A 144,179-nucleotide genomic window follows, 5' to 3' on the forward strand; every position below is an offset into this window, starting at 1 on the left:
GTATACATTGTAAAACAAAGACAAACAAAAATTTCGCGGATTTGATAAAAATTTGTTGTACGTGGATTTTCAAATTTTCAAAAATTGAATTTTGTTAGAAGCAAATTTTTGAAAATTCGATCATCCATAAACCTTCACTTGGGTCACGCAAGGTCCCATGACAAATTTAAGTTAAATTATTTTCTATTACCTTAATCGCCGAAAATCTGAAATTCATCTTGCCACGTCTAATTTGTTATTAATTTCCTCTGAATTCATCGTAGTCTGCAATAAAGCCTGATAATCTACAAATATAATCTAATAATTATTAATTATATTTACAACGAATTGATTAGTATAATCCAGAGCCCAAAACTTAAGACAGGGTATCATTATGAAAACCAGTATTAAAACCCGGGTTTCACGAATGTGATTAGGCAGTTTTGTGGATATCAATATTTTTGTTATGAAATATTATTTCTTTTCAGTTTGTTTATATTCTCCATTTTTTTCGAATCTCTTAAATCAAAATCTGCAACAAATGTTAAGACCCCAAAAAGAAACTCGGGATTTTCGTTCAACGATACTCTTTTAAATTTTGGGCTCTGGTATAATCACTGTACAGTGTACACGTTTCAGAATTAAAGAAAAATCATAGAATGTCGTACCAAAATCGCTATCTATAAACAGGGTTTCCTACGAAACATGACAATTGGTGAATAGTTTTGAATGTCTTCGTCCATATACTGTTTTGAATATTAAACACTTCTTTCAGCTTATTTCGTTGATAAAATCTTTTACTCAAAATATTTTTAATTTTTAAATCAATTTTACTATAATATGACTGCCGTGTACTATTTTTTCTCTTTGGTATCAAATAACTTATTATGGAAATTATGGAAAAAGACATTCAAAACTATTCACCAACTGTCGATCCATGTTTCGCGGACACCCTTATCCAATATCTATATATTATATATCCTTTGCTTGTCTGTTTGGGTGCCTGTCTGTCCTTTTGTATCCAATAAACCTCAGAACGGCTGAACTGATTGGGCCCAAATTTTGTGTTGACCCTCACATGGCCCCAGGGAAGATTTATGAATAATCAAAATCTAAAAAGTTTGCCTCCAACAAAATTTGATTTTCATTAAATTTGAAAATCCACGAAATTTATTTTATGAAATCCGTGAACTATTTTTTGGTTAATGTACACAAAGAGGACATGTTCAGAATTGAAAAAGAAGATGGTCGCGAAGCGCCCTAACAGCCTAGCCTATTTACACTTTGCTTGTCTAGCTGGGTGTTTGTCTGTTTGTTAGGATCAAATAAACGTAAAAACGGCTGAACCGATCGGGTCCAAATTTTATGTGGCACCACGCGAGGTTTATGGACGCTCAGAATTTTAAAAAAATGTCTCAAAATTTTTTTTTATTTTGTAACATTTAAAAAAAACCACGAAAAAATATCATCAAATCTGCGAACTTTTTTCTGTTTTTGTTTTATATTGTAAAAAAAGAAGATGTTCACAGATGGAGCCACAATTAATAGTTCAAATAGAAGATGGGACCAAAAAGCCTGGTAATATATGAGACAATTTACAGCAGAACAAATTATTTTAGATTATTGAGGATGTTGGCTAAACTTTTTATAAAGATAGCCACACAGGGACTGCATGTAGCCGTAATATATATTGACTCTTTATTTAAAGTTTGGCATGCCTAGTCGCGTCTGTCTAGCAGAAATCCGGAAGTCTTCTTTGCAGAAAAACCGCTTAAAATGTTCAATTATCAGAGAAAATAACTAACATGTCTTCTACCATCCATCATAAAGTAAAGGTTTACAGGGTACCATTGTGATTCCTACATACTGCTTTGTAAATTCACTCTGCACTTACTTTAATATTGAAGCTGATCTAATGTTGGTGTACGTTGTTCAGGGGAAGCTAGGATGTTCAAAAATATTCGCTGAAAACACCTCACAACTTTTACAAGGTCAGTAAGTACCAACTACAACAAAAATTGGATAAATTATATTTATGATGCCGTTCTTCATCAATATATATAAAATAGTGATCTCTGTTTATATATTTGATAATAACTGATGAAACCCTTGACCGATTTGCCTCAAATTTTGATTGGGAGAACTCGGGAGAACCACGGAATTGTTCTGAGATTTTATGTCGAGTGGGTCTACTTTTATATGGGAAAATAGCTAAATCGTAATTTACGATCAAACCCTGGGCAACACTTGGTTCTAAGCTTGTATTTAATAAACACAGATTATCAAAATTTAATTAAAAAGATCTTTCTAAAATTATCAATAATATCTCATTTTTACAAGGATAAAAGATAACTTTAAATTACTGTTATTACAGTGAGAAGTTTAGAAGAGAAATACAAAAGAATACTTTTTATTAATTTCTTTTTATTTAGGATCAACATGTACATATAAAGCAAACACGTTGATTATAATCTTATCCGGCCAGTCCAACATCTCCTTCAATAACACGCTCACCTTCATCAAGGGGAACCAGATCAGGGAGTTCATGTCAGGTGTTGTTTTTTTTTTTAGTATCATTATTATTATTATTATTATTATTATCATTAATACTATTATTATTATTATTTTATTATTTTTATTATATTTATCATTATTATAATAATTATATTTAAAGATGCTGACTTTTCAATGGAAGTATCTGGATCAGTTTCTTTAAGTCTCCCTAGGGACATGAAAAAGGTAAAGCGTGAAAATATGTTTTTTTTTTTTTTTTGGATGAAATCTTACTCTTTTAAGTTTTTGTATCTTTGTGTGGTGGGGATGTTGTTAATCTTGAACAACAATCTTAAATTTACATAATTGTCTTTTCTACTTTTTTATTTAAAACGTGTAAAAATTATAAAAAAGGAAACAGCGAAGAATTGATGTTTAATTGGTCACATAAGGATCGAAACAAGGACCAAACAGTTGAATCAGTGTGTCTTAAATAGTATAGCACTCTAAAAATTCTTCACGACAATTGTAAATAATGCCTAATGCTATTCCCTGGCAGGTGGTTCCTGTATTTTCTCTGATTGGATCAAGAACAGTTTGTCCAGCCGGTCAGATAATAATCAAGGTAAACATATTTTAAGCATTGATACATACTTTGGACTCAACGTAGTTTCCAGAGTAAGAAACGCAACTTTTTTCTTTCATAATTAAAAAATGTTGAAACATCTAAAATCATATTTTGGAAAAATTAATTTAAAAAAAAACAATTTTTCTAAGCTCATTCTTAACTGTAAATAGTCAAAGCTATGTCTCAACCGCTCGTTCAAAAGATCGTGCAATATATCCCTGAATAATTTTTTCATTTTTAAGTCTGCAATTATGATGGTGTCATTGATAAAGTGATAATTATAAGTTAAACTATTCAAATAATTCTAATGTCTACTTTTTAAATTGGTATTATTGTTTTTATATTAATTTCAATTAAGCAAAATATAATAATGTAAAATTACATTTTTAATATTTCAGATTCCTTTCTCGACTTTTAGGACCAAACGCAGCTTGTACAAAATTATTGTGATCTAACAAATATTCTAATTGACAATAAATTTGATCTAGATTGAAAACGTGAAACGATTTCGCCCTGAAAACAGTACTATTGACTACACTTTATACAAAGCTGAGGTACATTTTTTATTCTAAATTTAAGGTGAGTTGATTTTAGGATGTTGGTCGTAGGTTGCAATTTCAGGCTTTAGGATGTAGGTTATCGGTTGAATGTTGTAGATGGTAGGTTCTAGGTTGTAGGGTGTATGGTGCAGGGTGTGTGGTGTATAGGGTGTATGTTGTAGGGTGTATGGTGTAGGATGTAGGTTGTAGGTTGTAGATTGTACGCTGTAAGTTGTAGGTTTTAGGTTGTTTGGTGTACTGTTTAGGATTTATGATGTAGGTTGCAGGTTGTAGAATGTAGATGATAGGTTCTAGGTTGTAGATGGTAGGTTGTAGGTCATATAAATTGCAGGTTGTAAGTAGCATACAGTCTATAGGTATAAAAGTTGTATGCCGTAAGATTTAGGGTTGTTTGAAGTATAGTGCATGTTGTTTGGAGTATAATGTAGGTTGTTTGGAGTATACTGTAGGTGGTTTGAAGTATACTGTAGGTATTTTGAAGTATACTGTAGGCTGTTTGGAGTATACTGTAGTTTGTTTTGAGTATACTGTAGGCTGTTTGGAGTATACTGTAGGCTGTTTGGAGTATTCAGTAGGCTGTTTGGAGTATACTGTAGGTGGTTTGAAGTATACTGTAGGTAGTTTGAAGTATACTGTAGGCTGTTTGGAGTATACTGTAGGCTGTTTGGAGTATACTATAGGTTCTATAGTAAACTGAAAGTACGTGTAATGTATTGGTTGTCTAGTTGCATCTCTCTCTTTAGATTAGATTTAGGTTGAGTTACTGATCTAATTTAACGTACCAATATCTTTACCACTCAAAGAGCTTTGTTAAGGTTAGGGAGGGGGGGGGGGCACTCTCCGCTAAACCTTACTATTTCTTCGGTCAGTGTACAGCACATCAATCAAGCTCAATCAATCTCAACCAGAAACTAAAAATAAACGTTGAATTCTTTTCTAGACTTTATCCAAACCAGATCAAAGTTAATAGATGTATAAATTTCGTTTCTTCCTATTCAAATTCATTTAATCTTAACTAGGGCTTCCGATCGAAACTGCGGAATTGTGCGCAACTGCTCTCGAATTTCGCGGAATTGCGTCGAGCTTACAGGGCTCGCAATTTCGCCCAAGTAAAATCCACTTGCGTTGGAAACCATAATCTTAACTATGCCTTTTTTGATACAACCAATCTAATAAATTATCAGAACTATTGATTGAGAATCCAGCTTCACCTGCAAACTGAATTTGAAAAAAATCAACTCACTCAACTTAAAATTTTGAAACCAAGCTAAGAACATATTTCCCTGATACCAAGTTCCCCATCAAAATTTGAGGCAAATCGGTCGAGGAACCTGAGTTATTATCGGACATAAAAACACACAAACAACTGAACAGAGATTGATACTATAAATTTATGGAAAAAGTAAGCTCTGTTTGTCCGTTTGTATGTCCGATCATACCTCGTAAACCGTTTGACTGATTTGCCTCAAAGTTTGACAAAGGAACTCGCTAGACATTTTCGGAAAAATTTAGATTAATTTTAAATCTATTAAATAATATTAGGATTCCAATTCTGGTTCTTTTTCTAAAAAAATTGCGGGGACAGTACTCTGCTGTTTCGGTTCAACGAAATATCCCATGATAATGATGTTTTTAAATAAAGTTTTGCGTCCCATTTTAAATATAGTTTTGCGTCCTGTTTTTAAATATAGTTTTGCGTTCCATTTTAAATATAGTTTTGCGTCAAGTTTTTGAAAATAGTTTTGCAGCCCGATTTTAAATATAGTTTTGCGGCCTGTTTTTAAATATAGTTTTGCGTCCTGTTTTTGAATATAGTTTTGCGTCCTGTTTTTGAATATAGTTTTACGTCCTGTTTTTAAATATATTTTTGCGTCCTGTTTTAAATATAGTTCTGCGGCCTGTTTTAAATATAGTTTTGCGTCCTGTTTTTGAATATAGTTTTGCGTCCTGTTTTTGAATATAGTTTTGCGTCCTGTTTTTAAATATAGTTTTGCGTCCTGTTTTAAATATAGTTCTGCGGCCTGTTTTAAAATATAGTTTTGCGTCCTGTTTTTTAATATAGTTTTGCGTCCTGTTTTTAAATATAGTTTTTCGTCCTGGTTTAAATATAGTTTTTCGTCCTGTTTTAAATATAGTTTTGCATCCTGTTTTAAATATAGTTTTGCGTCCCGTTTTTAAATATATTTTTGCGTCCTGTTTTTAAATATAGTTTTGCGTCCTGTTTTAAATATAGTTCTGCGGCCTGTTTTAAATATAGTTTTGCGTCCTGTTTTTGAATATAGTTTTGCGTCCTGTTTTTGAATATAGTTTTGCGTCCTGTTTTTAAATATAGTTTTGCGTCCTTTTTTAAATATATTTTTTCGTCCTGGTTTAAATATAGTTTTTCGTCCTGTTTTAAATATAGTTTTGCGTCCCGTTTTTAAATATAGTTTTGCGTCCTGTTTTTTAATATAGTTTTGCGTCCTTTTTTAAATATAGTTTTTCGTCCTGGTTTAAATATAGTTTTGCGTCCTGTTTTAAATATAGTTTTGCGTCCCGTTTTTAAATATAGTTTTTAGATTTTTAGGAGGCTCCACAAAAACCTGAAATGTGAATCCTATTTTAAAATTGCATGCTACACAAGTTGGCTTTTATTAATTTATGCAATATTTTTATTCTGCCCAATAAAATTGACAAAAACGGTTTTCAAAACGATATTTTGTTTAGAAAAATCGTTATGGATAATATTTTTGACCTCATCATAATGCTAGTTTATACTGTGTATTCTCCTTTATAAAGAGAAAACTGTTGTTAACTATTTCCAGCTGATTAGATGTGAACATAAACACTTAGTTGATTGTTAATATGCTGAAAATGTACAATCAGATGGGAGGGGTGGGAGTCTAGGGGGTCAATAATCCTTTAATTTATATCGGTTTTCCTTCCGCCACTGTAGAACTTTTTCGGATTCCTTTCTTTTGTGTTATACATATTTTTGTTTGTCTTTTTTCAAGTCAATTCTTTCAAAAGTTGTTAATATAAACTTAAAAAGTTTTTTATTGCTTTCAAAATGTATTTATTTGATTTCTTTTTTCATTTTTTAGGGGAACAAGACGGACCTATCTTCTCTTCTATCTCCTCTCTCACTAGATTTAGGAGTATCATTGCTGCCTGAGCAGGTTTGATTTAATGTATGTATGGCGCGTTCCACGCCTTCTTAGTTTTTTGTCGAAGAACGCAGATCAATTTCTCTTTAATTTTTTTAAAATCAAAATATAATTATTGTAAGAATTTGATCTATTCCGTACTTTTTTCACAAGTTTTTTTTCACGTTTTCTAACGTCTTTTTTTCGATCCGTAGCAAACAAAACTATATTGGTAGTGGTGGGACATAATTTAATAATCAAGAAAATATAAAAAGGTGAAAACGAACCAAAAAAAACGATAGTTTTTGGTTTGTTTTTTGCAGATATTTTCTCTCAAGGTCAAAATCTGGTATAGTGTAAGGAGAGGAAATCTTAAAAATTTGTCAATATTAAAAAATTTTTGCAAAACCCTCCAATTCCAAAACAAAGCAAGTTAGTTCCCATCACTACATTTAAAAGTTGTACGAATTGTTTCATCGTTCTTGAAAGCTACAAACGGACAGAAAAGTACAAATTTAAAATTGATGGTATTAATTTTAAATATTCATCTTCCAAAGGTGAAGAGTAAAACTTGTTAAAAGTATTCACGGTTCTGGAATACTTATTACAAACTTTTTCCAGTTTTGAGATTAAAATATGAAATGTTTGTTACAAATATATATTCCATACAGGGTTAATTTTAAAGGATGATAATTCATTCACGATTGTTTTTGTTACTTTCTAAATCTATACAACCTGAGCTTAAATTCGCGGCTTATTAGAACTCTTAGCCTATATATATTAAAAAGATGTAGTATGATGTAGTCTATAACAACTCTTAGCGTATATATATTTATAGATTGAGGACGATATAGCTTATCAGAACTCTCATCGTATATATATTAATAGATTGAATACGATATAGTTTATCAGAACTCTCAGCGTATATATATTTATAGATTGAGTACGATATAGCTTATTCGAACTCTCAGCGTATATATATTTATAGTTTGAATACGATATAGTTTATCAGAACTCTCAGCGTATATATTTTTATAGATTGAGTACGATGTAGTTTATAAGCTGGAGGTTCAAGTTATTTCTCAGTTTGGAATACTCTCGGAGCCTCAAACTATAGGTATATAATATTAATGGTTTCATAGAAGTTAAGCTCTTGTTGTCACAAACTCAAGTTTTCTAATCCCTTTATCTTGGTAACCCAATGTTGTAAATCTTTGATATTTCTATGAATTCTGTTTGATAAAATTATCTAAGTTTAAAATATCAAATGAAGACACCAATAGATTGCAAAGTTGCAGAGTTTGTTGGAAGAACTCAGTTACATTGCGTTGTACCATGCTTAACTACTATTTTAAGTACAAGAGTGCTTGGGAATGATTTTAAATCGGGAAAGGAATTAAGTCTTTGTAAAAAATTCCTAAAATTGGCAATAAACCGATGTAGATCTTTGATATTTACAATATGAGTTCTGTTAGATCTAAAAGTCTAAGTTTGAAATATCAAAGGTTTACACCTAGCTTCAGGTTGCAAAGATTTAGGGATTACACAGTTTGTGGCAAAAACTTCCTTTTCAATGAGATTGTAATCTATATGTTTACAGAAGAACTGGTTGAACCAACCCCTCTCATTCATTAAATTTCATAGATATACAGGGTGTCCCACATCATGTTAGATCGACAAAGGCTCTAAATTACGATATTCGGGACTAATCAGAAAATTTAAGAATAATGAATCATTTTGAAAAATTTAATGATGCCAATCTAAACATTTTCTTGTAGAAAAAACTAGATTTTTTCGAGTATTATGTGTTTATTTCGGTGTTAAGGCTTGGAGATAATCTAATATGATATGGGACACTCTTGCATTAATCTTCAATTCAATTGATATTTTTAAACTTTCTGTAAAGAAATCTCAGGAATTGTTTTATTAAATTAACAATTAAGTATCCTTTCAAAATTTTTTTATTTCATTAATTTTCTTTTTTATCTTTTTACTTTGTTACATTAAACATATTATAATGTTAGTTATAACAAAGGTTTGCTATTAACAGCCTTCATTTCCTGGAATTACCAAGCACTATATTATAAAAGCTTGAGATGAAAGTATTAATGAAAAATTCTCAACATTTTTCCACCAAATAGAAAATAATTACTTTACTGTAGAATGCTTGCTTGCTGAACAAAAATAATTAAAGATTACAATCCCGATTTATCTGCACCAGAGGAATCTGTTTTCAGGAGTTGAAAATAAATGTAAACTCCATGTTCAAAAAAACTCAAATTTTCTAATCCATTATTTCATCCATCAGAATTCATATTTTGAAATTTCGAAGGTCTACAACATTAATTAAAAATCACAGTTTGGGAAAAAGACTCGGTTAAAAAGTTTAGGCTTTATTTTCAAAATGCAAAATATGTCGAGGTCAAAAAAGAGAAAAGTTTTTGAAAGACAAAAGATTGATTAAAAAAAAAAATCGACCTTAAGAAACACAGATGGACAAAAAAGTTGACTTGTATAATTCAGAAGGAAAGTATTAGGTTGGATTTAAAAATGAAGGATATTGCTATTGATGAAAAAGAATGGTTAAATATTTTGTTATTTTTAGAATTCGTGAAACCAAGTTCCGGTAACAGTGTATCTGTATCCGTTAACGGACCTAATACTTTGAAACCAGATACAAATCTTCGACTCCAGGTAGATCCGCAGTATTATAATAGTTATCTGTATCCGTTAACGGACCTGATACTTTGAAACCAGATACAAACCTTCGGCTCCAGGTAGATTAGCAATATTACAATAGTTATCTGTATCTGATACAAACCTTCGGCTCCAGGTAGATTAGCAATATTATAATAGTTATCTGTATCTGATACAAACCTTCGGCTCCAGGTAGATTAGTAATATTATAATAGTTATCAGTATCTGTTAACGGACCTGATACTTTGAAACCAGATACAAACTTTTGGCTCCAGGTAGATTAGCAGTATTATAATATTTATCTGTATCTGATACAAACCTTCGGCTCCAGGTAGATTAGCAGTATTATAATAGTTATCTGTATCTGATAACGGACCTGATACTTTGAAACCAGATACAAAACTTAGGCTCCAAGTAGAGTATTAGTATCATCTATCTATATAATAAAGCTTTTTGCTCATATATATATATATATATGTTAGCTATAGCTGGCAAAACGGCTGGACCAAATGGGCTGAAAAAAAGAGTCTTTAATCTGTACAATTGCCGTATACCATGTTCATAGGATTATTTAAATTCATAATTTGAGCTGTCTTACTGTTCCACTGTATTATTATAATTATTATTATTATTATTTTATAAGTTGTGTTAATAAATATATAACCATTATAATTATCATTACATCATTTTTTATTGTTATCATCATTTATATTATTTTTATTTTTATTATTATTTTTAATATAAATATTTATATAGGCTGACATAGTATCCTGTAACCAGTCTGGATCGGAGTCATCAAATTTTCGGGTAATTTTCTAAATTTTGCAAAATACATTTATCAGAGTTATCAGATTAATCTGATATATCAGAATCTAGACTTTTAAAGTTAATAAAATTCCCGAAATGAGTAATCTTTTCCAAGTAAAAATGTAGACTTGAAAACGACATTTGAAAGCAATAAATATAAAAATATTTGTAGAAACAGAGTTGTGAAGAGATCTGAGATGGAATTTAAAGAATTTGAGCCGCGGTTTAAATCTGCCAAAACCCGGTTTAAATTAAGCGTCGGCTTAAATCTTGAAACATTTGATACAATTTTAAGTGGAACCAACCATATTTAAGCGGCGGTTTAAATTTAAACCGCCGCTCAAATTCTTAAAATTCGGCCACTGAAAGCCTTGATCAATAACATTTTTTATAAATATTTGATTAAACCTAACATCTAACACAAGTCTGGTTGTGTTCTACACTAATTGTGGTCTTGTTGAATCCGCTCTTTTCTCATCTCGATAGTCGAGAGTCATGGCTGTTTAGCATTGAAATTCTAAGACAGGGGAACACTCCCTTTAAATAACTTATTTAGTATTTCTGGACATGTCCCGGCACCGGGCTGGATCTATCCAAGAAGAATTCTCGTATTCTCCAGCTCCCTCCTGCAACTCTGCAGGGTGGACGCACATACAACTTCTCAGGTAGCATCAGTGTGGACACACATACAACTACTCAGGTAGCAACAGGGTGGACGCACATACAACTACTCAGGAAACAACCGTGTGGACGCACGTACAACTTCTCAGGTAGCAACAGGGTGGACTCGCATACAACTTCTCAGGTAGCAAAAGGGTGGACGCTCATACAACTACTCAGGTAGCATCAGGGTGGACGCACATACAACTTCTCAGGTAGCAAAAGGGTGGACGCACATACAACTACTCAGGTCCGGTAGCAACAGGGTGAACGCACATACAACTTCTCAGGTAGCAAAAGGGTGGACGCTCATACAACTTCTCAGGTAGCAACAGGGTGGACTCGCATACAACTTCTCAGGTAGCAAAAGGGTGGACGCTCATACAACTACTCAGGTAGCAACAGGGTGGACTCGCATAAAACTTCTCAGGTAGCAAAAGGGTGGACGCTCATTCAACTACTCAGGCAGCATCAGGGTGGACGCACATACAACTTCTCAGGTAGCAACAGGGTGGACGCACATAAAACTTCTTAGGTAGCAAAAGGGTGGACGCACATACAACTACTCAGGTAGCAACAGGGCGGAAGCACATACAACTACTCTTGTAGAATCAGTGTGGACGGATCTCTGTGACGTCCCAGCCACACGAAAATTAAAGCAAAGGAACCAACGAGGTTATAGTGTATAGAGTAATGATGTTCGCTAATCCTTTACTAATTGTATACGCCATAAACTATACCGAGAGCGTACTGCATATTTGTTTATATAAGTTGATTCTGGCCTAACCTATAGTATATCAATATTAGTAAACAGTACAGCTAACTATTAGCACTCAGGTAGAGAACTATTATCCCCCGGCCCTTAAAGGAACTGAACACTCGCTACAGATTTTCTAATCCTTTTAAACCTCTTCAAGTTGTTGATTTAAATCTTAAATATTTTAAACTTAGACTCTTTAATCCAGCAAAATCTTGTTTGAAATAAAAAAGGTCTACAATACCAGATTGCAACCATGAAAGGATTAGAAAATTTGAGTTTGTAGCAAGTGTTAAACTTACAGCTTTATTCCACTTATTTTCTAATATATTCAGTATTGGTTATATCTGAGGGTTCGAATATGACTGGGTCAGGTAGCTTGGAGGTCAGCGTACACCAGCTGGGACCCCTGGCGGTCACATCAGCAAATAAACTCACCTTCGGGACCGGGTCTAGGATAGTCTTAGACGCAGTGCTCTCAAAAGATCAGGATAATACACCAGGAGACCTCAAGGTTAGTTTTTTGCCTTCATTTTCTAAAAATGTATAACGCAAAAAAAATGTTCAATGTTTTTAGCCAATTTCTTGTTTCAGATGTTTAATAATTCTTTGATTCATATTTATTTTAATTTTTTATATGATGTTGCATGAAGACTTTCAATTATTTCAATCATTATTATTTTCTGGAATTCTGATGTTTTTCATTTCATCTTTCATCTCTAAATCTTCTTATTCTCATTCATCTTTTTTTAAAGATTTAAATAATCTTTTTACGATTTTGCACTTGCGCTTTCCAGCACAATAATATCAAGATATCTGTTTTTTTTTCTATTCAAATTTGTTCTTCTAGAGTACCATATCTACATTCAAATGGCTTTAATGTTGCCATTATTTCACCAAAAGCCATGAAAACTTGAATTACAACATTACAATTGTTCTAGCTTTATACAGTGTACAGCTAGTACCGAAAATTAAACATGAACTAATGCCGTGTAGATAAAAGCAGATCGACAATTTGCATTCCAGTCAAAATTTTTCGGTCACCAGTGTATAAACTGGGATATCGTCGTTACATGTTCGCGGGTTGGTTTTTAGAAAAATAAAATTTTAATTCAAATTAGAAAATGCAGCTTTATATGAAAAAATTCTGAAATGTGAGCTAAAACATTTGTATCATAAGATTTTTAAAAAAAAAATTAAGAAATAACTCAAAATAGTTCTTTACTCGTGTTTTTAATCTTTCAAGTGTTTAAAAAATATTTAACATAAATTGTACTTAATACCTCTGTATTTATTGCCATTGTGATTGATTAAAGAAAATAATAATATTTAATAAAAACATATTATCATTCTTACGAGAATAAAATCAAATTAAATAATGAATTATACATTTTCTGATTTTGTCAGAATAGTTTCTTTAAGGGTTAATTATTTAAACTTAGTTTTAATGACTTGTTAATTTTAATGTACATTAGTTTTTATTTAATTTATTTCTATGTTTAGTTTGAATGGCTTTGTCGTACTCTGGATGGAAATGGTTGTTTTAAACAAAACAGTTCTCTTAGGAAAATGTTCAGAATATTTATTTTAGAATTAGAAATTATTTTTATATTTATTATAAAATTTATTATTTATTTGTATTTTAGAAATAACATAAATATAAAAAATTATTAATTTACAATTTTAATTAAGTCTTTGTGTGTCTAGTGTAAACAGTAACACTTCCTTCAAGCTTGTTTTAAAACGAATAAAAATGAAAACGTAAATATGTTTTTTTGATGTAGGGGAAATAACTGATTATCTTTTATCTTTTTTTATTACTAGTTCATCAAGGTTTCGTGCCCATCTTCTATTTTAACTTTTAAGTGTTGTTCAATCTTTTGGCATTTTCTATTCGATAAAACTATAATAAAAAATTATGCGAATTTACATACTTTCGTGGATTTTCAAAATTTTACAAAAAATCAAAGTTTTTGAATACAATTCGTATTTCTCAGCATCCATAAACCTTCCCTGGGGTCATGTGAGGTCCCCCCCAAAAAGTTGGTCCCGATCGGTTTAGCCGTTTGACGTTAATCAATTACAAACAAACAAAGAAAAATTAAATTGTCGCTCAGATGATTTTCTGCTAACATATTTTTTAATTTTTGGCCATTTTCCCTTTAAAAATATTTGATAGGATAAAAACACATTTAAAAAAATAAAGTTATATCAAGCTTCAAGGAAGAGTTTAAAATTTCTTTTTGCTGAAAAAACCCTGAAAATTATGTTCAGACTGGAGGAAACCCTTGCTGTCGGTACACTGAATAAGAGCTATGTCACACTTCCCAGCAGTACCTTAGTACCCGGCAGGTAAATACCTTGCGGGATTTCAAACTTGTAAACAGTGCATGCAAGTCTTTCATTAGGTTCTCTGGTAGTTAAAAAGATTATTGTTATGATTTCAAGTACTCTTTTTATATGCATTTATATGATCAATAATGTGTCTAATTATAACAATTTACAACGGTACCCATAAAAACATGCTTTTGATTATTCAAACTGTTTTTTTTTTATTTGTGGTTTCTCAGCCAAAGTGACTTGCGCATTTCTTGCAATTATTAGCGATGGAAAACTTTACAGAAATAAACACTTTTCGATTATTAAGAACGACGTTATCTTCCATATTTTTGATCAGATTAAGGTTTCAAGGGTACCGTTGTAAATCGGACATTGCTATATTTGGATTGAGGGTCAAGCTTATTACCGTCCCTAAAAACATAAATATTGTTATTATAGGTATAATATGACTGTAGTTGTTGCAAAGAATGGTTTAAACTCAACAGCTTCAGTTGAGGTAAATTAGTTTACTAGCTTTGAAACCCAGCTTTGCCTTGAAACTTAATTTTTTAACTTTAATAGTCAACCTACTCAATTTTATATATTTGACCCAAGCTAAGAACATTCCCGTAGTTCTACCAAGTATATATAATTTATAATAATGGGTTCATGAGTTATAATCCTATATATACATACAAAGAAACAATCAGAGAAAGGAATTGAGTTTTTGCCACAAACTCGGATTTTCCTATCCCTATATCTTGTTAACCTGAGGGCAAAAACCTTTGATATTTCAAACTTAGGTTTTTTTTGAAGAATTCATAGTTTGAAAGATCTAAGGTCTACGACATTGGGTTGAAAAGATAGAGATTAGAAAATCAGAGTTTATGGCAAAGACTCAATTCCTACTTAATATGTAGATACAATCATACAACGCTGTATATTGTTGTTGACACAAATAAAAGAACAACAGGGATATTCGGTAACTTTATTGAATAATAGCATGAAATGAGAAATAAAAGCAAAGTTTAAAAATATTGGCCCTTAATTGGGAGTATCTAAACGGTTGAAAATGAAATAACATTGATTAATAGTGTTGAAAGGAATGGAACAGTTGGAGCTTCATGATGGTCAGCTCACAGGTGTCAGCATCTTGGCAGCAAAGGGTTCACATCTAGGCGACGGTCCTGGAGGGTTTGCAGTCTGTAACATGTGTAGGGAGGAACTGATTGCCTCTCAACCCCGGGACATGCGACTGCTTTGTGGATTTGGACATGATGGAGGCTTAGACATTAGCAGCATTTGTTGCTAGAGTAGACATCGGCGGCAGTATGAAGGAGTTAGTAGTTCCAGATCAGAGGTGTTCACATCTCGACATTCTAAAGCTAACTGACGCTGCTCTCCACAAGTAGAGGCGGTAAAGGGGGGGGGGAACTTGAGGAGACACATTTGGAGCGGATATAGTATTATGTATTGTGAATCTTGTGCGGTCAACTTCGCTACACAGTAGTAATCGTCTTCGTGTTTTCTTGAATTTGTTACAATTGTGTTTTGGTCAAATCCTCCACGAAAGAAACATGTTTCAGAGGAAGTTCAGAAAGCACATTGTTGTCTGCGCGCTAAAGAATTTATAAATTCTGTTTATTCCATTATTTTTCTTTTTTAAAGGGACTTTACAGTATATCATTTAGATATATATAATCTAGGCATGGAAAACATAATTTAATCTCAAAATTGTTTTATTTCAAAATTGTATATTGTCATCTAAGTCTTTTATTCTTTCCCATGTCGGATAAAAAATAAGAATATGATTTTGCACCTTTAAGATTAAACTTGATTGATGCTCTGTTTAGTAGTACATCATTTAACAAAAATGTTTTCGTAAACAATTTGTAAAAAGGAATATAAAATCCACCAACTTAATGTTTACTGCATCTAGCTAGGTAGCTAAAGTTAATGAATCTATAAGAGCTCTACAGACCACAGGGTGTCTATTAATCATAACAGAGCCGCGCCGCCATTTTGAACCAATTTTTTTTTATTCGACAATATCTATACAGTGTACTATAAGCATACGATGCGTTATAATGTATATAACATTTGTGCCAGAGTCTAAGTTTTGGTCCAAAAGAAGAAAAAAAGGTTCAAAATTGAGGTTTTTTATGAGTAACCCCATGTATGTCTCTTGGTAGAAATAGCTTATCCTGGAACCACCCACCTATATCTCCTATATCTATAGGTATTAATAGTATCCTGGAATCCACCAGCTATATCTCCTATATCTGTAGGTAGAAATAGTATCCTGGAATCCACCAACTATATCTTCTATATCTATAGGTAGAAATAGTATCCTGGAACCCACCAACCATATCTTCTATATCTATAGGTAGAAATAGTATCCTGGAATCCACCAACTATATCTCCTATATCTATAGGTATCAATAGTATCCTGGAATCCACCAACTATATCTCCTATATCTAGGTAGAAATAATATCCTGGAATCCACCAACTATACCTCCTATATCTAGGTAGAAATAGTATCCTGGAACCCACCAACTATATCTCCTATATCTAGGTAGAAATAGTATCCTGGAATCCACCAACTATATCTCCTATATCTATTGGTATCGATAGTATCCTGGAATCCACCAACTATATCTCCTATATCTAGGTAGAAATAGTATCCTGGAATCCATCAACTATATTTCCTATATCTAGGTAGAAATAATATCCTGGAATCCACCAACTATATCTCCTGTATCTAGGTAGAAATAGTATCCTGGAACCCACCAACTATATCTCCTATATCTAGGTAGAAAAAGTATCCTGGAATCCACCAACTATATCTCCTATATCTAGGTAGAAATAGTATCCTGGAACCCACCAACTATATCTCCTATATCTATGGCTACAAGATATAACCCCAGAGAGCGGATAACTATAAATGGTAAGAATCAGATTGAAAATATCTATTATCTCAGCTGGGAGCTTCTGTGTTGGATATTCATATTTCTGATAGCTTGGTCTTAATATTCACTGTGGGTCATTTTAGAATCAATGATTAATATTGAATAAAGATTACATCAATTTGTTGATAGAAATCAAGCATTAATCTTGAAATCCACAATACAAGAGTTTCCAACTTGTTCTTATCTTATTTTACATTTTGAATCTTTTTTTTTTTAAATTAATGTTTAAACTAATTACAAGTAAATGAATTATTTATCATGTAATTTAAACTAATTTGTCATCGATTAATAAATAGATTATTAAAATCAGTATGAAACGTTGAATTGGGTTTAATTCATCGATTTTTTTTATCATTCATTGGTAGATTTATTGATTGATTTTATTTATTTCTGATCAATGGTTCTGCTGTTACCTTTGTACAGTCGATCGGTTGATTGATTATGGTTAGCTCTGATCAATGGATCTGCAGGTACCTGTGTACAATGGATTGGTTGATTGATTATATTTAGCTCTGATCAATGGATCTGCTGGAACCTGTGTACAATGGAGCAGTGTTGCTCAAGATGGATTTAGTTTCCTTGAGGATTTACAGCTCTATACTAAGTACAATATTTACACTATCACTACACATAAAACTGTGGACTATAGGAATACGACATACAAGCAATATTATATTTTCTGTCTTTAATGCAAATAGTTTTACCATTAGCTTAAAAACCAACTTTTGAAGAGGATACGTCGTAAAATAACAGTCGTGTTCCTATTCTACAATTTGTATCACTGTATAAACTAAACAATTATACATTCCGGAGCAAAAAAACATTAGAATTAATCCCACAACAAACCACACAACTTTCCAGACCAGGCCAACTTCGGAGTGTCGCCTAGCCTTTGCTCTTTATTTAATTTTTCAATTTTTTTTGTAAAAATCAAAGTTTAATTCTGCTGAGAATTTAAAAAATCTTATAAAAATTTAAAAATTAAAAAAATCTTATAATGTTATTAAAAAACTTCAAGTGTTTAAATTTCAATGAAAGCCTTTTGTCGCTCGGAAAATTTTTACATTTAATGATTGCATTATTTTTCTAAATCTTTTATATTTGCCCTTCGCATTTTTTGAATTATTCTTTTAGAAAAAAAATCTTCAGATAGAAAAAAAACACGTTTTTTGTAATGCATTATTGCGCATTTTGTTTTTCTGGGATACAAAACATGAAAAATCCATATTTTTATTCAGATCTGCAGCATCACAGTGCTTCAATCTATATTTTTATTCAGATCTGCAGCATCACAGTGCTTCAATCGTGATACAACAGTCAGGGACGAAAAATTATGATTTTTTAATATATCAAAGTAAATTTCAAATGCAGGTGGCGCGATGCGTCCTGAATTCTTATATTTTTGCAAAGTAGTATTCAATTCTAAATTTATTTCAAGCTAATTTTTTTTTTCAAGAATTCTTTTATAAATGCAGATAGAGAAATTTCTTCAAATTCTATCAAAATTAATTCTATATTTAGAATTTTACTTCAATATACATAGAGATACATTTGTTTTAATTTAGAAAATGGAAATTAAGATTTCAAAGCTTGGTCATATAGAATTTATAGCTTTAATTAGAAATAAGCTAAAGATTTAAGTTTTTAACTGTTATGATATAGATATCATTGAAAATGTTTTCAGTATAATATAACAGTTATAAATACTAAATCCTTTAACTTTTAAATTTTTTTATTTTTAAACTAATTTTTTATCGCATTGATAAATGAAACTATCCTGTCTTGGAATTTTTTAGAAACTTTTTAATGAACGAGTTTTTTGCTAAATAAAGGGAGTTCCCATTAGACCTGCCAGCTCCTAGCTTCAAATTTAAAGGATTACAGGGCGGTGCTAGGTAAAGTATACACTATACAGGGCGGTGCTAGGTAAAGTATATACTATGCAGGGCGGTGCTAGGTAAAGTATACACTATACAGGGCGGTGCTAGGTAAAGTATACACTATACAGGGCGGTGCTAGGTAAAGTATACACTATACAGGGCGGTGCTAGGTAAAGTATATACTATGCAGGGCGGTGCTAGGTAAAGTATACACTATACAGGGTGGTGCTAGGTAAAGTATACATTATACAGGGAGAACCAGAAAACTGGGGACTAGTAAGACAACATTAATGCAAAATTTAAGTGTATTTGATGTTGTTACAGAAAAAAAACGTTACTAGTAACTTATTAAATGACTTATTATGTAATATGGGTCTGTTTACACTGCACAATTGGTGTGTCTCAATGGACTATTTAAAGTCTAGAATGAAATAGGGAGATTTTTGTTATAATGAACGTTAATCGCGCCGATATATTTTTTAACATCCAGCAGCTAGAACAAACATTTCTCCCTGGAATTTCTTAAAGGGATTTTGGTAATTTTTATGCCAAACCCCTTTCATGACTGGGGGTAGAAGGGGAAAATTATTTTTTTTGTAATTAAATAAATCNCCAAGCCGCCTCTGGATACAGTGTGATGCAAGGATTAAATAAATTGAATACATATTTAATTATGATTACTAAGAAAGGGATCTCCAATCAAAGTTTCTACCACAAAAAAAGCTTTAATGAAAAAAGAAAGTCCAAAGAAAAACATGATCCAACTTCATAGAATTAAGTATTGCTGTTCATGTTTTTATGTTTAGGTACAAATTCAAGGTGATAGCCTCTCATCCAACTGCAGGTCAATTTAGTCTTTAAATATTTTACTAGTGTTGCTATTATTTACCTTAATTTAGTCTTAAATTATAGTTTTAGATGTTTAGTCCCCGGCGTTGCCCGTGGAATTTCAAAAATATTCAAAATTTTCTAAGCCTATGTGTCACCACTCACCATTCACCCTCGGGGAACCAATGGGTTCCCTCAACAAATGTCAGCTAATTTGGTCCAGCCGTTAATGGCCAGCTAAAGCAAAAAATATATACATATGTACATTGTACACCGATATAGGGTTAATTAAAATTAAAATTACGAGGGTTCAAACAAACAGTTGGTTCTCATCCTTTACAATAATTCAAATTAAGTATATTATAATTTAACTTCAATATCTAATCAAGTTTTTTATAGGAGCTGTTCATGAAATGTTTTGTAAAAAATCACAAAACTAGAAAAACATTGATTTTAAGAAAAAGCAGACAAGAAAGTATTTTTGATATTTAAAATTTAAAATCAAAATTTAGGGAATGCCGAAGCCACAGTGGAGGTCGAAACTTTATCTCCTCCAGTACCCGGCCTAATTCAGGTAGATACCTCCAGTACCCGGCCTAATTCAGGTAGATACCTCCAGTACCCGGCCTAATTCAGGTAATACCTGGCTTAATTCAGGTAGATACCTCCAGTACCCGGCCTAATTCAGGTAGATACCTGGCTTAATTCAGGTAGATACCTTCAGTACTCGGTCTAATTCAGGTAATACCTGGCTTAATTAAGGTAGATACCTCCAGTACCTGGCCTAATTCAGGTAATACATGGCTTAATTTAGGTAGATACCACCAGTGCCCGGCTTAATTAAGGTAGATACCACCAGTAACCGCTTAATTCAGGTAGATACCTCCAGTAACCGGCCTAATTCAGGTAGATACCTCCAGTACCCGCTTAATTCAGGTAGATACCTCCAGTAACCGGCCTAATTCAGATATACCTACTTTACCCGGCTTAATTCAGTTTTGTTTAGGTGTCCCCTGAGTCAGGGCTTGGAATGAAGACGAACTTTACAATTAGTGGGGTAGAGTTTTCAGATACAGATCCTCCTCTCTCATATAGCTTTGGATACTTGGATACAGAGATACAGGATACCAGGTGATACAAGGGTATACAGGATAAAAGGTGATACAAGGGTATACAGGATACCAGGTGATACAAGGGTATACAGGATACCAGGTGATACAAGGGTATACAGGATAAAAGGTGATACAAGCGGATACAGGGGATGCAAGGGGATACAGGGGGATACAGAGGAATACAGAGGGATACAAGGGGATACAAGGGGATACAGGGGATTAAGGGGGATACAGGGGGATATCAGGGGATACATGGGGATACAAGGGGATACAGGGGGATACAAGGGGATACAGGGGATACAGGGGGATACAATGGGATACAGGGGATACAAGGGGGATACAAGGGGGATACAAGGGGATACAGGATGATATCAGGGGATACATGGGGATACATTGGGATACAATGGGATACATGGGGATACAAGGGGATACAAGGGGATACAGGAGATAAAATGGGATACAGGGGATGCAAGGGGATACAAGGCGACACAGGATGATATCAGGGGATACATGGGGATACAAGGGGATACAGGGGGATAAAATGGGAGACAGGGGATACAAGGGGGATACAAGGGGGTGCAGGGGGTACATTTAAGACCTAGATTCAGGAAACCAGACTAATCATGAAATGTAGAAATGCAGTCAGAGTTTTTTAGTTTATTTTAAGCTAAGTCTTTTCTTTTGTCCCATAGAATATGTACTATCATTCAATACTCGTTCATTCTATTGTCTCACCTCAAAGAGCTTTTTAATATAAAGAGTTGGCATTGGGATTTATACGCAAAACTATTCTACTGTCTTTGTCTTACCTTTTACTAATTTAGTAGAACTTTATTATTCTTTCATTAATTAATGAAAGAGAGGAAGCATAATATAATTCGTAATTGAGAGTGAACCTTTGATCAAGTAAAATATGGAATTATTTAAATACATGTGCTCTTAAAGGGGGTGTTCCCGAAAAATGAAAGGGGTTATAGGCTTACGTCGAAAAATATTCGATGGTGATTGCTACAAATAACTGTTGCGTCCATAAGGAGAAAATGGTTAAAAACGACTCATACCGAAGAACGTAGCGTCCATACAAATTCAGAAAGTTGCAATATTTGACTCGGATCTTAAAAAAAGTCAATTTAATTCCAAACAAATCATTTAGATATTAGAACCTGTGATCATCGATTTTTTTCTACGCATTCGTATATAGTTGATGTTTCATAATATTTTAATTTTTTTATGATCCGAGAGTTACTTTTGAAAACATTCATTCCTGTTTCAAGGATTTTTTATAATGAAGACGACATTTTCATATTTTCCAGGAATGTTTGAAAATCCAGCGTCAGTCGTGAAAACAAGTTGTAAACGAAATGATGATTATAAAATCTACTATTAAATATGAACTATATATTTTCAGAAAGGAATTGAGTCATTGCCACAACCTCTGATTTCTTATTCCTATAACTTTGCAACCAAAGTTCATCGATTTAGATTAGACATTTAAAACATTTAAATCTGTAAGACCAAATGATTTAAATTCTAAAATATCAAAAACGTTTAAGCCATCAGAGATTTAAACATTTTAGTATGTGGCAAAGTCTCAATTCCAATAATAAACATATAAATCTAAGTGAATAAATGTATCAATTGCTTAGGTTTCTTGTCCACGGTTTTATAGTTTTCAATAATGACATATTCCCTGTCCATGTCTACGTTGTAAATGGTTTATTCCCGAAATAAGATCATTAGATGACGTTTTATTCAAGCTAAATTTTTGATGACGGATACCGGATATTTTCATTTATTCATTATTCTGGGATCCTTGCATTAAATTCAATTCCAGAAAGTGCAACGATTTTATGTTATCAATTAAAAATATTGAAATTTATGTTAGATGATTATCATATTGAAATACCATTATTTAAAGATGCACGATTCACAATAGCATATCTTTTACTTTGTCTGAGTCATAATGATATCCTGCCTTTGTATCTGAAAATTGATGAGCTTGAATTATGGTTCCTTCTATAAAAGTGACTATATGAGAGACAATAAATGAGGTTTACAGAGTTTAACATTTGAAAGATCAGGTCCATATTTTCCTCATTGTTATTTGTTGCTTAGATATCTGTTTAAATTGTACTGTTGAGAATCGAGCAGGCTTAATAATAAATTGTATGGACACATGAAATTACGTTTAAAGGTTCTCCAAATTAACAGATTGCCAATTTTTAAGATATTTACAGCAATCTTTTTCAGCGCACATTATGACATTTTAAAATTACGTTTTTGTCTCAAAAATTCTGCAAGTTTCGAAGGCTAAAACTAAAACAGCAAACGATAAAATGGGTTTTCAAAAAAAAAATTTCAATCAATTTTATCAATTTTATTAAAAAAATGTTTTTAAGTACACTACACAGCGGAAAATGAAACTATTGAATATACTGTTTTAAAACGACCCAGCATGCAATGATGGCTATTCTCGATTCACAACAGTACCCGGGAAAATTTTGTCTTAAAACAATTAAAAGAAATATTGTTTTTAGTTGTGGCTCCTCTACAAAAGTGATTTGCGCAGAAAATTTATTATAATTATCAGAAATCAACACTTTTAAATCTAGAAAAACGACAATATCTTCCACATTATTGATCAGATAAAGGTTACAAGGGTATCGTTGTAAATCGGACACTGTCATCTTTGCATAGAGGATTACTTAAGCTTAAAAAGTAAAAAGAAAACATGTTTAGATGGTTAGGACGCCAGCTGTCAAGTAACTCTATCCAGACTCTACTACCTGCCAACCAACAAGGGGTTATCCTTGTAGTCGAAGTTTGTGATATATACAAGGTATAAAACTAAATTCAAAACAGCCTGTGTGCAGGGCTGGGCAAAATTCTATTAGGTTTTTGGAATTTAACACAGTAAAGTTCGTTAACGAACGGCAAAAATCCACATAGATTATCAATAGGTAGCAAGGTCTGTAGATATTCTAGGTCTGTGGTAACCACTAAGATATTCTAGGCCTGTGGTAACCACTAAGATAGTTTAGGTTTGTGAAACCACTAAGATATTTTTGGCCTGTGAAACCACTAAGATATTCTAGGCTTACGTGTACCAACTAAGATATTCTAGGCTTGTGTAACAGCTAAGATATTCAAGCCTTGTGTTTCCACTAAGATATTTTAGTTTTGTGTAACCAGTAAGATATTCTAGGCTTGTGTTTCCACTAAGATATTCTAGCCTTGTGTTTCCACTAAGATATTTTAGTCTTGTGTAACCACTAAGATATTCTAGGCTTGTGTAACAACTAAGATATTCTAGGATTGTGTAATCACTAAGATATTCTAGGCTTGTGAAACCACTAAGATATTATAGCCTTGTGTAACCACTAAGATATTATAGGCTTGTGTAACCACTAAGATATTCTAGCCTTGTGTAACCACTAAGATATTCTAGGCTTGTGTAACCACTAAGATATTCTAGGCTTGTGTAACCACTAAGATATTCTAGGCTTGTATAACCACTAAGATATTTTAGTCTTGTGTAACCACTAAGATATTCTAGCCTTGTGTAACCACTAAGATATTCTAGACTTGAGTTTCCACTAAGATATTCTAGGCTTGTGTAACCACTAAGATATTCTAGGCTTGTGTAACCACTAAGATGTTCTAGCCTTGTGTAACCACTAAGATATTCTAGGCTTGTGTAACAACTAAAATATTCTAGACTTGAGTTTCCACTAAGATATTCTAGGCTTGTGTAACAACTAAGATATTCTAGGATTGTGTAACCACTAAGATATTCTAGGCTTGTGTAACCACTAAGAAATTCTAGACTTGAGTTTCCACTAAGATATTCTAGGCTTGTGTAACAACTAAGATATTCTAGGATTGTGTAACCACTAAGATGTTCTAGCCTTGTGTAACCACTAAGATATTCTAGCCTTGTGTAACCACTAAGATATTATAGCCTTGTGTAACCACTAAGATATTCTAGACTTGAGTTTCCACTAAGATATTCTTGGCTTGTGTAACCACTAAGATATTCTAGTCCTGTTTAACCACTAAGATATTCTAGGTCTGTGGTAACCACTAAGACATTCTAGGCTTTTGTAACAAATAAGATATTCTAGGCTTGTGTAACCACTGAGATACCTAAACCAGTTCAAGTCAGTTTTTCAGAGCTCACAGCTGCAGAGATTGTGTAAGTAAAAAATATGGCAGCCAAAATTTATAAAAAATGAAAAATTATATATTTAAAATCTGAGAATTATTATTTAATAATGTAGATTTCCACATAAATATGATTTAACATTTTCATTTTGGATCTTTGTATATTTTTCATAATTAATTGAAATTCGAAGAGTCCATTTTTCAAATTAACATTTCTTTTAATCTTATTGATGTAGAAAGTAGACCATGAGGGATAATGGTTTTTGAAAATCAAATATACAGTTTAAAAGGTTTAGTTTTCTTAATCATATATTGTATTAAGGTGTTTTCATAACATGGTAAATAAGTTTGAGTCATGATAAGAAATATTTGATATTTTTTTTTACCGTGAGAGGAGTTTTTACGATTTTTTAATCCTTCTAAGAATCAATCATAAACCATCTCAATGCGTTTTTGAGAAAGAGAGAAAGACAAGATCAGTAAAATTAATTAGGAATTGAGTCTCTGTCACAAACTTTTTACAACCCGATGTCGTAGACCTTAGATATTTCAAATTATGAAATTTGTCAATTTAAATAATCTAAATTTGAAATATCAAAGGGATAAGGAAATGTGAGTTTGTGGAAAAGACTCAAATCCTTTCTGCATTAAAAGCTTGAACACCGTTACAAATTAACGTGTCATTTTTATTACTTTTGAGGCTTCGATAACATTCTTTCAAATATTTTGTTATCCAATTTAATGCATCAACCTGTTTCAGGTCACTTGGAGAGACAGGTGCTAACCTTGCATCCTCAGGAGCTTGTATTGAGGCATTCGTTTACTTAGATAAACTAATACAGGAGAGTCAATTTATATCAAAATATACAATTCATTTTTATAAAATACAAGCTCAAGAGCTTGACGTTTACCGTAGAAAAATCCTAGATTTTTTTCAGCCTATGTTCCTACCAGCACCCTGGGTATACCCAATGGTTCCCTAGAAAAAATTCCGCAAATTTGGTCCAGCCATTTGGCCTGCTATAGCTACATTTAAACATATATATATGAGCCAAGAGCTTGATTTCATAGATTGGTCTGTGTCCAGGGGCGTACGAGGGCTTTTGTTTGCCTTTGATACCTTTTTAAATTTTTTTTGCCCCCCCCCCCTCCCACCTGGACTTGTTTTGTTCACCATAGAAATACACCAAAAAGACTGCATTTTGGGGTGTTACTAACCTTATAGAGTTTAAAAATTATTCCTTTGCTTGAAAAACTAACTTCTTAACTTTATAAATTTATCACTTAACTCCATCACAGCTAACTAATTCAATAATCACAGCATCATTAAAAATTATATTTTTACTAATAAACGAAATTTCTTCTGAAATTTTTAGATAGAATTTACTCAATCTACATATTGCCCAGTGCCCCGCCTGAAACTTTCAGGGGGGCAAGAGGACTACTGCCCCCCTAGGTACGCCACTGTGCCTGGTCTGAGGAAGGAAAATGCAAGCAGATGCAATATTAAAAGAGCCTCCTCCATTGGCGCCCCCCGCCCTCAGCCTCTCAGAGGGGGGGGGGCACGCGTAGAGGTGGGGGGGGGCGCGGCCCCCTCCTCGTACGCCACTGTCTGTGTCACGTGATTATATAGATATATTTTGTTTTCTAGCCTCAATGCATGTAGAGTATATATGCACTACAGATTTAAGTCATCATTGCCTCAACATTATGAGTACTTAATACATCATACAATCAATAACGCATCCAAGCCTTTCCATATCTTGGTTTTTAAAATGTTTCACTTTTTTTGTTGATTTCTCTTGCAGTGGAAACTAAAACATAATGATATCTCTGTTATCCTTTCTGCGTAATCTTGTTCTTATTGTTAAACGTTTTGAAACTTTATGATTGTAAATTATTCTGTTTGATTAATTGATTTGCGTACAGACTGTGGAGAACTCTGCCGTTCAAACTGAGAACTACAAACCGGTTCTTTGCCAGTTCTACTCCGATATTTTCTTAGAGTGCTCCAGGTTTGCAGTACAAAATAAACTTTCAATAATTGGGTTCAGCCTGAAGAATTTAATTATGAACCGGTATTATTATTTTTTATCTGATCCATGTACAGTGAATTTGATAAGACTTTACCTTGGTCTAAACCAATTGTGAAAAATAAGTATTACTCTGGCAATTTAGCCTTGTGGCTTGTACTCGTACAAGCCTGTTCGATTTTCAGGAAACAAAAGTTTTCGAAATCAAGATAAAATTTTACAATAACAATGCCTAGATTATAGTTCATACCATATATTGTTTTCTATTTCAAGAACAAACTGTTTATTTGCAGGCTGAGTATAAATGATAATATTTATATTTTAGTAAGTATATTACCCAAGCTGACTGTGCTAACAAGGATGAAGGATTAGAACTAATGAACAATATGCTCAGCTCAACCTGTTTACTCACTGTAAGTATATTACATAAATATATTATTTTCTAACAATGATATTATGAAAATATTAGGAATTAAAGGGACTGTAAACGTATTTTCAAGTGGCCCTCCATTTAAATAATAAAATCATGGATCATGGTCCTTTTAATGATGTGCGGATTTTTGGTAATGCAAATTTGGTAATGACAATTTGGTAAGTTTACAAAAGTGACAATTTAGTAATACAATTTGGTAACGACAATTTGGTAATGAAATTTTGGTAACGTTATAAAAGTGACAATTTGGTAATGACAATTTGGTATGCCAATTTGGGTGACAATTTGGTCACGACATAAAAGTGACATTTTGGTAATGACAATTTGGTAAGTTGAAAATTTGATAAAAAAGGGATAATTTGATAAGTTGCTAATTTGCATTTATTAATTATTAATAAATTACATTATGTTAATTGGGTTAGGTTAGGGTTAAAGACAGTTTCTGGGGCGAGGTGCTGCGGCTAGGATGGGCTAGAGGGCCTAGCGCTGCGGCCTTTTTTACCAAATTGAAGTTACCAAAAATCCGCCCCTAAGTTGTAACCCATGATCGGACTGACAACGAGGAAGAGCCGTAATTGAAAAGAATATTTTCAGATGGAAAAACAGGGATTACTCCGTCAATTTAGCTCAGGGTACCGGTGTGAATCGTCCATAACACCAGAAATATTGAGGGTCCCTTGAAATTACGTCTGCACTCCCTTAATCTTTTATCCTAAGTCTGAATACAAAAATGATAATTGTTTTTTTTTGGTGAAGTGAATAGCTTATTAAATATAATCAATTCTATAAAAAAAATAACATTTCCCAGATTTGATTGAATTACGAATGAATAAATAAGAAATACATTCATGAATAAAATATAAATGAATTGATTAATGAGAAAATGTAATAATAAAAAAGTTATGTAAAGGGTATCCCATCACAAATTTCGTTCAGATTTCGTCTCGACAACTCGTACAACTTTTTTTTTGAAACACACTTTGTCATTATATATATACATAGCTATTAAAGATCAAAAAATATCTTAAGAGATGTCTCTTAACGTACAACTGTAAAGTTTAGTCCAATTCACTGAATGAATGATTAAATGAAAAATTGAATAAATGAATAAATGAATAAAGAGATAAATGAATAAATGAATAATTGAATAAATGAATAAATTAATAAATGAATAAATGAATAATTGAATAAATGATTAAATTAATAAATGAATAAATGAATAAAAAAAATAAATAAATAAATGAATAAATAAATAAATAAATAAATGAATAAATGAATAAATAAATAAATGGAAACATGAATTAATGAATAAATGAATAAATGGAAACATGAATTAATGAATAAATGAATAAAGGAATAGGATGAATAGATGAATGAATGAATAAATAAAACAATGAAAGGATGAAAGGATGAATAAATGAACAAATGAATAAATGAATAAATGAATAAATGAATAAATGAATCAATGAGTAAATGAATAAATGAATAAATAAATAAATAAATAAATAAATGAATATATAAATGAATGAATGGGAAATGAATAAATGAATAAACTAATGAATAATATATAAATGAATAAATAAATTAATAAATGAATAGGAGGATGTATATGATGCTGGGGAATCACTAAGTGTAAGAATCCAAGAGGTAGAGAATACCTGCACCCTAGGTAATTACAAATTATATTTTAGAAATATAGGTTTTATATTCTAAATAAATCTTTTGAATGTAATTTGAATTATTAAAATAAATCTGGAAGATCACCAAAATATGTATTTCAAACTCTGATTAAAAATCAATGCAAAATGTTGAATTATTGTTTTAATACAAATAATTAATATACATTTAACAAAAATAAGAATTCCTTCATAAAAAATTGGCTATTTGGTATGCAACAACTTATTTATGCAAGTACATGTAAAACCAGCTCTTTACAAATTTATGCAATTTACTCTAAGAAAAATGTTTATTGGTTCAAATTATTCTGAAATGTTTATTGGTTCAAATTATTCTGAAATGTTTATTGGTTCAAATTATTCTGAAATGTTTATTGGTTCAAATTATTCTGAAATGTTTATTGGTTCAAATTATTTTGAAAGGTTCATTGGATTTATTCTGAAAGGTTCATTGGTTCTATTTATTCTGAAATGTTTTTTGGTTCTAATTATTCTGAAAGTAAATGTATAACATGTTATTAGCTTATTCTTATTATTTTATTGTAGATATATAGTATAAATACATCGCAATAATATATATAATAAAACAAGACATTCGTATATAAATGTATTATGTGTTGCCGGCCGGACCGATTGGGCTGAAATTTTTTGTGGACACTCACGGGTGGTGGGGAATGTTATAGGCTAAAAAGTTTGATTTTTTTTCAAAATTATTTTCAAAATTTTTTTTCCACGGGCAACGCCAGCCCCTTCATCTAGTATATATATATTTAAATGTATGAAGATAATATTTATTCCTCTTAACATGGTATCATGGTCTAGGGAATTGTATGGAGTTAATGATACGTGAAAGAATAAGAACCAAGAATTATATCTATTTTCAGTATGCATATCATATATATACTAGTTTAAGTGCTCAACGTTGCCCGCGGAATCTTTTAAAGTGGAATTTTGAAGAAAAAAAATTCGATTAAAGAAAAAAATCTAACTTTTTTAGCTTGTGTTAATCCCGGGGTACTCAAGGGTTCCATAAAAAAAATCAGCTAATTTTGTTCTACTGTTTGAACAGCTATAGCTAGCATATACATATATAAGCGAAGAGCTTTATTATATATAAAGATATTGTCATTTTCAAACAAAAAATAAAACAAAAAATTAAAACTTCAATTTGACTAAGTCGTTGAAGCTTAAAGCCCTATCCCTCTACAACATTTTTCCATTCGGGCTCAATGATAATTTGATTCATTTTATAAACTAAGCATGATTTGTTAATTTGTTGAATCCTTCCTATGTACCTTTCGTACGTACAGTAAATATATATATATGTACGTAAGGTAAATATATATATAAAATGTACGTACAGTAAATATATATATAAAATGGGAAAAGTTGTTCAACAAATTTTGACTACTGAGGATCGTCATGAGACGTGAAACATTATGTTTATTATAATTCTTTTGGAATAAAATGTGAAGTTTAAAAACTGAAATATAAAGTAATATATATGTATGTACAAATGTATCTGGTATTTTATTATTAATATTATTATGTTATTTAATATTTATTTAGTTGAGTTGAGAAGTTCTAGTATGCTGGTAGAGAGAATTGGTTTCGTTTTCTCAGGAAACAATTAAATAAGAAACCTGACTCCTAATAAACATGATTAAATTTTTAACAATTTATTTTTAAACGTTTTTTTTTAAAAAAGACAAGTTGTAGATTGTAAAAATTATAAATTTTAAAAATTATTTGATAGAATTTTAATATTTAATATTTCCCAATCGTATATGCTTTGGGATTTTCGGGGCACAGGGACAACCCCCCTGTTCTTAATCTTACCTGGATCTGCAGTTGTTGTTAACTTACTGAGGTTTTGACATAAATTCAATTTTCTTAAATTCCTATATCTTTGCAACCCATGTCGTAGCTCTTCAATTAGATTGAATAATCTAAGTTAAAAATATCAATAGTTTACAACTTCAGGTTGCAAAGATATGGGAATTAGAAAATATGAGTTTGTGTCAAAAACTTGTAATATTTAATCAACACATGATATGATTCATCTCTAATCAAAGAAATGTGGCGTAAATATTTTTTTAGTTAAGTCGTCTTCGTTTAAATCAATGCAATGAAGACGACTTTCTATTTCAATTTTAAATTCTACCAAACTTTCAAACAGCAGAAATACTTAAACATTTAAACAAAGAGAAGTTTTTATTAACAGCTTCTCTTTGTTTACTTGTAAACGTGTAAATTATTAATTGCACGCTAGGGATTAAAGCATTATTATTTTAAAAAAGTCGTCTTCATTGTATTGATATAATCGGCGACCACTGTATCTAAACTGGTACGATTCTCATGGTTAATCTATTGCTTTAAAATAAAATGAAATATAGTTTCCTCTAAAAGATTTGAAGGTTGCCCTTTTATTTTTATCTTCTAAATGTTTGAAAGTGTATTTTATTATTTGATTGTTCTATCTGATTAGCTGGGCTCACCAATGGAAGAGATCCTGACAACCTTTTTAGGAAATCATTGACCCGCACTATGACCTTTTATCAACCTAAAAATACGTTAAATGAGCATAAATGACCTCTAAAAACCTCAAAAGATTTGACCTTGTAAGACCTATAAGGACATCAAATTATCTAACAGACCTATGAACACCTCCAATATTCGCAAAATATCTCAAATAACCTTCTAAGGCCGTAAAATGACCTTAAAAACCTTAAATCACCTCAAAAGGCATGAAATGACTTCCCTAAAAGGTCTCAAGTACCCGCAGTACATGATACATTTATTCGAGGATTTTATATATAAAAATTCATTCCAAGAACACTTTTAATTAAAAAAGAATATTAAAAATAGAAAATTTTCTTTCTTAAGCTTATTTAGAATCTTAGAATAAAAATCAAAAATTTTTGAAAATCTATTCAATTTGTTATAAAATTTGAATTGTTATTCTTTTATTTTATTTATCTTTTCAAGTATGAAATCAGTTTCTAAGATACTTTCTTCCCTTGTAAATATTGTATAGTGATAATAACAATGATGAATATATAGTACACGACGGAGAAGATCGGTTTTAAACAATTTAATGAGCAATTTGGCTAGGAGACTAACACCAGCACAGGTAGTCTCAACACTCTCTACTAGAATTCACTATTTCTTGGGTCATTTAATTACATATCACTTGAGTACGCACTGAAAGTGTAGTTTAGGGTGTCAAACTTTAACAAAGTTATTTCCAGTTTGTTTGACCTGCGACAATAAATATCACTAAAGATGATTGATTGCTAACATTTTTGATACTAGAAATACTAGAAATTATACTTTTCTCTAGTTATTTATTATGAGAAAGCAGGGACTTCTATAGTAAACATCTAGGTTTAAAGAAAAACGTAAAACCAATCCTGTCTGTTACGAGATGTTTCCAGTCACATTTTAATCTCTATTTCAAAATACATCGAAAATGGCGTCAGAATACTGTAAAACCAAACCAAATGTAGAAGTACTGTAAAACCAAACCAAATGTAATGAATTTAAACTGCCTACCGCTCCACTGATTCAAACTCTTCCATAATCTTTAAATTTGAATCAGTGGTTCAAATTTAACTGGCAGATAAGCAGTTGAGCGGCCTTGCTCAAATTCAATGTTCAATGTTCCAGGACCCTTAGTTTACCGTGTGTTAACTCTACATCACCATGTTTTTTAGCAAAAAATTTTCTGTACATTATATCTATTTTCTGTACATTATATCTATTTTCTGTACATTATATCTATTTTCTGTACATTATATCTATTTTCTGTACATTATATCTATTTGATTTTTTTCTTCCAACATGTAAAACATTTCTAGATTGAAACCTTCCTCCGAGTATCAGTGCGAAGTCTGAAAGCTTCAGGATTTTCCTCAAACCGCGGATCCAGATCTGGATTTCCTTTCGCCAACCAAACCCAACCATTTTGGAACCAAACCCAACCATTTTGGAACCAAACCCAACCATTTTGGAACCAAACCCAACCATTTTGGAACCAAACCCAACCATTTTGGAACCGAACCGAACCTGAGTTTAACCAGACTAGTCCTGGTTTCATGGCTTCTCAAGCCGGAGAAAAGATTCGGCAAAAGCTGAGGTAAATACACCTCAAAGAAGTTGAGTTTTTGTCAGAACTCAAATTTTCTCATCCCTATATCTTGGCAGCCTGATAGTGTAAACCTTTGATATTTCAAACATGAGATTATTCAATCTGACATACTTCTTAGTATGAAAGATCTAAGGTCTACATCATTGGGTTGTAAAGATATAGGGATTAAAAACATCAGAGTTTGTGGCAAAGACTCAATTCCAATTAAGTAAATTTCAATAAATGATTGAAATCTTACACAGTTTCAATCAGAACTCCTCTCATTGAAGAGCTATGGAGAAGAACAAAAATGTTTCGAATTTAAAATGTGTATCCTGAGCTTTCCTTATACTTCACTTTAAACGTTGTATCATTTTAAACACCGGGTCGACTTCTAAGCTAGATCAAGCTGTACAGTACACATACATACTATCTAATGCAAAAAGGGACAGTACACTAAATTAATCAGTCCATTCTAAGAAGATTCTAGTGACTAGTAAAACAAAACTAGAGAAGTTACGATGTCACAAAGTCGTAGAAGGAATGCTGTAAACATTGACCCTGTCCATGTGTGTGACACTTAAACTCCTCTCATTGTGTTGTCTTTTTGTTTTTTTTTAAATGACTCCTGGTTACATGTTCACCTTTTTAAGTGAACAAATTTATTTAATTTTCTAAATTTCCAGGGATTTAATGAGTACAATCCATGGTGTGTATATGGCAGAAATGTGCAAAGGTAATTATATAATCTAAACTTTGCCTGGACTAAGTGTATGCCAAACACCTAGAATACGATAGTGCAATTGAGGTAAAAACATGTATTTTCTAGGTTATAATTCACAAAGTCCTCCTGAAACTGTATTATCTAGGTTCTAATTCACAAAGTCCTTCTGAAACTGTATTATCTAGGTTCTAATTCACAAAGTCCTTCTGAAACTGTATTAACTAGGTTCTAATTCACAAAGTCCTCCTGAAACTGTATTATGAACTAGGTTCTAATTTACAAAGTCCTCTGAAAATGTATTATCTAGCTTCTAACTCACAAAGTCCTCCTGAAACTGTATTATCTAGGTTCTAAATCACAAAATCCTCCTGAAACTGTATTATCTAGGTTCTAATTCACAAAGTCCTCCTAAAACTGTATTATGATCTAGGTTCTAATTAATAAAGTCCTCCTGAAACTGTATTATCTAGATTCTAAATCACAAAGTCCTCCTGAACTGTATTATCTAGGTTCTAATTCACAAAGTCCTTCTGAAACTGTATTATCTAGGTTCTAATTCACAAAGTCCTCCTGAAACTGTATTATCTAGGTTCTAATTCACAAAGTCCATATGAAACTGTATTATCTAGTTTCTGATTCACCTTCTGAAACTGTATTATCTAGGTTCTAATTCACAAAGTCCTCCTGAAACTGTGACAACTGATGACGTGAGTATCACTGTACGAAGGACAGAGATGACAGGAGGTAGAAAAAAATAAGAAAAATAAAAAATAAATTATTTTTCTCAGATAAAAATAACAAAGATTACAAATTGATATTCCAATTACGGAAAGAACAAATAAAAACAAAAATAGAAAAATAAAAAAATAAAAAATTTTTAACGTTTTTTACTCCACATACATTCCAATAACAGAAAGAAGAAATAAATACTTTTATAACATTATTACTTTAAAAATAATGTCTCTTTTACGAAGACGACAATAATTATCTTGTTTTTAAATTGCATTCTAAAACTTTTGCAAACAATCAAATATTGCGCAAAACAAACAAATAACTTAGTAAACATAGATTAAGTTTGTTAAACTATTATTTACTCAATTCAGGCCCTGATGAGATTTACCATTTCGACTCAAATGAAGATTATGGTTCAAGCAAAATAGGGAAACAAACCATAACAAATCCTACAGTCGTCCTATTTATCAATACAATAAAGACAATTTGGTTCCAATTTTTAATTTCTACCAAGCTTTCAAACAATAGAACACACGTTTAACGTGAAAACAAAAATAATCTGTCAATTAACACATTTTCTTTGTTTACTTATAAACTTATAATTTGAAAAAAGCGGGGTAGAAATGAAAATTTAAAGTAAAAACTTGTCTTAATTGTAATATTTCATAATTCTTTGTAAAATCAAGTTGACTCCTCTTCCTCCTGGAGGTTCCATTTGCAGGGTTACCCACGACGAATGAGACTGAAAAGACGACATGAAATTATGACGATCCAAAGTTAGGTCTCCTGCCTTGAATGGTCTTTACATGGCTTTTTAAGTGATTTGGCAAAGAAGGAAAGAAGGTTAAAGTTGCAGGAAGTCATGAATATAAGGAAACAGATTGCATGAATTCCGTACAGTCGTCTCTTAAGTCTCTTCCTTTGTGAATTACCCTGTAGGTCAGACCCTAATTAAAATTGTTTCTAAATTATCTCTTAGTAAAAATTTCGATTACGCTTAAAGGGGGTGTCTGGATGGACATGGTGTTTTATTGCGAGTGCAATATTGTTCAGAAACTTTTTAGATACACGCCTGTCCGCAGTCATGCCGCGCCACAACCTGCTGAGCAAGCGTTCTTTTCCACAACCTGCCTAGGGCCAAGCGCTTGGAGGATTTTAAAGATCGAATTTGCACTATTAGTTAGCAATTATACATCGTACAAACATCATATAGGTCTCAAATGATTTCTAAAAACTTTGCTACAATACTGCACTCTCAACTCAACTACAATTCTAGCCAGACACTCCCTTTAATTCTTTCAATTCAAAAGTTTTTGATGTGGTTATCGAGTTCATTCGATGTAACTGGCGATATTCCACTCAAAAGTTGTTTAGCGCTAGGACATATTGTTTTTAAAAAGTTTGATGTTTGATAGTTTGTTTTGTTTTTAGTCTTGAAGGATTCAGTTTACAGGAACTTTTCTGAATGGAATTGTGGGAAAACAAGGTTAATAGAAATTACTTGAAACCTCATCTTAAAGGGACTGCTTGCGATAAAAATAAAAGAGGTTGGATAGACGATGGTTTAACAATGATTTACACAATTTATATTTCCGTAGAGTAAAAAAAGTAGATGTTAGTTCCACATTTATTGAAAATATATTTCGGTCTGGGTTGACCCTCGTCAGTTCTAACGATATAATAACCATCAAAATCGATAAAAATTTTTTTTTAAATTTTTGTAAAAAATCACAAGAAAATAACCAAACAAAAAAGATTATTCAAAATAAAAATTTGGGCTGTCAAATGGTCATAAGGGAAACGAACTCAGATTTTGAGATGGAAAAAAGATAATTTGCAAATATTCACTTTAAAAAAAATGTTTTAGACAATTATTATTCCTTGAGATTGTTTCTGTCACAAAGATTAAAAACAAACTGTTTAGATGTATGTGTATAGTTGGGATGTGGAGACAGCTTTTTATATTTATAATTCTTTTGTAACAACTCATGTGAATGTATAACTCAAATGAATTCCTAGTTTAACCATGGCATATATATCATCCTGCTTTCTATTAGCAGAAATTATTTTTAAGGGTGGCAATGGTTATATATATACGTTCTTTTTATATTTTACAATATCTTTTTTTAAAAGGTATTGATTTTTTCATGGAGAAAAGGATTAAAAAAAATATAATTTTTAGTTGTCATTTTAAGTTCATCAAATATTTTGCTACAGTTTACCCCAGAGATATAGAGCCATCGAAAGAATTTATTAAATGTCGTCTTGACAATTTTTCGATGGTTTTTTAAAAACCATTATACGTAAATATCAGTAATTGCCAAAAATAAATAAAATAGCCATGAACTCTGTGGGAACAGTTTTAAAGAGCTCTATATAATCATTTAATTAAAAACTAAATATCTTATTTGAACTTAGCTGTAGAAAAAGATTTTAAATCTAAACACCTGATATATTCAAAATCTGACATTTCTTTAACTTAAGAGAATAAACAAGTTCTCAGAAAGAATCTGTTTGTCTCAATATATTTTCTGTTTGTTTATAATAAATGTTTTCCCTTTTCCATCTCTCTGGTTTCATGTTTGTTTATGGATAGGTTTCGTGGAAAACTTTTTTAAAATAGTTCTTTTTTATTATATTGAAACCGTTTATTATTTTCTTATTAAGAAAGAAAATTATGCTATTTTAGTAGTAGACTTAGTTGAACAATATTAAGGCGTGGTTCATTTTAGTGGTTCAACTAATTCTATGCGCAGTTTAATTACTTCTCACTTATAAATCTGGTCCATGTTTAATTTAATTCCAGGCTAATTAAAAAAAAATATAGAATCTTTGTTATATTTCATGTTGTTTTAAACCAAATAGTTTTATCTTATTAAGTTTAAAGGGTGTCTTCAAACTGCATAATTGTTCATTAGACGATGTTAAATCATAACTTGAGTATAAATGTCGTCTTTCTAATCTACAGTTTTAATGGGTCTTCTTAACGTATTATAATCCTGTTATTTAATATTTTGCAGTCCTAACGGAAACCCTCTGCCCTGTGTTGGCCTCTGCCTCGGGACCTCTGTCCTCAACGAGGATTTTGTAACCCAGACCTCCGATACATTTACAACCTCGCCACCCCAGCTGGTCAGCAGGATTCACGATGTCAGGTAGGCAAAGAAAAATGTCAAAAATCAAAAGCCTAAAGGGCACCGCGTCTGAATCATGGATGCTTCATGTTAAATAGAAGGTCACTTTAAATAAAGCTTACAGTTCCTTTAAATTAAGCTTACAGTCCCTTTAAATTAAGCTTACAGTTCCTTTAAATTAAGCTTACAGTCCCTTTGAATTAAGCTTACAGTCCCTTTGAATTAAGATTCCTACGGTACCATCATTAATTACCATTGCTAGCTTAGTGAACACTTATTTTAGAAAGTTTGCTTTGGATCAATTTAACAGGAAACTTAAACTCTAATCCCGAAATCTTTGCGTTCTAAATTTGATATTTTAGACATTGACTATTTGACATGGCAAATTTTACGACAACAGGCTGCAAAGATATGATAATGCAAAAGAGTTTCCGGACAATTGGATTCTAGTTTGCCATGGGTTTTGTAAATGCAAATTAAAAGTTAATATTTTCTAAATTGTAGATTATTGAACCCTGTTAATGGCGCTGATTTGACTGGAGAAATGCAGTTAAAGAAAGCTGTGCTTGAGGATCCTCTCTCTCTGCAGTTAGATATTGGAACAGCCAGATCCACAGAAGAATATACTTTTAAGGTAATAATATAGGTTGGAACTGACTTGATATTGGAACAGCCAGATCCACAGAAGAATATACTTTCAAGGTAATAATATAGGTTGGAACTGACTAGATATTGGAAGAGTCAGATCCACAGAAGAATATACTTTAAAGGTAATAACAGAGGTTTGAATTCACTAGATATTGGAACAGCCAGATCCACAGAAGAATATACTTTCAAGGTAATAATATAGGTTGGAGCTAACTAGATATTGGAACAGACAGATCCACAGAAGAATATACTTTTAAGGTAATAATATAGGTTGGAACTGACTAGATATTGGAACAGCCAGATCCACAGAAGAATATGCTTTTAATTGGTAATAAAAGAGGCTGCAACTTTTGGTCGGAACTATAGCTATGAACTATTTTTTCCATTTCCATTATGTTAAAGGTTTCAGAAATTTCAACCTCATCCAGAATTATCCAGGAATTCCAGTTGACGAACAAAATTTCTTAATCATTTCATTTCCAAAATGGTAATGGCGCTCAGTCCCATTGATTTAAATATTTCTTTTACCGAAGGTTTTAAGCTGTGTGACATATCTCACCACTTAAATTATACGACGGGGACCAACTGAGCAGATTCACCTTTAAGAAGAAGTTTACATTAACCCTATCTCTGCTGGGGTACTTGAAAACCAGAGGATACATTATTGAAAACCAGTGGCCGAATTTAAAGAATTTGAGCGGCGGTTTAAATTTAAGCCGCGGCTTATATATGGTTGGTTCCACTTAAAATTGTATCAAATGTTTCCAAGATTTAAGCCGGTGCTTAATTTAAACCGGGTTTTGGCAGATTTAAACCGCGGCTCAAATTCTTTAAATTCCATTTCAGGATACATTATTGAAAATTCCTGACCAATGACCATGCCAGTTCAAATATGCAAACATTTTTGCAAAATTTGAAATAACCAGATGTGTAATTAAGAAAAAGTAGAAATGTGCAAATTTCTTGTTACGGGTGTTGTGTGCAAATAATTTGCTAAAACTTTTTTGAAAAAACTTGTACAATTGTCAGATTTTGATTGTACTTGTACAATCAAAATCTGACAACTGAAAATGGGTGAAAACAAAGATTTAGTTTGTTACATGACAAACTAGTCATTCAGGCCGTGTGCCTGAGGACTTAGTCAGTTAGTATAAAAGTCCGGTTTTAGACCTAAAGGGAGGGCTATGGGTATTTAGGAAAAATTTTAACAGCCTCAGAGCAATACCTTCTGAGCTATGTAAAAAAACTACAGGTTCAAATTCAGCAGGAATGGGGTTAAGAGAATATATACTTTCGATCTCTTTTGATCTATAAATAGAATGAGCACCTAAAATTTCAAGTGACCCTTCATTTGAAGAGTAAACACATGATTGACGGATACCTCTATTTACACATTTGTTTGGGAAAAATACTAAAGAAAGCATTTTAAGGTTTTGCAACAATGAAGGTTATTGGGAAAATCAAAATGTTGGTAATAGAGAAAAACCAACAAAATTGTCATTACTTTTAATTCGATACAAGGCTAAAGAGTAAAGAATGTAAAGCTTAAAATTAAAAAGTTTCTTCAATTTAGGAGACAGTCAGCATAATAAGATAAAAAATGATAAAATCATATTATTTATTTATTTAAGTGTGGTATATTCCTGGATGAAAGATGGACAGACGCGTACTGTAATACCAAAGGTAAAATAATTAACAAATTTAAATATTAATATTTTTAAATCCACTGTCAAAAAAGTGATATTTTGAAAATGACCAAAAACTTAATTTTATTATAAAAACAAATGCTATATAGTGCTCTAAAATATAATACATAATAGATGGTGAACTGATAATGTAGACTACATTCATATTTGTGCATAAATAGATACAAAATAGCCATATTGGAAATATATTTTATCTCTATAAAGGCAGGAAATAGAATGTCATGCTGTTCCATTAAGGTTTCCGAAAGGTATAGGTTTAGAGTTTAAGTTTAAAATTTAGGTTTAGAAATTAGGTTTAGAGTTTAGGTTAACAGTACAGTACAGTACAGTACAGTATAGTACAGTACAGTACAGTACAGTACAGTACAGTACATTACATTACATTACATTACAGTACATTACAGTACATTACCTTACATTACATTACATTACATTACATTACATTACATTACTTTACAGTACAGTACAGTAAAGTACAATGCAATACAGTACAGTACAGTGCAGTACAGTGTTGTAAAAGTAAAATATTGTACAGCGCAGAAATATGCTTCAATAACAGATAAATTCAAATATAAAAAAATATATAATAAAATAACTTGGTGCAGAACATAATAGTAAAGTGTACACATTACGAAGTGCAATAATGAACGTACAGTACAGTGCAGTAAAGTAAAGTACAGTACGATACAGAGCAGTATTATATTTCAACAAGCTTGGGAACCCAGCTCTGCCTTGAAACTTAATTTAGAATCTTTAAAACAAAGCTAGAACATTTCCAAAATTTGAGGCAAATCGGTACTTTTCATATATGTACATATATATATATATATAGAAAACAAATATATATATTTAATAGATATAACAACGTTTGACGATGGGACAGCTCTGGTGAATTGTGACTGTAGTTTACCAGGATATATATCTGTATACCTGGTCCAGAAAACAACAAACAAACCTCTTCTACAAGTGCCGGAAACCTATGCATTCAACAAACTTATTCAATTCAAGTAAATATAGTGAGACTATGGTTTCCAGCGAACAAAAACTTTGCGGAACAAAAAATGCAAAATTTCTCAATAAAATTAATTATATTTTTTTAGCCGAAAATTTCGAACTTTTTAACGAACTGAATGCGAAAAAATGCGAAATTTTCGCGAAATGATTTCCCTTTTTCGGTGGAAACCCTAATTGAGACCCATGATGAGAGTAGGAAGAACCATGTTATAAACATGTAGTCTATTTACTCCAAAGTTAAATTAATCTCGCTTAGATCCATAATTTTATTTCGTATTTTTCTTAAAACATGATTTTTTTTCATAAAGTATACAAAAACATAATCTGGTACAATGATAACTAGAAAACTCTAGAATAGGAAGTCGAATTTTAACTCAAGTTTTGACTTTAAATGGAAATAAGACACAGGAATTGCTCAATGTAAACAGACCCATTTAACTAAATATGTGATTTAATTTACTTTTTATAACATTAATTATGCACTTCAGAGTTGCTTTAATGTCGTCTTCCTATTCTACAGTTTTCTGGTTATCAACGGTAGTATACACTTTACAGTGATATAAATAATCTGTTGACAATTAAAAGAAGAATCTATATCGTCGTAGATCTACCATGCAGGGTTACCCATAAAGGATGAGACTGTAAAGACGACCGGAAACTCTCAAAATATGACGATTTATAGGTTAAATTAAATCCTCTGCCTTGAATATAGGCTTTCGAGGACTTATAAAATGATTTGGTAACAAGCAAAACCTATTTACAGTTGCAGGGAATTATGTATATAAGGATACAGTGTAAATTCATTTTATTCATTTTTTTCATTACTGCAACATTAAATACACATAAGGTTGTGCAGTCTTTTTATTCCACAGTTCTATGGTTTTCACTAAGATACAATAATTTTTATAATTAATAATTTTTTATCTTAAAATTTTCAAAAGTAAAATAACTAGATTTTATATTTTTTCATAACTTTACAATTTATAATTTTATAACTTTATAAAAACTTTTACATTGTACATGGTAAAACTTTTACATTGTACATGGTAAAACTTTTACATTGTACATGGTAAAACTTAGGTATCAAGATTTTTCAGTTTTCATTGGCAGATTTTCAAATTTTAAAACTTTAACTAGGCGCCTTTGCAAAACTTTTACGAAGTCGTGACTCATGAGCAGACATACAAAAAATTTACCTTTTTTTCAATTCGTTTAAGTTTCTTAATCATGAAGGAAATTTACTCTTTCAGGTTGCAAAGATGAAAAACATCTGTTTCGAATACGAAATTTATTTTTAAAATGCAAACTTTTTTAAATAAAACGAACTTTTTAAATCAGAAGTTTTGTTTTGACTGGTGGAAATACATTGGACTGGATTAATTTCGTAATAGTTAGTTCACGAACAGACAGATCCGTGCATACTCCTTCGTTTCAGTTCGGTTAAACACTTTGAAATATATGGTTTTTATTTCCGTTGACGGAACTTCCGGTGTTCCTTAAATAAGGTTAGAATGAAAAAGAATTATCCACGAAGGATGAGACAATTTATTAAAAACTTGAAACTCTTTTCATTCTGTAGTCTGGAGAAACGAGTTATAAGAGCTTCAAGGAAGTATAAATGTAAGAATAAGGACTGAATAAATTCCCTACAGTCGTCTCTAAAGCCTCATTCTTTGTGTGTAACCCTATATCGAAATGTTCCTTAATTTTTCTTTCCTTTTTTGAAAATATGCATTTTTAAAGGGAGTGATCGGCTATGGAAGGTAATTGAACTGAGTATGCAGTGTTGTCGAAAACTTCTTTAGGATTCATTTGAGACATATTTCACTTTTTAAAGATCTGTAAATTCTGAGTTTGAGCGCAAATTCGACGTTCAAAACTCCTGATTTGGGGGTGGAAACGCTTTCAGAATTAGTTTTTTTTAAATATTAAATAACGACAACGAAAAATAAAGTAAAAATTATACAGTAATCTAATTAGATGGCTAGGAACATATTTCACAAAAGAAATTTGTCAATAAATCAATGCTAAAATCGATTATTTCGTTTTCATTATTATATTGAATTTCTAATTTTCTTTGAATTTATTCGCAGATTTCTTCAAATTCTTTAAATGTCGTCTTTTCAATAATAGTTATAGAAAATCTGCGAACATCTTTGTGAATAACGAGAAACTAGAATAATGAGATAATAGAAACTAATAATTGAACAAGATTACTTATTTTTGATGATAAGATTAATTTTTATTTTCTCAAAATGTTCCTAAACATGACGTCTGTAGTTTATTGTAGAATATTTTTACATTTTATGTCGTCGTTAATTAATAATTAAAAAAAAAACTAATTCTGAAAGCGTACCCACCCCCAAATCAGGAGTTTTGAACGTCGAATTTGAGCTCAAACTCAGGATTTACAGACTTTTAAAAAGTGAAATATGTCTCAAATGAATCCTAAAGAAGTTTTCCACAACACTGCATACTCAGTTCAACTACCTTACATAGCCGGTCACTCCCTTTAATGGTTAAAATAACTTCCGTGGTTTTCCGTTCGATGACAGAATTTTGGTTCAATTTTAAAATCTACCGTTCTTTTTTCGGAATCCAAAATATGATTGATTATGTGTTTGTTTAGGATTGAGGAGAACTACAATAACAAGGTTGGAACCAGGAAACCCGAGTTTATTGAGAACCTGAGAACCCAGCTAGCCTACAGGATTGGAACCAGTCAAGCTAATATCAAGAATTTGAATATTTGGCCGGGTAGTATTGAGGTAAAGAATATTCTATTCCCCCCCCCCCCTCCTTCAACAATTTGTAGATGCCTTTGAGGACCCATAAACTGAAGACGACTATTAAAAACCAAAGTTATGAATTTTATACATAGATAAATAAATAAACATAGATAGCTTATGTACGCAAAATCACCAAGAATTGTACAGTCCGCGAACTCATACTTCTAGGGGTTAGAGCGTAATTCAACGATAAGCGGGGTGGTTTGGTGTTTTAATGGATTTCATAGAATAAGTGTAAAATAACTCCGGGAATGGAACTATTTGAACAACAATATTTCACTGAAGAATAACATGAGAAGGACTATACTAACTTAAATTTCTCTCTACAGAACTCATGTTCACCACAAGTACTCAATGAAATAAGAACAGCCCAAATAGATTATCAAGTACAATAGGCGGCAACAGAGAAATGGATCAATTTTACACGACGTCACAAGTGTCAAATTTTCCAAGATTAGATAAAAAAGCGTAAAAACAGAAAAAAAGAACACATAAAATTGTACTTATTTTACTGTAAAATAAGTACTTTATTCTAAAATTATCACTATTATTAATAATTTTGTCGGGCACTCAAACTGAGTTGACACTTGTGACGTCAGAATACAGCTGTACTGAGAGTGTACAAATTCTACGTTGCCATCTATTGTACTAGAATCTATTCGGACCAGCCAATGATCACAACCGATCTAGTTAATCTATATAATAGAAATATCTTTAAAACATCTCTGTACATTTTTATCTTTCAATAAAAAATGTCGTCTTATGCGCAATCTATCTTTATCTATGATTTTATAAAGGTCAATGTATTCGCTTATTAAGTTTATTGAAAAGCTAATGGTAAAATTGTTGCTTAAAAACAACATGAAATGCATAAAAAGTTGCTTCAATACCCTCTCCCAAAGTCTTTAGATCCCAGTGATAGTATTTGAATACTATTGTATTATAAAAATTCAAACTTTCCAACCTCATTCTAAATTGTATCAGCTCTAAGAATTTAATGTGTAGTAAAAGTGAATTGTAAATAAGAGTCAGAAATGTGAAGTGCCCGCCTAATGTATTGTTATATAATATAAATTAACAAAAGAAATGATTAGTTAAAGGGATGATGATCACTAATATTCTTACTTCTTTCACAACTCATATCGAAGAACGTAGAACCCATACAAATTCAGATAAATTCCACTAGGATTGTAAATAAATCAACTCAATTCCAAACAAATCATTCAGATATTACAACCGATAATCATCGAACTTTATTCGACGTATTTGTTTATTGTGAATATTTCATTATATTTTTTATTTGTTTCATACTTTAAAGGACGATATATGGTCGCTATAGGGATCTATGCTCTCGACGCTTCTGGGTTCCAAAAGACTCCAACGACACCTAGTGACAAAAAAACGTCGTTAAAAGTACAATATATATGAAACAAGTAAAAAATATTGTGAAATATCAGCTTTATACAAATCGAATAAAATTCGATCATTATAGGTTGTAATATCTGAATGGTTTGTTTGGAATTAAATTGATTTATTTACGATCAGAGTTTTGAGTCATTTTTACAATCGCATCTTTCGTGGGTAACCCTGTATGATTCTTTATTGCAAATAAGAAAATGAATTCTGCCTCTAGGTATCGTTTAACCTGATAGCTCCTACAGCTCTAGAGGCTGGTCAGCAGGAGCAGGCCTATCAGTCCTTCTCACAGCTCCTCGCGGACGGAAAGCTCTCCATCAATGATCTGGCTGGGAATCCTATGTACGTTCCTCCACAGGGTGCAGTGCAAGCTATAGGTAATATTGAGTACACATGTACAACTGCGCAGTACACGCAATAGGTAATATTATGTACACCTGTACAACTGCGCATTACAAGCTATCTAAGTAGTATTAGGTACACCTTGACAGTTGTCCAATACAAGCTATATGTAATATTGAGTACACATGTACAACTGCGCAGTACACGCTATAAGTAATATTATGTACACCTGTACAACTGCGCATTACAAGCTATCTAAGTAGTATTAGGTACACCTAGACAGTTGTGCAGTAAAAGCTATAGGTAATATTATGTACACCCGGACAACTAAGCATTACAATACAAGCTATGCATATGTACACATTTTCAACTGTGCCAGTACAAGCTATAGATCATACTTCATACACCTGTACAACTGTGCAGTACAAGCTATTGGTAATATTATTTACATCTTTACAACTGTGCAGTACAATCTATAGGTTATATTATGTACACCTGGACAATCTGTGCAGTACACGCTATAGGTAATATTATGTACACCTGTACAATCTGTGCAGTACACGCTACGGAAGGCTTTAGATGGAGAACAATTAAAAATTACAACAAGAGTTCTTTTAAAAACAACTTTCTTTTAATCATCATAAAAGATTTTGTAGTTTTGTATAAGAAAATGTTTTTGGAGTAGTAGTGTAGAGATATATATTATCATTTTTTCAGGAGATGATGTAATCCCTATTGTGATCGCAGCAGTCGCTATGGCGATCGTCTTGTTCATTCTTGTTTTCATCATCTGCGCTGTCTGCATGAAGAAGAAAAAAACTGAGGAGAAGATGAAGCCATTCACGGTGATTATTGTTATTATATTATTATTATCATTAACATTGTTATTAATATCATCATTATTATTATTATTATTATTATTATTATTATTATTATTATTATTATTATCATTAACCCCAAGTCAGCAACCAACTTACAGATCATTCCAGTTTGCTGATAACCTTGAAGGAACAGGGACTAGGTAAACATTATTTAAATTCATTTATTTCTGTATTTTACTCAGTTTTACCTCCAGTTTTATACAAGGTGTTCCAATAAACATGATAATTAAGTGAAGAATGCGAAAGACTATTATGTAAATAAGCATTCCATACTTAATCAAAAACTTATTTACATTTAGATCATATGTTTATTGGGACAAAAAGTTGGAAAAGTGAATCTAAGAACCCTCCCCCCCCCAGATTACTGAACTTCTGGACATTTATGTAACGTACTGCATAACCTCTACTGTCCAATCAATTGTCCCTAACCAAATACTGCCACCTACCGGCCAATCTGAGGGCTTATCTTTAACTAAATAACCATATTAAACTTTCAAGACAATCATTTACACAAGGTTGTTGTTGTTTAGAAACCGTAAGTTGACCGGAGATATCCCTGACTATATGCCGAGTAATTTCAACTCGAGAAATCAGACTGCAGCTAGTATTCAGCTTACGGAGGAGGTACTGATTTCTTGTTAAAATTAATATGATAAAATTAAATCAAAAAGTTTAAAAATTCGAAACAAAAATGCATCGAATAGGTCACAATGAAATTAATTTAAAGTTTCTTTTTAAATTAAAAATTATTGTAACATTAAATAGAAATTCGGTCACCACAGTGAAAAGGAAATGAAAGACGAACTTTATTAAATGTAAAGCATAATTTTCATTTTTCAGGTCACTATATATGTTCTAATTTTCTATCTATGTTTTTTTTCAATTTCATTTCGGGGACTGCACCGAATAACCTCGGAATGATAAATAAATATAAGAATATGGCAAAATTAACATTATTTTTACGCCACGATATTTAGGATAAATCAGTAAAAAGACCTGATGGTTCCATGGTATCTTTCAAATCTAGAGTAATTATTTAATCTTAAAGGGACTGTACGTGTAATTTCAACTGACCTGTAATTTTATAGAGAGGCATGTCCTATTCACAACAGTAATCTTTAAAGCTTTGTCCGGACCAAGGTTATAATGAAAGGGAAGTTATTTCAGAGGTGTACGCATCTTTTGAACTGCAGTGTACTGTCTCTGGGCGGTAATATAAACACAAGACTAATTTTGAAGCCTGACATGGGATCCATCTTTCACATAAAAAATCAATGAAATTTTTTGGCCATAGGAAACTATTATGTGAATTATGAAAATTATCAAAATCTAATGCTCTCATAGCCTCCTCGGATACTGAACACACACTGTTACATCTATTCTTGTTTACAAATTTCGCCCAGAGAGAACTAGTTTCAATATGTACGCAGAGTATACGCAACTGCAATTAACTTTCCTTGCATTATAACCTTGGTCTGGACAACGATTCCCTTATTTGTTTAGCTGAAGATTTTAAGGGTATCGTTGTAAATCCGACATGCCACTTTTTAAATGGAAGGTGACATGAAATTACGCTCACAGTCCCTTTATATATGCACATTTTTATTTATTTCGCAGAACAAATCATGCTTAACCCTTTTATAGTGATAAAAACAACTTTATTTGGAATTAATGAGTCTAGAGTCTAAACCCTTCATAATTACTTTTATGTGCGTATTATAAAGTACAACATAGGCCTACAAGGCGGTTCTATTCATGATTTAGAATTCTCATTGCTAATCTAGCTGCACGGGAAGCCCTTTTCTTCATAAATTTTGAATCAACAATAAAAAATGTTGCGGATTTTCCATGCAGTGTTCATTGGTGGATTTCAAAAATTCTAATTCAATCGAAAAATTTTAAATTTTTTTTAAAAAATTTCGATACGCTATAAACCTTACCTGGATCATTTTTATACTTCCAGATTGATCTAGCTGTTTTGGTGGTATTGGGTCATTTCATAGAAAGACATTTGATAGATGAACATTTTATAAATAACAAAATCATTGATAGGACATTTCATAGACAAGACAGTTCATAGATAGGACATTTCATAAACAGGACATTGAGACAATATTTAAGGTTTTGGGTATGTAAAAAAAGTGTCACAATTTTAGAAAATGTATTCATTTTGATAGTCAATCTATGACATGTCCTATCTTTGAATTGTCCTGTCTATGAAATGCCCTACTTTAAAATGACCTGTCTATTAAATGTCCTTTCTATGACGTGTCCTATTTATAAAATGTCCTATCTATGAAATGTACTCTTCATAAATGTCCTATTTATAAAATGGCTAATGGTCCTGTCTCTATGAAATATTCTATCATAAAATGTCCTGTCTATAAAATGTCTTCTATGAAATGTCTTTCCATGAAATGACTCAACACCGTTTTGGCGTTTATTGAAAAAAAAGATAGGACAAATAAATGTGTAGATGTTCTTTGAAATAATTTACATTGTCAAATTGTTTGAAGTAAATAAGTTTCTTAAATATTGGGTTACGCTTTGCAAGAAAAGACCTTTTCAGATTTCCGAACGAAATCTGGGATTTTGTGTTGACTGAAAGGAGTCCTCAAATGGAATTTAATAAAACCCTTTGTTGTGCAAAAATTACTTTAAAAAAAAAATTTCCTAACCCACTTTTCACGCTCTTTCTGAGTCAGCTTTCTGCTAATAGTTAAACATATTTGAACGCAAGAATTGTATTTTATTTTATTTTATTTTATATGAATATAATGTAATATTATATTATTATAGTATCAATAAATAATTATTTGATTTTATGGTTGGTGTATAGATTTTCCTAGATTTTCATTTGGATTTAATTCTTGTTTTTTCATAATTTTCAATTGTGGGTTCTCCATAAAAGTTGCGGATTTATGCGACAATAAAAAAAGAAGAAAATTGACAGAATTCAACACCCTTTTAGATAGAAAATCGACAATGTTGAAATGTTGAAAGAGTGTGGGTGGGATGCGGGCATGAGAAGTCAAATGACAGTTTCTTTAAGCTTTCTTTTTATGAAATTAAAATAAAGTTAAGATTATCTTTTATCTAGGATTCGTGGGGTGTACCTTATGCAGCAAACTATACTGAACCATCTCACGAAGAAATATCGAGATCTCAGCAGATTCCGGATCATATTGTAAGTACAACAAACCAGTACAGAATAATGTTTTAAGTACAACAAACTAGCACGTGATCGTATTGTAAGTACAACAAACTAGCACATGATCATATTGTAAGTACAACAAACTAGTACAGAATAATGTTTTAAGTACAACAAACTAGTACAGAATAATGTTTAAGCACAACAAACTAGTACATGATCGTATTGTAAGTACAACAAACTAGTACAGAATAATGTTTTAAGTACAACAATTTATCACATGATCGTATTGAAAGTACAACAAAATAGTACATGATCATATTGTAAGTACAACAAACTAGTACAGAATAATGTTTTAAGCACAACAAACTAGTACATGATCGTATTGTAAGTACAACAAACTAGTACATGATCGTATTGTAAGTACAACAAACTAGTACAGAATAATTTTTAAGTATAACAAACTAGTACATGATTGTATTGTAAGTACAACAAACTAGTACAGAATAATGTTTTAAGTACAACAAACTAGCACATGATCGTATTGTAAGTACAACAAACTAGTACAGAATAATGTTTTAAGTACAACAAACTAGCACATGATCGTATTGTAAGTACAACAAACTAGCACATGATCGTATTGAAAGTACAACAAACAGGTACATGATCATATTGTAAGTACAAAAAACTAGTACATGATCATATTGTAAGTACAAAAAAACTAGTGCATGATCATATTGTAAGTACAAAAAACTAGTACAGAATAATGTTTTAAGTACAACAAACTAGTACATGATCATATTGTTAGGTCAACAAACTTGTATAGGATCATATTGTAAGTACAACAACCTAGTACATGATCATATTGTTAGGACAACAAACTTGTACAGGATCATATTGTAAGTATAACAAACTAGTACATGATCATATTGTTAGGTCAACAAACTTGTACATAATCATATTGTAAGTAAAACAACTAATACATGATCATATTTAAGTACAACAAACTCATAATTTCATAAATGATCATATTGCACATAACAAATGTTAGAAACATGAATGTAAAAAAAACTAAATATGGTCAAACTGAAATTGAAATATTTGGAATTTAATAGGTTTAAATAAAAAAGGCGTTCGACTGTTTTAATTTGTTTTACCGACCTTGGAACCTAAACACCATCTCTATATAATAAAGCTCTCCGCTTGTATATAATTGTATGTATACATGCTTTCTTTAGCTGGCCAAACGCCAGGACCAAATGGGCTGAATTTTTTTGAGGGAACCCTTGTGTACCCCGGGGGGATAGGCTAAAAAAGATTTTTTTTTCAAAAATCTAAATTTTTGTTTCAAAGTTTGATTTTAAATAATTCCACGGGCAAAACTGAAATAAACTTGAGGAGTAGAACTATATATTTACTGTACTCTCTAGAATTCTTAATTTCATCCCGAAAACTGATTTTAAAATGATTATCTAATATTAAAATGAAAAAAATAATGGGAAAAAAGATCAATGAAACATGTTTCTTTAATACTAGTTTGTTGATTAATATATATTAGTAAGAATTTATTTTAATACAATTTTTAGACTAAAATAGTTTTATAAATAAACATTCTAGATTAACAATATCCACACAAAACTTCCGATTTTAGTTTCTTTAATCAATATCCAATCTAGCTTTTGCAGCGAACGCAACGTTTCGCGAAAATGAATAAAGCGAAAAATGCGGTTTTCGCGAAAAAAAAAATTTCGAGAATTTTTTTTTCTCGTGAAATTTCGCTTTTTCAAGTGTTGAAGCTGTATTTTGTTTTTTTGCTGAATTTTCGAAAGAATTTTGCATTTTTTTAAAATTCCGAATTTTATCACAAAACAGATTGAAGCGAAATTTCTCGGAAAAAGCGAAAATTTTAGCATTTTTCGCGAGCGAACGAGATGCGAAAAAAATTCAAAAATTTTTCCTTTTCGCCGCAATCCCTAATCCAAATCCGTTTCGGTCTTAATTTCAACAAGCTTTTAACTTACTGAGTAGTCTCTTGCTAATTTTTCATTTAAAACGCATTAACCGACAATTACGTTTAAAAGAGAAAAAAACGATAAATGATCAAATTGGAAAATGACAGCTTGCTGGGACAAGAACCTGTTAGTTAAAACAGTGTGAAATAATAACAAAATTAATATGATTTCTTTAGAAAAGAATGTATATGCAAAACTTAACCCTATCAATAACGGGAAGAATGATCCATCATTTGAGTTTAAGGCATCCAAAGCACCCAAAAGGACAATCATATTGCTTCCAATGATAGAAGTAGGTTTGACACTTATCAACCGTAAATATCCCTCTCTTACTATTATCAAGTTATTTTTTAGAGAGCTCTCTCATTCTTAGATATAAACCTCTTTGTATTAACCCTTCCCTAAATCTCAACTTGGAGGTGTGTACAAATGTCAAATTACAGGGTGAGGTAAAAGAGTTTAATTTTTTAAGGTTGTGTCCAGGGGGGGGACTGATTATAGGTTAAATCTGCATAAACATTAAAAAAAAATTATTCTAGATTAAACATTGCTAATATACGAAGGGTTTTCACATTTTAACTAATTATCATTTTACATTTGTCAGAGGATGACAATTTTATTCAGACACAACACAAAAACAATTGAATTAAGCTCGATCTAAGTGTTTGATTTAAATTTAAAGAATTTTATAATTTTATAATTTTTTCCTTATACGCTGGGCAAGGGCGTATATACAGAACTGTAAATTTGGCTTCTTGGATATAAGGGGGCACAAGTATAAGAAACTATAAAGGTTCAAATACAGTCCAATTATCCAATTATTAAAAAATCGACATTTTATAACATTTTTATGTTAGCACTAATTAGTATTTAAACTAGAAGTAGTAAAACACATTTTTGAAAATGAAAAACTCAACTTAAATACTTAATCTTAAACCTAAATAATTGTAATCGATACAATAAAGCTCTTCGTTCATCATTTATATGTTTGCTATGGCTGGCCAAACGACTGAATCAAATGGGCTTAATTTTTGTGAAGAAACTCCAGGGTTCCCTTGGAGATGACAAAAGCTAAATAAATTATAATTTTTTGTTTTAATTCGATTTTTTAAATTCCACAGACAACGCCTGACACTTCAGCTAGTTTGTAATAAAAAGAAAGATTACAAAACGGCGGTGCAATGAATAAAGTAAATTAAATTCAAATTAAAAAAACAAAACAAAAATGGTCTTTTACTACCTCCAGTCCAAACTCAAGCCTTTGTGGCTTGGCATCTGAAAATAATTGTTTTACTTCGCTATCCCTGATAGCGCCCATCCAATTAGGATGAATGTGCATTCTAGATAGATTTTTCATTCGAACTTCTGTCATGGTGCTGAACCATTCAATCTTCTTAGTGCACGGAATGAACACCAAACTAATTCTTTTATGTTCTTCACTCTTCAGTTTAAGATTTGGGTGGGGCACTGCCCCCTTGCCCCCCCCCCTCTGTTTATGCCCTTGACGCTGGGATATATGAAGTTGAGTATTTAGTGATCTCTCACCCTTTGTATTAAAAAATAAGGAATCTTTTATTAATTATACCCCTCCACCCACCAATCATTGATCCAATTGCCTACAAAAATAGTTTTTTCCACAGATTTAAGAAGATGGGATGACAAAAAACATTGTGCACTGTTGCAACAATCACATTGACCCTTCTGTAGGAAACAGCTAGCATTTCTTTAAAATATGTTAACAATTGAAAAGGGACATTTTTAAAGAAATATAAAAAAGACATTTTTGTAAATTGTGATGGTTATTAATTTTTAATGTGAGACAACAGAAATATATTTATGTGCTTTACTCTTTACTACAGATCTTGGAAGCTAAAAAATCTTAAATTGCACAAACCAAATAGCTGTACAAATGTTAATCTACAAATGTCCATCCATGAAATGTCTATCTTTGAAATGTACTCTCTCTAGATATGTTCTATTAAATAAATGTCCTATCAATAAATGTCCAATATATGAAATGTAATATCTTTTAAATTTCTTATCTATAAAATGTCCTATCTATGAAATGTCCTTTCTATTACGTGTCCTATTTATAAAATGTCTTAACTATAAAATATACTCTCTATGAAATGTCCCATCATTGAAATGTACTTTACCTAAATTGTCCTTTCCATGACGTGTCCTATTTATAAAATGGCTTTTGAAATGTCCTGTATCTATGAAATATACTTTCTATAAAATGTCCTGTCTATGAAATGTACTCTTTATAAATTGTCCTTTCTATTCCGTGTCCTATTAATAAAATGTCTTATCTATGAAATGTCCTCTATATAGAAATGTCCTATTTATAAAGTTTATATCTATAAAATGCTCTTTCTATAAAATTCCTGTCTATGAAATATCCTATCAATGAAATATCCTTTCTATAAAAACTCCTCACTACAAAATTTCTTATAAGTGAAATGTTTTATACGTGAAATGCTCATTCATGAAATGCCTTTCTTTGAAATGTCCTATCTATTACTCTGTATGAAATGTCTTATCTATCAAATGTCCATACATGAAATATCTTTCCATAAAATGTCTAAAACTGGAATAGAGAATTTGAGTATCTCAATTCAGTTTTCGTATTCCAATACCATACAATACACATGATTTCCAAATGTTGGATATAGGATAAAAATATTAAAAAGTTTATGAAAACTTTAAACAGTTTTGAAATCTGGGAAGGTTTATTAAAAGTTTTCATAAACGATCCAAAACGATCCAAAACGATCCAAAACGATCTTAACGATCCAAAACGATCCATATCGATCCAAAACGATCCAAGACGATAAACAACACTAGCTGAAGTATAACAGCCTGATGTTCAATTAAAATACTTGACTTTTTAAGCCCCAAAAAGAGAAAAAACAAAAAACGATGACAAGTCTTACAAAATTCCAATGACGTTAATCCTATCCCGGTCAGGGGGGCCTTCTTTACTTAAAAATGAAGTGCCCGTATTAAAAAAATTATTTTGAAAGAAAAAAATCAGTTTTTTGCCGATGTTCTCCCCAGGTTACCGAAGAGTTCCTTAACCAAATTCAGACAAGTTCAGCTGATTGGGCAGCTATAGCTAACATAAATACAAATATGATATGGACATACATGCTCTGAAATATCAACTTTATACGCATGGATCGAGTTGAATTCGACAGTGGTAGGTTGTAATTTAAGAGTTGAAATTTAATTTAATTATTCACGTTCTGAGTTGAATAATGCAACTCCATGAATTTGTACGGACGCTACGCTTTTAGGTGTAAAACGTTTATAACCATTTTCTCCTTAAAGACGCAACAGATAAATGTAAAATTAGAAGCGATCGATATCGAATTCAATGCAATCAGCCTTTACCCCCTTTTATTTTTCCCGAACACTCCCCTTAAACGTGATTCAGGAGATCAGATGATTAAAACACAAAGGGGTTCAAAGAGAAAGTCTAACTGTTAACATATCAATGTTTTGTAACGGAGTTCAAAGTACCATTTTTTACCAAACAGAAAACGGATTGTTGCTTTGTGAAGGAACGCGTAGAAAGGAACGTGAAGAAAAGAACGTGCAGGGGATATTAGTCTAACTGTTTCCATATCCATACACGTGTATGTATACAAAACCCTAATTTTTACCAAACAGAATAAAGATTATTGCTATGTGCAAAATGTGCATCATTGAGCATTTTGATTAAATCACGTCCCACCAGAGTACATTTGAATATCCAAGCTGGGTCAACCTTTGCAGTTCTACTTTAGACTGTACCGCCAATTTACAATTACTAAACCGGCAGAGGAGTGTGAAATGGGTAAATTTCGAATCCAATCTTGAAATTCAAATGCAAGGATATTAGACAAGAACATATTGAAATTCAGAATAATTAAGACATAAATACATTTTATTTTTCTTAAATGTAATCTAATCCTTAGGATTGCAAGACAACTTACAAATAATACATTTAAGAAGAGTTCTTGCAAAAAATGTATTTTTTGAAAATATTTCATAGTAATGTTGGCAAACCTTTAAAATGTGTTTCCTTTTGTCAAAACTGAAAACTATCCTAATACTGATACTTTTGGAAAAATCCTTGTGATTTGATACATAATTGATAGTTATGTGATTTGATACATAATTGATAGTTATGTGATTTGATACATAATTAATAGTTATGTGATTTGATACATAATTGATAGTTATGTGATTTGATACATAATTGATAGTTATGTGATTTGATACAAAATTAATAGTTATGTGATTTGATACATAATTGATAGTTATGTGATTTGATACATAATTGATAGTTATGTGAATAACGAACTTCTCACAAAAGTAAAATATAGAATTTTTATGAAGTAATTTTACTTTATTTATTTAATAAAAAATTGTGTATTTAACTTTAAAGAGATATTTTTATATTAATATAATTTGTCAACAATTTTTTAGAATTTATTGTATCGTAGTAATATATTTTTATGTTTGGTTTTTCTTTCGTGTCTGAAACCAAAAACGTCTGAACCGATCGGAACTCTCATGACTCTAGGAAAATGATATGACTGGTCCTAAGGCGCTCAGAGTCATTATTTAGTATTCGCTACGTCTTTAGGCTGGCCGAAGTTCAAAAATGTTGCCCGGAAAAAAAAGCCGACATTTATTATTTTTGAAAATTCTTTAATTAATGTCTTTTTTATTACCATGTTTATTGGGACAGACGATATACTTAAATTCTAAGCAATTAGTCTTTGCTTAGGCTTCATAAAATTCAAAACATCAAGTTTAGATTTAGAATTTTTTTATTCGATTGTTTACTACTAAACTACAAGCAGGAACTTGCCACATGCTGGCGCTGCATTAAAACGATTGTTCAGAAAATTAAAAAGATAAAAGTTATAAAAATGGGCTTGGGCTATAGATATACTCGGTGTTGTAACTTATCTTTTATCATACCATATTTTTTGTAATATCCCAATTAGTGAACAGTCCTTTCCGACCAGGCTGGCAACTAGACATTTTGTTATGGGGGGGGGGTATGATCGAAAAATTTTGCCCCCCCCTTAACATTTTTATGGGGGGGGGGGCGGGCAAGAAAAATGTTTATTATACTCACACAATAAAAAACTAACCTTACCAACCGGATATTCAGTATGACCCCAAGTGATATGAAATTTAAAAAAAATCTATCAAACAATTTTTTTTTAGTTACAGGAAAATGCCTTAAAAAGAAGGGGTGGGGGAGGGGGCGAGGGTGTATTCTATGCTGTCCCATATAAATGCCTCATAATTTACAGTTGCAATCTATTTATAAATTTGTCTTGTCTGTCTGTTTGTCTGTTTGTTTGTTTGTTTGTTTGTTTGTATCCAATAAACGCCAAAACGGCTGAACCGATCGGGCCCAAATTTTTTGTGAGACCTCACGGAGCCCCAGAGCTAGAAGGTTTATGAATGATCAAAATTTCAAATATTTGTCTCCATCAAAATTCGATCTTTATTAAATTTTTGAAAATTTTGAAAATCCACGAAATTTTTTGTGAAAATCCGCGAATTATTTTTGTTTTGTTTTACGATGTACACAAAGAAAACATGTTCACAATTAATTTAGAAGATGGGCGCGAAGCGCCCTCTAAGGCTAGTAACCTTCATTTACGTTTACATTACGAATGCAGAATGAAAGATATTGGTTGTATAAGCTGTTGCTTCATCTGCTATGAAGGAGTAGAATTTTTCAGATTTAACCTCATTCAGAATAGATTTATTCAAGTTATAATTTACTTTATCATATGATAGTTCATGTTTTCACTTTTCCGCCCCCTCGCCTCCTCTCCACCCACAAAAGAAAAAAAATAGCTTAAACTTGAATTTGTTAAATTGCTATTCCTGTAATTTTGATCAAGCCATTCTTAATTTTACAGGAGACCATTGTTATTGACCCCTTAAGTTCAGCTTGTTTTTGAAGTATTCCTTTGATTGAACTATAAGCTCAATAAACTAACGTTCATTTTTATTTTAGTTATCAGAGCTCTTAAAATTGCTCTGGGTCAGGATTCACGATTCGTTAAATTGCAAAACAGGGTGGACTTCTTGCCCCCCCCCCCTACAGGGGTGACAAGCCTTCTTAAGGGAGAAGTATACTCCCCCTTAATCAGGCTAGGAGGGGCCTCGCCCCCCCCCCCTAGTTGCGCGCCTGTTTCCGACTTGTCCTTATTTGCTGACTTCATGCTAATACTTTCTCACTCTCTCTATGTATTTGGAAAGCCTGTTTGTTTGTCCAATAAACATAAAACAGTTGAGCAAATCAGGCACAAATTGTGTGTGACATGACCCAAGAGAAGGGTAAAGATAAAAGGTGTGCACAGAAAAATGTCAACATTTATTAGTTTTGAAAATCCGCCAATTAAAAAAAGAATAATCCGTGCAAATTTTAGAACAAAAACAAAAGCTAGAATTGTTTATTGGAAAAGGGCTCTTTACAAGTCCAGTATTGTACAAGCTAGAAGTAAAGTTTGAATAAAAGTGACAATTTATTGATTATTTAACTAAGGTTACTGAAAGCACAGATTTACATTATAAGATCTCCAACTGTAGTTTGTTGAATGCTAGCAGGAGATATTAAACACGGTTTGAACAGGTTCCCAGTATATATTAATCAGTCAGCTGAGGAATCCAAGCCAAACCATTGGAATTATAATGCCTTTATATCACCCGTTCATTCCTGTAGACAGACACACTCATTGTAATGCCCTTCCTTCAAGTGGGGGGAGGAGAGGTACTAAAGGAGGGAGGGTGTGTGTAAGGAGGGAGAGGGAGAATCGGGGAGGGAAGGGGGATGAAGGGAGAGATGAGGAGATATTGGATCAAACAAAGATGAGATCGGATATTTAGCAGTTTTTGGATAGTTCAGAATCACGAGGATTCAAGATGGCGAGGACGGATAAAGAGGTTCAAAAGGACGAATTCAGTGGATAAGGTTGGGAAGGACAAATTCAGAGGATGAGGTTGGCAAGGGCGGATACAGAAGATGAGGTTGGCAAGGACGAATTCAGAGGATGAGGTGGATGGCTGAAGAGGATGATGTTGGACAAGGACGGATTCAGAGGATAAGGTTGGCAAGGACGGATACAGAGGATGAGGTTGGCAAGGATGGCTATAGAGGATGAGGTTGGCCAAGGACGGATTCAGAGGATGAGGTTGGCAAGGGACACGTTTATCCTTGAGATCTGAATGTTCTAGCTGGTACAGTATTCTCATGAAGATGCAAGAACGGGTCTGATGAGAGGGTTGGATGGGATGAAAGATGGGATGAAAGATGGGATGAGTTTGTAAGGAGTTGGAGAAGATAGAGAAGTATACCCTTCCCTCCCAGATCATAAAGAGAACCAGAGATACAGATCATACTAGAAATAAAAGTAAAATTAGCTTTAAATTAGATTTAATTACAAATAAATACAAATTATTACATAAAAACATCTTGATTAAAAACCTTATTAATGATTGATTTAATTGAGACTTTTTAATTAATTCTAACCGAAGTTTTGAATTGTTAAAAATGTAAATGCAAGGTGATATTGCGCATAAAACCTTGACAATTAGATTGAACTATGAGACAGATTATATTACATATACATTTTCTATGTCACGCTTCAATTCATTGTTCCAGTTTACTCTAGGTCAAAATAATAATATAAGAATATTTTTTAAAACTATAATTTTTTTGTAAAACTTACTACTTTTGATTCTAATAAAATTCAGAGAAAATTTTGTTAACATTTTTAAATGCTTTTTTACAATTTCGCATATTTTCGTTTTTTGTAAGTCGAACCCCCCCCCCCCTTCACTCCCCTCACCAGGAAATATTCCCTCAAATTCCGATTTTGTTTCAGCTGGTTTCAAGTTCTCCTAGCAACACCCCCCCCCACTTCTCCACCCCTGGAGTAACCAGCTGTGTGTAACTACGCACAAAGGTCTACCTCAACTACCTATCCTTCTGACTTCCTATCCATCGGCCATTTTTTTTGTCAGCATTTAATTTAAACTTGAATTTTTTCGAAAAATAATTAAGATTGAGAAAATATGTTTATTAAAATACTGATGGGTGACTGTTCTATTTATTTATTTATGCATGTAAGATGGGTCTATACAGTATATCTTTACTGTGCATTAGACTTATGAAAATGCATTGCAAATTCAAGTACTTAGTTTATATAGAAGTTTGATTTATCCCAGAATTCTTGCATTTACAAAATTTGCATTTGCAATCTGCATATGTCAATTTTTGATTTGTATTTAAATTTCAAGTTTGGGCAGAAAATTGTTAGGATTGGGGTAGTCTGGGTCTACAGTAAAGATTTTTAAAGTCCAGAGAAACTTGTAAATATTTTTATATTATGCTGATATTTAAGGAAAATTATAATTTGTAGGGCCATAATCTCAAATTATGCTGATTTTTAAGGAAAATTGTGTTTTTTAAGACAAATTAAAAAATTATGCTAAATTGTGCCATTACGCTCTTTAAAAATTTTGGATGCTTTTTAATTATGATTTTTTTTGAAAAAAAAACGGCATCCATTAATATGACCGGTTGGGAACCCTGCTGTAATGATTCTGAAGCTCAGACTTAAACTACTAGGTGTAACTGTAGGATCACCCCAACCCAACTCCCTCCCTCCCTCTTACAACACCAGGGGGGGGGGGGGCGTAAACTTCATAATTTTGTAAACCAGAGAATTAGTACTTTGTTCATAAACCTTTTTCATTTATAGACAGCGACCCGAAAAGCTGTCAGTAAGAACGATGCATTTTTCGTCAAGCTTTGTGATTTTTTTGTCCTTTTACCTCTCTGATGCCGATTTTAAATGCACAGAATTTATGATCTCAAAATCACAAATATCACTCTAACTGGGAAAAGATGGAAAAAAATCAAAATTTTCTCCATTCACGGAAATCAAGTTTAGGTTTAGGTTCGACTTCTTTTCAAGAAAGGAACTGAGTTTTCAAGAAAGGAACTGAGTTGTTGTCACATACTCAAATTGTCTAATCCCTATATCTTTACAATCTGATGATGTAAACCTTTAATATTTCAAACTTAGATTATTTGGTCTAACAAAGTTTATAGTTTGAAGTATTAAAGGTCTACGACATTGGGTAGCAAAGATATAGAGATTAAAAAAGTAGAGTTTGTGACAAAAACTCAGTTCCTTTGTTTTCAAAACTTTTTTGACATCTTTCCTGGTGTTTGTCAATAGAAATGGGGAAAATACATGTTATAAATAGATCGAGTTCTATTTTCAACAAATTAAAGTATTTTTATCTGAATCTATGTAAGAAAGTCGCAGGAAAAAATGTTTCTGGATAAAAAAAAACCTGGAAATAAAAACGTTGGTAATAAAGTCCCGATTTTCTGAAGTCCTAGGACAAAATTTCATTGGAAATAAGTTTCTGAGTTTTAGATTCCTGGGACTTTTCCCTAAAATTTATCCGAAAAAACAAGAAAAAAGTCCTTAGTCCTTTTTTTGCATAGTTGTAAACATCCTCTGTTCCCATGCATTTTCCACTTTTCTGGAACCAGAAAAAAGTCCTTGAAAATAAAGTCTCAAAATGGTAGGACTTTATTTTATTCCAGAGACTTTTTATTTCAAAGACTTTTTCCACAGGACTTTTTTTAGTGCCAAAGTAAGTGGTAGCTGTTTGGCCTTTTTTTGACTATTTTTTTTTTGGCTAAGGGCCAAAATTTTCACTTTAGAATTTTTAAAATTAATAAATGCTTGATTTCACAATTAAGATGCATTTCTTTTATATATTTTCGAAAAGATATAAGAACTTGTGCGAGTGGATAAGTTGATAACTGGATAAGTGGATAAGTGGATAAGTGGATAAGGAAATAATAGACTTTTTTATTGTTAAAAAAGTTGTCTGATAAAAGTGCTCGTCTGCTAGAGTTCATCGCGGTATAATCTCATATTTGATTTAACATTTGTACTCAGTTTGTTCAGTTCGTCTAATATCATATTAGATTATCTCCAAGCTTTAACGCCAAAATAAGCACATAATGCTCGAAAAACCTAGTATTTTCTGCAAGAAAACTTTTATAAAAAACTTTTACGTTTTTAAAAAATATTCATTGTTTTAAATTTTCTGATTAGTCCCAAAAATCACAATTTTGAGCTATACACGATCTAATATGATGTGGGACACCCTGTACTTCACCATACAAGTCGGCCGAGACATAGACAAGAGGAAGAAGGATTTAGACTAAAAACAAAGTTCTTACAAATGTATTGAACTGGTATTAAAGTCGTTGCAATAATCAGTTTCTTTTCGATCTTTAACAAACATAAAGTTTTATGAAAAATCTGTTGTAAAAAGTTCTCAGCTTCCTCTTTATTTGTGATTAAAATCCAGCTGTAGAACGAAACCTGTCAATGTACTTTTGCCTGGTTTTATAGGATGTAAGAAGTATATGGTTTATGTGTTTACGTGCTATATGTTGTAGGGAGGACTGTTTAATAAAAAATTGATCTTAATATTGAAGTATATGTAATTACAAAGGAAAATGTTTTAATGATTTCAATCAATGTATTTTTGTTGAATGTTTGTTGACCTTTACACACATAAAAAAGAAGGATACGAAGAACTGCTATGCATGAAGAAAACAGTAGTAGATTAAAATATTAAACAAAATAATATTAATTTAGACAACATAACAATAAACAATAGACATAAATAGACAACACAAGAATTTGATAGACATGAATAACCATCAATAGACATAATAAGAATAAATCGATTATAAAAAAAACGATAAAAAGACTTATACTTATTCCGAAAATTTTAATTAATATGTTGTGTATTTGAATTAGGCGAATAAGCCCTTATAGAATGTGTACACTTTAGTCAAAGCATTTCGTAACTTAATGATAACGTTTATTTGTTTGAACGTGCAGACTAACGTGATAAAGTGATATTTTGTAACTTTGTTTGTTTAAGAAATTACGTAAACATTAATTTTACGCATTTAATGATAATTCTTATCTTGTATATAGTGATATATATATTTGACATTCTCCATGCATTTATAATAGATTTGAGTCTATACGATAAAAACATTGACAAAAACTCTGAAGCGTTTCAAATGTTTAGTTTTTTAATCAATTAATCAATATTAAAAATAACAAATAAAAAAACATTTTAAAGTAAAGTTTAATACATGATTTCAACGAGGGGAGGAAGGCCAGCCACACAATTTCTCGTCCGAGCCACATTCTCCTCATTTTCTCATCTGAGCCACCTCAGAATCCTCGTCCTTCGATTATTTTGTGTTAAAAAGTTTTCAATTCTTGAAGATAAAACTATTTTTTTAAATCTGGCCAAGTAAATGCATACAATATGGATAGATTAAAGTTTGCAATGATTATATCATGTTGGAATCTTCAAACCCATGAGAATAATGTCAAACTTTATTTAGGTAAAACTTAAATCTCTTCTGCCCGGTAATGGCTAACCTTCGCTATATAAAATAAATAGTAAAATATTCAGCATACCTCTGCCTTTAATTTTCCTCATGGAACCACCCGGAAAAATTCTATGGTTTTTACTCTAGTTAACAAAAAAGATTCAAGTTCTAGAAACTTGGAATTATTTGCGGCATTCTACACCAGGAATATCTGAAAATGCGCATAAAAAAGTGAACATTTTTAAAGACATTAACTTGAAATCTTTAACTCAATTGAATTTTTTTTTTTGATTTACAAAAATTTATGCACTAACGAGGCTTGATTCTTTAAAAATAGTTTGAAGGATTAGACACTTAATAAAAATAATATTGAAAGGACGAGGATTTCGAGGCGGCTCGGACGAGAAAATGAGGAGAATGTGGCTCGGACGAGAAATTGTTGTGGTTACCCTTCCTTCCCTCTTTCGACTAATTCAACTTAGGCGGCCAAAAACTATGAACAAAGAAATATTCAATTTATAGTAAGATGAATCACTAATTCAATATTGTTCATGACATTTTTTACCAACTTTTAGCAAACATTACCGACCCATGATTCCCCTAACAGCGGATTGTTAAGCTGTATAACTGTTCCTTACGATTATCTTAAAATAAAAAAAAATAAAAAATTTTCTTTACGAAAATATTGGCAACGCAGAAAAAGTTCAATAAATGTCCTAAATAACGAACTGAATTTAAAAGTATATACATCACGCACCTCTGTGCCTTTAGTAAAAGTAAATTGAACCTGTATGAAGCATAAAGTCTGACCGCGTCAACCTTGTTGCACCAGCTAGTCCTGCCCATAGAGCTGGGTACAGTACAAACTGGGACTATACTACAATAAGCAGGGTCTCAAAAGTATTAATAAAAGTTACAAAGGAGAAAAAATATATCTGAATATATTTCTATACAAATACATTTTTATAGTCTCATATATTCATACATTAATCATATATTTCTATTATATTTTACATTCTGATACATTCTGATAATGATGAAATAACACCATATTATTTATACATAATATACAATGCATATTATATAAATGTTTTCTATATATTTCTGAATATAATTTCTTTTTCAGATCCGACAGCAGAGAGCAAGTTTCCTACCTGGTACTCCAGAATAATTATGCACAACAATGTACAGTACTGTACTGTACTGTACTGTACTGTACTGTACTGTACTGTACTGTACTGTACTGTACTTTACTGTACTGTACTGTACTGTACTGTACTGTACTGTACTGTACTGTACTTTACTGTACTTTACTGTACAGTACAGTAAAGTACAGTACTTTTTGTTTTCTTAAATACTACTGACTTGAAGAGGTTTTATCCACAAACTCTTCTTATATTTTAGTTTAATATTATTTATCTATATATAATTAAGTTTATTGGTTTGATGGTGATTATTAGAACAAAATTTATTTTAGATTGATTGTGTTTTTGATATTTAATATTTCATTATTATAGCTATGCATCTTTTTTCAACTTTATCTTAAAAGTTTTGTAGAAGTGAGTTTTTAGTGTGTTCTAAGAGTGTGTTTTTAATCTTGTATTTTGAAATTTAATTAATATCAATTATTTTCAAATATCAATTATTTTCAAATATCATTATTTTCAAATATCATTTATTTTCAAATATCATTTATTTTCAAATATCATTTATTTTCAAATATCATTTATTTTCAAATATCATTTATTTTCAAATATCATTTACATTCAAATATCATTTATTTTCAATTATCATTTATTTTCAAATATCATTTATTTTCAAATATCATTTATTTTCAAATATCATTTATTTTCAAATATAATTTTTTTTCCAATATCATTTATTTTCAAATATCATTTACATTCAAATATCATTTATTTTCAATTATCATTTATTTTCAAATATCATTTATTTTCAAATATCATTTATTTTCAAATATCATTTATTTTCAAATATAATTTTTTTTCCAATATCATTTATTTTCAAATATCATTTATTTTCAAATATCATTTATTTTCAAATATCATTTATTTTCAAATATCATTTACATTCAAATATCATTTTTTTTCAATTATCATTTATTTTCAAATATCATTTATTTTCAAATATCATTTATTTTCAAATATCAATTATTTTTCAAATATAATTTTTTTTCAAATATCATTTGTTTTCAAATATCATTTTTTTTTAAATATCATTTATTTTCAAATATGAATTATTTTGTTACAATAACAGACAATTGGCCAAATGTATATTTAAAAATTCAATAAATATTTATTTCCTCAGAACTGTTCATGAGTTAGGGATAGATATTTTTCATATAGTAAGTAGAGCAGCTAAAGATGGGTAATTACTTGGTTAGTTTTAAAAAAACTTTTAAGGTTTTTAACTTTTAAGATAGGTTAAAAAAATGTTACAAGGAATTTTGTCTTGCCACAAACTCATTCTTTGCAACCATATGTCGTATATCTTAGATATTTTAAACTATAAATTATATTGTGTAAAATAAAAAAGTTGATTGCCACCAGGTTATAAAGATGCAGGAATTATAAAATTTGAGTTTGTGGCAAAAGCTCAATTTTCTTTACAATAGGGAATTCTAAACATTTTCTGTATTCATAGTATGACAAACTAAACAAAAAACAACCGTTTTAAAGCTATAATTTTTTCTTAAAAAATTTTTCTTGGGATGAAGGAATTTAGTTTTTGCCACAGACCAAAATGTTCTGATCCCTTTATCTTTGCAGCCTGACGGTGTAAAAATATTTCAAACTGAAAATACTTGATCAAACAGAATTTATAGTTTGAAATATTAAATTTCTACAGCATCAGGTTGCAGAGATATAGGGATTATAAAGTTTGCGGCAAAGACTCAATTCCTTTTGAAAACTTAAAAAGAATATAGTTTTGAAGTTGTTCAACATTCTCAAGTTGATGCTGTATTTGAATTCCAGAAATATAAATAACTTCTAGAAAAACGAATTAGGTAATTGACGATTATTTGTAACGTGTCATTCAACGATATAAAAATTATCTATACAATGAGATTTAATGGAAATCATTCAGCTTATTGTCTTTCTCTGTGAAAATATTAAATATTTTTTTTTATTAAATTTGGACTGTCAGGCGTAATGTCAAGGTACACACCACGAAAATGGGGTTACAATGGAACCCTTGAAACCTTAATCTGATCAAAAAAGTGGAAGAAAACTTTGTTAATCTTGCTTGAAAAGTGTTTAATTCTGTTAACTTTTCCGTTGTTTCTGAAGCAACCTAACTGAACATCAGGATGGTTTGATATTATGCAGGTTTAGGAGCATCTAACTGAACATCAGGATGGTTTGATATTATGTAGGTTTAGGAGCATCTAACTGAACATCAGGATGGTTTGATATTATGCAGGTTTAGGAGCATCTAACTGAACATCAGGATGAGCTGCTAGGAAAGGTTTTCTAGTCACTAGGTATGATTGTATTCTGGAGATAATTGGAAATCTTGAAACATCCAGGTTGAATATGTAAATAAATATACTTTTTAGGTTTGTATATCAAAAGATTGGCATGTTGGATTCACTTTATCGAATTATAATTAAAACCTCTACTGAGATACCAGTGATTCAAGAAACTGGTATTTTTTTTTACATAAAACGTCATAAATTCTGAAAATTACTATTACTGCCCTCAACAATGTCTTCAAGGATTTTATGTTAAAAAGAGGAGTAAAAGAATTATCAAACCAATTCAAAAACGTAGAAATAAATAGTTTTTGATTAATATAATCTGTGCAATGTTAAAAAGACTTAGAAGTTACAACATAACAAGGTGAGATCTAAAAATGATAAAATTATTATGATGCCTCTAACTAACCACAAAAAATCTTAATATTGGAACAAAGCGAACAATAAAGCTATGCCTTTCTCTTAAATAGGTATAAAACTGTAAATAGTAGTAGATTGATTTTTCATAAAAATTTAATTTTAGAAGAATACTAAACCCTGCCCAAGAACCAGCCAAAGCAGAGCAGAACCGAACCAAACAAAGATAAAAAGTTGTAAATCTTTTCAAGAAACTTTCATTTAAACTTTTGTTTTTCTTTCTTAAAGTCATTAAACTTAAAAGACGGTAAAAATCCTTTCAAATATGAAAATGAAAAAATTGAAGAAAGTTCATTTAAAAGAAATGTTTTTTTTTATGAGTGCATTGTAAAACTGAGGAACAAGACAAATGTCTGCTAGGGTAGAGTATACTTACTAGATAGGTAGACAAAGCTGTTAACCCTATAAAGGCTGGGGGGTCTAAATCTTTGTGTAGCCTGGGGGGGGGGGGGTCCCAAATCCCCCCCCCCCATAGAAAAAAGTCTTAGACTATGGGAATACCTGGTTAAAATGCACAGTCAAAACCAAATTTTTCAAGGCCAGCTCATTGAAAAAAAAATTAACCGATAACATTAATAGTTTAAGTGCTAAGGAGGGCTAAAAAATGCCCAAAAAGAATTAAAAAAATTTTTGTTTTTTTTTGTTTTAACAAATATCAAGATGCGACACATGTGTCTACATCCGAAAGCATTAAATTAAACCATCTTGGATATCCTGTGATCGAAACCCATGGCTGAAATAGAGCAGATAATCCTAAAATTTAAAAAATTGTCACTGTAATGGATATCGAGATCAAGTGTTGTAGAGCAGTGGTGTTTCTGATCACAAATTTCGGAACTCTGCATGGTCAAAAACATTTAAATCTAATTTTCTAATCTTATTTTATTTGCATCCTGGGTCCAAATTTAATTCAACTGCTCTGTGAACCAGAGGCCGAATTAAAAGAATTTGAGTCGCGGCTATAATTTGAAACGCAGCTCAAATATGGTTGGGTTAATTTAGAAGTGTTTCAATGTTTCAAGATTTAAGCCTGGGCTTAGTTAAAACTGGTTTTTGGCGGATTTGAGACGCGGCTCAAACTCATTAAATTCGACTCAGGATTTGCATTATATATGTAAACTCTATATCAGCACTTCAGATAAATAGTTTAGCGACCTAGCTCAAACTCATTCAATTCTGCCCCTCAGAGAGATAACCTTTGATATTTCAATCATTGAATTTTTGATCCAGCAGATTTCATTTTGTGAAAAATCTGCAATCTGTAATTTCAAGAATAGTCTATATGAAGTGAGAGACTAAAGTTGTTTGCTGGATTCAGATATAAATCAATCAAAAAGTTTCTCAAATCTGAAACCTTTTACAATTTAAAGTTTAAGTTTCTCTCTTGAGAATTGTCATTTGTAGGATAAAATTCTTCAGATTAAACCACATAAAAACTTGCTTTTAACCTTTAATATTTTATCATTTTTTCGATTAAATGTTTAAAATTTTCTAGATTTAGCAAATTTCGGAGACGACGGTTGATTTAAAATCTGGACACAAAAGTTGAGTTCTAGTTTAATTAGCCATTTCTTAGAAGTGCATGAGCTTGAGACTCTATATCAAATTTTATGAAATCCTTAGGAAAAGTCGAAAAAATTCAGTGAATTATACTTTTACATTTATTTCTATCAAAGTTTGCGTTGGGTCGAACTCATTTTTGGTTTTAACTTTCGAACTTATTAATACTTTTGTAGCCATAGCCATATACATTTTAAACTTCAACACATTTGTTTTTTGCATAAGTTTAAAAGGAGTAATTGGAAAAATACTGAGAGATTTTTTATGTAAGAGCGTTCAAATCTATAGGTTTGCTTTTCTTACCATGCGGGATGTCAAATAAAGATTAAATTAATCTGTAGACTGTAGTTTAACAAAATATCGAAATCCAGCTCAGATCTCCATAACCACAATTCAAAAGTTTCCAGCTCTGAACTTAGAATGTGAGTTTTAGCCACAAACTCAAGTATTATAATCAATTATCTGTTCAACAGCTGATGGTGCAAACCTTTGACATTTCAAGTTTAAATTATTTGATTTAACAGAATTCATAGTTTAAAATATCTAAGCTTTATGTACTACATTGGGTTGCAAAAATATTGCTTACTTAATTAGTGTCTCAGATTTTCGTTGACCAGGGGGGATTATAGTTAACTACCTGGGCCGCTGTCTAGCCTGTCTTGCTAACTCAAATATTAAAAGTTTTCATATTTTACTACATAATAACGAACACATAATGACATGAAAATATAACAAATTTGAATATTATTGGGCTGCTGTTACTGAAAAAAACATCAAATAGTGTTTATAGAGAGGGACCGTCCCTTTCCGCTCAAATTCTGAACGAAAAATCGGCTTTTCCTCCGGCCACAGTTGTCTTTGAAAAGTAAGACTATTACCAATCAAGAGCGAATAGGCTGTTTATTTTACCCTGAAATTATCCAAATAAGTGAACGGTCCCTTTAAATGAAAATAAATACTTTCAAAAATCACCCCCGAGTACTGTAATATACAAATTGACCTTTGGAAGTGAAGTACATGGCCTATACAATTAGTAAAGGATTAGCGTACATCATCACTCTATATACTATAACCTCGTTGACGTTGACGGAGTAAGAGGCCCAAGTAAGCTCCTCCATCTTCTTCGGGTTCGAGTAACAATTTCGGCCTCTCCAAAAGAAAAGCCAAGTTTCTCTAGATCAGTTTTCATAGTTCTCCGCCAGGTGGTTTTTGGTCGTCCTATGGTTCTTTTACCATTTATAGCTGGCGTCCATTTAGATTAAACTTTGGGAATTATTTTATTCTCCATCCTGAGAATATTTCCTTTGAACCGATGTCTTCTTTTTTATATTTCCTTTTCAATTTCTTGATAAAAATCCTAAAGATTTGTCTTAGACACTTATTCTGGAATTTTGCACTAATAAAGGGGTTAGAAAAACAGAGTTTGTGGCAAAGACTTAATTCCTTTACTCCATTTGATACAGCAAAATTTATAGTTTGAAATTTCAAAGGTATACAGCAAAGATATAGCCATTATAGAAGATCAGAGATTGTGGCAAAAATTCAATTACTTTAATTATGAAATATCTGTGTAATTTAATCTTACTATATATCATTAATTAGAGTAAGAAGCGGGCACAAAGGATTTAGAGAACTGAAAAACATTTTTTTTTCTTCATATTTATGTAAAGGTAAAGACGGGCATCGTTTTTGTCATCGAACGAAAGTTTTGATTTTTGGAAAAAAATTACAATTGAAAAAAAACTTTTGATTATGAAAACGAACAAAAACGACTAAGAATCCTTCAAACGAACTTGACAAAAATGATTGTTTTATACTATATACGATCTCTTTTTACTGAACGAACCAATATTCTGAAAGATTTTAAAAAGACGATCGTTTTTTTTTTACTAAATGAACGATTTTATTGAACAACCGATTTTACTGAACGATATTTTAGTGAAAAAAAGAACGAAATTGATAGAAATTAACAAAATTGTTGAGAACTTGTGTGTTTTGAACGATTAAAAAGAAACGAACAAAATATGTCGTTAAATAACAATGAACGAACGAAATGAAGAAAAAAAAACGAACGCGCCCAATGCTAGGTAAACGGTGATAATAAAAATGACCAACAAGATGATAAAAATTCAAAAAATGACAAAAACAATATAATCCCTCCTTTAAAAAGCAGATCAAGGCTCAAAATAGTTATTCAACCAGTGATGAAGATAAAGTGACTATTTTCTAGTAGCTTTTCTAGTTCAAACCCCCATTACACAAACAACTTCTATATGCTTAAATTTTCATATTTAATACAAAAAATTATTCGGTTTTGATGACCTGGAGGGTGGTGAAAACCAAACACTTGAAAAAGAAAAATTGGTTGAGTGATGAAATGAGCATGAAGACGCTGACTGTGTATTCCTAGTCAAACTATGGCTTACATTTAAAAAATCTGAATCCATGCCATAGTTTAAAAATTGTACATTCTATGGAGTTGCAGAGATCTGCTTAAATGCTGAAAATAACTATTTATGTCCTCGGTGGCCTCTTTTTAATATATGGTGAACATGCACCTGAAACCCTTATATTCCCAGCTGAGCTGGAGTAAAATTTTCACTATTTTCTTATGGGTTTAAAAGTAAAATATCACCCCAGCCGAGTACACCTTTCAATATTTGAGCATTTTTTGCTATGAATTTCCCGCATTCTTTTGAATGATCATCTTCCAGTATTAATATTTGTGATTTTCTTTAATATTTACTTTTTAAAAGTCTAAACTTTATATTATATGTAATATAATTGACGTGCCATTTTTGTGTATTCATTTATTTTGATAGTGTTAACATTTCTTTATATTTCTTAATATTTTCCATGGCATAACTAACTCCAGGCTTACATCGAACTTAAATATCAGAGCGTTTTCGAAGAATTTTACAAGTCTATAAGTCCATCGATAAGATTAAAATACACTGGAAAAGAGACCTTTAGTATGAAAGATGTGTCACAAAGCTTTATTTTCCAATTTCTATTTCTTTATAACATAAATTATTATGACTCTTTTATGTAACACTTTAATTCCATCTGTAAATTAATAGTTTGAAATATAATGTCTACAACATCAGGTTGCATAGATATAATTATTATATTCAATTCCGATTATCTTTAGGAAATCTATAGTTTTCAATTTAAGCAAGAAAAAACTTGATTTTTGTATCCAAGTTAATTTAATCTCCTTAAATCTATGATTGCGATTACTTTTACAGTGCTTGAATATATTTATGCATAAATCATAATCAGGGTTAACCTCTTCTCATAGTTTAAATCATACTTTTGAACTTGAAAAATTGTTTAAAACAAAGATTAACAGACATATGTACTGATGTATAAAAACTGTGCTTAGATACAGTTAATTATTATTTACAGGGTTACCCAACAATAATGAGACTTTAAAATCATAACAATATAAAAACTGGATTTTGTTTGCTGTCATAAATACAGTTTTAGAAATATATATTCAATGATTTTGCCAAGAAAAAACTTGATTTGTGAATAATATAATATTCAACAACGTTCCGAAAATATTCGTTGTGGCCGAAGGCAATTTAAAAATAAAAAATAGTGATTCAAAAAACAATTATTTATTAAGATAGAGGGTGTCCCACGAAACATGACAGTTGGAAGACGAATTTAATGTCGTCTTCTAACTCTGAGTTTATTTGAGACATTCAGTCTTTAACCTACTTTCACACAGCGGAGGGCCATAAGAGAATTTATTTACTGTACACAAATTTATTCTGGAACACACTATGATGAACTAGGTATCGGTGGTTCGGTGGTTAAAAACTGGTTTAGCAGTACCTATTTGCATTCAATTTAATGAGGATTTTAATAATTTACAGTTTTGACATGAGAGGTCATAGAGGGGAGTTGGAGGAGGGGAGGGGGAATGAAATTCTTCACAACTCTATTAATATTGATTAAGCGCAAAAAAGGCAGACCACATTTTGGAAATGCCAAGTATATGGGTATTTTGTTATTATTAACTCTAGAATTTTACTTTTAAATTAAGTTTACGAAAAAATGCCGCCAATTATTTCAAAGATCAAAGACGACATTAAATTCGTCTTGATGCTGTAATGTTTCATGGGATGTATTTTACCTATACTTAGTGTTCAAAGAAGTAAACATTAAGAAAATTACAAATAGTTTTACGGGTTACACTAAAAAGGTCTTTCATGCGAAATTTAAATTATTCATCTACATTGGGCTTGGTAGTATTTTTGGTTTGTATTCTTTGTAAAAGTCTAAAACGGCAAGAGCAACCGTGTCCAAAGTTGTATGGCCGGGCCGATCAAAATTCAAATGTTTTGCTTTCAACAAATTTCGATTTTTAAAAATTATGTAAATCCACCAAAGCAAACAGAAAAATATACGAAAATATTCATCGTATGATAATGACGATACAGTTTGTGTAATATAAACTTACCCAGATTTACGATTTTATACTCGGCACATATATTCCAGCGAACTATATTAAAACTTTAAAAGATTATATCAAAATATATTAAAATTAAGAAATATTTCGAAAATAATCCGACCTTGATAGCAATCCTGACCTCCCAAGAGCAAGACGACCTCCAGTAGGAATAATGCACTGGCTTTGTCCCATATTTCTTGTATCGGTAGAGCTCATATCCTGAAATCTATTTGAGGATTTTAATTGAATTTAAATGAAAATTTTATCTAGAGAATTGAGTCTTCGTCACAAACTCTAATTTTCTGATTCCTATATCTTCGCAACCTGATCGTGAAATTCCTTTGTTATTTCAAACTTAAACTATTCGATCTAACCAGAATTCAAAGTTGGAAATATTTAAGGTCTATTTTATCGAGTTGCAAAGATATAGGGATTAGAAAATCAGAGTTTGTCGAAAAAATTCAGTTCCTTTGAAGAAATGCAAAATCTTAAAATCCTTAAAACGTTGATAAATGATAGTTTTATCTACACTTTATACTATATAATTAGTCTCATATGATAACTATAAATAATTATACCAAAAACTAAGCTTCATTGTATTAAAGCACTATGATAAATGTCGTCTTCAAAATAGAAATTGTAAAACCCTAATTCCCAACTAAAGTTGAAATTAAATACTTTACGTAAAAAGAACAATATGACCTAAAAATCAACTTAGAACACTTTATTTCTTCAACTTAATACCTGGTGGATAAAAAACTTATTTAAAAGTAATTGTAGAAGCATTAAAACCCCAAATAATCAACCCTTTCGGAAATTTTAAATAAAATCATAAGAATTATCCAAATTAAACAATAGACTACAGAAAACATTGTACATTGTAAATCTGAATACTAAAAACATTTGTACACTGTAAACTTGAATGCTAAAAACGATGTACACTGTAAACTTGAATACTAAATCATTTTACAGGGTGTCCCAATAAACATGGGAATTCAGTGACGAATTCGATATCGTCTTTTGAAAATAATTCTTTGATTTTGTATAGTGATACCTACTAAGAAAGCTGTAAGCTGTGAGAGTTTCTTCTGCTATGTTCACATTTTGTTTGTTTATGTTTTGACTGCATACGGTTGTACTTAGTAAAACAAGAGAATTGCAGTATTCAAACAGAGTAAACTTGTCTGTCTTCACTATTCATCTTGCGGAGACATTATAAACACATCTTTACAGTCTTTTTACCGTTTTCATAAAATAAATTCTAGCAGACATAATAATATTATGGCTTTTGAAATTAGGTATTACAATGCTAATTCATAACAAAGACGATATACAATTCGTCACTGAATTCCCTTGTTTTTTGGACACCCTGTACACTGTAAACTTGAATACTAAAAACATTGTACACTGTAAACTTGAATACTAAAACATTGTTCACTGTAAACCTGAATTAATGAAAAACATTGTAAACTGTAAACTAATACTAAAACATTGTTAACTGTAAACCTGAACAAATGAAAAACATTGTACACTATAAAATTAAATACTAAAAATATTGTTTGCTTTAAACTTGAATACTAAAATTAATGTAGACTGTAAATTTAAATGCAAAAATCATTGTACACCGTAAACTTTATTACTGAAAACATTGTTCACTGTAAACTTGAATAAAAAAACCTGTAAACTTGAATACTAAAAACATTTTAGACTGTAAACCTGACTAATAAAAACATTGTACACTGTTAACTTTAATACTAAAACATGTTCACTGTAAACCTAAATTAATGAAAATCATTGTACACTTTAAACTTGAATACTAAAATCATTGTACACTGTAAACTTGAATACTAAAATCATTGTACACTGTAAACTTGAATACTAAAAACATTGTACACTGTAAACTTGAATACTAAAAACAATGTTCTCTGTAAACCTGAAAAAATGAATAACATTTACAGTGTAATAAGCAGGGGAAGGCAGGCAGCCATAAGCCACAATTTCCCTTTCATGCCACATATAAGCCTTTTCGTCTTCCAGCAATTATAAGCCAAGACCGTTCAGTCTTCTAGATGCCACAACATTTTTGTCTTCCAGCAATTATTAGAAATTGTAATTTTCAAAAATCCAGCCGCATTACGCAAAAGATGATATCTTTAAGAAGTTTGTTGAAGAGCAATGAATTTTGTGTTCAGTTGATAAACTGCTTTCCATTTTATGAAGAAAATTTTTCATAATTTTACGCATTAAGGGTATCTAGACAAATTGTTGCTACAATTTTCAGTCGATCCGACTACCTTTTTGAGACGTGAAAGCAATGTAAGGTGAAAGTGAAACCTATATTGAAATAGTCTTTATGAAATGTATTGAAAAATATAGATGACATTTCCTAAAAAATTTAAATTTCAAAAAGTTTTTAAAAAAGTAAAATCTATCCATCCTTGCAAACCACATGTGACATTATCACAAAACAATGAGCAGCCCATAGAAAACAAATCTAAACCAGGTGAGTGATGGTCATGGGCAACGCCAGGTACTTTTGATAGTATGCATTTAATCGTATATTTAGTCTCAATATCATATTTGCTTTCTGTTTACCAAATTACCAATACAATTTGGCAAAATTCAAATATGCAAATTAAATTTGCATCTGCTACATATTTTACATTATTTGGATTTGGTTCATAGGAAACACTACAACTGCTGATGAATAAATTGCATAACCTTAAAACGCAGGTGTAATAGAGCTTTCACAGTTTTATTAGATTTGTTTTCTCTGATTGATCAATAGAATTTTTTGTTATGTTTATCCATCAAATACCTATTTGTTTACCAATAAATTTCTGTACTTGTTGATATGTACACACACCTTGTTTATATACATATCAACAAGGTTTGTGTACACAACTATTATCTCTAAATGTATCCTAGGATACAGCGAGGATCAAACACAACAGCTCCAAGCCCTGGGTACACTGAGAGTCCCCAGATGAAATCATTTAAATGCTGGAACAGTTCTCTATTCAACTCATTCTTGTCTAAACCTTTCAGAGTAGAACTAACCCTTGGACAATCTTAAATTTTTTTCAACAATTACTAGGACGAAGCAAATATTTTACATTTATGATTACAAAAAAAGATTCTAAATTTGTTTCCGATTAAAAAAATGGGTCAGTGCAAGCATTTAAAAATCATCAATCACTAAGGGAGGTCGATTTATAATTTTTTCGAAACATGTCGATATGTCTAAAGTTGCGCCTCCAACCACTGGATATTGCTCCTTTGATGGTTTTTTGAAATTTTGAAAATTGTTTGATCTAGGACCAAAAACTAGATTTTTGAGGACGTTGGCAAATTTCAACTAAAAAGTCAGTTTTTTTGCCTACTACTTGATTAATTTTTTACAGATTTTTGTGATTTTAACATTTTTGAATTTAAATTTTTCAATTCAAGATGGATTGTCTGGTACCGATATCGACATATTTTGAAAAAAAAACAAATTTTGTTAAAGAAGAAATAAAATATGTACTGCAGCTCATACCTGTATTTTTTCGAAGTATGGTTCAGATTGCTTTATACTTATTTTAACTTTCATACCTTTTATACATAACATTGTCTCCTAAGAGATGAGTAGTATCACCAAATTCTTTTTTTGGATTTCCAAAATGTGGTCTGCCGTTTTTGTACCTTAAGAATTGACTAAAATATTTAAAAATTTGTCTAGATTTTAATACATTAAAAACAACTGTTGTTGTTTAATTATTTTGTATCTACAACAGTTTTAAAATAAAATGAAGGAGGTTTTTACTTGTTTAAAAGAATATTTTTCTTTACTCCTTTAACTACTATTAACTTTAAAAAAATCAAAGACAACCCTTTTAATGACAGGTTTCAATTATAAATAAGTGTCCTGCTCAGATGATACCTTCATAAATACAGAATTGATTTTAACCCCATTCTGGTTGGGAGAGGGGAGGGAGGTGGTCCCTGGGGCGTGCATACTGCCTGAATGACTTGTTTAACCTATAACAGACTAAATCTATATTTTGACTTACTTCCAATTATTGGATTTCAACATTTTATCATTCCTTTTAAAGCCTTAAATAAAAAAGCAGATTGCACAATTCTTGCGAAGAAATTAACATCCTCCATTTTCTGTTTCCAGATAAAAGTTTTCTTGATGGGGGTTAACTCCACTGACACAAACCTTCATTCCCCCGGAGAACCAATTCCCCATCTTGCAAACTTTTATGTGTTCTTCTACATGTTTGTTCTGATGCTCATTTCCAACATGGCAACCAGTATACTACGAAAATACAGGAGATCACTTCCATTGCTTCGCATTAACCAGGTTCTACTTCTCAATGGATATCTGGTTGAGATCTTCAACACATGTTTCACCTACATGGTAATATGTCAAGAATTAAGAAATAGATTCTAACCACCAATTCAAATTTTCCCACATATTTATTTTGCAACCTGATGGTGTAAATCTATTATATTATAATCCTTAACTTTTTGAAACATCATCTAGCTGCAAAGATAAAGGGATTAAAAAATCAGAGTAATTGTGACAATATCTTTTAATCAAATCTGAGTTGTCTGCTTTAACTAAGTAAATATGACCCTAACCCAGCTTTCAAATACCCCCTTGAAACTGACTAATTGTTTGTCATTGTTTAAGTGTAAGTTTAAGTTGATTTGTGTTCGTGACCTTTATCATGCTGTTATAACTTCAATGGGTAATTGGTAATTTGCTGACAGTTATATTTGAGCACACACACAGGATCACTGAAATTAGTCTTAATGTTAAAATATTTTAGTTTTCGAGAGGCTAAAAAAGTCATGCCGCGCCACCAAGGGGACAAATAAATATATATTTCTTCAAGTGCTTTGTGACAATGTGGTGCTCTGGTGTAAGCTACCTGCCCTATTGGATGGGGGTAATCTCCTCATCTGTCGTATACTTCCTCATGAACGTATCGCTCCTGATCTCGATGTCAATCTCACTTGTCAGAACTCTTTTGGTGGTCAAGGTAGTGACAACCCATAACTTCCAGGGGCTCTATTTCAAAATGACTTATGACCCCCCCCCCTTCCCAAACTGAATGATTGGGGTGAGGCTACATAATATGGTTCTAAATATCTTAATGATGTGCGTTCTTAGGATTTGATACTATTAGCTGAACCCATCAATGATTAAAGTTCACTTGACAATTTCTGTTCCCCCAACACAAAAGATCTACCTTTAAGCCCCTCCCCCCTGCGGGCCTGCCCCGCCCCCCCCCCCACCAACTATTTAATAATAAATAAAAGGGAATTTCTTGATACACATCATTAACACACATGGGGTCGTTTATTACATCTGCCCAGGTATGGTTCTTTTAATATTCCTTGATGCAGGCAAAGCAAGGTGAAGGGTAACCAGGAATCTGAGTTGGCCATACCACACTTTATGTAATGTATGTTATGAAAAGTTTCTTGTAGTTTAACATGATGATACAGCTGGATCCAGAATTGTGGGCAAAACGGATTCTGTTCTTCATCCTGGCTTTTCTTGCCATTGTGGTTGGGGTACAAGCATTTCAATGCTACTCAGTTGGTAAATATGTATTGTCGGCATTAAAAAACAAGAGACTAAATTTAAATGTATAATTGCGTATGTCTGAAAAGATGATAGAGAAAAAAACAAATCCTTCTCTTTACTACAATCAAAAGAAAAGTCCAAATATTGGGAATTTTTTCATCAATGTCAAAAGTTGGACTCTAATGGTTAAAGAAACAAAAATGGAGATGGTCCACTTTATACAATGAGAATTAATCAGCCAGAGTATAAAAAATCCTGAATATAAGTATTGGTAAACTGAGATCGGTGTTCCAAATCCTTATAGTTTAATCCCAAACCCCAGTATGTATTTATCATGCATATGTCTCAAATTTAAAGTGTTTGTTGTAGAAAAGTAATTAAGGTGCAGGTTACTTACATTTTCAAAGGTTATGTATCTCCTCAAGAGTCCTTCTACACTGGGCTGGAAGTATCTGACCAAATGAACCCACACATAATTACCATTCTTGGGATTGGATCAGTGGCCTTTCTCACAACAGTGGGTTCCTACACTTTCAACTGGTACTATCTGAAGACCTATCACAACACTAGGAATTCCATCCTTAGAACGTTAATATTGTATTAAGATTCAAACAGGCCATGTCATAATACAAAGTAATTTGTTAAAGGGACTGTAAAGGAAAAATGAAAGTGGGTATAGGATGAAACCTGAGAATCTCAGGAGTGTAAAGAAACATATAAGACTTCTATCTGATGTTCCTGTCCTGAGAAATTGATATAAAACGGTGTCAAATTTATAGGAAAATTAATACATACGCAATTTTGTTTATAACTTGTAGGTTTAAACAGATCATATTCAGCAAATACAAAACCAATCTAAAGACAAATATACCCCATAGGAGCAGTACTAGGTTTAAACAGATCATATTCAGCAAATACAAAACCAATCTGAAATAGACTATATCCTACAGAAACCTGGGAATTTCAGGTTTGCTCCTGTTAAAATTATCTAATTTTTATTTTGCATTTTTAATATATATAATTGATAATGTTACTACATTTAATCTTTATAGTCCATATTACGTCACCATAACTTCAGCAAATGGCAGTGCAGTATACTGGTCATGTGATTTCCGTCTGTATCATGTGACAGCAATACTGCGCTGTCATTGGTTGAAGTTCTGGTGACGTAATACGGACTATATGGATTATATTTAATAATATTATCAATTATATCAATTCAAAGTGCAAAATCAAAATCAAAAAAATTATAACAGGAGAAAACCTGTGATTCTAATAGTTTTCAGATTGGTTTTGTATTTGTTGAATATGATCTGTTTAATACTATAACTTTTATACAAAATTCATGCATATATATGAATTTTTGTATAAATTTGACACAGTTTTATATCAATTTCTCGACACAGGAACATCAGATAGAAGTTTTATATGTATCATGCAATGTCTGAGATTCTCAGGTTTCATTAGATACCCGGCCCCTTTACTTTATCCTTTACAGTCCCTTTAAATATGTATAATTCTTAACACAAATTATTGAACTTTAACCATATTTAGCTAAATCATGGAAAAACTACTAGAATTGTGGAGGCTGAGCAACTTAACTCTGTGAAGAACATGATCAGTAACAAGTCTCTCACCGCTACAGCATTCTTTTCACTCCTAGCTGTAGTACTTGTTACTTCCATGAGGTCACATGATCAAAGGAGAATTCCATTGAACATCTTGGGTCCGGGATCTTTTTTCTTAATTTACTTAATTTACTTTGTACAGAAATCTCACATCAAAGCGTTTATATGGCGCATATACAGCCAAAGAGTTAATGAATTAAAAGCTAAGTTTTTTATTTTCAAATATTTCCGATCTAGTGCAGTTGCATCTGGTCAAGTGGTACTACACTAAGATGTACTGCAACGTTTAGATCTTTTGATTCATAAAATAAGGAAATAGATCATAAAGGATTAAAATAAGTATTGCCCTCTAAACTAAAAAGATACAGTTAAAAGAATAAATCTTTCTGATACTTGACTGTGTATCATCTAGAGGGTTTTTAATTTGAATTCCGTTGCGTGCAACCGTTCTCCTATTTTTGGGAGTTGTTGGGAATTGCGCAGAATTGTGTGGAAATAACAGGACCCGCAATTGCATGTGAATAATATCTAATTGATAATTATCTAAGGCGTTAGATTTATTTGAAAATTGATTTAAAAATGTTCTTCTGTTAATTTCTAAAAAATTTAATGGGTAAATAGATTTTAAAAGTGCTGTATTAAGGAATTAAGTACAGGAAATGTTGAACTTTGTGTATATTTTTGTAAACAAATAAGTAGAAGTCTTTAAACATGTAAACTGTACAGTTTAAATAATTCTAATAGAAATGATGTTTCGTAACTATAGGTAAATAAAAGATATAAATTTTGAAATTTTTCTGAGCTTGGTTGAGATAGAGAAGGGCATGTTTGATAGATCTTTCAGTTTGTGCCTTCATTATTCATCAATCGTACATTTTGTTCCCTTTTTTCAGTTTTCTCTAATTTAATTTATGGTTCCCTATTTGAAATGGCGTCAAACCTTATAGAAATCCAACGTAAAGAAACTGCTACGTATAGCAACATGGCGTATTTTCCGGGAGAACATTTTTTATATTTTTGAGAAATTAAATAATTAGTGGAAAGTAGATTTAGTTTTCATAAAATCCTTTTATTTAAATGGTGAAACGGAATTTTATGAAATCATATTAGCATTACTGGAGAACTTTTTTTTCTATAAATAAAACTGTAGATAGCATTTTTATAAAATATCTTTTTTAATAGTAACACACAATATTATGTATAACCATATAATTATTCATTTATGTTGTCAGTACATAATAAAATCTGGGGGACCTTAAACACAATAGAGAGCAGTACAAATGTACGTATTAAACTATTTTGCTCCTTTAATGTCTAGGGTATGTTAAAAAATAGAAATTATGATAATGATAATGATAAGCTACAATGTTTTACAAAAAGGTTTAATTTCTCAAAAAATATAAAAAATGTTCTCCCGGAAAATACGCCATGTTGATATACGTAGCAGTTTCTATACGTTGGATTTCTATAAGGTTTGACTTCGTTTCACACAACCCAACCATTTGATCCTTCGGTAAACAAGCCTATATTTTTTTATAAGTCAATACATTTGAAGGTTATATTGCCAAAGGTGAGAGTGCTTGGCCAAAAAAACAGAGTACCAACCTGATTAGGTTAAAAGAATATTATTTAAATGTTGCCCTACCGATGCCATTTTTTGTTGTTGTGTACCAAAAGATAAACTTATATTTGGACACACAAGTTATTAAGCTAATGATTATATTTTGCTTTATTTTGAATTTTATGCATTAGGGTTACAATATATATTTACAAGAAACAAGGTATGTTTCTCTACCACAAAAGTGAATGTAAATTCAAATAGAAGCCACCTAAAGTCTGACCGAATGCAGCCCAGGCGAAACAATCCATACCAGGAATGCAAAGGTTGGCCCAGCTCGGATATTAAAATGTACATTGGTTGTTTTTGAGGTTAGTACTGTGAAGCCGACCCGAAACGTTACAAAATATGACAATCTCAAGGTTGATTTGGCAGAGAAAGACACAAGTTTAGAGCTAAAATGATAAAAGTCAAGACCAAGGAGATATCGAATAGAAGGAGGGGGCGATAGGGTTTCCGTACACTTTGCTGTGACGTTTTGGGGCAGGATAACCTTGAATTTGATTGAAAATGTCTCTGTAATAAGGTCCTTTTCGTATAAAACTAAAGTTCTTAACTTTTTCAATCTTTTTTTAGCAAGATACTACTACTTTCACAGTTTACTAACTCATGTTTGTTTACATTAGATCAGCTGCCTTTATTATTGTTGTTACGCAAAAACTAGTTCTTCAGCAGTCCAAAAAAGTCACAGCAAAGTGTACGGGAACCCTATGGCCCCCCCTTCTATTCAATATCTCCTTGGTCAAAACTATGTTTTTTCCTCAACTATATCCAAAAGGTAATTATGCTTATTAATCATTACAGTTATATTTCTTGTTTTAAAATATAAGTTATAACCAGAGATAAGAGAGTACAATGATCTATTAAAGGCAAGAAAATGCAATATTTTCCACTGAGTCCGAAATTTAAAAGAGTATCGTTGAACGAAACTTCCGAGTTTCATTTTTGGGGTCTTAACATTTGTGTAGATTTTGATTTAAGAGATTCGAAAAAAATGGAGAATATAAATCAAGTGAAAAAAATAATATTTTATTACAAAAATATTGATATTCATAAAACTGCCTAACCCCATTTGTGAAACCCGGGTTTTAAAACTGGTTTTCATAACGATACCCTGTCTTAAGTTATGGGCTCTGCAGGTTCCATTGTGTACAACTGGAGTACACATCCAATAAACATACGTCTGTACACTTTAAAAAATGCAATTTTGGTCTTTAGCATCAGGCATCAAAGTTATTCTTTCATATTTCAAATTTCTTCTTTCATTACTCAAATTTTGTTGAATATTTTCCAAAATTACAATCTAACAAAACTTGTTAATAGTTCTCTCAGTCATGTGTCAAACTTTGTTATATGACCTCTTTCTTTTGTCATTTAACAGTTTTCTTTCATTGTAATAAGTCGATATTTTAGTTTATGTAAGATTAAACAAATTTTGATTAATGATACTCCCTTTCAGGCTGAAAGGGACTGAACAAATTCATACAGAGAGATTCTTTTAATTCCTCTCTATATATTCTATTCTCTATGGCTTTTGATTGAACAGTCTGTGGTTCTCACTTTTCTCTTTGTTTTATCAGAGCCCGCGATTTAAAAACTTCGGCTCAAGACGTAATTACTTAAACCCGACATTAAGACCCAATCTCGACCCAACTCTGACGACAGCTTGTGTCACTTGATTAACAGCTGCAAGATCTTCGGCTCAAAATAAATCGACCTTGGTTGGTTTTAGTAAAGTATAAGGATCAATGTTGAGTCTTGTTCTCAGAAAAACTTGTAATGCGCCAATTCCTTCCATGAAAATCCGAAATATAGAATACTAAACTGGTTTTTGAACTTAAATCAGTGGAAAATAAGATGCGGCTTAAATCCGAAAGCACAAGCCGTAAATAAGGCTCAAAGACAACTTAGACCCGAGCCGTATTTTCCCGAGTTTTTTAAATTGCGGGCTTAGTTAATGTTGGAAAATGAATGTCTATGAAATAAAAGGTTTCAATATTTGTGATTTTTATTTATTTTTCAAATAGAGTAAATTGTGTGTAATGGTTACATTTTAGGCTATTTATTGGATATTTTTACTAAAAGTCCAATATTTAAACTAAAATATTGTGGAACAATGAATCCTTGATGTACTATATTCAACTAGTTTTAAAAGCTTTTCTTCCAAATTTGTTTTATTTTAAACCTTAAAGTTAAATAGATGATAAAATACTAAAATACAAAAAATACTTAACATATTAAAATCATAGATAAAGATAGATTGCGCATAAGACGATATTTTTCATCTTGAAAGATATAAATGTACAGAGATGTTTTAAAGATATTCATATTATATAGATTAACTAGGTCGGTTGTGAACATTAGCTGTTCATATGTTATTGAGTACTTGTGGTGTACATGAGTTCTGTAGAGAGAAATTTAAGTTAGTTTAGTCCTTCTCATGTCCTTTTTCAGTTCTCGTCAATATGATATATTGCTCAGTGAAATATTGTTGTTCAAATAGTTCCATTCCCCGAGTTATTACACACTATATTATGAAATCCATTAAAACACCAAACCACCCCGCTTATCATTGAAGTACACTTTGAACCCTAGAATTATGAGTTCGCGGACTGTTCAGTTCTTGGTCATTTTGCGTACATTATAAGCTATCTATGTTTATTTATTTATCTATGATTAAAATAGAATGGTATTACTTCAAAGGGCATTTTTACTCACTCTAGTTATCATATGAATATTCTTGTATTATGATATTCAAAGAGACCTTTTTTGGAAAATATATGAAATGTTTCCTTGATTTTTGTAAAAAGAGAAGTAAAACCTTGAAGAGTAATACAAGACTTTTCTTTTCTTTTAACACATTTTGTTGTCTTAAAACCCGACCAATAATCAAGGCAAATAAAAGAAAATTCCAATATTCCTTATGTACATTGTACATGTATTTGACTGAACATTTTAACAGTTTTAATTTCTATTTAAACAATTTCCTTTTTTTATTGAAAATAGAAAAAATTCTGAATTGTCAATTATGCTATATATTTCTATCTATACTATACTATTTGATTTTTTAGAGAAGTACATCATAAAAATTTCAAAACATTTCATTTTAAACCTCCTCTTCTTTTCTGTTATATTCAGATTCAAAAATTATTTTTAGAAATATCAAAATCTGAAGTTGAAAAAAGGTTTTAAACTGCTTTTAAAAGATCTCAAAACTTTACATCATTCCAAATATTAAATTTTTGGAGAAAATTGACTGTATTATGTTTCCCATGCATAATTATCTCAATCAAAAAAATTATACTTTTAATACAAATTCATACCAAGTATTTGGAAGAAATTTGCTCCTTTTATCTTTGCAATCTATGTAGAAAACTTTAAAAACCAACTTTATTTTCAGTGACAAAAACAAAATTTAGTTTGAACCCAAAGATAAACAAATACCAAATCATTGTATTTTTATCAATCAATAAGAAAATGTACGTTTTAACCCAAACAGATTCTAAAGGTCTGTTTGAGTACCCGGGGTACTCAAGGGTTCCCTCAAAAATGTCAGCCAAATTGGTAAAGCCGTTTTGACAGCTACAGCAATATGTATATCTTTTTCGAGTAATTTCAAAGGATTATTGGGACTTAAAAACGCTAATTCCTGTTTGTTGATATTTAATAATATATATTTTTTATTTTTTTTCAAATTAATATTTCGCTTACAATGCGTGTTTACGACTGGTGCTGGATTTTTTAACATTCCTGGAAAATATGAAAATGTCGTCCTCATTATCAAAAATCCTCGAAACAGGAATAAAGTACTCTCTGATCATAAAAAATAAAAAAAGTATTATGAAATATCAACTTTTTAGTATTTACCAATGCTTCGAAAAAAAATTGATGATTATAGGTTGTAATATATGAATTATTTGTTTTTAAATAAAAACATTTTTCGCGAACACTCCCTTTAAGGGGTTGACAACTTGCCAATGGCATTTTAAAGTTATAACACAAATATTTAATTAAGGCAAACTTTTTTTTAAAGATGAAAAAGAATTGACAAAAATATATAAACATTAAAAAAGAGTCAAAATATTTTATTTCGAAATATTTGAAATTTGGTAAGGTGCAGCATGCATTATTAGAAAAGGTAATACATATTTAAAAAGATCTTAAAAGTTACTAAGCAAAATGTCTGTTTTGATGTTCAAAATATTTCGAGAGGTGAACAGAATTTTTTTCATTTTTCATAAGAAAATGATTAAAAATCTGCGACAAACCTCTCCAAAAATTTAAGTGAAGCTATTATTTACACATACAATAGTTAGTAGTATTATAGTATATGAATAAAATCAATAAAGCAATGCACTTAGTTCCTCAAATATTCAACGAGTCGGTTTTTCTTACAATATATTTATATACAAAAGATGCAAAAATACAAACTTTAAATCGAACGATACAAAATACAAACTTAAATATTATGAATCAATCAGTTTCAACTAGTAGGGGAATTCTTCAAGGGAACCTTAATTCAAGGGAGCTGAATCACAACTGCCTTTTTTCCCTCTGTTTCGCTCCACCCTTAGTTCGCATTCTACCCCACGCCCTGTGAGCTGGCCGGCCAGCTCACCAGCTCCCGGGTTCGGAGATAACGGATTTCTCCGCGTGGCTTGGGTTAAATATAGAAACCAAACATAAACAAGAAAACCCGTTAAATATCAGTAAAGGGTAAGGGGGGGGAAAGCAAAATGGGGTTGAGTGCGAACGAAGGGTAAAAATAATGATAAACAAAATGCTATTTACAGTCGCAGGAAAGATCAAAACATCATTTTCCTGCTACAGTATTCATGTATTTTCTATTCCTCTTTTTATTTTATTTTTGTTTTAAAAGTGCTAAAAAATATTTTAGTGAAGTTCGCTTTAAAGAACACACATCCTTATCTATTATTTCATTGTCAAATATTATACTAGTTGGGAGTTCCATATTGAATACTGGCTTCCCTTGTATATTATCATTATATATAATTCCACTAGATGTCTCTTCATGTATTAATTGAAATATAACAAACAATATAATATTGAAAAATGTAAGCAATGAGCCTTTAATTTATTTATAGATTAAGAGAAGGAAATAGAGCTCGATTTTTAAAGTATCTTTTTGGGAATCAATTTAGAAAGAAACATAAACACAAATCCTTCCTGGAGTAATATATTTTCTTGCATAAACAATATAAAAGATATCTACTCATTTTACAGACTGCTTCAACAACTTTATTCCATTTTTTATACCCGCACAGCGGCTTAAAGATATAATTTCCTAGGCTTAATTACCCCACAAACTCAAATTTTCAAATCCTATGTTTGCAACCTGATGGCAAAATTTCAGGAAATTTACAACTTTAACAATTTGTTTCATCAAAATGAATTCTTAGTCGGAAATATAAAATGTTATGACATCAAGTTCCATAGATATAAGAAAATTAGAGATTTTGACAAGGATCAGATGGATATCGTTTTAACCTTAATGTGTTTAATTGTTTGTTTAAGACAATTTTTTTTATATATATATGGTTTAATACGTGGTTATATCATTTCCCTTTTTGGTTATTGCTGTTATAACATAGGTATTTTCAAATTTAATTTTAAACAAAACGAATATCCTAAATTTCAAAATTTCAAAGACGACATTTACAGTTATGCTAAAAGCCAGACCTTTTATAATATTGATAAGTGCAAAGCAGTCTAGCAGAGATAAGAAATTCTATGTTTCGAAGTCTAAAACTTTACTTTTATGTTACAGGGTTCAGACAAAATAAACGAATTGAGTCTTTGCCACAAACTCAAATTGTCTAATCTCTATATCTTTGCAACATGATGGATACTATTTGGTAATGGATAATTATTGGGAAAACTATGAAATGTTTGAAAAAATAAGATCTATGAGTATCTAAACATTTTTTTGTTCTCAGAGAAATGTTGCGCATAGTTTATATTTTTGTCTATAAAAAATATATTAAAAAATAAAAATTCAGAGTCAATTTTTATATTGCGACATGTTTGCCTGTCTACTGCTTCTCTACCTCTCTAGATATAATGTTGCAATGTCTGGCTGCCTAACTGATTGATGTTTCAATAAACATATATGTAGGAACGCATGCAATAAATATGCAAAGTTATATTTATTTTGAAAATTTTATAATATTTTAGTAATTAAAATTACAACTTTTATTTTCAAGAAAAGTTTGTTTAGTAAAATGTTGAAAAATTTTGTTGCATGACACTCGATCCTGTATAATAATGATAAGCTCATGATTCGGGTTTTCACCACTAGGAGTCTCTTCAGAATAATGAAAATATAATGAACATCCTAATTACTGACCATACTCACTAGTTATCTTAATTTTAAATTTGTTTCATTAAAATCTATATTTGTATTAGACTTATTTTCGGATATCTAGTTTTTAAAAACTAATTTTGCTTAGAAATCAGAAGTAGGTTATGTGTAATGCCTCCCAAACATCAAAACAAAGTAACTATGTTTGCAGAGTTTCTGAACAGTAAAACTTTTTTTGCGATCTGCTTGGCAGATCACTAATAAATTCCTGTCAATACAATCCTCAGATTAAAAAAAAATTCAATTATCTCTCGCTGTTTATGTATTTTAAATCTGTAGTGCTTGTAAAATGATTAAATTATAAACTAGTTTTGTTAGTAAAATCTATTCATAAAAAAGGCCCAGCCATTCCAAGTTTTGTTGAGAAAAGAATCTATAAATAAAATCTATATTCTCTCCGATCTTTGATTGTAAAAAAGAAAACAAATATGATGGAAATGTTCATGATACTATAGATGGACTACCGTGCATAAATAATCAAATTAGTCCCGTTTTAAGTAGAAATTGACGTTAATAAATTGAAGATCATTCCCGGAAGACGGTTTGGGAGAGGTTCGGAAGCCATATGGGGAAGTGCACTGCCGCAAATATGGGTAAAATGAGATTCGGAATATGTGCAGGGGAAGGATCCCTTCCCTCCCTCGGGACATCCAGTTTAATAAAATTGTTTATTATTTATTATACTTTGACATTGAATAGAAAATATATAGTAATGTATGGTCTAAAGTTTTAAACGTTGGAAATTTTGAAAATATGTTGGACTACATTTTGAAAATATGTTCATGAATATTAAATATGTTTTTAGCCATATTCCAAGTTGGCGTCTTGAATTTGTTTTATCAGAAAAATTGTCAAGGATATAATTATTTTTGACAATTTAAAGCATGATTTTTGGTTTCTGCATTCAACTGAGTATTTTGATGGTGTACTAAATGATTAAATGATTACGCTCAAAAAGAAGCCAGTTTTGGCCCACAAGGAATGCAAGAAAACTGACTAAACAAATTGCGTACAATCGTCTCTGAAGTCTCATTCTTTGTGGGTAACCCCGTAGATAAGATTCCTACCGCAGAAGATTTTTAAATAAAAAATCGAAAATGTATGCAATGGATTAGTTAGGTTAGAGCCTGGGAAAAAATTATCGATATTGGAGTACTGTCACACTGTGTTCTAATGTTAAGAGTCACTGGACTTTTAGCCAGGACCTTTAGTTTACTGTGATATCGGCTAATTTTTTTTCATTTCGAACTGATTTTTTTTACAAAATATTCGTAAAATCCGTTCGGGCTTGTAATGAACTAGTAGAACCGCCCAAAGTCTAATATACCGTGAAAGAGAGATATTTCTCCGGGTGTCTGGAACCTGAACCTGAACCCGGGACCGGGTTCCCGGCATCTCAGTTCTCCAGCAGGCCGGATATTCCAATTTAGAGAATCAACAGTAGTAGGGTTCAGTTCTTCCTTCTTATACATTATACACAGTCTTCTTATCCTTCTTATCCTTCTCGTTCTTCTCATCCTTCTCATCCTTCTCATCCTTCTCATCCTTTTCTTTCTTCGCATCCTTCTCATTCTTCTCATTTCTCATCCTTTTCTTTCTTCTCATCCTTCTCATCCTTCTCATCCTTCTCATCCTTCTCATCCCTTCTCATCATTCTCTTCCTTCTCATCCTTCTCATCCTTCTCATCATTCTCTTCCTTCTCATCCTACTAATCCTTCTCATCTTTCTCATCCTTCTCATCCTTGTCATCCTTCTCATCCTTGTCATCCTTCTCATCCTTCTAATCCTTCTCATCCTTCTCATACTTCTCATCCTTCTCATCCTTCTCATCCTTCTCATCCTTCTCATCCTTCTCATCTTTCTCATCCTTTTCATCCTTCTCAACCTTCTAAACCTTCTCATCCGTTTTATCCTTCTCATCCTTCTCATCTTTCTCATTTTTCTCATGCTTTTCATCCTTCTCATCCTTCTCATCCTTCTCATCCTTATCATCTTTCTCATCCTTCTAATCATTCTCATCCTTGTTATCCTTCTCATCCTTCTCATCCTTGTTATCCTTCTCATCAGTCTCATCCTTCTTATCATTCTCATCCTTCTCATCCTTCTAATCCTTCTCATCCTTCTCATTCTTCTCATCCTTCTCGTGTTTCTCATCCTTCTCATCCTTCTTATCCTTCCCATCCTTCTCATCCTTTTCTTCCTTATACTTCAAGGATTAGAAGATCAGAGTTTGCTACAAAGACTCAATTTCTTTCCATATTCAATTATCCTCTTTCAGTACTTTGCTTTTTCATTCTGGAAATGATTACTTACATTTCTGGAATATATTAGGCCAGAAAGAGGGGATACACCTCCCCCTATTTTAGATTCTATTTAACCCCCCCCCCCCTGGCCGGGATCCAATCATATGCTTTACTAATGTTAACAAATGGAACTGATCCGTAATCCAAGCATTAAATATATTAGGAGTATTATACTTAGATGTTATAGCAAGTAGCCCGCATCACAATTATACGTCTACCAAATATACAAAAATACACAATATACGATAAATAATCAAAAAATTTCATCTCAGATTATTTACATTTTTTGAAAGTATACGTAGTTTTAATGCTTTCAGACGGTTGACTCAAAGGGAGTGACCGGCTATGTAAAGTAGTTGAACTGAGTATGCAGTGTTGTGGAAAACTTCTTTCGGATTCATTTGAGACATATTACACTTTTTTATAGATCTGTACATCCTGAGTTTGAGCGCAAATTCGACGTTCAAAACTCCATATTTGGAGGTGGATACGTTTTCAGAATTAGTTTTTTAAAATCATTAAATAACGACGACATAAAATGTAAAAAGTGTAATATGTCTCAAATGAATCCGAAAGCAGTTTTCCACAACACTGCATACTCAGTTCAACTACCTTACATAGCCGGTCACTCCCTTCAAGGCCTTTGGATTAAAAGTCAAAGACAAAGAGAAACTGACTTGTTTAGCTAATATCTAGTTCCTTTCTTCTTAGTATATTCTAAAGTATTAAATATATATACGCTGTTCAGTGAAAACCTTAAGAACCATTAAAAAACAATTTTTCCGTAAAAATTTGACCAGAACTGAAAATTGAGAATTTTCTTATTACAATTTTGCCAATTTTCTGCGATTCTGTGATTCAATCTTTTTTAAATTTTAGATTTCGATAGTGGTAATTTATTTACACATTTTTGTATTCCTGAACTTTTGATTTTGAGAGAAAAAAAGGTTCGCTGATTTTTTTGGACAAGGTAAAATTTTGCACCAGGCGCCGCAAATCACACTTTTTTTGACTCACCCTGTATTTCTCTAAAATAGTTATTCTTTATATACTTAATTATCAGCTTTTTAATTTAAGCTTGATTTCATAAGCAGTAATTTTCTTGACGCGCTTGTAATACTTAAGTTCGCAAATATAAATCTGCAATAAATAAGATTGGACTGCTATAAAAACAAGTTGACTCCATAAATTTCAAATAAATATGTCATTTCAGCAAATATCATTTTGAAGTTAAGGCTTATTTATAATTTAACTATTATACTTTACTTGAATTTACACTGACGGAGGGCTAAAAGTTTAGTGACTGAAATATTAAAGGGATTGCAACCGTAATATCAAGTAACCCTCCATGCAAAAGTGTTTAAAGTGGTTAATTTTCTGAATATTAATATTTTGTTTTCCTGCAGAAAGACAAGGATGTCGAATTAATACTTGATCAGACAACGTATTTTAGGGTACCGTTGTGGATCTTTCATTGCCATTTTTGAATAACCCAATGTCAAAGAACTTTGATATTTCAGTCACTGTCAAAATTATGCTAGTAAATTAAATTTAGAATATCAAAGGTCTATATGGCAATGAACCGTCTCATATTAATGTCCTTAGAAGGGACCCATTCAGTCACTGTCCCGTAAGTATACTGTACAAAGACGGAGGGAAGACAAACCATACCATTTTTTCGTCCGACCACAAAGAACGTCAAAATTTACTGTTTTTTCGTCCGACCACACCTTTTTTTAAGTCACGTCATAATGGTTGTAAATATTTTATTCTGTTCTTTAAAGGAGAACCTCTTATGAAAGCACATTAGGCATAAAACAATTCATGGTCATTTTTACTCCATAATCTCTCAAGCAAATCAAAACCATGTTCCCCAAGGGCGTACCCAAGGGGGCCGGGAAGTGTGGCAGTGCCTCCCCTTAGACCTGTAAAGGGGAGCTATAACAAATCTGAAACTGAAGAGTGAAGAGCATAAACAAATTTGTTTGCTGTTTTCTTTCTACTAGTTTTGCTTGAAGGAAAGATAAAGGAGTACTTGCAAATTAATTAGACTGTATGTTTACCTTTAAAGTATCCAAGAAGCCAAATGTTTTGAATTTACAGTTCAAATGTTGCCCCCCCCCCCTAGGAGCTCCTAGGGGGGCAAACATTTTTTTGTGCTTCGTGCATATTTGCTACCCCCCCTAGATTTATTTCTGTGTAGTGTGTACGCCCTTGAATTGTTCCTTACTAAATAAATTTTAATTTTTACTTTATAGATTCATATGTCAGGGAGCTCAAGTCACAAGTTTCGTTTAATGATTTAAAACATTTATTCAGTATTTAGTTTAATATTCAAATAAATGTAAAATATAATTTTGTTTAAGATTTCAACTAAAAAATGGTCAAATGCAGAAAAAACATGCGATCCTATAATGGAGATCATATAATGGTGATCGCTGAATTTGCTGAGATGACAGCAGTTCTATGGCATTGACCACTCAAGTCAAAAATCAGTGACTACTGAACTCTGATAAGCGACCGTTTTTAAAAGTGACTTCCAAACACTGAAAAGCAACCACAGATCTTTGAAAAATGCCAACTGAACTCTTAAAAATGACCACTAAACTCTGAAAATTGAGTATTGAACTCTAAAAAGTGACAACTAAAATTAAAATTGATCACTGAACCCTGTTAAGTGAACACTGGTAATCTAAAAGTTTACCAAACTACAGAAGATGAGCACGTTAGATTTTGATGAGGTTTGTAAAAATGTCGTTTAACTACATTTTAAAATGTTTTTTTTTTGCGCATCATCAACTGGTAGTGGTATTTATATATATAGCCTTGTAATCTCTGTATGTGTGTTAGGATGTTTGTATGTCCGATCATAACTAATGAACCTCTTGACCTATTTGCCTCAAATTTTGACTGGTATCTCGGGAGAACCACGGGAATGTTCTTAGCTTTTTGAGAGTCCAAGTTGAGTGGATCGACATTAATCGCAACAATTATGTAAAATCGACCAAGTGTTGGTAAACGGCGGGAGTAACTATTAGTACCTTGGGCAACGTTAGGTTCCCAAGCCAGTTAAATTATGGGATATGAACATATACATTGCACGCACTTTTTAAATTTTTTTAGCCTTAGTCACCCCCGGAGTTATATTGGGTTTCTTAAAAAAATGTCAGCCAACTTGGTCCAGCCGTTTGGTCAGCTATAGCGAACAGATATATACATAAAAAATTCATCAACAACCCCCCCCTGTTTTATGTTGCTGTTCCGATAATTTGACTGCTGGACATTTTAAATTTTCAAATCGTTATTGTTACTTGATAAAACTAGTATGGGGGAGGAGGGTTGGGGGGGATTCCTTCCTACCTTGGGCTGGGCATAGTTCCGTTAACAAAACGGAGGTTTTCGAAATTTAACGGAAATTCCGTTAACAAACGGAAAAAAACCCGTCAATTTTAAAATCGTGAACGAAACAAATTAGTCGTTTTTGAAAAAAAAATACCGGTTAAAAACGTTAACTAAAAAGCTAAAAACGGTAAATTTCCTTATTTTCTGATAAAAATTGCATGACATTTTTCAAAAAATTAAAAAATTAAACGCCATTAACGGCTAGAGCCGTAACGATTGCTAAAAATTTTCCGATAACGCCGTTAAAAAAAAATTGAGATCGGTAACTAACGGTAATTAAAATAAAAATGGAACAACGTTCTGTTCTTATTTTTTGATGGTTGGAACTAACCAATAACGAAGCGGCAAGAAACACTTAGAACGTGCCCAGCCCTACCTACCACTGTAGTTATTTGAGGTACAGATATCAAATTTGAAAATTGTATTGAAAACCATGAGTAAAATCTTCGTGTTTTTTTTCTCAAAATTATATATTTTTAAATATTTTACATTTTTCCTATATTATTCATTTAGGTTTTAACCCATGTGGGTGAAATTGGTTTGTATCAAATCAGTCTTTTCATCATGCTCTGCATACCAGCATGCCTTCCCGCAGCATTCTTAGCCTTCAGTCAGGTAAATTTCTGTGCATCCCTTTCTGAAGGATTCTTAGTTTTTAGTTCTTTTATTGTTCTGCATGCCTTTCTGCTGCATTCCTTCTCAGTCAGGTAAACTGTTTTGAATGTCTTCCTGCTGCATTCCTTCTCAGTAAGGTATATTGTTCTGCATGCCTTTCTGTTGCATTCATTTTCAGGCTGGTATATTGTTCTCCATGCCTTTCTGTTGCATTCCTTCTCAGTCAGGTATAATGTTTTGCATGCCTTCCTGTTGCATTCCTTTTTTAGTCAGGTATACTGTTTTGAACGCCTTCCTGCTACATTCTTTTTTTAGTAAGGTATAATGTTCTGCATCCCTTCCTGCTGCATTCCTTGCTCAGTCAGGTATAATGTTCTGCATGTATTATTGTATTATTATATTATTATATATTGTATTATTGTATTATTGCATTATTGTATTATTGTATTATTGTATTATTGTATTATTGTATTATTGTATCATTGTATTATTGTATTAATGTCTTATTGTATTATTGTATTATTGTATGATTGTATTATTGTATTATTGTATTATTGTATTATTGTAATATTGTATTATTGTATTATTGTATTATTGTATTATTGTATTATTGTATTATTGTATTATTGTATTATTGTATTATTGATTGCTAAATTATATCATTTTTTTCTTATTTAGGTTTTCCTGTCTGCCGAGCCCTCTCATTGGTGTGCACATCCAGAACTTGATAAAGTAGCTCCTCATCTTAATATATCACATAGGTAGCTACATACATAAATTGAGTACAGAGATAAAGTAGCTCCTCATTTTAATATATCACATAGGTAGTTACATACACAGATTAGTACAGAGATAAAGTAGCTCCTCATCCTAATATATCACATAGGTAGCTACATACATAGATTAGTACAGAGATAAAGTTGCTCATCATCTTAATATATCACATAGGTAGCTACATACATAGATTAGTACAGAGATAAAGTAGCTCCCCATCTTAATATATCACATAGGTAGATACATACATAGATCAGTACATAGGGTCTCCAATGAAGGATAATATCTAGGTTGAGACTAGGGTCTCCAATGAAGGATAATATCTAGGTTGAGACTAGGGTCTCCAATGAAGACTAATATCTAGGTTGAGACTAGGGTCTCCAATGAAGACTAAGGTCTCCAATGAAGGATAATATCTAGGTTGAGACAAGGGTCTCCAATGATGGAAAATATCTAGGTTGAGACTAGGGTCTCCAAAGATGGAAAATATCTAGGTTGAGACTACGGTCTCCAATGAAGACTAATATCTAGGTTGAGACTAGGGTCTCCAATGATGGAAAATATCTAGGTTGAGACTAGAGTCTCCAATGAAAGATAATATCTAGGTTGAGACTAGGGTCTCCAATGCAGGATAATATCTAGGTTGAGACCAGGGTATCTAATGAAGGATAATATCTAGGTTGAGACTAGGGTCTCCAATGAAGACTAATATCTAGGTTGAGACTAGGGTCTCCAATGAAGGAGCAGGACGGGAAAAACCTTGGTTTTGATTCCTGCTTGATGTATGATGTGGAGAACTGGACCCAAGTTTATGAGGTAAGTTTTATCTCCGGATTTTCAAAACTCTTTTTTTATATTTTTGTAATCTTTATTATAATTAAAACCGATTTGTGACGGTCATTTAAAAATTGTGTTAAAACATACATTAATTAACTAACTTTTCTTTAAATTCTTTCAGGAATACTTTGTGTTTCATAATTGTTTCGTTTTTAAACAAAACGGTCTAGAACATGAATTTTCAAAACTCAAAACGAAAGTTTTCTAAATCGCTTTCTAAAATACTGCCCATCCATAGTTTAAATTAATTTATCACGACTATATTTATAACTTATTCAAAATCCAAATAGCAAAAAAAGAATTTAAAAGTGATAACACTTTTAGAAAACCAAAATAAAGGTTTAATGTAAACATTTCCTTATCTTGGTAGAATAAGGCATTGTACACCAATTCTATATTTGAAAAATAAAAGGGGACATAAAGTGCAATCTCTAATTATTTTAGTTTGAAGCCGATGCACACTAAGAATTTTACATTTACCATGAAACACTGGTCCATTAGCTCCTGATCCCATCAGGGTTATTGTCATGTGTTTGTTATCTATTCTGAACCAATAGAAATAGTATAGCGGTAACATCTATCTTTCATTATCCAATCAGAGTTCTGAATCCTTCAATCGGCGCTATCAGAAAATGGAAATATTTACTTCTATTGAAATTATGGTGTGGTTGTTTTATTTCTTTTCTCTTTTTAAAGTGACTGTATACGTTTTTACAGAGGACCCTCCATGCAAAGATGTCAATCCGATTTACAACGGTACCGTTTAAAGCTTTTTTCTGATCGTTTATAATTTGGAAAACTGATGATTTTAATTGTGTTCTCTCTACAAAAGGAACTTGCGCAATGATCACTTCTTTTAAGGAAAACGTAAAAAAACTAAAATATTGATCAGACGAAACTTGCATGGAGGACGATTTAAAATGTTGCTTTCAGTCCCTTTAAAGACTTTGAATTTTGACTCATCAAGTTCTGTTTTTAGAGTACACTCCCTTTAAATTGAAGAATAAAATTACAATTTGCAGCTGTAATTGCCAAATTAAATTATAATGTAACATTCTAAAGCTTTTTAACACCACTACTGCGAATTCAGAATAGTAAAATATTCATTGTACAAGGAGTTTCAAAAAACAAAGATATTCAATTAAAACTGAAATAAAATATCTCCGTCAATTCTGAACGAAGAAGATTTTTTTCGGAAACTGTACTTTGAAAATTTGATTCGTATTTTTATGTATTATGAAAAGTCGATTTCATTCAATTCTTACTTTCTTCGTTTAAAGATTTAAGAAAAGTATATCAAGTTTTTTCATGACAAAGGAACGTTCCCTGCATTTTAAATCGAAAATGCCACTCCAGAATTCGATGGACACTTGAAATTATATTTACAGTCCCTTTTGTCCACCTTATCCAGGGGGTTGGACTAATTCTAATTTTATGCATTAAATTCTTGAAACCCTGTAGAATGCACAGTGCACTAAAATTAGGCAGTCGAATCCAGGGCTTTATATTATGCATTTATACTTAATGTAAGCTAGTACAGTTCATTTTAATGTTTAAATTAAAATAAAATTCTAGTTTAGAATATATTCTATTCTATCCATATTCTATCGTTAGGGACACAGTAGCAATGCAGTTTACAATTCGATTTAGTATACAGGGATTGAAAAGTGGATACCATTATCATTCTCAATTACGTAGAATTTCTTTAAAATTGAGAAATGGGCTTTAAAACTGTATTTGACAATTAAAATATTTTGCGTAATTAGTTTTCATGAATACCTTGTCACAAAATAACCTTAGACCTGCCATTTTTTGCTTTTCAAAACTATGTTAAGAGATATTTATGTATTTTGTTTGAATTTAAATTTATTATTCAAACCCAAAATTATCTAATTCTTAACGAAATCGTTCATAACTTCGACCCAAAATAAAAAATATTCTGAAACAATTTATGTTGGCAGCTCTAAATCTTGTTGTAAAACCATACTAAAACATCGTAAAGTTAAGTTTGAAGCAATTATTTATCATTTTCCATTTGATTTATAATCATTTTCGATGTTTTTCTTTTTATTTCTCCGTAAAATAGAAAACCAATCTAAATTGTAAAAGTTTGGTCCAATTAAAAATGTTTTTATGAGTTCCCTCCACAAAGATAATTATTAAAACCAAAATTAAAATCCATAAATACAATAAAAGGTTTGATTTCCATTTTGTTATTAAAAATATGTCAAATACGTAGAGTGCGATTACATTCCTTTAAGGAACTGTTAAAGAAATTTCAAACGAACTCCATTTAAAAAGTGAATACGTCAGATTCACAACTTACCCTTTACAATAACAAGAAAGATATCACCCTTTTTCAATTTTTTTTATATAACTTTACAGAGAAACCGCATTTGAAAATTATCATTTTTATGGAAAAAAACAAGAATATCTTTGCTGAGACAAAGGCCTCAAGGGAAACTTATAAAATGTACGCTTCAAACAAAGGAACACTTGAAATAACGTCGAAAGTTTCTTTAAAATCCCAGAATTTCAAGATACTAGATTTTTATTAATGTATTCCTTTAATAATAACGATTTACAAATATTAAAATATACAAAGGATGACAAAGATTTCGTTTAGAAATCTTCTTGTCATTGGTATTTGAAATCAACAATTCTCATTCCAGAAAATCCGTGGATGGGGATAAAATAATCTCCATCATCAGCTATAAAAAAAGAGTAAATAATACCATTTTGAATCAATGCTGGCTCTGTTTAAATAAAGATTATTTAGAAAAACATAAAAAATATAATATATTTAGGAGCATAATGGAAGTTGGCCTGAGTATCCTCGGGAAGACTGGGAGATAGTTCCCTGCAGGTTGAGTAATTATAGTTGCTTCGTTTTTCCCTCGTTTTTGGCCTAAATTTTGCATAATGTAAGAAAAGAAAATGTTTTCTAAATTTTTTATTCTAAAAGTTGTCATTTTTCAAGTATTTCAAATTTTGACCCTGGAAGAAGACATATGCAAAAAACTACTGAAAAACGATTCATAAAGGATGCATTTCATTTTTTATTTTTTTTATGATGAAGATATTGCAAAGTTTAATGTAAGCAAATTTTATCATTTATAATACAGTTTTGAAATCTTGAAACTTTTGTTAAATTTTTTTCTAAATTATTTTTCGTTTTTTCAATTATTTTCATGCAAGGTCAAAGTTTTTTTAAACGAGGCTTTTAGGGCGCTTCGCTAGGATATCACATTCTAAAGTTTTCAGAGCTGGAAACTTTAGAATGGTGGATATCGGGATTAATGCTTGATCCACTCTTTTTCTTAATCTCCAGATTAAATATTGCTTGTTCTCCTCATGAATTTAATCTACAGATTAATTAACATTTCGGATAAAGGATATCACATTCTTTAGTTTTCAGCTCAACTCTGACAACTTTAGAATGTGATATCCTTAATCCCAATCAGTTTATTAATCTGGAGATTAAAAACAAGAGGAGAACAACCTTTATTTATTCTGGAGATTAAGAAAAAGATGAGATCACGCATTGATTTCGATATCCACCATTCAAAAGTGGTCAGCTCAAAACGATTAAAAACTCTTCGTGCAGGTTTGGTTGGATATTTGATAGCTCTGAGTATAAAAATACACTGGTTACTCAGGTAAACACGAGGTTGGGTTGGATATTTGATAGCTCCGAGTATAAGAATACATTGGTGACTTATGTTTCTTAACGAATATCTATATTTTTATTACATAAATAATGTTATCAAATCCATATTTACGCTGATGGCAGTATTGATGAAGCATTTTTTAATGAACACTTTTCAGTTTGATGGTAAAAGTGAGATTTAAAGTATTTTCTTATATGATGTATTCTTAAATGGAATACATGCGTAGTTTCCAGTGACCTTCCATTTATAGAGTGGCATCATGGCATGTCCGATGCACCTTTTAAACCTTCATTTTTCCATCGTATCTGAATCCATTTTCAAAATAGGAAACATGGATGTTTAATGCAATACTTGATCAGACAGAAGGGTATATTGTTGTCAAAGCTCTCCATTGATCCTATATTAATTAAACTGCTTTGTAGGTTTGTAAACTTTGAAGAAATGAAAACAAACCTACAAAATGATTTTTAAAGAAAGATAATGAAAAGCTTTAAAAGTACTCCCGCCAAAATCATGAATGCGAGGTTTTTTTCAACAAATCTACAGATGTAATATTAACGAAGCCCCTCCCCCCTCTCGAACGCCCCAGTACGTTCCTGATTTATAATGTGTTCCGACTTAGAACGCGTTCCTGGTTTTAACGTTTTTTCAACCAATTTCCGTTCCGTTCCGTGTTCGTTTCTCATGATAGAACGATCGTTTCCCGGGAACGACGCCCAGTCAGATAGTTCACATATCGCATGGGTTTCAATTTTAGACCAAAATATTTGGGAAATACAATGTAAAAAAAAATTCTTCAAAATTGAGTTTAATATTGTTTTCAATGATAAATACTTTGGAGAAAAAGATAATTTAACCTCTGAAATCATATTCTTGAGTTAAATATGCGTCGCCCTCAACCACTGGATTTCACGTTTTTGCGTATATTTGTTTTTGCGTATATTTGTTTGCTATGAAAATGTGTGTTTGTAGTACTTATAGTTGAAGACAAAAAAAAAGTTTTATAAAAAATATGTAATTTTTACGGTGGAGGAAGGTAAAAAAGTAAATTATATAAAACTTGCATTTCCAACGGTTGAAGGTAAAAAAGCTCTTTTAAAACAAATAGTTGTGCTTCAATCGATCAAAGACATGAAAGTTATATAAAAAAAAAAAAATTTTCATTTTTTATTCTAAACTGCAACCGCTCGTTCAACCGCTACCGCTGTTTATTTCCCTCTAAAAAAATATATCGATGGATTGCTTTCCACTTCTCTTTAATCTTGACTTGACTCTGAACTATTTCAACCAAATGTGTTAAAATAGCTGAAACTAAGCTTATAAACATGATTAATTGCATTAGAAAAAACTACATTTCTTCAGAAAAATAAACATTTAATAAAATATATTTAAATTAGGGTTTACACTCAGTGCATATAAAGTGGTATGTTTACAATTATTTATTAGCGAAAAATTTATAGATATGATATCTTATTGATTTAAGTTTTAGAAATATTAAAATAAAGGGAAAGAATTCCATGAAATGATAATTTTCCAAATGCCACAGACCTGCAAAAAAACTTTTGCATAAGGGTGTCTGTACAGGGCGCAAACTTTCAAATTCTAACCAGAGCTTGCAACTCTTAATCCTGATTGCTTGATCCACTGCGGGCACTTTTATTTTCAGGATAAATGCGGGATAAAATTAATCGCATTAATCTCTATATACACAATACAAGAGTTGCCAGCTTAGATCCCCAGATAGAAATAGAAATTGCACCGATATGAGTTATTGAATAATTTATGCCATTAACCCCAAATCATCTTACTTTCCCTTTAAACTAATATTTAAATACATAAGTCTAGAAGTTTACAGAGATACCCTGTATGTGATAAGGTTATATAATTGAAATAAATGTGAAAAATACATCAAGTATAAAATCTATGTCTGGGAAAGGAATTGAGTTTTTGTCACACACAATTAAATTGTCCAATCAGTATATCTTTGCGAACTGATAGTGTAAACATTTGATATTTTTCTTGGATTGGAGGGAAAAACTTCCACATTCATTTTTTTGAGATTTTTAAAAATTTTCCCGTTAAACACTTAATTTAGTATTTTTTGTTACATTAAAAAAATGGTTACTTACTTCCTTATTTTAAACTGAAATCAGTTGATCTTATTCTTATGTTGAAATATCAAAGGTTTACGAAATTGGGTAGCAACGATATAGGGGTTAAAAAATAAGAGTTTGTAACAATAACTTAGTTCTTTAGAAAAATCACATCAGACTTACATAATAAATAAGTAAATTGATTTTACACTAAAGTAAACATTTACGTTAAAAAACAATATAATTTATACTTTGTATTAAAACTTACAACGAGAAAATTCTAAGTCATAATAAAATTAAATAAACTCAAAAACTTGGATTAGATTAATGTCAGTTTATGATATTTAATTTGTAAAAGTTTGTACATAATTTGTAAACTTAGTAATTTTTCAAATTCCAAACCGAGTTTTTTTATCTTGCACGATCAAAAGTTTCCCGATTCGGAGAAAGCATGGGAAAGCTAAGGTTTGGACGGTAAAAAGCTGAGGATTGTATTGTACTGCACGAAAGAAATGGAAAATATTGAATTGTACATTTTTTAAATTGATAATTTAAAATATCCTTGAAAATAGTTCCAAAATCTGGACATTTTTAACATTTATACTTAATTTAAGTAGATACATTTATAATTAACTATCTTTAGCGTGTACAGATTGTACTGTATAGCAAAATGAAAAAGCGACTTGCTAAAAGTTGAAAGACAGTTGCTCTAAGCTACTGAGATTCCTTTCTGCTTCATGAAGTGATCATAGAGTGTACTTGTAGTGTGTACATTCAGAAAGTTTTTTTTCTTCAAAATTTCACATAAAGCCATAGCGGAGATTCCAGAAGAACACCGTTATCAGAAACACTGAAACAAATAATATCCGGGGGCTGGATAAGGTTGAGAAGGATAGGGTTGCTGTGGAGGATAGGGGAGCTGCTGATCAGAATATTCAGGAGTTGGAACTAAAGGATAAGAGTTTACATCAATTGGTGGGAAGGAGTTTGTATATCCAGGTTGTGTAGGAGGTATAGGAACTGGATCATGGAAACTAGTATCCAGGGAGGGATAGGCTGGTGCAACAGGTGGGTTGGGATGGGTTGGATAGGGAAGTGCATGGAGGGGTGTTGGCTGGGGTTGATATCCAGGGTTAGGAACAACCTCGGGTTGGATATCTGCAACTCCAGTCATATCCTTCCCTCTGTTAGGGTTAGTCAAGTTTCCTAGTTTATCTTTTGCTTTTTTCAACCCTTTACAAATAAAGGTTAGAGCACAACATGCAACAATAATTATTACAAATAAAGTAAGTATACCAATAGAACCATTCCCTCCTCCATCAGTCGGTGCTGAACTAGTTTGATACTCATCACTCAGCTCGAAACTGAAACTATCAATATCTCGGCAGAAAGCTTCCTTGATCTCATCCTTGGATGCTTCTTTGGGATCAATACTACTAAGCAGACTATTCTCTAGACTCTCTTCAGCAGATATGGTTTCATTGTCAGGAACATCAGTCACTATCTCATCTGTTTCATCAAACTTATCCAAGGTTTTATTCACCGCCTTGAGGATGATTGGTGAGGGTTTGGTTTCATATGTGATAGAACTACAGTCAACATCCAGGTAGATCTGACATTGAAGGGTTTCAGTGTTCCATTTTAGATCAGTTCTGCACTCACACCGCCCTTCTGCTCCAACAGTTAGGTTTGTGTTACAGATCAGATTCATATCCATGGTTTGGCAACTGATCGTGTCAGTGCAAGGTTGAAATGGATCGAAGGAGGGAGATCTTGATGGACGGGACATATCATCCCGATAGCATTGTCCATAGCTCTTCCTGAAGCCATTATTACATTCGCAAATACCATACTCACAATGGGAGTTCATGGAACACCCCATATAGCATCTATTTTGAGAATAGTAACTGTTATAATAGTTATCATTGTAATGCCCATACTGATTCATATACATCAATCTCTTGTATTCTTGATATCTATGGTACACGGACATGGTAGCAACCCCTGTTGCTAACCCTATAGCTGCTCCTCCAAGAAAACCAGCTCCTACTCCCAGTCCCAGGGGTTTCCTGTACATCCCTGAACCTCCATACATGCCACGGCCTGATGTAAAACTAGTTCCATAGTTAGTTCCATATCCAGGGTTCCTGTAACTATAGTTTGGAACACCACCAGTTCCCCCGCTTGATCCATAATTACTTGATCCATACCCTCGTGATCCATAGTTACCACCTCCAAGGCTAGATCCTGATCCTTTGGGGTTTACAAAACCTCCACCGCCAATGGGTACATTGGATTGAGTGTTTTTAGCCCCATATTGCTGTTTGGGATAATTGGATCCTGTATTGGATCCTGTATTGGATCCCCACTGCTGTTTGGGATAAGAACTTCTACTATTTGAACTACCCCAAGATGAACTTGATGATCTCCTTCCACCAAATAATCCTCCACCTCCTCCACTCCTCCCTCCTCCTCCTCCTCCCCTCCTGCACACCACTAGGTCACTAAGCAGAGCTAGTACAAGCAGTACTGCTAGATATTTTTGCTCCATATTGAATATAAAACTAGATGTTTAACATGTTGCGTAGATATAACTTGTGGAGTTGAGTGTGTATTGATTCTCTCTAGGGAATGTAAACTATAGAGACCAAGAGAGAGAGAGAGAACTAAGCTCACTGACTTTCTCTACTTTCTTCTCTTATAAAAAAAGTCATTACAAAGGCATATAAATAATAGATATGAACTAGAAAAATAATCTATTTTTAAAAGCATTACGCATATTGATGATAGCCCAACTTTATCTACTAAAAAAAAAGAAAACTGAAGAAAAATACTACAAGGTTAGGTGAATAGACAAGAAAATCTAGCATATGCAAACTACTTGTTCAATTATCTATTTATCTAATTATCTACCTATCTATTAATATATCTATCTATCTATCTATCTTTCTATCTATCTATCTATCTATCTATCCATCTATCTATCTATCTATCTATCTATCCATCTATCTATCTATCTATCTATCTATCTATCTATCTATCTATCTATCTATCCATCTATCTATCTATCTATCTATCTATCTATCTATCTATCTATCTATCTATCTATCTATCTATCTAGCTGGAGCTGGTTTGTGATAATGCTTGGCAAGTCTCTTCCTCGACATCATTGTTCTATGTTGGTTCCCTTATAGGTAAATACTATGATACAGGGTGTCCCAATAAACATAAAAATTGAGTGACGACTTGAATATCGTCCTTGATTTCCAATAATTGATAAATTAAATAAAGTACATCAAAAAAAGATTGAACGTCTAATGAGATTTTCAAAATGTGGTCTACCTTCTTTGTATCTTTAATATTGAGATATTAAACATTTGAACAGATTAGATGGATTTTATTTAAATAAAATTTGGATGAATTTCCTTATATCTCCGTCAATTTGAATGTAAAAATGGTAGACCTCATTTTGAAAATCCTGAGAAGACTGGTTGTTGGTGTTGAATGTTCTAGCTGTCATACATACAAAATTATATTTACGAAATAATCCCGCTTTGAGTAAAGATGATATAGTAGTCATCATTTAATTCCCATGTTTATTGGGACACCCTGAATTATCCCTTTTGCACCGAGAAAGAAATGCTATGTGGTGTTGCGTTAAAACCGGGAACTCCATTTGTACCTTTGTATACGGAAATACCAATCTTGGACATTATTATAGCACTTCTTTTAGACAAAGAAATAAAAAATTTTATTTGCAAGAAAATATTGCATTTTTTTTATATTTTAAGGTCATATTTTTTGAAGTTTTTAGAAGTTTTCTTACTTTAAAATGAAAGCGCTCGGTTTTTTACGGTGAGTCCGATAATGGACTCTCCCGGTGTGAAAGGGTTGTACAGAGAGCTCCAGTAAACATCAGGATAAAAGCTGAGTCTTTGCCACAAACTCTGATTTTCTTATCCCTATATCATTCCAAACCCAATACTGTAGACCTTGATAATTCATAACTATAAATTCTGATGGATCAAATCATTTTGAAATAAGTTTGAAAAGCCACAGGTTTACTCAATTAGGTGTAAAAATATAGGGTTTAGAAAATCTTGATTGTTTACAAAAAACCTAAGAAGATTCTAAACTATTTTAAAATTAGCTTTTTCTTGTAAACACTAAAATTAGAACTGATTTACTTTCAATTCCAATTATAATCAATTAAAAGATATTTAAAGAGATCAAAACTTATGTTTGATATATCGCTAATCTACAACCTTTAATCTAGATATCCGCTGTGGCACCTTTTAAAGTTCTTTATCCCTTAATGTATATAGTTATTCCTGGGTTCTGATACCAAGCGATATTCTAGAGGAAACATTCAATTCCCAACAAAAGATACGGATAAGCACTTGATCCCATGAGGATGAACAACTCACAAGTAATGTACTCTAGAAAATCCGCCATTTTTTTTTATATTAGGAAACGTGATGTTTGGTCACGTGGCAGACAAATACGGAAGGAGGAAATCATTCTTTATCATGCTCTTCATGGAGGTAATATATGCATTCAAGGAGACTGTTAGAGTAAACTCAAATGACCTTTTTAATTAATGACAGGCATTAACGATTAACATCGGGGCCCTTTAAACTATTTTCTGATCATTGATGTGGAAGATATCCTCGTTTTCCAGTTTAAAACTGGGTCAATTCTGACAGTTTCTGGATCAGAAATTATCTAGTCACGGTACAGAAAACCCCCAAATGAAAACAAACCATTTTTTATTATAAGATATTATCAAAAGTTTTTTATTTGTTGTTGTAAATGTGTATTTATTAAAAATATTATGTGTTTGTAAAACTTTTAGAATTTCTAAAGAAAACCCATGAAATTATATGATTAAATAAATATTCTTTAATAATTAAATATATTTATTTACTTACAGGTAACTTTAAGCATTGCACTGGCATTCTCCCCCAACTATCTGGTGTTTACAATAATCAGGTATAATTCATTAATTAATCAATTAGTTAATTAATCAAGTAATCAAGTAATCAATTCATTAATTTATTAATTAATCAAGTAATCAACTAATAAATTAATCAATTTATCAATTAATCAATTAATTATCCAACATTTCAGAACATTTGGATTTCAACACTAACTTCAAAATAAAAATTAAAAATACGAAAATATTTTCAATTTAATTTTGTTGAACATTACTTTTTTAGCTTGTACAATGTGCATGCATATTGTTTATTTCATAAAACTGATGAATAAGCAAATTACTCCTTTAATATAAGATCACTCAGAATCAAGTTGACAGTTCTTTTAAAATAAAATTAAGGAATTGAGTCTTTGTCAAACACTCTGATTTTCTAATCCCTATATCTTTTCAACCTGGCGTCGTAAGCTTAAGGACAGACCCGGCTATGTAAGGCAGTTAAACTTAGTATGCAGTGTTGTGGGCAAATTCTTTAGGATTCCTTTGAGACATATAAAACTTTTTAAATATCTGTAAATCCTGAATTTGAGCGCAAAGTCGACGTTCAAAATCGTACTTTTGGGTGGATACATTTTTCAGATTTTTAAAAAAAATATTAAATAACGAAGACAAAAAATGTAAACAAAACTCACAGTAAACTATAAATTAGTTGTTTAGGAATAGGTTAAGCAAATGAAAATTTACTCTTACAATCGAAAAAAGTAATCGTATTCAATTATTAATTTCTATAATCTCTCGTTAATCACAAAGATTTTCTGCAGATTTTCTGGAATTTTTATTAAAAGGACGACATTTGAAATTTTTTAAGAAATCTGCGAACAAATTCATGGAATATAAGAAATTAAATATAATTATGAAAAAGGAAAGAAATAATTCTAACTTCGATTTATTGACAAATTAGTTTACTATAGAATTTTTACTATATTTTTCGTCGTCGTTATTTAATAATTTTAAAAAACCGATTCTGAAAACGTACCCACTCAAATTCATGATTTTGAACATCGACTTTGCGCTTAAACTCAGTAATTATACATCGTTTTAATTATACAACGTTTTATATGTCTCAAATGAATCCTAAAGAATTTGTCTACAACACTGCATACTCAGCTTTATTCCACCTTACATAGCCGGTCCGTCCCTTGAAGATATTTCAAATTATGAATTATGTTGGATCAAATAATCTAAGTTTAAATATTAAAGGTTTACATCATCAAGTTGTGAACACATTGGAATTACAAAATTTGAGTTTGTGGCAAAAACTCAATTCCTTTGCAAATAAAATGAGAAGAGAAATCTAGGAAAAAAACCCCAAATCCGAAATAAATATAATTGTAAGTGTTTAAAAGCTCGGCAGGAAAAGAATGTCGGATCTCGAGTTGGATAAATACCGGAAGTTGGATAAATACCGGAAGAGTTTAAGTATATTCTGTTCAGAACTGTTAATGGGCTCACTTTCCCAGCACTTTTCCAGATTCCTTTTATACTATGTAAGTACAATGGGTCAATGTATGTGTGTTTGTTTGATTTAGTGTGTGTGTGTCTGTCATGTTCTAAAGTGTTTGTAAAATTTAATCTATCTTTAATAAAAATGTTTTCTTTTCCCAATTTTTTTCTTAATACAAATAAAATGCAAACGAAAGTTTGGGATTTCATCAAAAAGGATTTGATCGTCTTTGGCACAACTTCTAATTTTATAATCTCCAATATCTTTGCAACCCTTAGATATTTTAAACTATGAACTATGTTAGTTAAAATAATCTAAGTTTGAAATATCAAACATCATAAAGTTGGTAAGATATATGGACTAGAATTCGTTTTTGTGGTAAAGATGACTTCATTCCATCCTAAAGTTTAGAAATGTCAAAATTCGAAATTAATTTATTGAAAAACAGGAGTACCCACAAAGAATGAGATTGTAGAGATTGAAATTTAACGATTCCAAGGTTGAATTGAATATGACGATCCCAAGGTTGAATTGATTATGACGATCCCAAGATTTAATTGAAATATGACGATCCAAAGGTTGAATTAAATATGACGATCCCAAGGTTGAATCAAATATGACGATTCCAAGGTTAAATTGAAGACGATCCCAAGCTTAAATTAAAGACGAACCCAAGGTTGACTTGAATATGACGATTCCAAGGTTAAATTGAAGACGATCCCAAGGTTAAATTGAAGACGATCCCAAGGTTGAATTGAAGACGATCCCAAGGTTGAATTGAATATGACGATCCCAAGGTTAAATTGAATATAGTTTTTTAATCGCTCACTTAATAGTTTAACCAAGAAAGAAACACGTTTACAGATTACAGGTGCAGGGAATCATGAATACAAGTTTGAATTCCGTACAGTCATCTCTGAAGTATCATCCTTTGTGGGTAACCCTATATATCTAATATTTACAGCTAAATCTAACATTTCATTCTTAAATAAGCAAAGTATCTTAACCCTATTCCTGCTACCCCCCCCCCAACATATCCTGGTTTTTAAGTACCCCAGCAGGGATAGGGTTAATTTGTCTATTTTGAGAAAATTAAACAATCCCTTTAATATACTTAGGTTTGGAGATGCTGGGTCCAGCCTACAGAACAATGGCGGGTATGATGCTTTGCCTGGTGTTTGCTGTAGCTCTCATGATACTAGCAGGTTAGTAAAATATCTGATAAAAGGGAGTGTTCGTAACAATTAGAATGTAATAGCTAGATATCTATATTCGCGCTGACATGATAGCGTATGATATACCAATAGTATGTTTTCTTTAAACTAATTTCTATAAAAACGCTGTTGGCAAATTAAAGTAGTGTTTAAATATTTAAAGTCAAATGTTAGCATCCAGAGTCTAAAACTAAAGAATGCGCGAATTTTAAGTTCGAGGTTAAAAGTTCTGTAAAATAATGAATAGCTATTTAAATATTAAACTTTCTCAAATTTAAATTTGAATTTCCCGGGAAAAATCTGAACCAATCAGAGAAAAGGATTTACGGAGAATATTACATAACCATCGCTAATCAGCTGTTATTACGTAACCGAAAACAAAACATATTTCGAGTTAAAACCGTATTTTGGGTTTACATGCAAAAATTAATTAATCTAAAACGTGAAATTTCTTTAACAAGGTTTTCACTTTTAAATATATCGTAAAGTTGAATGCCACTTACTCAGCTGTATGATGATTGAATATTAGACAATGGAAAATGCAGGATTTCAAGATTTTAACCCATGTGTTTAAATTTTAACTCGTCGATTATTTCGGGTTAAATGTTTTACCTCACGGTTAAAGTTCAGGTTTAAATTAAGTCAGAAGTGGCATTTAACCATGAACTTAAAATTTAAGTCAAAACTTTTCGTTCTTTAGTTTTGGACTCAGGTATATATATTTAGTAATCTCTATTTGTTTGTTACTGTTCAGTATCGAACCTCTTAACAGATTTATTTAAATTTTGATTTGGGAACTCGGTAAAACATTCTCAATTTGGTTAAAAAGTTGAGAGTTTTTTTGGAGAAAGTTTAGTCTCCATAGAAAGCTGTTTTTCCAATGATATTTAAAATGATATTACGATCACATCGTTCATGACATGACTACAGTTGTAACTGATGTAAAGGAAACTGGAACGATCCTGATTAAAGGAACGTTGCAACAACTGTTTTAGAGAGAAAAACAGAGAACAAAATCTTATGTTTAATTGGTAAAATTGGGGTCGAAAGTTGGAGCTTGTTGGGAAAAGCTCAGATAAATTAAATTAGTGTCTGCAAAGAACACAAGTAAATATTTTGTAAACTACAGAAACTTTTCATTTTTAATTATTTTTATTAAAGGAGTATTTCATTATTCAGACAGGAAGTAAATAATTAAACTTAAACCCAGTTTTAGTTGTATATATGTAGAATCCTATTCGGCCTTTAATTGTGAATAATTACAAAATAAAAATATGCAGTTATATTCCAGCCTTCATGTTTAGTAGAATAACAGTCAAAAATGATCCTTGTATGGTATTATATTTGTTGTACAATGATCATGTTTCCCTACACTATATCCCAGCCGGATCTAAGTCATTTAAATCCTGGAGACGTGTCAACATCTAAAAGGATCATCAGCGTGAAATCACATAATGATAGTTCTGGAGATCTCACAGAGATCGCTACAGATAACCCTGAAAATACTGAAGCAACAACTAAACGTAAGTGTATCGGAATATTAAAAGAAATTGTTAAAATTTTAACAAAATCGGGAGATGACAACAATACTTTTTTGCCAATGATTCAAAAGAGCAAAGATACAAGTACTGATGTGGATTTTTACAAAAAAAATTACAGGGTTTTAATTTTAGAAATTTATGAGGGTAAAAGCAAAATTTTTGAAAGATTTGATTTGACGCTGGAAATCTGAAGATGTTTTAATGACAAAGGAGTTTTTGCCCCAAACTCTGATTTTATAATCACTATATCTTTGGAACCAAATGTTGTAGACCTTAGATATTTCAAACAATAAATTCTTTTAAATCAAATAATCTGAGTTTGAAATATCAAAGGTTTACACCATCGGGTTCTAAAGATATTGGGGATTAAATATTTGATTTTGTTCCAAACACTCAATTCCTTTACTTTTAGAAAATGAGTCAGTGATACCTAAAGTTCATGTTGTAATCACAAGAAAGCTTAGAATACCTTTTACGTGGCGAAATAGGTTTAAAGATTCAAAAAAGAAATCAAAGGAGTCAAAAAAGAAATTGAAAGAGGCGAAACAGAAGAAAGAGATAAATAGTTTGAAAAAGTTTGATCGTGTGAAAAAGCTAAAACTATTGAAAAAAATAAAAAATAAGAGGAAGGGAGAAACTGTTGATACAAGACGTGGAGCTGTTATTAAAAAACAACCAAAATTAAATGAAAACCAAAGAAAAATAAAATTGAAAAGAGAGAAACAAAGGCAATCCAAAACTATAAAACCTAAAAAGAAAGGTGGGAAGGGAAAGGCAACTCCTACTCTATCTGCCTTGACCAAGGTTATAAATCTTTTTTTATATATTATAGAAAATTTCATGAAATTACTGTGCTATACTTTATGAAACTATTGTTCATTATTACTCACTTCATCGTGAATTTCATAATGATCGTGGTATAAAAATGTTAAATTAGTTGTAAAATTATAGCACGTGTGCTATACAGTTTTTGAATGGTTGCAGGATTTTCTAAAAAAAAAATAGGATATTTCAAAAATATTTTTTTTCCAATTGAAAATAAATCAAAATTGAAATCAACATTATATTTTGACTCACGACAAAATTAAATCTAAAAAGGCTTGAATCTTCAAAATAAAGAGAAAATTTCTATCCAAAAACTTTACAACACTGCGAACCAAAATAATAGTGTTTTAAATATTTATTTAATTTAAATTGATTTAAATGTTCAGAGGCTGTCCGTTCTTGAAGCAAGGGTGAACAAAGCGAAAATAGGGCAAATGGCGAAAAAAATATCAGCAATTCAGAAAAAGGAAACTGTTTTCAAAAATTATAATTTATGATTTAAAGGGATTGTGGATATAATTACATGGCAAACCTCTATTTTAAGCTAGGGACGTCCGATTCACAATGGTACCCTCTGAGTTTTGTCTGATAAAAGATACCGAAGTGTTCACATATTTTATCTAAAGATCCGCGGCAATTATTTGACGTCATTCACATGGAGTTCACACTGTAATATTTACTGCTACCGACACTTTATATTTAGAGAAAAAATACGGATTTCTCTGTCCTCTATTATTAGATTAAAGTTTAAAGGGTACCTTTGAGAATCGTATATGTCACTCCATACTTAAAACCTTAAGTCTATAGTCCCTTTAAGAGATTAAATATCACAAAAACAGTGTTTAGGGGGCAACAGAAAGAAAAAACACTGATAAAAAATTAGCACAGTTAACTGGTGCCAATAGTAGGCTGAACAGTCTTACTAAGAACAACACTGCCGAGCTAAACACTACCTTAGGATATTAAATATTATATTAAAGCAAGCTGCTGAGCTGGGAACTCGATCTTGTATTGAGGAAATCGAGATGAATGCTTGATTTCGATGTTTTGTTAATCTGCAGATTAATTTGACCTCTTTTTGATAATCGTATCCGGTCAGGGATTGAATGAAGCTTTAATCATGGGAGGAATAACTGAAAAAAAGATATGAACAGATATGGGTTTGTTTAGATCCTCTAATTGAAAGTGCTCACAATGGATATCGAGATCAAGTGATGGGGATTCTAAGTATAAAAAAAAAGTTCCCAGGTCTGAGCACTGGGAACTCTTGTACTGTGAATATCAAGCTCAATGGTTATTCTCGAACCTTTTTTAATCTGCAGGTTAATTTAATCTTCACTTGATATCCTCAGACTATTTGTACCCTTAAGAGATTAAACATTGATGCTCAAATTAAAAGTGATCACATTAGATATTGAGATCAAGTGATCTGGATTATAAGTATCCAAACCAAAGTTCCCAGCGCTGGTAAATAGAATGACACGACCCGGTCTATATTTTAAATAGTTTTGTTTTTGATTTTACAAACGCCTTTCTTTTCATTTCACAATAAGCCGTAAAAAGAAAAGTAGTTATCCTAGATATTCAATCTGAAATTTCAATTTGAATTGCGTATTTTTTTATAAAGTGATTTCCAGATTTACGCAGCTTATATAAAAGAAATTGAAGAAAATGTGTTTCTTAATCTTAATCGGGAATGATTGAAAAAAATATCTAGATTCCCAAAATCTAACGATTGCGAATGATGAAAAAATCACTTCCATAATTATTTTGTTGGCTATTTATTTATTTAAATATTTTTAAATATTTATTTTAATAATTTTAATTTGAACAGAATTCTATGAATGTAGCATGACAGAATGACATCAGCCGCAAGTATTTTGACTTTTTTTTTCTAAATTTCCTTCTACTTGTTCGTATACGTGCATCATATTCGACGTGCTTTTTTTGAAAAAGAAAAGATTTTTTTTTGTTCTGTCCTTACACATCTTAATTTACTCTATTTAAATCTTAATATCTGTTTGAGTTGAGCTAAGAACAAGCCTTGAAATGTTTACGAACCAATCCCAAGCCAAGATTAAAGAATTAGAACGCGTAGTTGCAAATATTTCTCAGGTTCTACTGACCCAGGAGATACTCATCAGGAAAGATAATTTTTGTTTCTGTTCACTTTTATTTAAAAGGAATCATGTAATTGGATCTGTAAAGATACGAAATATGCTGAAAAAACTGTAAGCGTAATTTCAAGTGACCCTCCATGCAAAAATGACTGATTTTCAACGCTAATCTTGAAACCTAAACCTGATCAAAAATGTTGTTTCTCTGACTCGGAAAGTATTTAGTTCTATGAATTTCTCCACCGTTTCTTATTTGCAAGAAAAATGTGCAAGTCCCTTTTTCAGAGAATCCCCAAATAACAGACATTTTAAATAAACTAAAAACATGCATAGTTATTATCAATATGTTTAAGGGTACCGTTGTTCATTTTTTCATGGAGGGTCACTTGAAATTACGCTTTCAGAGCCCGCAATTTAAAAAATATCAGGTAAATATGTCTGGGGTCTAAGCTGTCGTTGGGCCTTATTTAGGGCTTGAGCTTTCGGATTCAAACTGCATCTTAATTCCAACAGAGTTGAATTAAAAAAACGGTTTAATATTCTATTAGTATGATTTTCATGGTAGGAATTGGCGCATTCCCAGTTTTTATGAGAACAAGACGCAACATTGAGCCTTATTCTCCACTAAAACCAATCAAGGTCGGTTTTATTTTATTTGGGCCGATACTCCTTAAGTCGAGCCGAAGATCTTACAGCTGTCAATCACGTGACACAAGCTGTCGTCAGAGTTGGGTCAAAGATTGGGTCTAAAAGTCGGGTTTAAGGAATTACGGCTCGAGCCGAAGTTTTAAATCGCGGGCTCAGCTCTGTTCTTTTAATATCTTTTCTTCTAACCTAAAAAATCTAATATATATATTATATTGGTTTGGAAATACAAAGGAATTTAGTCTGCCACAAACTAAAAAGATCGTATCTCTATATCTATGCAACCAGATGGTGTAAACTTTTATTATTTCAAACTAAGATTAATTGATTGATAGGAATTAGAAAATCAGAGTTTAAACTTTGAGGCAAAAACTTAATTTCTAAAGTTTGAAATTAATTATTTAAGATTAAAGGTTGTCTTGATTAAAAATATTATCATATATCAGAAACGTTGTTAGTTTGTTGACGGCATCCACAACAACAACAACTTCTAATACTTCTTTAAATGCATCTTCAACCGCTTCAACTGTAAACTCAACATTAACCACTGTGACTAGAATTTCATCAAGCACAGCGGTCAATTCCTCAAATTCTACTACTAATTCGTTTACTACGTCCACTACAACCACAACCACCACTACAACCACAACTACAACTATAACTACAACTACAACTACAACTACAACTACAACTACAATTACAACTACAACAACAACTGCAAATTCTCCTGTGAATGGATAAAAAATTCATTTGTAAAGGATTTTAAATAAAAGATTTAAAGAGTTGAAATCCTATTATTTCTTTATTTTGTAGTAAGCTTATTATTTGCAGTAATCTTTATAAAATTATATTCTGAACAGTCCACAGAATGAAGTCTGTAAGAAAAATAAGGTAAAATTCAATGGAATATCGAAAAAAAGATGTTGGCTTATATATGCAAAACTGCCTTCTGCTTGAAACAAAGTAATATTATACGGCTTCTAAACTGACTCGAAACTAAAATTTCTCTAGAAAAGTCAAGCAACCCATTTTAGAATTTTAAAACCAAGCTAAGAACATATTTCAGTCGTTTCTCCAAGTTTCCCAATCAAAATTTGAAGCAATTTAATTTAATTTTTGGATTCTTTGTTTTCCAAAATTTCATAAACAATCATCAAAATTGAATGAGATATGACAAAAAATGTAAACCAATTATTTGCATTTTTGAGGTCATAATTACTGCAGATTTCCACACTAAATTTTTTGTTATATCTCATTCAATTTTCAATAAATATTTTTGAAATTTTGGAAAACAACAGAATAAATAAATACTTTTTTAAAAAAAATTGGCTTCGAGGAATTTTTTTAATTTTCCAAAAATATTTTTTGGAATTTTGATCAAATTTTATTTTATTTATGCCTAAACTCCGAACAAAAATAGAATTTAGTACATTTTGTCCATAGCACTAATTATTCCTTTTTTTTACTCACCCTATATAAAGATAAACTAAATTAAGAATGTTGAAATGTTGTTTACACAAGGTTTTATAAAAATAACTTCTGAACATACAGACTCAATATTTATCAGGTACAAAAAGAACACACTGTCTTGATAATGATTTTCAGTTTAATTAATAGGTTTCATTTACTTTAATAAGGCTCTTTAATCTGTTAAAGGGAGTTTTTTACAAAAGATAAATAAGGTCTGTTTGGTAACAAATTAATTATTAATATCAAATGAATAAAAAAGTATCATCCATCACTTAGCTGGATTTAGTATCCCTAAAAGTTTGATCAATTATGAATTTATAGATATCCAAGTTTATAATTTTGAAAACTGATTATTTTCCATTGTGATTTGCACATTTGAAAGGAATCACGGAGAAACGACGTTATCTTCAACAATATTGATCTCTTAAACTTACAGCTACAGTTCTTTTAAGGAAAACAAATAGATGCGGAGGAGAATGACTGTATTTTAAAGAAGTGAATATAGGAAAAAGTATTGTAGTAAAATAGAGGAGAAATATATGATGAAGGAACTGGGGGGGGGGGGAAGTACACAAAGTTTATAAAAGGAAAAGGAGATAGAATCAAGATTTAGCAAGAAAAGCAATTTTGATTTATTAAATGTTAGAAAACTGGTATGTTCCTAACAAAACATAGAACCATGTCACTCAAAGCAGGAAACAATGGTCCTCGATCCATGGTCTTTATTTAAAACAGAGATTTATGGCCCTAAAAACAGAGATTGATGGCCCTAAAATCAGAGATTGATGGCCCTAAAAACCAGAGATCCATGTGCCTCAAATCAGAGAACCATGGGCCTTTAAATAGAGATCCATGGGCCCCAAAGTAAAAAACCCTGGCCCTCACGAATGGCTTTAAAAAAAGAAATTCTCAAAAAATTGAGACCCAATAACAAACTAACAGCTGCAGAGATTAATACTTTATGTATACAGTTAACACAAAACTCTTCTTATGAATTATCATATTATTTCATTTGAATATTAATTTTTGTTTCAGGATTAGCCTATATGTTTAACACGTGGTTCAATCTAGCACTCATTACTTCACTTCCGTTTCTATCTCTCTTTGTTTATTGGTGAGTAATCCTAAATTGTTCGCAGTTTCAGTTGAAATGATCATTTAACATTTATAGTTAACAGTTATATTATTGTTGGTATTTGTTTTTATTTATACTATTGCTGGTCTTTGTTTTTAGTTATATTATTGTTGGTATTTGTTTTTAGTTATATTATTGTTGGTATTTGTTTTTAGTTATATTATTGTTGGTATTTGGTTTTATTTATACTATTGTTGGTCTTTGTCTTTAGTTATATTATTGTTGGTCTTTGTTTATAGTTACATTAGTGTTGGTCTTTGTTTTTAGTTATATTATTGTTGGTCTTTGTTTTTATTTATACTATTGTTGGTCTTTGTTTTTAGTTATATAAGTGTTGTTCTTTGTTTTTAGTTATATTGTTGTTCTTTATTTTTAGTTATTCTATTGTTGTTGGTTTATTTATATTATTGTTGGTCTTTGTTTTTAGTTATACTATTGTTGGTCTTTGTTTTAAGTTATATTATTGTTGTTCTTTGATTTTAGTTATATTATTCTTGGTCTTTGTTTTTAGCTATACTATTGTTGGTATTTGTTTTTAGTTATATTATTGATTATTTTGTGCTCCGAGTTCTGCTTGGGGTTTGTTTAGTATTGAACATCACTATATTTATCCTTCTTTTGTTTTCACGGAGAAAACTTGTATTTTCTTTCTATACCATGAAAACATAGATATTTTATATTTAACAATTATAATATTACTGTACTGTTCTTTTATTCAATATCAATCTTTAAATTTTTTGGCGGGCAGACAATTTATTTGTAATTTTTAAAAATTAAATCTTTTTCAATTTTATAATTGATAACAGCATGCGCTTGTGTTTCTTTACTAAATTTAATATTTTTATTAAAAATTTAGAAATTATAAATAGCAAAGGCGGACAACAAAAACATGTTGTACAGATTTGTTTTTTGTTGAATTATCGTTTGACTGTGCACGGGGCATGGTTTCACAAGTTAAATTTTTTCAAAAGTTTGTAAAATAAAATTAAACACAGGGATCCGGAATAAGTTTGTTTAGTTAAATTAACTTGTGAAAACCGTGCGCTGGAAAAACAGGAAACATTACACAATTTGTATTTGTTGGCAGTCTACATTTATAGAAATAAGTGTTGCTCCAAGGAAACTCGTAAAAGATAAGGAACTGGAGGTTTGCCACAAAATCTGATTTTATAGCCTATACATCTTTGCAACCTTTGATATTTTAAAATATGAATTATATTTGATAAAAAAGTCTAAGCTTAAAATTTCATAGGGTTATCCATCATATTGCAAAGATAAAGGGATTACAAAATTTGAGTTTGTTACAGAAACTCAATTTATTTGCGATTTTTTTATCTCAGAAGATATACATTACATAAGTGACTCCCTGTGTATTAAGGTGGATAGTGCCGGAGTCTCCTCGCTGGTTGCTGTCTACAGGAAGGATAGACGAAGCTGAGGTCGTGGTTCAGAGGATTGCTAAATGGAACAAGAAGGATATACCTGCAAACTTTATACATCAGATGGTATCCGCCATTTTGTTTTTGTTAAAGAACTGAAAACATAATTTCAAGTGAGCCTTCATCAAAGATGGAATTCTCCGATTCACAACGGTACCCTTTAATATAAAAGGCCTTTTCTGATCAAGCACGAATAAGATATTAATGTATATAATTTAAAAAAAAATTTCAATGGTGGTTTCTCTGCAAGTGGGACTTTTGCATTTCTTCATTCTGAATCCAATACTTTTAAACCGAGATAAACAGATTCTACATTATTGATCAGAAAAGGTGTTAAGGGTACCGTTGTGAATCAAGCATTGCTATCTTTGCATGGAGGGCTCTTTAAAAATCACGCTAATATTTTCTTTAAATTCGAATAATCAGTTTTATTTTCAATCCAATTAATTAAAGAGCCCATTAGACCATTCATCCCAGCCTCAGAGGATAAGTATAGGGTTAAACTGCATGTCCATAGCCCAATTTCTCTAGGCCAGTTCATTGAACAAAAAATTTGTTAGACAACTTTTATAGTTTGGTTGCTAGTGAGAGCTGAAAAAAAAGCTAAAAAAATTTTTTTTGGTTTAAAACAAATATCAAACCGTGGATCGAAACATTTTTCAAGGGCTTTTCAAAAATATAGATCTGTAGCTTTAGTCATAAAAAAGTTGCCCGCTAATTTTTTTTTTTTTTTTACACAGACCGGACTTTTTACCGCCCTACCTATGCATAAAAAAAAATAAAAAAATTTTACAAAAAAATCCTTTAAATTTCTATTTATTATAACAGTCAAAAAAAAAATTACGGTGATAGTGTCAAAAATGAGAGTGTTATGGTTAAATTATACATATTTGGCTTTTCTGTCTGCTTGTATGTCTGCTTGTCTGTATGCTTGTCTGTCTGCTTGTCTGTCTGGTTGTCTGTCTGCTTGTCTGTCTGCTTGTATCCACAAAAGAATATATTTTTTGTGGTAATTCACATGACCCCAGATTAAAAGCCGGTGTCCTACATGGAACGGACTATTGCATGGGGCGGACTCGACCCCTTATCTTTTAACATTTTAACACAATGTTAGACACAAAAAGCAATGTTAAAACATTAGAAATTATTAGTTGACATATATTAAATACGCATTTAATGCTTAAATGTATTTCAAACAATTTATATTTTCTCAAGACAGAGATAAATCGGAAAATGTCATAACATTGCTTTTTATGTCTAACATTGTGTAAAAATGGTTAAAACTTTAAGGGGAGTCCGCCTGATGCAAGAGTCCGCTCCATGTATGGACACCGGTCAACAGTTTTAAAATGTTGCTTTGATAGTTTTAAATCTTTTTGAAAGATCGAAAACAGAAAAACTCGCGAAATTTTAGTTTTCTGTTTAATACGAAGAAAAATTGGCGGCTTGATAACAGTATTTAAAAACTATAATTGTTACTCGAAGCGCCCTAAAAACCTAGTATATAAGAAAACAGTAAAAGCTCTTGTTTAGGCGGCCCAAGCCAGCTGCTCAAGCAGTAGACGAACTAGTGGGACTAGGCAGGATACTAAGGTTGATCAACATTATTTTAAAGGAATTGAGTCTTTTATATAAACTAAAGTTTTTCTAATAATCACGATATCTTTTCTACATATTTCAAACTAAAAACTAAAATTATTTATTCTAACACACATAATAGTTTGAAATTTTACCTTTTTTTAAAGATATAACTAAATCTATTTACTTTGAAATTACATTAAATACACTTAAATATATCTTTTATGTCGTATTCCTTCTTAATACTTTTCTGTTTCTCACTGTATACAGTCTATAGACAAAAAGAGAGAAAAAAAGTTTCTTGTTTCTTTTCAAATCATTTCTTATTAGAATAATTGACCATTAAAAATCTAATATACAAGAATCAAAAAAATTGATCATTGGCATTTTTCAAAATGTCTTAAATATAAAGAATAAATTGGGTAAAATATGGTTTTATGTATTTGTAATAAAAGATGTGTTTACGCCATCTTTATTTGCCAGTTTTCTGGTGAGGAACCCCACTACAAGGAGAATATGGATCAAGTGGAACAAAGAGCAGAAAAGTAAGGAACATTTTATTCTGAACACCCACGTTAAACTATTGTAAATTGCACGTTATTCAAAACACCCACGTTAAACAATTGTAAATTGCACGTTATTAAGAACACCCACGTTAAACAATGGTAAATTCCATGTTATTCAGAACACCCACGTTAAACTATTGTAAATTACACGTTATTCAGAACACCAACGTTAAACTAAAGCAAATTTCATGTTAAATACTTGTCTATATACTTGTCTTTATAAGTTTATACTTGTCTATATACTTGTCTATATACTTGTCTATATACTTGTCTATATACTAATTTTACTTTTAACTGTTGCGTATTTAAGGAGAAATGGGTTAAAAACGGCTCATACCAGAACGTAGATTCCATACAAATTAACAGAGTTTCAATATTCCACTCAGATCTAAAGACGTCATATTAGAATTTTCAGAGTTTAATGCTTTGAAGACGACATTTCTACTACATAGGAGCGCATCCAGAGTAGTTAACCTTACTCTACTCTTGATCTAAATCCAACTATTTAGGAGTATTTTTGACATGATCCGTGGGTATCCGATAGCTCGGAGAAACTTCCTCTTAATCACATTTAACTGGTTGGCCAATGCCCTGGTTTACAACGGCCTCTCCTACTATTCAGCTAACCTTGAAGTTTCTTCTCATCTTGGATTCTTTATCAGGAAACATTAATCAATTCAAGTTCGTCCGAGCCGCACTGCTTACACGCTCTGATTGGTCTGATAATAATTAAAACCATCAATATTTGAACCCAGGTTAATTTTGAAGCAACAACATTTTAAGAAACTGTTGAACTTACTTTGCCACAAACTTAAGTTTTCTAATCCCTATATCTTTTCAACCCAATGTCGTAGAGCTTCTTGTTTCAAAATAGGCATTTTTTTACCTTAAATAATCAGAATATCAAAGATTTATAGCATCAGGATATAGGGAATAGATAACCTTAATAATATTTTCATTATTTCGAACAACATTTTCATGATTTCGAAATTATATCGATAAAACGAACAAAATGTTTAAAAGTGCTCAATGCTGCAATGTTTATGTTTAAATGCACAATTGATGGACTTAAATAAAAAAGTTTTTGTGCAGACAATAATGTGCACAAATTAACAACTAGAATGACCCCAACTTATACAGCTCGATTGATTGATTGCTCAGAAATATACAGCTTTGTGTAGCTGTATGATTAGTAAATTCTTTTCCAGCCAATCAGGCAGGGTGGTCCGCGTCAGTGCTGGTTCTATGCTACCTGAGCTGGGAACTTTAGAATGGATAACCTTTCATCCCAACTACTTAATCCGAATATCCATGTGGAAACTTTTAATTTTAATCCTTAATCCACTCTTTTTCTCTCTCTTTGGTCCGTACATTGTTTTCTCCAATGAGAGTGCAGGAATATTGTTCGCAAATTGTATTGACTAATGAAAGCCTTGAAATTCTATCCCATGAGAGAAATCCGCAATTTTTGCAATTTTTAACAATTTTTTTTCGGCCATTTTCTAAGTTATAGTCGGTGAAGAAAAATATTTAATAATAGGTTTAAGATTCTTTTGTAATATATAAATGGACGAGAAATTAAGTTAAGAAAACGAACCAATCTGGCGTTCTTAGAATTCAATTTGTTGATCTAAATTTTTAATCTGGAGACTAACATAATCTCGAGATGATGTTAATCTCGAGATAAGCAAAAACAGAGGATTAAGCATTAATCCTGATATCCACGATTCTAAAGTTCCCAGCTCTGTTCTGTGAGTAGTCCGTATTTAAAAACAACTGATTGATTTCCGTTGTACAGTTCTGCAGTAGAGGTTCCTTCCTACTTCCTTGGCTGGTATTTCATGGACAAATGGGGAAGACGATGGGTTCTGTTTGAAACTATGATGCTTGGAGGATTATCATGCATATCCTGCATATTTGTCCCTATTGGTAGGTTTTTGCACGCTCTTTGCGCCTTTTTCTGTTTCACCTTCCAGTAGGATTTTAAAATATTTTTCCTTTGTGATAAAAATAAAAATATACCTGTACACTGTTTTAAAAATGCTTACTTGACCTAGCACCAACCAGAAGAGAGGTGTATGCATTCTCACCAGTGCTTTGACTGGTGCTACGTTAAGTAAGTATATATATATATAAAACATTGGTAGTATTATAAATACAAAAATATTAATAATCATGCAAATGAAATTAACTTAAAAATCCTATTATGATAAAATGTAATTAAAATGTAAAAAAAATTTAAAATCTACCGGTGGTACAATTTTATCGATGATTAAAATCCTAAAAGAAATGAAAAATAATATCTTTTTTTTCAGACGCTGATCCTTGGTGGACGGTATGTCTGGCTATGGTTGGAAAGTTCCAGATAGCCGCAAGCTTTGCGGTCATTTATGTTTATGCTGGGGAGCTTATGCCCACTGTAGTGAGATCACAGGTAAAAATGTGTAAATTCGTTACAATCTTAAAAGTTTCCCATTTTTTAGATTCTGAATTTTTTTAAATGTTTTGAACATAAATTTAAAAAGTTCCTTATTTACATTTCAATATTTAAAATGGTATCTACCTTTTATAGCACCCTCCATTAAATCAGTTATTTCTATGGTCAGCACACTGCAGATTAATGAAAAACGCACCGAAAGTTTAGTTTAAGGATTAAAACTTACAACATATAAATAGGCCATTTTATTTAAATTGCTAGATCTTATATTTAAGCTGGTTAGCCTAGTACTTTTTAAACACTAGGCTTGGGCATTTATTTCCCTAGTTGGGAAGAGAGGGGACCGGGGGGGGGGGGGGTTAAACATGACACAAAGAAATCTTATTTATTTTTAGGCGATGGGAATATCCTCATTTGTTGCAGGAATTGGTCTTCTACTTTTCCCTTATATAAACAGTTTGGTAAGTTTTCCCTTGTATAAACAGGTTGGTAAGTTTTCCCTTATATAAACAGTTTGGTAAGTTTTCCCTTATATTAACAGTTTGGTAAGGTTTCCCTTAAATTAACAGTTTGGTAAGTTTTCCCTTATATAAACAGTTTGGTAAGTTTTCCCTTATATTAACGTAAGTTTTTCCTAATCTAAACAGCTTGGTAAGTTTTCCCTTATTCAAACAGTTTGGTAAGTTTTCCATTATTCAAACAGTTTGGTAAGTTTTTCTTATTTTAAACAGTTTAGTAAGTTTTCCCTTATATAAACAGTTTGGTAAGTTTTCCATTGTATGAACAGTTTGGTAAGTTTTCCCTTATATAAATAGCTTGGCAAGTTTTCACCTACATAAACAGTTTGGTAAGTTTTCCCTTATATAAACAGCTTGGTAAGTTTTCCCTTATATAAACAGTTTGGTAAGTTCTTCCTTATATAAACAGTTTGGTAAGTTTTCACTTATATAAACAGTTTGATAAGTTTTCCCTTATATAAACAGCTTGGTAAGTTCTTCCTTATATAAACAGTTTGGTAAGTTTTCACTTATATAAACAGTTTGGTAAGTTGTCCCTTATCTAAATAGCTTGGTAAGTTTTCCCTTATATAAACAGCTTGGTAAGTTCTTCCTTATATAAACAGTTTGGTAAGTTTTCCCTTATATAAACAGCTTGGTAAGTTCTTCCTTATATAAACAGTTTGGTAAGTTTTCCCTTATAAACAGCTTGGTAAGTTCTTGGTAAGTTTTCCCGTATATAAACAGCTTGGTAAGTTTTTCCTTATATAAATAGTTTGGCATGTTTTCCCTTATATAAACAGCTTGGTAAGTTTGTCCTTATATAAACAGCTTGGTAAGTTTTCCCTTATTCAAACAGTTTGCCAAGTTTTTCCTATGTATTTTGTCTTAGAGAGCTTTAGTAATATAGACATTATATTGTGTCCCAAAAACATGAAAATTAAGCGTAAATTTGTAAATCTTTTTGATCTTTTGATCTTTGATCTTTTTGTAAATCTTTTTCCATGGAATAAATATTTATGCTTTTTCAGAAAATGTTCCCAAATGTTGGATTGTTCAACTAAGTAGAACAATCTTTATCAATAAATACATTTCCGTCAATATCGGAAAGATAAGACGTCTTTAATTCTCATGAGTCTAATCTGTATAAATCACGTATTGATTGCAGCACTCTACCAAAGTATAAAAAATATAACTTATATATAACTGTAATTTTTTAATTAAGCGAACCTTTCTACAAAGACGACAGCTCCCGATTCACATTTCAAAATATGTCTGATCAAGTGTGAAACAGATGCTAATGCTTATAATTTAAAAAAAATTCTGGGTTCTTTACAAAAGGACTTGCGCATTTCTACAGCAAGAAAATATATAGGAATTATGAGAATTAAAAACTAGAAAAACGTCAATATTTCTCACATTTTTTATCTGATTCAGGTTTTAAGGGTATACCGTTGAAAATCGCCATCTTTGCATGGAGGGTTTCTTTAAGTTACACTACAGTCCCTGAAACAGTAAAAGATTTGCCAAAATTTTTTTTTTTAAATGATTCGAAATCTCCTTCTAGGGAGTAATCAGCCGTATACTCCCCCTGGTGATTATGGGTAGTTTCTCCTGTCTGGGCGGAGTAGCAGCTCTGTTCCTACCGGAGACACTGTGGACCCATCTCCCAAACACTCTGGAGGAGGGGGAGTCGTTCGGTTCAAAGTTCAAGATATTCAGCTGTCCAACCAGGTAAATATCGTCTTCTTACAAGATAAAAAAGGCCATAAATGTTTTTTTTCAAGATCATTGAAAAACACGGATTCGCATCTTTCACAGCGTCTCAAATTAAATTGATATCTGTATGGTGCGATAAGAATAGAACATTCGAAAAATTCTGCTCTAGACCAAAGAGAGAAAGTAAAAATACGATTCAGCTGTTTTTTTTACGGGTAAGGCACTTCAAATCAAAAGTTTCTGGATTGGATATTGAGTTCGGCCGTTCTCCTTAAAGCTTTTAGTCTAGGAAAAGATTTATAAAAAAACTAAATTATTGTGTCTTAAATGAAAAATGCTTTAGTTTGTTACTTTGATAGAACACAAATTATGCCAAATTCTAATAAACAATAATTCTAATAAATAAAAAGTGCAGGTATCATGTAAAAAGACAATAAACAACACTGTGTACCAGGGGGTTTAAAAAATAATTATCTGGCTCAAAATATTTACAATTTTCTTGCTTTAGACGAGTGTCGAGGGACTCCATTGAACCAACAGAACTTCAGAAACTTGCAAGAGAAGAGAAGAATAAACCTGTACAAGTGTAAACAGTAAAGTTTTAGTACCTTGTATTGTACAAGCATTAATTTAGTGTCTTGTACATACATATATTCAGCCTGCTTATTAAAAACTCTCATAAATATTTAAGACCGCGGGAGTTTAAAGTGTTCCAACACCTTGGAATTTGATGTTATCGCTAACTAACTCACTTGTGCTTTTCAGCAGCCATTTACATGCATATTTTTGCACCTTAAAGCACTTGTTGATAGTTTTGGTTTTTAGAAGTAATTGGCAAAATTCTCATAGATTTTAGCTTAAGAGCTTGAGACCTTAAAATCAGAGTGTACATAGCTATTGATGTAGCACTGCACACCTTGAACTTTACAGTGTACAAATAATTAAATAAGGATACTCATCAATGTAATGTCAAGTGTAAAAGTGTACTGCCCATACACCTTACACTTTCACTGTACACTTTAAAGTAAAAGTATATTGTGAAATCATCTAAACCAGTGTTTCATGGATTTATGAACTGTCATACCTGTACAGTGTACAGTGATTAAAAGCTGTTTTTACTTTACACTGTACAGCGTACAGTGTTTACTGTACAGTGTACAGTGTACACTAGTTTTCATCATCATGATAATCCATTAATGCATTCTTAATTTTTGAACGTGTTTCGCGAAAATATTGATTTTAAAATATTCTTATAAAGAAATCATAATTCAAAGTCGGAATTTTCAGCACGTGTTTTGAAATCACGTGAACAAATCTTGTGCATAATATATTCCTTTTATGATTTTATCAGAATAAGAGTATTTCAAACTAAGGACTACGTTTTTTTCAAAACAAAGCTGAAAGAATTTTTAACTCTGCAAACTAGACAGAAGGAGAAAGTAAAATTTCTGCTGAAAGGAAAAAAAGTTTCTGATAATTTTCTTATTAACAATGCTATAGAAGTAAAATTCATGATTCCAGAATTCAGATTCAATTAGTATTTAGTAAAAAAAATTACAAAAAAAACTCTTAAAATTTTTTCTTCGATTTGTGGAAACTGCTCCAAACCTTAATTTTGTAATCCTTTATCAATTTGAACCTTTGATATTTCAAGCTTAGACTGTAGAATTCAAAGATATACGACATTCCGGGTTGCAAAATTACAGGGATTTAACAAATCTAAGTGTTCGGCAAAGTTTGTTTTAAATTAAAAAAAGAATTTATCCAGAAACTACCAGAGATGTTCAAATATTAACTGATCAAAATCTTGATTTAAGAAATATTATTTATTGGTTCAAACTTGTTTTATCAAATCACCTGTTCCCCAAAGCAGGGAATGATTTACTTGTTGTACTGTAACGTTTACTCGTCTTCCTGCCTAAACACCGGAACAGTACATCAATGAACTAAAGTTTTCAGTACTTCGGGAGCAAATGGTGCAGTTTTAAGTTTTGACATTTTTATAAAAAACAAAGATATCTTGTATATATATCTATATATATATCTATATATATACAGGGTGTCTCAAAAAAAACTGTGCAGTAGGGGTATTAGTAACTGAGGAAACAATTTTTGTTCAATGTTTACGATCAAGGTGTCATTCGAAAGCTCTATATTTCAGTTATTTCATGATGTGAAATTTTTCTTTCTAGGCCTCATACTTTTTTTGTTACAACCAATTATTTGAGCATAAGTCGAAAATCGGTTTAGTAAGAAAAAGTTTTGAGAGCTAGAAATAAATTGTCTCATAACTTTTTCTCACAAAATTTACACCTTGAAATAATTGAAATATATAAGCTTTTAAATGACCCTTTGATTGTGAAAATTAAACGAAAATGATATCCTTTGCACCCAATACCCCTACTGCAAATTTTTCGTAGGACACCTTGTATCTTTTTGATTTATTGATTTAAGTATAAAAAACAATAAATTTAAAAAATACATCTCCAAATAAAAAAAAATTCTTAAAGTAATTCGAATTTTGAAACACGAACATAGAATAAACCTGTACATTGTTTTTAGTTAAGATCATATGTTTAGTGTTCCATGACACCAATTGATTGTAAAAATTTAACGAAAACCCCTACTACTTGTTTTTTGGGACACCCTGTATATTTAAAAATTTCATGTGACACCTCGTTTTCTCATTCTTGCTTACATTGGGAAATGACTTAGATAAAATGCGTTCATAATTTGTAAAGAAAAGTTTTTATTGTAAACCAATGGATATATAAACTCCGTGCATTGAACATGCAAGTATACACATAATGGAGTAAAATTTGCTTGTGATTATATTCGCAATTATAAAAGAATCTTTAAGCACTTGCCACAAACTCAAATGTTCTAATATCCTTGACTTTAACATGAAAGTGTGGCCTTTGATTATGTAAAATTTGACCATTTGATCTAAAAGTTTTCATAGTTTGGAATATCAAAGGTCTCCGACGTACATGAGGTTTAGAATATTAGAATATTAGAGTTTTAGGTTAGTTATCAGTTCCATTTACTTTAATACAATGCAATTTTGTTCTGAAACATTTTGAAATTTTTATCACATCTGAAGTAAACAAGTCTTTTGACTTTAACAATCTTATATTAATGAATTGTTTTTAAAATTGTAATTTAAGTATTTTTAGAATAGTTCTGCTTATTAATCCCCTTGTTATCGTTTATGTGTAATTTTGATTAAAAACTTTGCTTCAGATGTACAATTAAGCATAAACTGGAAAATAAATGTATTCTTTATTGTTTAAACTTTATTGTTTGGGTGTAACGATGATCCAAACCTAATAGAGTAAATAATATATATTTGACGTCGGTTGACTCACTTCATTTCTAACAATAAAATAACCATCAAAATCATTCCGGACTAACCAGAGTGAGATGCATTCGGTTTCTTTTATTTGAAATCAAACGTGTTTTGTTCTATAATTCAACAATCAACTTACGATTTTGTTTATACTGTACTTTTTTATTCATAATGTATATACCGACAAAAAGTATTTCAGAAAAAAAGGCTAAAAAATTCTTTTTAACGGGTCAACTTGTGATCAACACGCAAAGCTTTTAAAAATATTAACAGAACCGTTAAATCCACGTAAAATATATCGTAACAAATGTTACAATTAAAACAAAATAAAATGTTTAAACTTTATTTCTTTTCTTCAAATATTTTTAACTCTATTCTGGTTCTGTTATTTTTTGTCTTTAACAATTTGGGTTATATATAATAACATATTATTGATTTCTTTTTAATTCACCAACTGTTTTTCTCCCATACCCTTAGTAATATTTTTGTGGCAAAATTAATTTGAGCGCTTTAGTGTGCGCCGTTTAAAGTTTCTGAGAAAACCCTAAGGGGGCGGGAGATGGAATCCCCCAACCGTGATAGGGTTAAACAAGTGCTTAACATTCCTTTGTTTACAAAATGGGTTATATCTTGTAGGAACTGTAAAGGAGAAATGGGGTATAGACTGAAAGCTAATCATTTTAGCTCTTGATCGCGACCCATGAAAGTTATATTTGATGTTCCTGTCTCGAGAAATAAATATAAAACTGTTTCAAAGGAATTGAGTCTTTGCCACAAATTCTGATTTTCTAATCTCTATATCTTTGGATTCCAGCGTCGTAAACCTTTGAAATTTCAAACTATGACTTTTGTAGATCAAAAAATATCAAAGATTTACGACATTGGGTTCCAAAGATATTGGGATTAAAAAACAGAGTTTGTAGCAAAGACTCAATTCCTTTATATATATATATCTATATATATACAATTTTGTATGGAAACAGATCATATTCAGCAAATAAGAAACCAATCTGAAAACGAAGATAACCCAGAGAAACCTCGTCGTAACTTGGGTTTTCTCTAATTATTATTCATAATTTTTATTTTTATTTTTAATAAATATAATTGATTGTATTATTTCGTCACCAGAACTCCCACTAATGAGAGCAGTATACTGGTCAAATGTCTCCGTCTGTATCACGTGACCACCACATCAGATATAACTTTCAGGGGTCGAGATCAAAAGCTAAAGTGATAAGTTCTCAGCCTATACCCCCTTTCATTTTTCCTTTACAGTCCCTTTAAATAAATTTGTTTGGCCCAGTGGCGTAAATAAGGGGGGTTATTGGGGTTACTTACCCCCCCCCCTAGAATCCTTGGGGTAATTACCCCCCCCCCCCTATGGGTAAATCCCCCACTAGAATCTTTGGGACACAAACATCCCGGTTTAGTAACTTGAACTCCATTCTCCATGTCCATGATTACCATTAAAAGGAAAAATGTAAACAAAATTTTGGCGCTTCGCGTAGATAATCTTACTCAATCAACTTTAACAAGTAACAAAGATAAATTTTACCCAAAATACGAGTTTTTTAATGCGGTAGCGTACTTCCACTATATGTCAAATTAAGTATTAAGCTCTTCCGGGGGAGGTGGGGAATAAAATGTTAAAAGATCAAGATTATTAAGAATTAAATAAAGTAAGACATTTCCCTTTTAATATAGTGAAATTATATAAACCTAGTATATTGACGACAAGAAAATTATAGAAATTAGAAATTAGAATAAAAACAAAGACAATATTTTTTCAAAGTTTTGCAGAGTAGCTTTTCTAAAGATTAAAAAAAGTTGCATCTTTTTCTTCTTAGAGTAAAACTATTTTTTATATTACTTAAAATAAACTCAGTTTTTTACAGATCTTTGTAGTTAATGTCAAATGAATGACTATAATAAAGGATATAAAATAAGGTGAAAGCTGAAAGGTAGGAAATGAATTGCCTTTTTTTGATGGAATTTGTAAATGCCAATGCAAATCAAACCCAACTAAAACCAATAATTTGATATACATTCATGATATTCTTCTAGGGAGGGGGTGTAAAAAAAGTCTAGGTGGGGTAAAAAAAAAATTCTTCGCGCGCCACATTAAAAAGTATTAACCCACCCACTACAGAACCCTTGCCCCTGGTTGGCCATCATTTCTTCGAGTGGTAATTTTGTTTGGATATTGGAAATGGAAAATATGTCGATATGTGTACACTCATGGTATAGATGTTGTACACTTAGAAACATCAAAACTTTTTAAACTTTCTTCAGTTTTGATATAATGTCAATATTCACAATTTTAAACAGGGACGGTTAACATTTTTTTGTCGTGCAATGAGTAAAAGTAAGGACATATTAAAGGGAGTGACCGGCAATGTATGATAGTTAAACTGAAAATGTAGTTTTGTGGAGAAATTTTTTGGATTCATTTGAGACATATAAAAAGTTTTAATGATGTAATTACTGAGTTTGAGTGTAAAGTTCAAAGTCATCTATTTGGGTGGTTACGTTTAGAGAATCGATCTTTTTAAAATTATTTTATAACGACGACGAAAATGTAACAAAAATTCTAAGGTAAAATAATGAGTTGTTTAGGAACAGGATGAGAAAATTAGAATAGACTCTTATCATCGAAAATAAGTAATCTTATTTAGTTATTGGTTTCTGTAATGTCTCATTGCTCACAAACATTTTCTGTAGATTTTGTGGAATTTTTATGGAAAAGAGGACATTTGAAGAATTTGAAGAAATCTGTGAACAAATTTTTAAAGAATAAGAAATTCAGTATAATGATGAAAAAGAAATGAATGATTATAACATTGATTTATTGACAAATTTCTGATGAGAAATTTGTTCCTAAACATCTAATTAGTTTACTGTAGAATTTTTTTTACATTTTAGTCGTCGTTATTTAATAAATTTAAAAAGAATCTATTCTCTAAACGTAACTACCCAATCCAAATGGATGAATTTGAACATTGACTTTACGCTCAAACTCAGTAATTATACATCATTAAAACGTTTTTTTCTCCACAATACTACATTCTCAGTTCAACTACCAGATTTTGCCGGTCACTCCCTTAAATATGAAAAATGTGATGGTTAGAAATGGATAAAATTAATAAGAATAATGAAAGGAGAATGGAAAAATAATATACAGCACGTAAAACTAAAGTAATTTTCACGTAAAATTAAAATCTTATAGTTTTTCAGTCAAAACCCATCTTATTGGAGACCCATTGAAATTAGTATCTATAACGGGATAATTTAGCTTTTCTTCAATATTATACGAAAAATCAAAACCAAAGGAAGAAGCCATGAGTTCAGAAAATATTGTAATTTCGTTTAGAGGTGCTCCTTCTCCTTCTCCTTCTCCTTCTCATTCTGCAGGGTGAAATCAGAACGAAAAACAAAGGAATTGAGTCTTTGCCACAAGTTCAAAATTTCTAATCCCTAAATTTTTGCAACTTGATGTTGCAAATCTACGATATTTCAAATCTAATCTAACAGAAATAATAGTCAGAAATATTTATGGTCTACACCATCAAGTTGCAAAAATACAGGGTTTAGAAAATCAGAGTTTTTGTCAAAGAATCAATTTCTTTATAATAACTTCTTTTTTGCAATACTAATCATTAACAAATTATATTTAACATAGAAACTTTAATTTCATCTTATATTTAATTAATTCTAGGTCGGCATTGACGTCCCATTCTTTGTGAGTAACCCTGTATCAAACAAAACTTATGTGTTGCTACACACATGTTTTATATAATAAAACAAAATGAACTATGTGTAAAATAAATTGCTGTTGAACACACTGAATTTCATTTTCTTATTAATTTTCTTTAAAGACATTTATGTCTATATGTTTCCTCTTTTTACTTTTTAACTGCACTTAACAAATATTAATGTGTCCTTTGCTAGTGTTACACGATATTGGGAAAATTTTTTATAATCTAAGCAATTTTATTTCTCTGCCTTGGGTTCTAAGACAAGCCCTCATTCTTCTTTCAACCCTCTCTCGGCACATGTTCAATGTTTGTTTAAGCTTATTTTTTTCAAATTGGAAAATTTCTGACTTGGTATATTACCCCAACACTTTCAATTATGCATACAAATAAATTATGCTTACAGCCTCATGTATACTGAAAACGTTAAAAATGAAAAAAAAATATAGAAAAACTTGTTTTTTTAGTTCAATTGTTCATTTAACACCAGACAACGACTTAAAACCTGTCTTTCATCTTTAAACGCTTGATCTCGCTATCCAATATGGTACTTTTTGATTTTTAGATCAATGCTTGATCTCGCAATCCAATATGGGCACTTTTGATTTTCAGATCAATGCTTTATCTCGCTATCCAATATGGGCAGTTTTGATTTTCAAACCAATGCTTGATCCCTGAATTCAAGTTTTCCCTGCATGATCCCAAGATTCACAACACATAAGTTCTGATTTAAATTGAGTAGATAAAATCCAAATCATCTAATTATCAAAAAATATTTTATCTATTTGTCCTTTTTCAAAGATTACAACAATGACTCATCAACTAAGGCTTGATCTTGTAAGTCATAAGTTTTTAAACGTGACAGGAGTTTTTATACTTTTTGACATTCTTTAAATATGAAATAGGTAACTGATCCATTTTAACCCTATTTCTTTCAGAGACATGAAATATCTACTGGTTTATATTTGTGTTCTGCAGAGTGCTAGGAACACAAATTCAATGTAAATATCGAAATTTAATAAAAGTCTGACGCTGTCTTTATCAGATTTTCAGATAAAATTCACATTTTTAACATTTAGAATTTTATCGAATCTAGATTTTTAATCATTTTCCTTCTTCTTCAGCTTTCATTTTTCCTATTCTACATTCCAGGGTTTCCCAATAAATTTAGTTTATTTGGGACTTTTCAAAATATTTTGCTATTGTCCTAACTGTTAAATATTAAAATATATTTTTCATAAAAAACATGCAACCACTTTAGTTTCATTAAAGTAACCCCTTGCCTTCTAATTTCAGTAAAACTTGATTTTTTTTTTTTTACAAATTTTTCTTTTTTTCCCTTATTTTATTGTGCTATTTCTCCATTCCTAAAAATCATTCAAAATATTCAAAGTTATTCAAAATTTATTTTCTTGAAAGGTTTTATTTTAGGTTTTCTTTGCTATGCTAAATTTTAAGCAAAGGATTTGAGTCTTTGCCACAAACTCAAATTTTCTAATCCCTATATCTTTACAACCTAAAACTTTGATATGTCAAATATACCCATTCTAATTAAACTGAATTCAAAATTTGAAATATCAAAGGTCTACAGCATCTGGTTGTGAGGAAATACTTGGAATTAGAGTTTGAAGCAAAAACTCATGTTCTTCAAACGAATTGTTTCTAGCTTTTCTCTGTTTTCTATCCTTGCCCAATTTTTTTTTTAAGTACAGATCATCGGGAACAACAAAACATGAATAATAATGGTTTGTGTACAATTATTCAGTTGTATATCTGCAGTACAGATTCTTAATAACAAGAACCAATCCAGCTCAGCCTTTGCTACACTTCAGAACATTAGGAAATCAGACTTAAACGAAATCTTAATCAAAATCAGGGCGCTTCGCACCCATCTTCTATTTTAATTTTTATTTGTTGTTCAATCTTTCAGCATTTTCTCTTCGATAAAACAATACAAACATTTTTGGCGGATTTACATTTTTTTCGTGAATTTTCAAAATTTTAGGAATATCAAAATATTTTTGAGAGAACTTTTTGTAATTCCCAAACCCTAACCCTTTCTTGTGGTGCTATGTGAGGTACCTACAAAATTTTAAATTTATCGGTTCAGCCGTTATTACGCTCATTGGATACAGACAAATATCAGAAAAAGTGCTTCAATCACAGATTTGCATCACTTGATTTTTAAAGAAAATTTCAATTCAAATCGATTAGTTTTTTTAAAATGAAATCGACAATCAACCTGTGCAGTGGTCGTTTTGACGTTACAAACAAACAGACAAGTCAAATACTAGATACAGAAAGAAAAGAGTTATAGGTTTTTCTAAACATTGGGAATTATCAAGAAATTAAACTTTTGTTACAAACAATTCACATGCAGAAAAAAGTTGCTAAGGTCTTATGAATCTCTTTTATAGTTTTTATTAAGACTTTTTTCTTAGCTGACCTGCATATATAATAATATTAATTATTAGTATATTTATTAATAGTTAAGGACTCTTCACAAAAGTATGAATAACTAATTTACATTTAAGAAATATTATGATATTATGTACCATTCACACCGATAACCTTTATCTGAGTAACAATGAGGAAGATATAATTTTGTCAATTTTCTTCCACATCTCTGTTGCATAAATCCACTAGTCACTTAAACATACAAAATACATACAAAATGATAAAATTTTCAAATATAAAAAAGCTATAATATTATAATATATAACATATTTTTTAACATTTGTTTAATTTAGAGATTTTGTTCCAACCAAAACCTGGACAGCATGCATCAGATTTAGGGACTGGTTAAAATAAAAAATTAATCAGCTAGTCTCTTTCGTAGGTTGATCATTTGTACATATATCCTATGCTGCTATAAAAAAGTTGAATAACAGAATTTATTTCTTGCTGCGTAAAATGTACAGTCGAAATGCGCAGTCACACAAGAATCCGCAACTGAAAATAATCAGTTTTAAAAAATATAAACATTAATATAAATTTCATACTTTTTATGGTACCATTGTGCATCGAGCATTGCCGTTTTTGCATGGAGGGTCACTTTAAACCAAGTCAAACATACCTAGACCAATCCGACTCAAGCCTGGGAGTACAATACTTGATATTCCTAGAATCAGGGAACTACTGGAGAAATGGGAATCCTTCCTCAAGATACCCGTCCTGAATGTGGATTATACATTTATTCATATAGAGGACAGGACACTCCTACTTCAGGACAGGTGAGGACAAAAAATATTTATAATACAGTGGAAACCATTAAACTATAAAAGAGGAAGTAATGATTTTGCTTCGTCCAATGAACATTAAACCAGTGGTCCATATAATTCCATCTGATCAATCCCAAATGTTGATTGATTGATATTAGGGGCAGAAATAAACCCAAAGAGAATAGAATATATATTAGAGTGGAATTTACTAGAAAAAAGTGTAAAACAGCCATTTTGTTGTACGGTTATATTCTGCAGGTGTACTTCACATCTTTATGCTATATAACCTTTTGGGCCCTGGAATATCATTTTATAGAAAATCTAAAATTATTATTAAAAGAAAAGCAAATTATGAAATAGGAAGGTTTCATAATTGACCAATGATCATTTCACATAGACTATTTTAGACTAGACTTTCACTTTACAAACGATGATTTTCCGTTATAACTATAAATCAAATGATGTATTTTATTCACCTAATTAATTTTATAAAGTTTATTTAACGGCTTTAAGATTCGAAATTGAAATAGATAGTCTAGGGGAACATACTGTATCAATTTACTCTACTGCATATAATCTGTGAACATTTACATGATTTGTACACTTTGAACTCCCTCTCAGGCTGAAATGGACTGAAAAAATTCATACTGAGAGATTCTTTAAATTCCACTCTAATATATATAGTGTTTATTTTCTGTATATCAAAATTTATCTCTATATTAAATACTGATATTTACATCTTTTAACACCCCAAATGCAGTGCACATGTCTGAAGTGTAGTACACGTACAGAAAAACTTGTCAAGGTTCACAATGACATATGAAGTGTACTTTCATGCCCCTAAATGTATTTTCAACACCGGGCCCAATTCTATTTGGGATCAGAAATGGAATGATATGGACCCCTGCATGAAACACATCAATTGTGCAGTGTATAAATACATTTCACGTAATAAGTTGATTTTTGGTAAAGCGATTTGATTTACAACAAAATCAAATATATCTGGTTTTGTAGTCCACATTATTATGGGTCTGCATATTCACAATATTAGCTAGGAAAAAATAGTTATTCTAGGGTACACCTTTGACCAAAATTTAAAAAAAACAGAAAAATTATAAATCATTAGTAAATTTTAAATTTTATTTGTGTTAAATGTTTTGCAATATCTTTAATTGCTTTCTTAAAATTACTTTTTTTCTTCTCTTTCCACATAATATCCGTGTCAAACATTTAAGTACAATTCTTGACTTTTGTTTGTTGAATCAATGATGTTTTCTTCTTCAGTTGGAAACTCTTTGAATGGAACCATATTTGCATTGTGAAAAATGAGACTTCAGTCCGTATTACATCAAATGGAAAAGAGAGTTTTTTCTTCTTTAATATATCAACTCCACTAACGCTAACTTTACTGAAAGATGTCACAATAGGTAATAAATGAAAAAAAACACAATCATGAAATCTTAAAAAGAAGTATTTGCGAAAAATGAAAGGAGGGTTAGGCTGAATTTAAAAAAAAAGATCCCATGATATATTCACCATTCTCACGATGCAAAAAAAAAAAAATTTATGAATTATAATATCTGAATAATCAGTTTTAAATTCAAATTTAATAATTTATAGTCTTAGTGGGATAACACAACTAACTGAATTTATATTGGTTCTATTTTATTAGGCCTTATGTGTTTTCAAGTTTCTCTTGTGACTTTTTTTAGGATTTAACCTCATCCCTTACCATGTTTTGCGAACACTCTTTTAATAAATGTTTTAATAGCATAAATATAAAGGAAATGACAAGTTAAGAAAAGATGCAGCTTTTGTTGGAGACATTTCTGATTTGAATCTGTGGAATGGAAGCAAGTCCTTTGAATTTATACAAGACTGGATGTCAAATAGGATACATGAAAGGGGGGATATCATCAATTGGGATTTGATCATGTCTAAAAATACAGAACTGATCATAACAAATTTTGACAGAAGTGAATTTTTTGAGAAGAAGAGCATTGAATATATTCTGCTTTCGGATAAAATCAAATCTGAGGAGCTTCATAGATTTTGCAGCAATATTGGAGGAAAAGCTGCGGTTGTCAACCAATTAAACTTTCCATACTTATCCAGCTTATTCAATAGTTCCAGATTCAACGCTTCGAGGTTTTGGTCTGGATATTCAGATGAAGATGAAGAAGGCGTTTTCATGAGTGTAGATAGGATTCCACTCACATCTGAAAGTTGGGCTCCAGGAGAACCTAATGGAAAGCATACTGAGAACTGTTTGATTTCTGCCACTTACACATCCACCTTGATGTTTAAAGATACATCATGCTCTGAAGAAAATTATGGCTTCTGTGCAATTAAGAACCAAAAGCCTATTAAGCTAAGAGGAGAAATAGGAGCTATCCCTGTAGATAGGCAGTATTTCTGGAATGAAAAGCTACAGAATGGAAAATTTTCCTTCTTTGGTAATCACCGCTCAGAAATTTTCTTTAATGGTTTTGTATGGCAAATAAGAGATGTTGAAAATGGTAAAATATATCTTAAACATGAGGGCAACTCATATCCTTTTGGGAACCATGAATGGTTAGATATCAAATCTAATTCTTCTGTTTTTCTTGGATTAACAATCTGTAAAACAGAAGGTAATAAAGCATAAATTAACTAACCATGATAGCTTTTGATGAATATCAAATCTCATTCAGATTTCAACTGTGGAAATGGAGATTGTGTACCATTGTCAAATGTTTGCAATGGAAGGTATGACTGCTCTGACTCATCAGATGAAATTGACTGCAGTCCCTTTATCCTATCCGGATACAATAAACATCTTCCTCCACCTATCCATGGTCAAGGACTTGTTCATATAACATTCATGGAAATAATACTTGTCGAAATACAGGTTAGAGGTGTAATCAGGGTTCCCACTTTAATAACTTTTTGGCAATATCAGAAAAATTTGTAATTGGTGCATGTGAGTTTATTTACCTTGATTGGCACAGTCTTGAGAAAAATTTATTTGGTACAAAACAATTGTGCACAAAGATCTTTCAATTTTGAAAAAAATTTCCAGTTGGCATTGAAATATTTTTAATGCTGCTTGTTTAAGGAAAAGCAGTCAATGATAAACCTCCAGATGGGGATTACTTCCAAATGGAGAGACAGCAGGATTGAATACGTTAATATTTTGCCTGGAAAGATAAATGAAGTGGAAGAAGATTTTAGGGACAGTATCTGGAGTCCTGATTATACATTTTACCTGACAACAAAGGCAAGAGAAGACATCTCATTTAAAACTCTTGAAGTTATGCCAATGGGAAATGGAACCCGATCGCCTTACTCTGACCTCTACAAAAGAATATACTTCAATTGGGATGAAGTTTTTATAATTACTAGACAGTTTTATGTTGCAGAAATACAATGCAAATTTAAAAACCTCCATCTCTACCCATTTGATGAAGACACATGCACTTTTTTTATTTACGTGGATGGAATAAGTTGTTGGACCCCATTTTCAAATGCTACTGTTATAGATCTTGACGAAATTAAGCCAACAGTGCCTCAGAACATTGGTCAAAATGTTGTTGTTAGTAGGAAAACATATATCACTGATCTTGGATATTTGGCGGTTGATATCAATTTTAGGCGAAAGTTTATTGGAGTATTTATTCAAAGTGGTCTGCCAGTCACCCTGTTCTCTGTCATTGTGTATGTCACAAATACTTTCTGTCTCGAAATGTTTGATATAGCTGTTACAGTTAATGTTGTATGCATCCTAGCTATATCAGGCGTTTATTCAAACATTACAAACTCTCTTCCACCAAGTGCATCTATCAAGATTTTAGAGTTTCATGTACTTAAATGCTTGTCATTGTCTGTTTTTGTTTGCCTGATGCAAACAATTCACAAGATGATCTGGAACAGAGGCACTAAAGTCAGCCCAACTGAGATCATTAATTCTAAAGCAGAAAAATGTAGAATTAACAAGGCTGCAAAAATAGTTTATTATGTCTCATCTTGGATAATTCCTATAACTTCTGTTCTGCTAGATTTAGTATTTATTGCTTTTGGCATTATTCATGAATATCAACTGATTTAATACTTAAGCATCATTATGCACAACATTAGTTCAACAAAAGTTCAAGATTCTATTGGAATTAAACTTAGAGAGTATTAATCAAGGTCTGCATTAATGTACTTTTCAGAATACAAGAGTCAAAAATGAGAATCTTACATGTGACAACAATAACTTTAATATCCTTTTTGATCTGGTAAGTTATACATTTTTTTACTAGGGCAAAGTTACCTATTGCATCATTGTATGTATTTGTTTTTAGCATCACAATATTACTGTTCTTTAGTCGGGCAACTGGGGAAAAGATTATCTCTAGTGTGGGGAAAGAACTTGGCTATGCTACAACATCTGTTTCAGTTTTAGGCTCTTTAACAAGCTGGTCAGTTTGTTTCAGATTTAGGTAATGCATACACATCCCATCAGATGATTTGTTTAAGATTAATGACAAAATGACTTTACTATGATTTTCAGACCTAATAGTCTGAAAAGATACTCAACTATTGTCGACATCTCAAGGTCTGTCCCTGGTTCCCTCTTCAGAATTTTTTTACTTGAGATTACTCATACCTTTTTTGTTGCAAATGGTGTCTCCTATCTTCTGGAAGCTCGGTAATATGTTGCATATTAACATTGAATATTATTGACCATGTAACCAATGTAAAAAATATTTGTTTTAGGATACACATACTTCAATGGAATGGCATATGTTGCCTATATGATGATAACAAAAAAAGGATTAATATGATAGTTAATGGAGACATATTCCAATATAATTCTTCATTAGCTATCCTCAATGCTGACAATGAAAATTCTGTAAATGATATTATACTTGGAACAGATCAGTCCAAATTAAAAAACTACAGAGGAAGAATTGCCAAGTTTAATATGTGGAACAAGGCATTAGATTTGCAAGATGCAATTGACTGGACCTGCTGCAAAAACTGGAATAATGGAAATGTATTTGATTGGAGTAGATCTTCCTTAGACTTGATAAATATGCAAGAAACTACAATTTCTGATGAAGTACTCTGTTCCCTTTCAACACCTGGAATCATTATAGTACCAGAAAAAATGACATACATGAGCATGAAACAATTTTGTAATAAACTTGGAGGAAGTATTTACAGTATACCATTTGAGAGCAAAATCAATGATCTGATTGATATGATTAAAAGCTACAGCAATACAACTTGTGATCCCATGAAAATGCTTGCTGCAGGTTATACAGATGAAATAAAAGATGGAGTATTTGTTGGTGAAGATGGAGAGGTATTAGATAAACTAGGTTTCAAGACAGGGGAACCTAATGGGGGGCGAATAGAGAATTGTGCCATGGTTTCTACATCATCTTTAAAATTTCATGATGTTGCATGTGATGAGGATGCTGGAAGCCTTTGTGGTTTTTGTAAGCTCCCAGAAATTCCTGCATTTGAGTTACGAGGAGATCTTTTGAACATTGTAGTAGATAGACAGTACTTCTGGACTAGAGAGATTTACAATGGAAAGTATGTGTTTAAAGGTATACAAGAGAATGAGTTAAGGTATCAGAAATCTAAATGGATTGTTGTAGACTCATCTGATAAACAAATCATTTTTTTGGATACCAAGAAATACCCTTTTGGGAAGAGTACATGGCAGGTGACAGAGTCAGGTATACAGCTAATGCTAAGCTTTGATGGCTGTACTGGGAACCAATTTAACTGTGATGATGGTAACTGTATTGATATTAAAGAACGTTGCAATGGAAGATATGAATGCTTTGATCAAAGTGATGAAACTAACTGCAGCACAGCAATAATTCAACCATCATATAAAAAGTTTGTTCCTCCCCTGTCATCAAAAGACACTGAGGGCCCACTTGTGATAGATTTGTATTACTTTAGCTTGGTCATTCTTGATATTATTGACACTCGCTCATTAATGACAATCCAATTTGGCCTTTTCTCTAAATGGAGGGACTCAAGAGTTGAGTTTGTGAATTTAAATAAAAATATGAACACTACACTAATTGGAGATGATGCCAGTAAACTTTGGACTCCAACTTATACCATGTATAAAACTACAGAGGTCAACATGATTGAAGACTACAGTTTTCAGGAATTGTTTGTCAAGCCAGACATCCCAGGATTGGAGTCAGATATTACAGATGTTGAAAAAAGAATATTATTCAAAGGATCTGAAGTAGACATCTTCAAAAGACAGTGGTTTCGATCTGATGTAATTTGTGATTTTGACTTTCTTGAAGATTTTCCCTTTGATGACAATGTTTGCTCTTTTCAAATTATGATCCATGGAACATCAATGGGTTGGTATTTACCTTTGGACAATCTGAAGATGAACATTGCATTTCAATTAAAATATAAACCCTTTGAGACTGGTATGTATATGATAGAGAGACAAACCGTAGAAATAACAGAGGAAGCAGGAATTTTTTTGGTTAAGGTATTCTTAAAGCGTAAGTTTCTAAGTGTCTTCTTGCAGAATGCCTTGCCAAGCATACTGCTTTCCATAATTGTCTACATGTCAAACAGCTACTATAAGGAAAAATTTGAAGCAGCCATAACTGTGAATGTAACCTGTCTCTTGGCCATGTCTGGAATTTTTATAGCAGTATTTCAGAGCCTGCCAAAAACACCTAGCATCAAAACTATTGATCTGCTACAAATAAAGAGTATTTTGATATCAACCCTTATCACTCTACTTCAAACATTAGTTGCAAGGATTAAGAATATCGAGATCACAGAATTGAGCAAGCAGGCATGGAGAGAACAACCCAAAGAAATGAATGATACAAAGATGATATTATTTCTTGATTTTACCATGATGTGGTTTCTACCAATACTAGGATTGACTATTGATGTGCTGTTTATCATATTTGGAATTCTTTATGAGAATGGAATATACACCCTTTCTTTCTCTTAATCAGGCTAAAGGTACTTTAAGACTTCAAAACTTCTAAATATTAGCTTTCTTAAATTTGTTCTATTTCAGAACACAGATTTGTGGATTTATCAGATGAATTAGAGCAACTGTTGTTATTTGGCAAAAATATTGAAATAAATGTTAGTTTTATTAAAATAAAATTTAACAACTTCATCAATTGCTATTTTACGCAAAAAGTTAGAATATTCTCTATACAACTTAAATAATGCATGTGTAATACGTAAAAACTAAATGAATTCCTAGATTTATAAAAATAAATTCAAACAGACCGGAAGTAAATATTCAATTTGTTTTTACATTCCCATTGATGCAGAGGGTGAAAAAATTAGGCTTCAGCTTAAAGATTATATTGTTCCACAGTGTGAGTGAAAAAAAGGAATTAGCATTGTTTTACAAAACATTAACTTTTTTGGCAGAATTCATGTTTAGGTCAAATAAATATTAAAATATAATTAACAAAACGACAAAAAATGTTGGTAGAAAGGACAAAAAATGTTGGTAGAAAGGACAAAAAATGTTGGTAGAAAGGACAAAAAAATCCGCCAAGCTTTGAATGTCTAAGATTAAAATACATCTTTACAATATTTAATATTGATCATTTAGATTAATGATAATATTCTTAAAATTTTTTGTGATAAAATTACTGATTTAATTTCCTGACTAATAACTATTTGCTTTGAATAACATTAAATACGCATAATTCTAGATTTTATGTGAGTTATTAATAGATGTTGAATCACCCTGTAAAATAAGCATATTTTTGCATTTCCGTATAATTATATGTATCACCTTGATATTATAGTTCAGTGTCATCTATTCAGAGTATAAGAATAAATATAGATACAAATTGGGTCTGTACCATGTACGGCGGGGGGGTCCAAAAATCGTATACTAGGAAATTACCTACAAATTAATAATGTATTACAGTGAGAACTAGAAAATTGTGGGATAGGAAGACGACATTAAAGTCATAATAAATGTATTTGATATTAAAAAGTAATTTGTTTTATCAATAACTTTTAAAAATATATATCAAATTAACTGGGGATCTGTTAACACTGCTTAATTAATGTGATTTATGTTCATTACTGTTTAACCTTATATATGGGGGGG

At 31.3% G+C, this 144,179-nt stretch overlaps 6 protein-coding genes and 1 long non-coding RNA gene across 8 annotated transcripts; 5 read left to right on the forward strand and 2 right to left on the reverse strand.

Annotated features, from left to right (window-relative positions):
• Window positions 1-1,915: 1,915 nt before the first annotated feature.
• On the forward strand, window positions 1,916-64,524 carry LOC111708706 (uncharacterized; the record flags this gene model as incomplete). Its single annotated transcript, XM_023482167.1, is given in 47 exon segments — window positions 1,916-1,970; window positions 2,412-2,531; window positions 2,654-2,718; window positions 3,032-3,097; window positions 3,589-3,654; window positions 6,744-6,818; window positions 7,824-7,902; window positions 9,391-9,479; window positions 10,239-10,289; window positions 10,846-10,954; window positions 12,042-12,220; window positions 13,210-13,271; window positions 13,981-14,058; window positions 14,485-14,542; window positions 16,886-16,973; window positions 17,506-17,599; window positions 18,275-18,316; window positions 18,828-18,890; window positions 19,682-19,719; window positions 20,216-20,277; window positions 20,710-20,834; window positions 23,555-23,654; window positions 24,940-25,010; window positions 25,740-25,821; window positions 26,909-26,994; window positions 27,338-27,425; window positions 29,045-29,114; window positions 30,691-30,744; window positions 31,610-31,649; window positions 32,185-32,254; window positions 32,982-33,259; window positions 33,937-33,986; window positions 34,638-34,718; window positions 35,078-35,134; window positions 36,138-36,192; window positions 37,727-37,861; window positions 38,345-38,474; window positions 40,120-40,171; window positions 41,051-41,201; window positions 43,838-43,976; window positions 45,631-45,790; window positions 46,473-46,600; window positions 46,709-46,776; window positions 47,167-47,260; window positions 47,614-47,664; window positions 49,737-49,823; window positions 64,402-64,524. Coding segments are annotated over 47 exon segments (4,086 nt in total), but the record flags the coding sequence as incomplete, so codon positions are not given.
• Window positions 58,329-59,753, reverse strand: LOC111708707 (uncharacterized). Its single transcript, XR_002766717.1, has 2 exons — window positions 59,671-59,753; window positions 58,329-59,220 (listed from the first exon to the last, which is right to left on the reverse strand). It is a non-coding gene; the product is annotated as an uncharacterized LOC111708707 (long non-coding RNA).
• A 12,733-nt stretch (window positions 64,525-77,257) lies between the features above and the next one.
• Window positions 77,258-80,977, forward strand: LOC111708703 (uncharacterized). The gene is made up of 6 exons (XM_023482162.1): window positions 77,258-77,615; window positions 78,097-78,243; window positions 78,695-78,809; window positions 79,202-79,382; window positions 80,372-80,482; window positions 80,971-80,977. Exons 1-6 carry the CDS (start codon window positions 77,388-77,390, stop codon window positions 80,975-80,977), a joined length of 789 nt encoding a protein of 262 aa, XP_023337930.1. The 5' UTR covers window positions 77,258-77,387.
• Window positions 80,978-93,043: 12,066 nt separating this feature from the next.
• On the forward strand, window positions 93,044-127,799 carry LOC111708704 (organic cation transporter protein). Of its 2 annotated transcripts, XM_023482164.1 has the most exons (21): window positions 93,044-93,467; window positions 94,642-94,743; window positions 95,422-95,504; window positions 96,234-96,333; window positions 99,162-99,220; window positions 99,962-100,013; window positions 105,240-105,312; window positions 106,589-106,662; window positions 107,052-107,110; window positions 108,546-108,598; window positions 109,674-109,760; window positions 117,403-117,481; window positions 118,881-119,007; window positions 120,475-120,534; window positions 121,003-121,064; window positions 121,595-121,747; window positions 122,884-123,014; window positions 123,401-123,519; window positions 123,918-123,983; window positions 125,587-125,753; window positions 126,247-127,799. In XM_023482164.1, the coding sequence occupies exons 1-21, from the start codon at window positions 93,444-93,446 to the stop codon at window positions 126,326-126,328; spliced, it is 1,812 nt and encodes a 603-aa protein (XP_023337932.1). In that variant the 5' UTR covers window positions 93,044-93,443; the 3' UTR covers window positions 126,329-127,799. The 2 variants fall into 2 exon arrangements, with proteins under 2 accessions (XP_023337932.1, XP_023337933.1); XM_023482165.1 differs by lacking the exons at window positions 117,403-117,481; window positions 118,881-119,007; window positions 120,475-120,534; ... (5 more) ...; window positions 125,587-125,753; window positions 126,247-127,799 and adding exons at window positions 111,723-112,114; window positions 112,522-112,602; window positions 112,982-113,093; window positions 114,162-114,279; window positions 115,344-115,686 and having other exon boundaries at window positions 93,057-93,467.
• LOC111708705 (uncharacterized) lies at window positions 101,395-104,761 on the reverse strand. The gene is made up of 2 exons (XM_023482166.1): window positions 103,415-104,761; window positions 101,395-102,968 (listed from the first exon to the last, which is right to left on the reverse strand). Exons 1-2 carry the CDS (start codon window positions 104,667-104,669, stop codon window positions 102,919-102,921), a joined length of 1,305 nt encoding a protein of 434 aa, XP_023337934.1. The 5' UTR covers window positions 104,670-104,761; the 3' UTR covers window positions 101,395-102,918.
• A 7,815-nt stretch (window positions 127,800-135,614) lies between the features above and the next one.
• On the forward strand, window positions 135,615-140,229 carry LOC111708709 (uncharacterized). Its single transcript, XM_023482169.1, has 6 exons — window positions 135,615-135,634; window positions 135,920-136,072; window positions 137,345-137,487; window positions 137,845-138,693; window positions 138,754-138,950; window positions 139,158-140,229. The coding sequence occupies exons 4-6, from the start codon at window positions 137,943-137,945 to the stop codon at window positions 140,145-140,147; spliced, it is 1,938 nt and encodes a 645-aa protein (XP_023337937.1). The 5' UTR covers window positions 135,615-135,634; window positions 135,920-136,072; window positions 137,345-137,487; window positions 137,845-137,942; the 3' UTR covers window positions 140,148-140,229.
• A 2-nt stretch (window positions 140,230-140,231) lies between these two features.
• LOC111708708 (uncharacterized) lies at window positions 140,232-143,206 on the forward strand. Its single transcript, XM_023482168.1, has 5 exons — window positions 140,232-140,319; window positions 140,410-140,523; window positions 140,595-140,732; window positions 140,801-143,056; window positions 143,115-143,206. Exons 1-4 carry the CDS (start codon window positions 140,270-140,272, stop codon window positions 143,043-143,045), a joined length of 2,547 nt encoding a protein of 848 aa, XP_023337936.1. The 5' UTR covers window positions 140,232-140,269; the 3' UTR covers window positions 143,046-143,056; window positions 143,115-143,206.
• Window positions 143,207-144,179: the final 973 nt, after the last annotated feature.

This window comes from Eurytemora carolleeae, unplaced genomic scaffold (genome assembly GCF_000591075.1).
Source record: "Eurytemora carolleeae unplaced genomic scaffold, Eaff_2.0 scaffold899, whole genome shotgun sequence".
Classification (NCBI taxonomy): Eukaryota; Metazoa; Arthropoda; class Copepoda; order Calanoida; family Temoridae; genus Eurytemora; species Eurytemora carolleeae.

Coding starts and splice junctions, on each gene's coding strand:
- LOC111708709 (XM_023482169.1), top strand. CDS start 137,943: ATGTCAAATAGGATACATGAAAGGGGGGATATCATCAATTGGGATTTG. Junction 138,694..138,753: donor AACAATCTGTAAAACAGAAG/GTAATAAAGCAT, acceptor AATCTCATTCAG/ATTTCAACTGTGGAAATGGA. Junction 138,951..139,157: donor TAATACTTGTCGAAATACAG/GTTAGAGGTGTA, acceptor TGCTTGTTTAAG/GAAAAGCAGTCAATGATAAA.
- LOC111708705 (XM_023482166.1), bottom strand. CDS start 104,669: ATGGAGCAAAAATATCTAGCAGTACTGCTTGTACTAGCTCTGCTTAGT. Junction 102,969..103,414: donor AGGAGGGAATGGTTCTATTG/GTATACTTACTT, acceptor TATTTGTTTCAG/TGTTTCTGATAACGGTGTTC.
- LOC111708703 (XM_023482162.1), top strand. CDS start 77,388: ATGGGGGTTAACTCCACTGACACAAACCTTCATTCCCCCGGAGAACCA. Junction 78,244..78,694: donor GAACTCTTTTGGTGGTCAAG/GTAGTGACAACC, acceptor AGTTTCTTGTAG/TTTAACATGATGATACAGCT. Junction 79,383..80,371: donor AGGAATTCCATCCTTAGAAC/GTTAATATTGTA, acceptor AAAAACTACTAG/AATTGTGGAGGCTGAGCAAC.
- LOC111708708 (XM_023482168.1), top strand. CDS start 140,270: ATGAGAATCTTACATGTGACAACAATAACTTTAATATCCTTTTTGATC. Junction 140,320..140,409: donor TTAATATCCTTTTTGATCTG/GTAAGTTATACA, acceptor ACTGTTCTTTAG/TCGGGCAACTGGGGAAAAGA. Junction 140,733..140,800: donor TCCTATCTTCTGGAAGCTCG/GTAATATGTTGC, acceptor TATTTGTTTTAG/GATACACATACTTCAATGGA.
- LOC111708704 (XM_023482164.1), top strand. CDS start 93,444: ATGAGCACGTTAGATTTTGATGAG. Junction 108,599..109,673: donor CCAGATTCCTTTTATACTAT/GTAAGTACAATG, acceptor TAATATACTTAG/GTTTGGAGATGCTGGGTCCA. Junction 121,065..121,594: donor GTGGAACAAAGAGCAGAAAA/GTAAGGAACATT, acceptor CCAACTATTTAG/GAGTATTTTTGACATGATCC.